We start from the raw sequence: 144179 nt of genomic DNA, 5'->3' as shown, positions 1-144179 counted from the left end.
TTAATGGGAGTTTTGACAAATAGCTTCCTATTGAATAGAGGTACCCGTCAAGGATGTCCTCTTTCCCCATTATTATTTGATATATATATTGAGCCTCTTGCAGCTAGGGTAAGGCAAGACTCTGGGATTGAAGGGTTTGGGACACTGGGAAGGGAGGATCGTATTTCTTTATATGCAGATGACGTATTATTTTTTATACATAATATCAATATTACACTTCCAAGAATTATTAAGATAGTTAATTCCTTTGGTGAAGTTTCAGGTCTTGATATTAATTGGTCAAAAACCACTCTTCTGCCCGTAAATAGACTTCAGTTTTCCAATGAGGGGCCCTTGAAGATTTCTGATTCCTTTGAATATTTGGGTATGATGATATCTCCTAAAATCGAAGATTGTTTGCACCTTAATCTGATTCCATTGATAAGTAAAATGAGATCTAAAATTGCGACGTGGATTAGACTCTGTCTATCTAGAGCCGATAGAATATCCCTAATTAAGATGGTGATTCTACTCCAGTGGAACTGCCCCAATATGGATTGAGGATACATTGTTTAAACTAACTGAGAGAATTATTAATGATCTAATTTGGGGAAGAAAGCATGTAAGACTTAAAGTTGAAAATCTTTATAAGCCGATAGAAATGGGAGGGTTGAACCTTCCATATGTTAAGGGTTATCTTATATCTGCACAGTTATGGTTATACTGTGAATGGAAGAAAAGTCCACAATGTAGGACCCTGGTGAGTAGATCTTCCTATGATAGCATGTTCCCCTTATTGGAATTCAGGCAACTATCCAATATACAGTCAGGTCCATAAATATTGCGACATGGACACAATTCTAACATTTTTGGCTCTATACACCACCACAATGGATTTGAAATGAAACAACATTTTGCATATGTGCCTCCCACTTGTTAAGGGACCAAAAGTAATGGGACAATTGTCTTCTCAGCTGTTCCATGGCCAGGTGTGTGTTATTCCCTCATTATCCCAATTACAATGAGCAGATAAAAGGCCCAGAGTTCATTTCAAGTGTGCTATTGGCATTTGAAATCTGTTGCTGTCAACTCTCAAGATGAGATCCAAAGAGCTGTCACTATCAGTGAAGCAAGCCATCATTAGGCTGAAAAAAACAAAACAAACCCATCAGAGAGATAGCAAAAACATTAGGCGTGGCCAAAACAACTGTTTGGAACATTCTTAAAAAGAAGGAACGCACCGGTGAGCTCAGCAACACCAAAAGACCCGGAAGACCACAGAAAACAACTGTGGTGAATGACCGAATAATTCTTTCCCTGGTGAAGAAAACACCCTTCACAACAGTTGGCCAGATCAAGAACACTCTCCAGGAGGTAGGTGTATGTGTGTCAAAGTCAACAATAAAGAGAAGACTTCACCAGAGTGAATACAGAAGGTTCACCACAAGATGTAAACCATTAGCCTCAAAAACAGGAAGGCCAGATTAGAGTTCGCCAAACAACATCTAAAAAAGCCTTCACAGTTCTGGAACAACATCTTATGGACAGATGAGACCAAGATCAACTTGTACCAGAGTGATAGGAAGAGAAGAGTATGGAGAAGGAAAGGAACTGCTCATGATCCTAAGCATACCACCTCATCAGTGAAGCATGGTGGTGGTAGTGTCATGGCGTGGGCATGTATGCCTGCCAATGGAACTGGTTCTCTTGTATTTATTGATGATGTGACCACTGACAAAAGCAGCAGGATGAATTCTCAAGTGTTTCGGGCAATATTATCTGCTCATATTCAGCCAAATGCTTCAGAACTCATTGGACGGCGCTTCACAGTGCAGATGGACAATGACCCAAAGCATACTGCAAAAGCAACCAAAGAGTTTTTTAAGGGAAAGAAGTGGAATGTTATGCAATGGCCAAGTCAATTACCTGACCTGAATCCGATTGAGCATGCATTTCACTTGCTGAAGACAAAACTGAAGGGAAAATGCCCCAAGAACAAGCAGGAACTGAAGACAGTTGCAGTAGAGGCCGGGCAGAGCATCACCAGGGATGAAACCCAGCATCTGGTGATGTCTATGCGTTCCAGACTTTAGGCTGCAATTGACTGCAAAGGATTTGCAACCAAGTATTAAAAAGTGAAAATTTGATTTATGATTATTATTCTGTCCCATTACTTTTGGTCCCTTAACCCCTTAAGGACACAGCCTTTTTACACCTTAGGACCAGGCCATTTTTTGAAAATCTGACCAGAGTCCCTTTAAGTGCTGATAACTTTAAAACGGTTTGACTTATCCAGGCCGTTCTGAGATTGTTTTTTCGTCACATATTGTACTTCATGACACTGGTAAAATGGAGTCAAAAAAAAAAAAATTTTAGCACCAAAAAATACTTAATTTAACAAAAATTTGAAAAAAAATTGCAAATTTCAAAGTTTCAGTTTCTCTACTTCTGTAATACATAGTAATACCCCCAAAAATTGTGATGACTTTACATTCCCCATATGTCTACTTCATGTTTGAATTGTTTTGGGAATGATATTTTATTTTTTGGGGATGTTATAAGGCTTAGAAGTTTAGAAGCAAATCTTGAAATTTTTCCGAAATTTACAAAAACTCAATTTCTAGGGACCAGTTCAGGTCTCAAGTCACTTTGCGAGGCTTACATTATAGAAACCACCCAAAAATGACCCCATCTAAGAAACTACACCCCTCAAGGTATTCAAAACTGATTTTGCATACGTTGTTAACCCTTTAGGTGTTGCACAGGAGTTATTGGCAAATAGGGAGGAAATTTGAGAATTTCATTTTTTTGTCTAATTTTTCATTTTAACCCATTTTTTCCACTAACAAACCAAGGGTTAACAGCCAAACAAGACTGTATCTTTATTGCCCTGACTCTGCCATTTACAGAAACACCCAATATGTGGCCGTAAACTACTGTACGGCCACACAGCGGGGCGTAGAGTGAAAGGTGCGCCGTTTGGTTTTTGGAAGGCTGATTTTTATGGACTGGTTTATTTACACCATGTCCCATTTGAAGCCCCTGATGCACCCCTAGAGGAGAAACTCCCTAAAAGTGACCCCATCTAAGAAACTACACCCCTCAAGGTATTCAAAACTGATTTTACATACGTCGTTAACCCTTTAGGTGTTGCACAAGAGTTATTGGCAAATGGCGATGAAATTTGAGAATTTCATTTTTTTGCCTAATTTTCCATTTTAACCCATTTTTTCCACTAACAAAGCAAAGGTTAACAGCCAAACAAGACTGTATCTTTATTGCCCTGACTCTGCTGTTTACAGAAACACCCCATATGTGGCCGTAAACTACTGTACGGGCACACAGCGGGGCGTAGAGTGAAAGGTGCGCCGTTTGGTTTTTGGAGGGCTGATTTTGCTGGACTGTTTTTTTGGCACCATGTCCCATTTGAAGCCCCCCTGATGCACCCCTAGATTATAAACTCCATAAAAGTGACCCCATCTAAGAAACTACACCCCTCAAGGTATTCAAAACTGATTTTACAAACTTTGTTAACCCTTTAGGTGTTGCACAAGATTTAATGGAAAATAGAGATACAATTTCAAAATTTCACTTTTTTGGCAGATTTTCCATTTTAATATTTTTTTTCCAGTTACAAAGCAAGGGTTAACAGCCAAACAAAACTCATTATTTATGGCCCTAATTCTGTAGTTTACAGAAACACCCCATATGTGGTCGTAAACAGCTGTACGGGCACACGGCAGGGCGCAGAAGGAAAGGAACACCATATGGTTTTTGGAAGGCATATTTTGCTGGACTGGTTTTTTTGACACCATGTCCCATTTGAAGCCCCCCTGATGCACCCCTAGAGTAGAAACTCCAAAAAAGTGACCCCATTTTAGAAACTACGGGATAGGGTGGCAGTTTTGTTGGTACTAGTTTAGGGTACATATGATTTTTGGTTGCTCTATATTACACTTTTTGTGCGGCAAGGTAACAAGAAATAGCTTTTTTGGCACCGTTTTTTTTTTTTGTTATTTACAACATTCATCTGACAGGTTAGATCATGTGGTAATTTTATAGAGCAGGTTGTCACGGACGCGGAGATACCTAATATGTATACAATTTTTTTTATTTATGTAAGTTTTACACAATGATTTCATTTTTAAAACCAAAAAAATGTTTTAGTGTCTCCATAGTCTAAGAGCCATAGTTTTTTCAGTTTTTGGGCGATTATCTTAAGTAGGGTCTCATTTTTTGCGGGATGAGATGACGGTTTGATTGGCATCTATTTTGGGGTGCATATGACTTTTTGATTGCTTGCTATTACACTTTTTGTGACGTAAGATGACAAAAAATGGCTTTTTTTACACCGTTTTATTTTTTTACGGTGGTCATCTGAGGGGTTAGATCATGTGATATTTTTATAGAGCCGGGCGATACGGACGCGGCGATACCTAATATGTATACTTTTTTTTTATTTATGTAAGTTTTACACAATGATTTCATTTTTGAAACAAAAAAAATCATGTTTTAGTGTTTCCATAGTCTAAGAGCCATAGTTTTTTCAGTTTTTGGGCGATTATCTTGGGTAGGGTATGATTTTTGCGGGATGAGATGACGGTTTGATTGTTACAATTTTGGCGTACATGCGACTTTTTTGATCACTTTTATTACCTTTTTTGGGAAGTAAGGTGGGCAAAATTTCAATTTCATCATAGTTTTTTATTTTTTATTTTTATGGTGTTCACCGTTCGGGTAAAGTAACATGACCGTTTTATAGATCAGGTCGTTACGGACGCGGCGATACCAAACATGTGTAGGGAATTTTATTTTTTTCATTTTTTATCAGTGATAAATGTGTTTTTTGATTTTTACTTTTTTTTCACTTTTATTCACTTTTTTTTGACCCAGACCCACTTGGTTCTTGAAGATCCAGTGGGTCTGATGTCTGAATAATACAGTACAGTACAATATATATTGTTCTGTACTGTATTTTACTTACACTGAACAGATCTATGCCTTTCAGCACAGATCTGTTCAGCACCATGGACAGCAGGACGCCTGAGAGGCGTCCTGTTGCCATGGGAACCTTCCCCGTCTGCTCAGAACTTCGCAGACGGGGAAGGGTAAGGAGGGGATCTCTCGGGGGGCTCTCTGGGGGCTCTCTCCCTCCCCATCGGGGGGCTGCAAAGGCACAGCAGCCCCCCGATGGGAGAGGGAGGGAGCTCCCTGCGCTGTTAACCTTTTCCATACAGCGGTCCGTACGGACCGCTGTATGGAAAGGGTTAAACGGCTGACATCGCATCGCAGATGTCAGCCGTTTATACCAGGGTGCCAGCAATGTGCTGGCACCCTGGTATCCCCACTAGACACCAACGATTATACAAGGGGAGGCGGGCGGGGGATCGCGATCCCGCCTGCCGCACCGCCCGCCTCCCGCACCGCCCACACCGCCCGCAACCCTCCCCCTGCACCTCCCGCCACCATAAAAATCATTCGGGGGTGCAGGGGGGGGTGAATAAAACTTTTTTTTTAGGCATATAAAGTTTCTGATCCCCGCGGTCAGGGACTGCGGGGACTAGAAACGTCAGAAATCGCAGCAAACCGCAGGTCTGAATTGACCTGCGGTTTGCCGCGATCGCCGACATGGGGGGGTCACGGGACCCCCCCGCGCATTTAGCCTAGGTGCCTGCTCAATGATTTGAGCAGGCACCGGGTTCCGATCACTGCCAGCCGCACGAAAACCTGTACGCCCTATGTCCTTAAGAGGTTAAGAAGTGGGAGGCACATATGCAAACTGTTGTAATTCCTACACCGTTCACCTGATTTGGATGTAAATACCCTCAAATTAAAGCTGACAGTCTGCAGTTAAAGCACATCTTGTTTGTTTCATTTCAAATCCATTGTGGTGGTGTATAGAGCCAAAAATGTTAGAATTATGTTGATGTCCCAATATTTATGGACCTGACTGTACAACAGGACTATAGAGAGGTTGGGAAATTGTTACTAGTAAGTCCTGGTGTGCTATTAGAGGCTGGTTGAGAATAAAGGGATCCTTAGGTTGTACGCCCCTTTGGCTCAATTATTATTTACAGGTTCTAGATGAATTTGTAGGGGATCAATATTGGCAAAAAAATAATATTTTTTATGTTGCCCAGGTAGTGAGGAATGGGGAAATACTTTCATTTTTGGAGTTAGCACAAAGAGAGAATATAATTAACTTATTGTGGTTTAGGTATTTTCAGTTACGTTCGGCACGGCACAGTGTTAAAGAAAAATCTTTGTTAGGGCTCGTTCACACGAACGTTTTTTGCGTTCCGTATACAGTCCGCATTTCATTTCAATGGTTCCGCAAAAAAAAAAACGGAATGCACTCCGTATGCATTCCGTTTCCGTATTTCCGTTCCATTGAAAGATAGAACATGTCCTATTATTGCCCGCAAATCACGTTCCGTGGCTCCATTCAAGTCAATGGGTCCGCAAAAAAACACAGAACACATACGGAATGTACTCCGTATGTCTTCCGTATCCGTTCTGTTTTTGCTGAACCATCTATTGAAAAGGTTATGCCCAGCCCAATTTTTTATATGTAATTAGTGTATACTGTATATGCCATACGGAAAAACGGAACGGAACCGGAAACACTACTGAAAAAAAAATGGAAAAACGGATCCGGGAAAAATGGCCCGCAAAACACTGAAAAAGGGCTTGTTCACACGACCCTATGTCTTTTTCAGTGTTTTGCGGGCCGTTTTTAACGGATCGGATTTTCCGTTTTGTGTTTCAGTAGTGTTTACGGTTCCATTCCGTTTTTCCGTTCCGTTTTTCCGTATAGCATATACAGTATACAGTAATTACATAGAAAAAATTGGGCTGGGCAAAAAATCTTCAATAGATGGTTCCGCATGTGGTTTAAGGAATACATCTAATTGTCCACGTTGTGATGCACCAGGAGCTGACTTTATCCACATGTTCTGGCTTTGGACAAAACTAAGAGAATATTGGGCTGCGATTGATGACTTTATTATCCAAAAATTTTAAGTGGTGATTCCTTTTATGGTGGAATGCTGGATATTGGGTGATCTCTCCAAACATATAGAAACATAGAATGTGTCGGCAGATAAGAACCATTTGGCCCATCTAGTCTGCCCAATATACTGAATACTATGGATAGCCCTTGGCCCTATCTTATATGAAGGATGGCCTTATGCCTATCCCATGCATGCTTAAACTCCTCCACTGTATTTGCAGCTACCACTTCTGCAGGATAGCTATTCCATGCATCCACTACTCTCTCAGTAAAGTAATACTTCCTTATATTACTTTTAAAACTTTGCCCCTCTAATTTAAAATGATGTCCTCTTGTAGTAGTTTTTCTTCTTTTAAATATTCTCTCCTCTTTTACCTTGTTGATTCCCTTTATGTATTTAGCAGTTTCTATCATATCCCCTCTGTCTCGTCTTTCTTCCAAGCTATACATGTTAAGGTCCTTTAATCTTTCCTGGTAAGTTTTATCCTGCAATCCATGTACTAGTTTAGTAGCTCTTCTCTGAACTCTCTACAAAGTATCAATATCCTTCTGGAGATATGGTCTCCAGTACTGCGCACAATACTCCAAATGAGGTCTCACTAGTGCTCTGTAGAGCGTCATGAGCACCTCCCTCTTTCTACTGGTAATTCCTCTCCCTATACACCCAAGCATTCTGCTAGCATTTCCTGCTGCTCTATGACATTGTCTGCCTACCTTTAAGTCTTCTGAAATAATGATCCCTAAATCCCTTTGACCAGATACTGAGGTTAGGACTATATCACTGATTTTATATTCTGCTCTCTGGTTTTTACGCCCCAGGTGCATTATCTTGCACTTATCAACATTCAATTTTAGTTGCCAGATTTTTGACCATTCCTCTAATTTTCCTAAATCCTTTTCCATTTGGTGTATCCCTCCAGGAACATCAACCCTGTTACAAATCTTTGTCATCAGCAAAAAAACACCTTACCATCGAGGTCTTCTGCAATTTCGCTAATAAAGATATTAAACAATATGGGTCCCAGAACAGATCCCTGAGGTACCCCACTGGTAACAAGACCATGGTCTGAATATACTCCATTGACTACAACCCTCTGTTGCCTGTCCCTCAGCCACTGCCTAATCCATTCAACAATATGGGAGTCCAAGCCCAAAGACTGCAATTTATTGATAAGCCTTCTATGTGGGACAGTATCAAAAGCCTTACTAAAGTCTAGATAAACGATGCCTACTGCACCTCTGCCATCTATTATTTTAGTCACCCAATCAAAAAAATCAATAAGATTAGTTTGACATGATCTCCCTGAAGTAAACCCATGCTGTTTTTCATCTTTCAATCCATGGGATTTTAGATGTTCCACAATCCTCTCCTTAAGTATGGTTTCCATTAATTACCCCACTATTGATGTCAGGCTTACTGGCCTATAGTTGCCCGATTCCTCCCTACTACCTTTCTTGTGAATGGGCACAACATTTGCTCATTTCCAAATAAATCTGTTAATGGTTTTGCTAGTTCACCGCTAAGCTTTTTTAATAGCTTTGGGTGTATCCCATCAGGCCCCTGTGACTTATTGTATTAATTTTAGACAGCTGACTTAGAACCTCTTCCTCTGTAAAGACACATGCATCAAAAGATTCATTAGTCTTCCTTCCTAACTGAGGTCCTTTTCCTTCATTTTCCTTTGTAAAAACTGAACAGAAGTATTCATTGAGGCAGTCAGCTAGTTCTTTATCTTCTTCCATATATCTTCCTTCTTTTGTTTTTAATTTGGTAATTCCTTGTTTTAGTTTCCTTTTTTCATTTATGTATCTGAAGAATGCCTTATCGCCTTTTTTACCTGACTGAGCTAATTTCTCTTCTGCCTGTGCTTTAGAAGCTCTTATAAATTGTTTGGCCTCTCTCTGCCTAATCTTATAAATTTGCCTGTCATCCTCGTTTTTTTTTTTTTTATAATTCCTAAATGCTATCTTTTTGTTTTTAATGATTTTGGCCACTTCTGCCACAGTGGTCTCTTCCTTTTTTTGCCTTTACTGACAAGCCTAATGCAATTTTCTGTTGCCTTTAATAGTGCCACTTTTAACCACCTCAGCTCCCCTACCTTAAGCACCCTTAATGACCAGGCCACTTTTTACACTTCTGCACTACACTACTTTGACCGTTTATTGCTCGGTCATGCAACTTACCACCCAAATGAATTTTACCTCCTTTTCTTCTCACTAATAGAGCTTTCATTTGGTGGTATTTCATTGCTGCTGACATTTTTACTTTTTTTGTTATTAATCGAAATTTAACGATTTTTTTGCAAAAAAATAACATTTTTCACTTTCAGTTGTAAAATTTTGCAAAAAAAACGACATCCATATATAAATTTTTCTCTAAATTTATTGTTCTACATGTCTCTGATAAAAAAAAAAATATTGGGTAAAAAAAATGGTTTGGGTAAAAGTTATAGCATTTACAAACTATGGTACAAAAATGTGAATTTCCACTTTTTGAAGCAGCTCTGACTTTCTGAGCACCTGTCATGTTTCCTGAGGTTCTACAATGGCCAGACAGTACAAACACCCCACAAATGACCCCATTTCAGAAAGTAGACACCCTAAGGTATTCACTGATGGGCATAGTGAGTTCATAGAACTTTTTATTTTTTGTCACAAGTTAGCGGAAAATGATGATTTTTTTTTCTTACAAAGTCTCATATTCCACTAACTTGTGACAAAAAATAAAAACTTCCATGAACTCACTATGCCCATCACGAAATACCTTGGGGTGTCTTCTTTCCAAAATGGGGTCACTTGTGGGGTAGTTATACTGCCCTGGCATTTTAGGGGCCCAAATGAGTGTAAAGTAGTTTGAAATCAAAATCTGTAAAAAATGGCCGGGGAAATCCGAAAGGTGCTCTTTGGAATGTGGGCCCCTTTGCCCACCTAGGCTGCAAAAAAGTGTCACACATGTGGTATTGCCGTACTCAGGAGAAGTTGGGCAATGTGTTTTGGGGTGTCATTTTACATATACCCATGCTGGGTGAGAGAAATATCTTGGCAAAAGACAACTTTTCCAATTTTTTTATACAAAGTTGGCATTTGACCAAGATATTTATCTCACCCAGCATGGGTATATGTAAAATGACACCCCAAAACACATTGCCCAACTTCTCCTGAGTACGGCGATACCACATGTGTGACACTTTTTTGCAGCCTAGGTGGGCAAAGGGGCCCACATTCCAAAGAGCACCTTTAGGATTTCACCGGGCATTTTTTACAGATTCTGATTTCAAACTACTTACCACACATTAGGGCCCCTAGAATGCCAGGGCAGTATAACTACCCCACAAGTGACCCCATTTTGGAAAGAAGACACCCCAAGGTATTCCGTGAGGGGCAAGGGCGAGTTCCTAGAATTTTTAATTTTTTGTCACAAGTTAGCGGAAAATTATGATTTTTTTTTTTTCTTACAAAGTCTCATATTCCACTAACTTGTGACAAAAAATAAAAACTTCCATGAACTCACTATGCCCATCACGAAATACCTGGGGGTGTCTTCTTTCCAAAATGGGGTCACTTGTGGGGTAGTTATACTGCCCTGGCATTTTAGGGGCCCGAATGCATGAGAAGTAGTTTGAAATCAAAATCTGTAAAAAATGGCCGGTGAAATCCGAAAGGTGCTCTTTGGAATGTGGGCCCCTTTGCCCACCTAGGCTGCAAAAAAGTGTCACCTATGTGGTATTGCCGTACTCAGGAGAAGTTGGGCAATGTGTTTTGGGGTGTCATTTTACATATACCCATGCTGGGTGAGATAAATATCTCGGTCAAATGCCAACTTTGTATAAAAAAATGGGAAAAGTTGTCTTTTGCCAAGATATTTCTCTCACCCAGCATGGGTATATGTAAAAAGACACCCCAAAACACATTGCCCAACTTCTCCTGAGTATGGTGATACCAGATGTGTGACACTTTTTTGCAGCCTAGGTGGGCAAAGGGGCCCACATTCCAAAGAGCACCTTTCGGATTTCACCGGCCATTTTTTACAGATTTTGATTTCAAACCACTACTCACGCATTCGGGCCCCTAAAATGCCAGGGCAGTATAACTACCCCACAAATGACCCCATTTTGGAAAGAAGACACCCCAAGGTATTTCGTTATGGGCATAGTGAGTTCATGGAAGTTTTTATTTTTTGTCACAAGTTAGTGGAATATAAGACTTTGTAAGAAAAAAAAAAAAAACCATAATTTTCCACTAACTTGTGACAAAAAATAAAAAATTCTAGGAACTCGCCATGCCCCTCACGGAATACCTTGGGGTGTCTTCTTTCCAAAATAAGGTCACTTGTGGGGTAGTTATACTGCCCTGGCATTTTCCAGGGGCCCTAATGTGTGGTAAGTAGGTAAATGACCTGTGAAATCCTAAAGGTGCTCTTTGGAATGTGGGCCCCTTTGCCCACCTAGGCTGCAAAAAAGTGTCACACATGTGGTATCGCCGTATTCAGGAGAAGTTGGGCAATGTGTTTTAGGGTGTCTTTTTACATATACTCATGCTGGGTGAGAGAAATATCTCGGCAAAAGACAACTTTTCCCATTTTTTATACAAAGTTGGCATTTGACCAAGATATTTATCTCACCCAGCATGGGTATATGTAAAATGACACCCCAAAACACATTGCCCAACTTCTCCTGAGTACGGCGATACCAGATGTGTGACACTTTTTTGCAGCCTAGATGCGCAAAGGGGCCCACATTCCTTTTATGAGGGCATTTTTAGACATTTGGATCCCAGACTTCTTCTCACGCTTTAGGGCCCCTAAAATGCCAGGGCAGTATAAATACCCCACATGTGACCCCATTTTGGAAAGAAAACACCCCAAGGTATTCAATGAGGGGCATGGCGAGTTCATAGAATTATATATTTTTGGGTACAAGTTAGCGGAAATTGATTTTTTATTTTTTTTTCTCACAAAGTCTCCCTTTCCGCTAACTTGGGACAAAAATTTCAATCTTTCATGGACTCAATATGCCCCTCACGGAATACCTTGGGGTGTCTTCTTTCCGAAATGGGGTCACATGTGGGGTATTTATACTGCCCTGGCATTCTAGGGGCCCTAAAGCGTGAGAAGAAGTCTGGAATATAAATGTTAAATTTTTTTTACACATTTGGATTCCGTGAGGGGTATGGTGAGTTCATGTGAGATTTTATTTATTGACACAAGTTAGTGGAATATGAGACTTTGTAAGAAAAATAAATAAATTGCCGCTAACTTGGGCCAAAAAAATGTCTGAATGGAGCCTTACAGGGGGGTGAGCAATGACAGGGGGGTGATCAATGACAGGGGGTGATCAATGACAGGGGGGGTGATCAGGGAGTCTATATGGGGTGATCACCCCCCTGTCATTGATCACCCCCCTATAAGGCTCCATTCAGATGTCCGTATGTGTTTTGCGGATCCGATCCATGTATCCGTGGATCCGTAAAAATCATACGGACGTCTGAATGGAGCCTTACAGGGGGGTGATCAATGACAGGGGGTGATCAATGACAGGGGGTGATCAGGGAGTCTATATGGGTGATCACCCCCCTGTCATTGATCACCCCCTGTAAGGCTCCATTCAGACGTCCGTATGCGTTTTGCGGATCCGATCCATGTATCCGTGGATCCGTAAAAATCATACGGACGTCTGAATGGAGCCTTACAGGGGGGTGATCAATGACAGGGGGGTGATCAATGACAGGGGGGTGATCAGGGAGTCTATATGGGGTGATCACCCCCCTGTCATTGATCACCCCCCTATAAGGCTCCATTCAGATGTCCGTAAGTGTTTTGCGGATCCGATCCATGTATCCGTGGATCCGTAAAAATCATACGGACGTCTGAATGGAGCCTTACAGGGGGGTGATCAATGACAGGGGGGTGATCAATGACAGGGGGGTGATCAGGGAGTCTATATGGGTGATCACCCCCCTGTCATTGATCACCCCCCTGTAAGGCTCCATTCAGACGTCCGTATGCGTTTTGCGGATCCGATCCATGTATCCGTGGATCCATAAAAATCATACAGACGTCTGAATGGAGCCTTACAGGGGGGTGATCAATGACAGGGGGGTGATCAGGGAGTCTGTATGGGTGATCACCCCCCTGTCATTGATCACCCCCCTGTAAGGCTCCATTCAGACGTCCGTATGCGTTTTGCGGATCCGATCCATGTATCCGTGGATCCGTAAAAATCATACAGACGTCTGAATGGAGTCTTACAGGGGGGTGATCAATGACAGGGGGGTGATCAATGACAGGGGGGTGATCAGGGAGTCTATATGGGGTGATCACCCTCCTGTCATTGATCACCCCCCTTTAAGGCTCCATTCAGATGTCCGTATGTGTTTTGCGGATCCGATCCATGTATCCGTGGATCCGTAAAAATCATACGGACGTCTGAATGGAGCCTTACAGGGGGGTGATCAATGACAAGGGGGTGATCAATGACAGGGGGGTGATCAGGGAGTCTATATGGGTGATTACCCCCCTGTCATTGATCACCCCCCTGTAAGGCTCCATTCAGACGTCCGTATGCGTTTTGCGGATCCGATCCATGTATCCGTGGATCCGTAAAAATCATACAGACGTCTGAATGGAGCCTTACAGGGGGGTGATCAATGACAGGGGGGTGATCAGGGAGTCTGTATGGGTGATCACCACCCTGTCATTGATCACCCCCCTGTAAGGCTCCATTCAGACGTCCGTATGCGTTTTGCGGATCCGATCCATGTATCCGTGGACCCGTAAAAATCATACAGACGTCTGAATGGAGCCTTACAGGGGGGTGAGCAATGACAGGGGGGTGATCAATGACAGGGGGTGATCAGGGAGTCTATATGGGTGATCACCCCCCTGTCATTGATCACCCCCCTGTAAGGCTCCATTCAGACGTCCATATGTGTTTTGCGGATCCGATCCATGTATCCGTGGATCCGTAAAAATCATACGGACGTCTGAATGGAGCCTTACAGGGGGGTGATCAATGACAGGGGGGTGATCAATGACAGGGGGGTGATCAGGGAGTCTATATGGGGTGATCAGGGGTTCATAAGGGGTTAATAAGTGACAGGGGGGGTGTAGTGTAGTGTAGTGGTGTTTGGTGCTACTTTACTGAGCTACCTGTGTCCTCTGGTGGTCGATCCAAACAAAAGGGACCACCAGAGGACCAGGTAGCAGGTATATTAGAGGCTGTTATCAAAACAGCGCTAATATACCTGTTAGGGGTTAAAAAAATCACATCTCCAGCTTGCCAGCGAACGATTGCCGCTGGCAGGCTGGAGATCCACTCACTTACCTTCCGTTCCTGTGAACGTGCGCCTGTGTGCGCGCGTTCACAGGAAATCTCGCGTCTCGCGAGATGACGCACGGATGCGTCCAGGAGGAATGAATCAACCACCTTCCGGACGCATCCGTGCGTTAGGCGGTCGGGAGGTGGTTAAGTAGTCCCATTTCTCCTGGACTCCAATGAAACTGTTCCAATCTGAAAGGGACTCGTATACCACTAATCTAATTTTAGAAAAGTCTGTTTTTCTAAAATCTAAAACTTTTGTTTTTGTGTGGTGTGACTCAGTCCCTGTACTTATAGTAAACCACACTGACTGGTGATCACTAGATCCCAAGCTTTCCCCTACAGTAATATCATATACCAAATTCCCATTTGTGAATACTAAATCTAAAATGGCCTCCTTCTGGGTTGGCTCCTCAACTACTTGCTGTAGAGATAATCCCAATAGGGAATTTAGAATATCTGTACTCCTGGCAGAACTAGCTATTTTGGTTTTCCAGTTTACATCTGGAAGATTGAAGTCTCCCATAATGATAACTTCCCCCTTTAATGTCATTTTAGCTATTTCCTCAACTATTAGATCATCTAATTGTTTGACTTGGCTAGGTGGTCTATATATCACACCTACACGAGTTACCTTATGATTATCAAGATGCAAGGTAACCCAAACGGACTCTAAATTGTTCTCGCTAACTTGTATCAAATTAGATTTTATGCTATCTTTCACATACAGGGCCACCCCTCCCCCTTCTTGCCTTCTCTGTCTTTCCTGTATAGGGAGAACCCTGTTATTGATATATCCCAGTCATTACTCCTATTGAACCATGTCTCAGTAACAGCCACTAAATCTATATTCTCAGATGCCATTATAGCTTCAAGTTCATTGATCTTATTCCCTAAACTGCGAGCATTTGTAGACAAGAATCTGAGCTTGTCATTTCTTAACCTTTGTGCTACTGGCATCTTCTGGCATTGTTCCGGGGGGCAGTTGGACTGCTGGATTATCACTCTTTTGCCCCCCTTTCCTAGTTTAAATGCTCCTTAGCAAATACTTGGAACTGTTCACCGAGGACATTCGTTCCCTTGAGAGAAAGATGCAAACCATCTTTCTTGTACAGTTCTTTTCATTTCCAACAAGAGCTAACATGAGACACAAAGCCAAACCCTTGGTTCAGACACCATTCACCAAGCCATACATTGAATTCCTTAATGCGTATCTTCCTGTCATGCTGAAGGTTATGCACAGGCAAAACTGCAGAGAATGAAACAGTTGATGCAACCTCCCGTATATCCTTTCCAAGTGTGTGAAAAGCTTCTTTCACCTTTGAAACCTCATTGCAAGCCAGATCATTTGTCCCAAGATGGACAATAACATCCACTTCCCTTTCCTGCTTTGCTTGCCTAACAATATTAAGGATCCGTCGTCTATCCCTGCTAGCGGTAGCACCAGGGAGACATCTCACAACACCATTCTCCTCAAACTTCACACCTCTTATGATGGAATCGCCCACCAATAGCTGCTTACTATCAATCCTCACCTTCTCCTTTTTGTCTTTGGCTGCAGTCTTACATACTTTAGGCATAAGAGATGATTGTTCCTCACCCACTGTGCCTGAGCCATCCTCCATGTTGCTCTTGCACTCTGAAAGTGCTGCAAATGAATTATGGAGAGCCACAGACTGTGGGACATGTCTTCTATCCACAACTCTCAGTCTGCCAGAACCTACAGTAACCCATCTTCCATTTCTAGGGGGCCTCTGTGGCAGTGGCATTGCAATGTTCTCAGCCTGAGTTTGTTTAATGGTTAATTTACAAATCGCATATTTCAAAAAGGTCATTTCCTGCTGCATTATGGAGAGCTGTCTACAGATCAGACAGTATCCAAACCTCTGAAGAGTGGAACCTGAAATAAAAGCACAACAATTCCTGCACAGAACCAGGTCTGCCATTGTAAAGAGGGGAAAGATTTTAAACAAACAAATCTTACTTGTTTAGATTGTATCCACCTTGCCAAGGTAAACTGTCATAAATCTAAAAAGATTCTTTTGATAAAAGTAGTGTTTTGATTACACGGGTCTGGTTTTCATGGGATATTCCAAATGTGATCATATGGCTTAACTTGGTCAACAAGATTAAAAGATACGAAAAGGTTCTTTATAAACAAAGAAATACAGAGGACAAATGGATCAGGATATGGGGTGATTGGAAATTTTTAATTTCTTTGTCTTGACTTCCCCTTTTTCTAGAGAGACGCACCGCAGTGGGAGGGTATTAAGGGGTTCGGTTAAAAAGGAATAAAAGTAATAATGCTTTGGATATGAATCTGTATGGAAAATATTGTTTGATTCTTAATAAAAATAAAGAAAATAAAAAAGGGGTATTCTGCTTATTTCAAGTTATCCCCTATACACAGGATGGGAGATAATCAGACCGCTAGGACCCCCACCAATCATTCTCTATGGGACTGCTGGAGATAGCCGACTACAGTACCTATAGAGATGACTGCATGCTCGACCTGCTGCTCCATTCACTTTCGGTGGCCCTGCAGGGTACAGGACCCTTGTTCTCATGATCAGTGGGGGTCTTAGTGGACGGAAACCATTTGATCAAATAGTCATCTTCTATCCTGGGATAACATTGTATAAACAGAATACCCCCTGTGTCACAAAAAATATTCCACATATTACAAACCAGCACCTGGATCTGAATACTTTTGTAATTGCATGTAATTAAACATTTAGTATAGCCACTGAGTTATTCAATAAAATGTATCTGTATAGGGCCACTTGCTGTTTGTTCTTTTCTTCACTTTGTTGGTCGCACGCGCTCAGTTAAAATCTTCCAACTGCCACCAGCCATATGTTCTGTTAGAAGCTGTGGCAGTTACAGGGAGAGGGCTGCAGCAGAAAGGACACGCCCACTGAGAGAAGACACGCCCGCTGAGAAAGGACGCACCCCTGAGCTGCCAGGCTAAAGTTAATCTAGAAGAACAATTGGAGCAGTGAATGGGGAGATCTCTGGATCCATGTGAGGTACAGGGCCGATGTCTGTTTTTTTTTTGTTTTTTTTTTACATCAGTCATGTCATATCCCCTTTGAGGTTAGCCAAACGCCACCGGTTTACCATCCGATGTACTGTATTTAACAAGTGTCCTTTTTTTTTTTTTTTTACTAGTTTCCAGGAGGAATAATAGAGTAACAGCACAGTTTTAAGAAAAGATGTTCTGGGATTGTTATTTTCGGAGGCATACGTGTATTTAGTAAAGCAGACATGTCCGGAGAGGTAACAAGTCCTCTTCAACTGCATTGCAAACCCCTTCAATCGGAGAATGAGGACTTCATTTAGAAAATCTGGCCTATCCTTGTGGCTGGAAAAAGAATACTTCTGAAAAATACTTCATTAACAATTGCACAATATGTGTTTACTACAAGGCAACAACTCTCAATTTTACATGTGGGAATTGTTATTTAAGGATTTTCCTAATATCTTGTTAAAATGTGGGGTTTCGGGTTCGACGCCCCTTGGTAACAGTAATAATACTGCCGATGATTTCATGTCTGGACAGTATAGTGACTCCTCTGGACATCTGTAAGACATTTTCCACTTTATGCAATTTCACTTAAGCAGCATTTCGCATAAAAATGTGCACCTTTTCTAATTTTTTGGGTGGGGCTTAGCAGGGGGGGCGGGGCGTCAGCAGCCCCAAAGATTTACTATAAATGACACCAGAAACTGGCATAAATTATATCGCAAATCCGTAGATATGAATTGCTGGTGCTTCGTAAAGGGGTCGTCCCACATAAAATATTTAACATTTTTCAAACCAGCACCTGGATCTGCACGCTATTGGGATTATGAAATAAAAAATTGAGTACAGCCATTGAATTATTTAATACAAGGTATCTGTATAGCGCCACCTGCTGTTTGTTCTTTTCCTTATTTCTCTGTCCACCTCAGTGACATCGCTGTGGTGGTCGCACATGCTCAGTTCCATCTTTCAACTGCCACCAGCTGTATCTACTGTTAGAAGCTTTGACAGCTACAGGAAGAGAGCTGCTGCAGAATGGACATGCCCCTGAACTATGACAGGGGGAAAGCTGCTGCAGAAGGATTACAAGGGAGAAAGCTGCTGCAGAAGGATTACAAGGGAGAAAGCTGCTGCAGAAGGATTACAAGGGAGAAAGCTGCTGCAGAAGGATTACAAGGGGGAAAGCTGCTGCAGAAGGATTACAAGGGGGAAAGCTGCTGCAGAAGGATTACAAGGGGGAAAGCTGCTGCAGAAGGATTACAAGGGGGAAAGCTGCTGCAGAAGGATTACAAGGGGGAAAGCTGCTGCAGAAGGATTACAAGGGGGAAAGCTGCTGCAGAAGGATTACAAGGGAGAAAGCTGCTGCAGAAGGATTACACGGGGGAAAGCTTCTGTGGAAGGATTACAGGGGGAAAGCTGCTGCAGAAGGATTACAAGGGAGAAAGCTGCTGCAGAAGGATTACAAGGGAGAAAACTGCTGCAGAAGGATTACACGGGGGAAAGCTGCTGCAGAAGGATTACAAGGGAGAAAGCTGCTGCGGAAGGATTACAGGGGGAAAGCTGCTGCAGAAGGATTACAAGGGAGAAAGCTGCTGCAGAAGGATTACAAGGGAGAAAGCTGCTGCAGAAGGATTACAAGGGGGAAAGCTGCTGCAGAAGGATTACAAGGGGGAAAGCTGCTGCAGAAGGATTACAAGGGAGAAAGCTGCTGCAGAAGGATTACAGGGGGAAAGCTGCTGCAGAAGGATTACAAGGCTGAAAGCTGCTGCAGAAGGATTACAAGGGAGAAAGCTGCTGCAGAAGGATTACAAGGGGGAAAGCTGCTGCAGAAGGATTACAAGGGGGAAAGCTGCTGCAGAAGGATTACAAGGGGGAAAGCTGCTGCAGAAGGATTACAAGGGGGAAAGCTGCTGCAGAAGGATTACAAGGGGGAAAGCTGCTGCAGAAGGATTACAAGGGGGAAAGCTGCTGCAGAAGGATTACAAGGGGGGAAGCTGCTGCAGAAGGATTACAAGGGAGGAAGCTGCTGCAGAAGGATTACAAGGGAGAAAGCTGCTGCAGAAGGATTACAAGGGGGAAAGCTGCTGCAGAAGGATTACAAGGGGGAAAGCTGCTGCAGAAGGATTACAAGGGAGAAAGCTGCTGCAGAAGGATTACAAGGGAGAAAGCTGCTGCAGAAGGATTACACTCTTTGAGCCAACAAGGGAGAAAACTGCAGCAGAAAAGATACACTTCCTGAGCTGTAATAGGGAGAGAGCCTCAGCAAAAAGACATGTCCCCTGAGCTGTAATAGGGAGAGAGCTGTATCAGAAAGGACACGCCCCCTGAAGAAAATATAGCAGAGCAATAAATGGGGAGTTCTCTGGACCCATGTAAGGTACAGGGCTGGTTCTAGCTTTGTTAGAAAAAGACTGTCATGTACTAATATCATGTACTGATTTTATTTTTTACATTAATCATGGAATAACCCCTTTAATAAATTTGTTAGTATAGTTTGGACGTAGACAGGCGTATGAAAGACCGGTCATAGTCAATTCCCCCTGTTGCCTTCCTGCGTTCTCCTAGGTTTCATGAATGAAGGTGGAGGTGGGGTCTGTAGTGATGAGTTACATGCATGCTATATCCACCTCAGTGATGACATGCTTTCGGTGGGAAGAGTAGAGTATATAGAACCAACCTAGCATTACTCACTTCCTCTTCCATTGTCCTAATCCTTTGCCAACTGACCTTAAAAAATGAGCAACAGAGGACAGATTTGGGAGGGCAGATCACTTATTTCTAGCTTTTTGTGCATACGGTGTCATTTAACGGACCAGGAGAACTTGTGAGGTCAATATATGCTGCCGATACACTGCCGAGACCTTTGGTCTCATGCACACGAACATATGTATTTCGCAGTCTGCAAATTGTGGATCCGCAAAAAAGGGATACTGCCCGTGTTGCATCCGCGTTTTTTGCAAACCCATTGACTTTAGTGGATCGGTGGTCTGCATTTTAGGGCTCATGCACACGCGTGTCTGTTCCATTATTTATTTATTTTTTGCAGCCCGTAACCGGTACCATTCATTTCAATGGGTCCGCAAAAAAACAGAACTTACTCCGTGTGCATTCCGTTTCCGTATGTCTGTTCCACAAAAGTAAAAAAAAATAGAACATGTCCTATTATTGTCCGCATTACAGACAAAGATAGGACTGTTCTATTAGGGGCCGGCTGTTCCGTTCCGCAAAACACGGAATGCACACGGACGTCATCTGTATTTTTTGCGGACCGCCAAATACATACGGTCGTGTGCATGAGTCCTTATTCTTTTTGCAGAACAGACACACGGAGGCAGACAGCACATGGATCACCTGTGTGCTTTCAGCATCTATATGTCCGTTCTGCAAAAAGCCACTGCAGGGGAGATATATAGGTAGCAGCAGCCTCACCGGGGGCCGATTGCGAAGGGGGGGGGGGGTTCAGAAGCCAGACATGTATGTCGCAATCCTTGTGATCTGCACAGTTCTTGCTATTGAAAAGTCCCCCACTCCATCACATGGTGTTACCCACCCGTCCGTGATTTTAGTATTTTTCAGCCTTGTAGCTGGATGAAACCACAGAAGGCATCAGCTCATCTATCAGCAATGTCATGGCACTCCGCCTTCCTACAAGCAGACGATGACATAGTTCATTGCTGACTACCCCAGGCCCCTCGTGTCTCACTGATTGGCCGGTTATCATGGCAACTGAACAGTTAACAGCCACGCTTAGAGAAAACAATGGAAGCTTAGCCCGGGAAACCGAGTGCATCTGGACCCCAGGGCAGGTGTCATGGTGTTTTCAGGAGAAAAAAAAATTCCTTCTGCAAATGTCTTACAAAAAATCCCCCCGGGGATCCTGCAGACGGCTCTAGTCATGGCTTTAGGTCTTCCCTGAAACATCTTAAAGGGTTAGGAAAGACAATGGGGGAGATTTATTAATAATGGCGTACTGCGTGAGCTGCATGCCGCTACCTCACTCCCTGGCTCGTACTGGCCCACAGGGGTACAGGTGAATCCCCCGTGGGCCCCTGCACAAATGGCACATAACACAGTAGACTTCATGCACTATATACAAGTTACAGCACCTCCACCAGACGATGTTCATATAAAAAACTTCATGGATTATTAAAGAAACTCCCCAGTGTATTATTATAGATCAGAGCTGAGATGTCTTCTAGGTATAGAGGGAAGCTGCCAGTGTCCTCTTCTCCCCAGGACCTACCTTCTCAGAGGAACTGCAGGGACCCCCATATTCAATCATGTGGTAGCATCTTGCTGCTTCGTGAGCAGGTAATATTTGTATGTATCCGTACGGTGGGAACCCCAAAATAAATGTTACTGGTGGGCCCTAGGCACCCCAGTCCAACACTGCTCACTCCCCAAATAGATCTCTGTGGTTAGAAGTTAGCAGGAGTTAAATCCATGGGCTGGGTGGTTGGAAAACCCTAGGTGCAAAGATACCCTAGAGGAGGGGTGACCCTGGGCATAGTTGCCAACAGTCCTGAACTTGCAGGGTAGTTCCGGGTAGGGATCGACCGATTATCGGTTTTACCGATATTATCGGCCGATATTGAGGATTTTGACAGTTATCGGTATCGGCATCTATTTTGCCGATATACCGATAACATATTGGGAACACAGATCGCGCTGCTGTCAGCGCTCTCTGTGTTCCCTCAGCAGCACAGGGGAGAAGGAAGCAGTGTCTCCTCCCCCTGTGATGCTGCTGCCGCCAATGAGAGGAGAGAAGATAAGAGGAGGGGAGGGGCTGTGGCCACCACTCCACCAATGAAGATACCTCTCTCATTAATTCATATACAAGAGGCGGGAGCTGGCTGCAGAATCACATAGCCGGCTCCCGACCTCTATGAGCTGTAGCTGCGATCTGTGGTAGTTAACCCCTTAGGTGCCGCGGATCGCAGCTGCGGCTCATAGAGGTCAGGAGCCGGCTATGTGATTCTGCAGCCAGCTCCCGCCTCCTGTATATGAATTAATGAGAGATTACTCTTCATTGGTGGCGCAGTGCGCCCCCTCAAGCCCCCCAGTATTAATCATTGGTGGCGCAGTGCCCCCCCCCCAGTATTAATCATTGGTGGCAGTGGCCACAGGATCCCCTCTCCCCTGCTCCTCCGATCGGAGCCCCAGCAGTGTAATCCTGGGGCTCTGATCGGTTACCATGGCAGCCAGGACGCTCCTGAAGCCCTGGCTGCCATGTTCAGCTCCATGCTGCTGTGTGCACAAAACACAGAGCAGCAGGGACAGTGTGAGATCCTATTCACCTTGATAGATCTCTATCAGGGTGAATAGGACAACATAGAAACATAGAATGTGTCGGCAGATAAGAACCATTTGGCCCATCCAGTCTGCCCAATATACTAAATACTATGGATAGCCCCTGGCCCTATCTTATATGAAGGATGGCCTTATGCCTATCCCATGCATGCTTAAACTCCTCCACTGTATTTGCAGCTACCACTTCTGCAGGAAGGCTATTCCATGCATCCACTACTCTCTCAGTAAAGTAATACTTCCTGATATTACTTTTAAACCTTTGCCCCTCTAATTTAAAACGATGTCCTCTTGTAGCAGTTTTTCTTCTTTTAAATATTTTCTCCTCTTTTACCTTGTTGATTCCCTTTATGTATTTAAAAGTTTCTATCATATCCCCTCTGTCTCTTCTTTCTTCCAAGCTATACATGTTAAGGTCCTTTAATCTTTCCTGGTAAGTTTTATCCTGCAATCCATGTACCAGTTTAGTAGCTCTTCTCTGAACTCTCTCCAAAGTATCAATATCCTTCTGGAGGTATGGTCTCCAGTACTGAGCACAATACTCCAAATGAGGTCTCACTAGTGCTCTGTAGAGCGGCATGAGCACCTCCCTCTTTCTACTGGTAATTCCTCTCCCTATACACCCAAGCATTCTGCTAGCATTTCCTGCTGCTCTATGACATTGTCTGCCTACCTTTAAGTCTTCTGAAATAATGACCCCTAAATCCCTTTCCTCGGATACTGAGGTTAGGACTGTATCACTGATTTTATATTCTGCTCTTGGGTTTTTACGTCCCAGGTGCATTATCTTGCACTTATCAACATTAAATTTTAGTTGCCATATTTTTGACCATTCCTCTAGTTTTCCTAAGTCCTTTTCCATTTGGTGTATCCCTCCAGGAACATCAACCCTGTTACAAATCTTTGTGTCATCAGCAAAAAGACACACCTTACCATCGAGGCCTTCTGCAATTTCGCTGATAAAGATATTAAACAATATGGGTCCCAGAACAGATCCCTGAGGTACCCCACTGGTAACAAGACCTTGGTCTGAATATACTCCATTGACTACAACCCTCTGTTGCCTGTCCCTCAGCCACTGCCTAATCCATTCAACAATATGGGAGTCCAAGCCCAAAGACTGCACTTTATTGATAAGCTTTCTATGTGGGACAGTATCAAAAGCCTTACTAAAGTCTAGATAAGCGATGTCTACTGCACCTCCTCCATCTATTATTTTAGTCACCCAATCAAAAAAATCAATAAGATTAGTTTGACATGATCTCCCTGAAGTAAACCCATGCTGTTTTTCATCCTTCAATCCATGGGATTTTAGATGTTCCACAATCCTCTCCTTAAGTATGGTTTCCATTAATTTCCCCACTATTGATGTCAGGCTTACTGGCCTATAGTTGCCCGATTCCTCCCTACTACCTTTCTTGTGAATGGGCACAACATTTGCTAATTTCCAATCTTCTGGGATGACTCCTGTTGCCAGCGATTGGTTAAATAAATCTGTTAATGGTTTTGCTAGTTCAACGCTGAGCTCTTTTAATAGCTTTGGGTGTATCCCATCAGGCCCCTGTGACTTATTTGTATTAATTTTAGACAGCTGACTTAGAACCTCTTCCTCTGTAAAGACACATGCATCAAAAGATTCATTAGTCTTCTTTCCTAACTGAGGTCCTTCTCCTTCATTTTCCTTTGTAAAAACTGAACAGAAATATTCATTGAGGCAGTCAGCTAGTTCTTTATCTTCTTCTATATACCTTCCATCTTTTGTTTTTAATTTGGTAATTCCTTGTTTTAGTTTCCTTTTTTCATTTATGTATCAGCCTTTTTTCCCTGACTGAGCTAATTTCTCTTCTGCCTGTGCTTTGGAAGCTCTTATAACTTGTTTGGCCTCTTTCTGCCTAATCTTATAAATTTGTCTGTCATCCTCGTTTTTTTTTTTTTTATAATTCCTAAATGCTATCTTTTTGTTTTTAATGATTTTGGCCACTTCTGCTGAGTACCACAGTGGTCTCTTCCTTTTTTTGCTTTTACTGACAAGCCTAATGCAATTTTCTGTTGCCTTCAATAGTGCCACTTTTAAGTAGTCCCATTTCTCCTGGACTCCAATGAAACTGTTCCAGTCTGATAGGGACTTGTATGCCACTAATCTAATTTTAGAAAAGTCTGTTTTTCTAAAATCTAAAACTTTTGTTTTTGTGTGGTGTGACTCAGTCACTGTACTTATAGTAAACCACACTGACTGGTGATCACTAGATCCCAAGCTTTCCCCTACAGTAATATCAGATACCAAATTCCCATTTGTGAATACTAAATCTAAAATGGCCTCCTTCCGGGTTGGCTCCTCCACTACTTGCTGTAGAGATAATCCCAGTAGGGAATTTAGAATATCTGTACTCCTGGCAGAACTAGCCCTGGCAGAACTAGCTATTTTGGTTTTCCAGTTTACATCTGGAAGATTGAAGTCTCCCATAATGATAACTTCCCCCTTCAATGTCATTTTAGCTATTTCCTCAACTAGTAGATCATCTAATTCTTTGACTTGGCTAGGTGGTCTATATATCACACCTACACGAGTTACCTTATGATTATCAAGCTGCACGGTAACCCAAACTGACTCTAAATTGTTCTCGCTAACTTGTATCAAATTAGATTTTATGTTATCTTTCACATACAGGGCCACCCCTCCCCCTTCTTGCCTTCTCTGTCTTTCCTGTATAGAGAGAACCCTGGTATTGATATATCCCAGTCATTACTCCCCTTGAACCACGTCTCAGTAACAGCCACTACATCTATATTCTCAGATGCCATTATAGCCTCAAGTTCATTGATCTTATTCCCTAGACTGCGAGCATTTGTAGACAAGACTCTGAGCTTGTCATTTCTTAACCTTTGTGCTACTGGCCTCTTCTGGCATTGTTCCGGGGGGGCAGTTGGACTGCTGGATTATCACTCTTTTGCCCCCCTTTCCTAGTTTAAATGCTTCTTAGCAAATACCTGGAACTGTTCACCGAGGACATTCGTTCCTTTGAGAGAAAGATGCAAACCATCTTTCTTGTACAGTTCTTTTCCATTCCAACAAGAGCTAACATGAGACACAAAGCCAAACCCTTGGTTCAGACACCATTTACCAAGCCATACATTGAATTCCTTAATGGGTTCTAGTCCCTAAGGGGGCTAAAAGTTAGTAAAAAAAGTTAGTAAAAAAAAATATATATATTAAGTATAAATGAAAAAGAAAGATTTACAAAAAAAATAAAAATACACGTTAACAATAAACATATTAATTTTCAGCAGATTTGTGTAGGAATTTTTTTTTTTCCAAAAATGAAAATTCCCAGAATATCGGTATAAATTATCGGCTATCGGCCTGAAAGTTCACAAATTATCGGTATCGGCCCTAAAAAATCTATATCGGTCGATCCCTAGTTCCGGGCCAAAAATGAACAGGGTTTACAGAAGTGGGCATACCTAGTTGGGTTTGGGGCATTCCCCGGGCAGGGCTTAAAGGGGTTTTATCACTTCAGCAAGTGGCATTTATCATGTTGAGAAAGTTAATACAAGGTACTTACTAATGGATTCATTTTTCTATCACATTATACACTGCTGGTTTCCATAGTTACGACCACCCTGCAATCCACTATCACTGAAGCCAACTACCTAAAACATAACTTTTAATTAAATATCATTAAATAAAGGTCCCTGACATGGGGACTAATACAGACATAGACAAACGCAGAAAAAGAGCTACTGCGGACCAGGTAGGGGATTGATGTTTCTAAGGTGAACAAGAAACATATGGGTCCCTAGTGTGTCCCTAGGGTGTCCCTCGAATTTTCCTCAGCCCAGAGATGCACCCAGATGGTAGGAGCACTCTGTCCCCGTGCCTAAACTACCTGTCCTTATAGCGCCCTTACTACAGGTGAAATGGACCCATATGGATGCCTGGGTCGTTCAAATTTGCAAAATACACTTATTGAATTACATTCCTTGTCCCGACGCGTTTCCCCTTATATTTCAAAGGTTCGTCAGGAGACAAAGGCAAAAAAGAGCATGTCACCACAGATACACAGCAACTGCAAAACAAAATCAAAATCAAACCAAAAATTGGAGCACCCCCAAGTCAGCACTCAACTATGAGAGAATCACGATACGTGTAGATACTATACAGAAGAAGAGAAGAACCAGTTCAATACTCATCTGGCGGTGTAAATCCTCTCGGACCAACGGTATCCGGCTTGGGGGGCTCCAGGGGGCACTTAATCCATCAGCGGTGGTCGTGCTTGCACATAACTGGAAAAAATGCCAGCCTTTCTGGTGGCCGGGACCATGAGAGCCCATATATAAGCTGGTGCTTTTTCCTATAGTGTACAAGCACGACCACCACTAATGGATTGCAGGGTGGTCGTAACCATGGAAATGAGCAGTGTATAATGTGATGGAAAAATGAATCCAGCCAGCATTAATAAGTGGCTTGTCTTAACTTCCTCTACATGATAAATGATATTTGCTGAAGTGAGACAACCCCTTTAAATACCCCGAGTTTGCCTACTAGAATGTTGGTAAGTATGCCTGGGGTGTCTGAAACCAAGGAGGACCACATTGCTTGATGGCACATTTGCACAGTCCCTTCTGGGGACTTTGACATAAAGTCTATGGGGATGCTTTGGCTGCATGAGGACTTTGCAGAAGACACCTGTTTCTGCCGACTTCACCATAAAAATGCATTTCTATAGGTAAGAGGGGAATAACTTACTGCCAGGGGGCCCCTCTGACTGAGGCTTATCTCCTGGAAGAACGCAGGATCTCACATGTCGAGATCCAACAGACCCATTCCTTCTGACATTGGAAGATAATTGGTAGAACCCCATACACAATAAAGTGGTTATCCCATGACTAATGTAAAAAAAATGAAAATCAGACGTCATATAGGACATGACAACCTCTTTCTAACAAAGCTAGAACCAGCCCTGTACCTCACACGGATCCAGAGATCTCCCCATTCATTGCTCTGCTAGATTTCTTTTAAGCCTGGGGGGAAGGGGGGGGAGGGTCTCTTTTCTTAAGGGACGAGTCCTTTCTGTTGCAGCTGGTGGCAGTTGAAGGATGGAACTGAGCATGTGCGACCACCTCGGTGAGCTGGACAGAAATTATAAAAAAGAACAAACAGCAGGTGGCACTATACATATAGATTTCAATTAATAACTCTGTAGATCTGTAGAATATGTTTCGTAGGACAACCCCTTTAAGTAGTCATGAAGGCACAGTGGTGCCATTATGGGACCCCATAGAAAATTGGTAGGTGTCGGGGAGTAGAAAGAGAAGGAAACAGTCTATAGGGGGAGGTGTATCTAAACTGGTGTAAAGGAAAACTGTCTCAGTTGCCCATAGCAACCAATCAGATTCCACCTTTCATTTCCAAAGGAGCTGTGAGAAATAAGAGGAGGAATCTGATTGGGGGCTATGGGCAACCAGTTTTGATAAGTCCCCCTCTATGTGTATTTCCATACAGGTGGGTGACCAGATGACCAATAATAGTTCTCCACATGATCCAAAATGGCTGACAATGGTTACCACTCTCTGTCGCAGCTGACAGTAGGAAGAGCAGCTCTGAAGAACAAAATGCTGTTCTTACACATGAACTATTGTGCAGACTAAGAGAACCGGAATATCTATGAGCAGATGTTTTATTAACCGTGTGGAAATTCGCTTTATTTTACACAGGAACACACAAAACGGTAGCAGAGACGGAAGTTGACATGGCACTGAACAATAGTTTATTATGTGTAACAGTGGCTATCAGAAACCACTGTTTCCTGAGAGTTCCCACTTAACCCCTGGATGTCTTCATGATGCATAGGGTGGATCGCGGTATGCCCAGTCCATGGCATCATCAGTGCGGATGGGAAGGAGGGATGTCATGCTGTGGTCCACAGAACTGCGTCACATGAGGGCGGAAACAGATTGGGATGAGTCTGACCTTCTAGATGATGTCACCATTAGCAGCGAGCAAGAAGCCGGCAGGACTCTAACCAGTGACATAATGGGACAGATCGGAAACAGGAAGCCATGAGAAACAGAGAGCGAAATATATTTAGCCTACTAATGATACCAGAGTCTTTGTTGTCTCCATGAAAGCCGGGTGACCAGAAATGTCATAAATATAGACGCTATTACAAATCCCATAGGTGTACTCACCCAATTTTCTTACCGTCCGGAATAGCAAAATCGACATATGAGCGGGCTGTGATCCACACTACTAAGCTTATTTTCCATCCGGGAGCCTGGCAGAGCAGAGCAGGGCCATCTCTGGACTGGTGGAGACCCGCGGGCAAAGACCATTTCAGAGAGAAGCTGAAATGATGACTGTACTGCCATAATCTTCCCAAATAATGGGGGGCTACTGTGCCAAATAATACCACCATGCAGTGACAAAAATGCAAGAAATACAATATGCCTACATGGTGGCTCAGTGTCAGTGGGGAGTTACTTAAACGCTGGGTTCAGACCTGAGCGTACTCTGTTTGTACTTTGTCTGTATGCGCGATTTTATCGGGCGTTTACATATGCGGCTCCGGAAACAAGCAAACGCCCATTGTCGCGCGTTCCCGGAAGTCTATGTACGGGAGCGCGCGACATTAAGCCCCAAAGAAGCTCCTGTACTTCTTGGGGCGTAGGGCGTTTTACAGCGCGTTCGTACGCGCTGTAAAACGCTCAGGTGAGAACCATGCCCATAGGGAATCATTGGTTCTTGCCTGTTGAGCGTTTTACAGCGCGTAGGAACGCGCTGTAAAACGCTCAGGTGTGAACCCAGCCTTAGAGAAGTGCGCAAAGTGGGTTAAAAATATTAAAACAAAAAACTCCCCTCCCTGATCCCTCCACCGCTGCAATTTCAATGTTTATCAGGTCCCACTTCCTGGTCCCGTTTCGACACACAGGAAATGCCTAGATATGCCTGCCCAGCCAATCGCTGGATGTAGTGGTGACCCCTCTCTGCCAGACATTGGCTGAGCAGGCATTTCCTGTGCGTGAACCCAAACCTTGTACGCCGAACTTGAAAACACAAGTTCGCTCAACAGTGAGGTAAGTATGGCTTCTCCTCTTCCCTTATTTTTTTTTTTTTACCCACTCAGAGCCCTTTCCCTACTGGACAACCCCTTTAAAAGGTTTCCCCATTTTATAAAGTAATGCCTCCCACTGAGCAGGAAAAACCTGGAAGGGAGCGCAAAAGCTTAAAGATTGCTGCATCACGTTCATTCTCAGAATCAGTGGGTTGACAGGTTGAGACATTGATAAAATATCCCATGTGCTATAAGAAACATAAACTAGGTCCTGATGTACCAATGACCACCACCATGGTCTATGCACTGTCTGCTTGGATGGACTCAAAAAAATAGGAGGAATTTATTAAGACTGATGTTTCTTACTCCAATTGTAATCAGAAGTGAACTAGAGTAAGATGCGCCAGATGTATTAATTTGTTACATCTTCTAGCTGTCCATGCGCCAGAAAATCAAGTCTACTTCTCCTACGAGCAGAAGTAGGTTTGCCCCATAATATATGTTAATTTCTGGTACTAAACCCTGCCCACTCTTTAATCGACATGTGGCTTGCACAAATCTTTTCGACTTTTTTACTCCAGAAAACGACTTAATTGGGTTAATAAATTACCCTCATTAAATTTGTTTGGCGGGTTAATAAGTCTGAATGATCTTCATCTGTTACGGATAATGGTTTATGGACAGATGAGTCAAATGTTGAACCTTCTCAAAAACATAAATCACGTCATGTCTGGTGTAAAGCAAACACAACAGTAAGTACATCATACCGACGATCATCCACCATGGTGGTGGTGATAGTGGCCCCAAATATAGTGACAGGTTCCCATTAAGAATTTGGATTGACCTTGTAAAAAAGTCCTGACCCAGCAGAGATGTTTGAGCAGGGCCTAAAATAAAAAGCTCCTGTAAGAAAAGACTCCGATAGGTCAGAAGAATGTTAACTAGTAGAACCTCAAGATGCTGTTTGCATCCTTTAATTGAAGACATGACCCTCTATTTTCTGTAATTAAGCAACAATCACTGAACAGCCTCAATTTTCCTTACATTTTTCATATATTTAAAACCACAAAATTGTCCTCTAAGAAAATAACTCACAGAGCATGTATCTATTCTTCCACTCCTGAATGACAGAATTTTACTAGGTTTTGCAGGAGCAGACTTGTAACGGCGGTTGCTGACCGCCGATGTTCCCCTACTCACGACCATGGTCCTGGACTCCGTGTTCGGGTGAGCACTGTCCTCCCTGGCTGCCTCTGTCATTGTCCATGTCCAGACACATTGCAGGGCAGGTAGCAGAGGTGGTCAGCTGCAGGTGTCTTCCTATTCACCACCACAGTCCCGAGCTCTGTCCTTGCAGGCGCCATCTTCCCTGGACACCGCCACCACGGTTTCCTTCCAGCCCTGGGCGCAGCATGCCTTCCAGCCCGTTTCCTGTAGCACATTTGTTTAAGGGCCGGCGCGCATCACTTCCTGTGATTTAAGGGTTAAGCACATGTGACTTGTGCTGACCTTCTGACCAAACAACCTCAGTCTTCCTGCACCTATATAAGTGGTCCAGCCCTCTTCCCAGGTGCCTGAGCGTCAAAGGTCCTTGTGTCCTGCTATGGTTGCTTTCACACATGCTTGTGTTTCTGAACTCCTGACCCGTGCTTGTCTTCTGGATTCTACCGGTCTGATCCTTACCTGCACTTTCCCGACTCTCCTGTTGCTGACATGTACCTGTGTCCCCTGCCCTAACCTATTACTTGTATGACTTTGTCTCTGCCTCATCCTTTGGTTCTGCACTTTTTTTTCTTCTGAATTGGTCCTACACTTTTGCTCCTGGTTACGTCTCGGCCTGTTGACTACGTCTGTACCTCTGGTATCTTGCTCTAGTACCCTCTGGTCCGCCTGGACCACCTGCTTCGTATGCCAATACACCTCAAGAGGTAGCGACCTGGTGTTCTCCTCGGGAAAGTCTATACCCACCATCAGGGTTACTGTGAAGACAACGCCCTTACAGGAGTCACATAGCACAGTGGGTCCACACCCGCTGGTTCGTGACAAGACTGACCCTGAGCACTAGCATTTAGCTTATTATTAGTATTCCTGTGATACTGAAAGCAATTCCGCTTAGTAACACTGGCTCACGGATGTCTTACAGAAGATTACTCATCATAGACTGTCTATGATGGCCAAAGACTTATGCAACTCCTGCTGAATGCACTGTCACGAATTATTTGGAATCTGTGAAATAATATGTAACGTAATTCTGCTAAAGCTTTCTTCTTGTGAACAGTGGTTCAATTTCCAAATATTTCCTGTGAAATGGTTTCTAATTCAAAAAACAATGTTGTCATGTTATATAACCGGGACCCCCTGAGACAATTTGAACAGCTTTAAGTAGTGACAGTGACCAGGGGTGCACCGCCAATGAGGGGGGCAGCGGAAAGACCTTGGGCAATGAGTGCTTTCATTATGGAATATATCTCTGCATATTCAACTGTACTGCTATATTAAACAGTATGTTTTGTAGCACTATATGTAATGTTTTCCAAGTATGCCTTTAACAGTAAGGCTGGAGAGAAGGGGTTAGGTAGAATTTTTTTTGCCTCAGACAACAGAAAGGCTAGGTGCACCCCTGACAGTGACCCTATACACTTGCTGTCAGTTTGTTATTGTCTGTTGTTTTCTATTGAAATGTTTTATTTTCCTGCAGCGCCACCACAGGAGAAATGAAACATTACACAGTGCCTAGTGATATCACTAATGGACGACAGGTCAGGTCCTCCAGAGCGAGAGACGCTCTTTGTAATGGCTTTCCACTCTGGTCAAGAGATGATGATCTTGAAGAGGGGACCCCCTTCTAAGAATTCACTAATAGGGTATATTAAAATGGGTTTTCTAAACTGGACACCCCTTTAAAGAATAACTAAACTTTTGTATAAATTTTTGTTAACATGTTCCTAATGCCCTAATAACAGTTTTTGTCATATACTTTATTGATTTTTTTGTATTTTTAATACACTTTACCCTCCCTAAAGCGCACGTTTCGCTGGGCGCTTAAAATCTACTTCTCTGTACACCGCTGACTTCTCGGCAGAGCACGGAGTACACATTTTATCAATGGGGCCGCAGCGCAGGGAGTACGGGCAGGAGCGCACAGTGCTGCTCCTGTCTGTGCCCCCCAGAGGTTTACTAACTCTTGGCATAGCATATAGGTACCCTGTAACCATGTACTATGCCAGAATTAGCTGAGCAGAACCGGCTTCTGCCTGTGTCTACTTCGCTAAGCTAAAAGCTGAAGTGCAGGACTCTTAGCTTAGCGAAGAGGGAGGAGAAGTGTATTAATAATCCAAAAAACATTAATTAATAAAGTATATTACAAAAAGTGTTATTAGGGCATTAGGGACGTGTTAACAAAAATGTATACAAAAGTTTAGTTACTCTTTAAGATCCAACTCCCTATACAGACATATGGTGCAGTTTCTGGAACCACGAGAAGCCAGCTAAGCTACAAAACTAGAAGTAGGGGCTAGCGCAGATCTCAGCTTTAACCTACGCCAGTTTCTGGTGTAAGTTATACTACATCGGGTGGGCCCTGCAAAGCCCGCCCCTCCTGCTAAGCCATACCCCCTTTTCTTGCTACTTAAGAAAAATGTTGAGTAGCGTAAACAGTATCAAATTATGGTGCACCTATGGCATGCTCCATAATTTGCGACTTTTGCGAAAAAGACTTAGTAAATTCCCTTATTGTCTCTTCTCATGTGTTGGAAATCATTTCCAGAGAAATTCGACAGTTTGAAGAAGACTGCAGTCTTCGAGTCGAGGTATTAGTGCGAACAGATCTTCTCATATATGATGCCATCCTTAGCCCCCACGAAGCAGGCTCACTGCCAACCACTCTGAGGCCTGTGTCCAACTCAAAGGCATCTCATAGGAACCACAGCTGGATCATCTTTGCAAAGAAAGTCAGAGACACGGGTCACTCTGAATGGTTCTACAGATTTTTTAGTCTATGTCACATACAGTTTGTGTTATAAGACTCTCCTGTGTGCGCGGCACGCTGAGCTCTTCCGCTTAGATTTTTTTTTAAATTGGCACTGCGAACAAAAAAGATTGCTGACCCCTGCTGTCCTGTCATCTAATGCAGGAGAATCTACCTTTGGATGGAAACACAGAGCATCCCATTATAACAGATGAGTATTTGTAATACTACCATACCCAAGATGATTACAGTAAAACACTGTTCATGTGGGAACTTAAAGGCGTCATCTCACTTCAGCAAATGGCGTTTATCATGTAGAGAAAGTTACTACAAGGCGCTTACTAATGTATTGTGATTGTCCATATTGCCTCCTTTGCTGGCTGGATTCATTATTCCACTGCATTATACACAGCTCAGTGCCGTGGTTACGACCACCGGTGTTCCCTCTAAGCCTTTGCAGTCACTGAGCGGAGCCGTTAGGTAGCTGGGTGATATATTGTGAAAGGTGGGCAATCTGTTAGTAAGGGTGCAATCCCATGTAGCAACCACTGGGTAAACCTGCAATAGTGAGCGACCCAACCGTCATTTAAAGGGCTATTCCCATCTCTGACTTTTGATAGACAGTCAGTCAGTCGAGAATGGAAGACATGGCCCCAAATGCGTGGCTCACTTGATTTACTTCTCTGGGAGAATGGGACCTGCATCCATCGGACTCCTGTGGATATGTCATAAAAGTCTCACCTGCAGTCCTATGTAATACCACAGATAACATAGTGATAACTCTCCGAGTACATATAATGTAGTGGATGTCACCTGAAGTCCTATGTAACACCACAGATAACACAGTGATAACTCTCCGAGTACATATAATGTAGTGGATGTCACCTGAAGTCCTATGTAACACCACAGATAACACAGTGATAACTCTCCGAGTACATATAATGTAGTGGATGTCACCTGAAGTCCTATGTAACACCACAGATAACACAGTGATAACTCTCCGAGTACATATAATGTAGCAGATGTCACCTGCAGTCCTATGTAACACCACAGATAACACAGTGATAACTCGCTGAGTACAGATAATGTAGTAACCGTTATCTGCAGTCCTATGTAACAGTACAAATAACACAGTGATAACTCTGAGTGCAGAAAATTTAGACTGTGGAGTTATATAGGACTGCAGGTAAAATCTACTACATTATGTAGTAGTGTTACCCGCAGTCCTATGTAATTCCGTTGATAACACAGCGATAACTCTACTACATTATGTAGCAGTCAGTAGCGTACATAGAGAAGTAAGGGCCCCACAGCAAGGATCAAACCAGCCCCCCCCACACACACACACACAGGAGAGAAGAGGTTCTGCCTAAACCCCTTTCAATGAACCTTGGGCTATTTTTCCACTGCCTCATTTGCTAAAAGTTGTTCCTTTAGGGGGTAGAGTCCTGAGCAAGTTTTCACCCCCAGTAGAAGAGGAGATGATCCCAGCTGGGCCCCCTCTTGCCCTGGGCCCCATAGCATCGTCTGCCATTATGGTAGTTATGCTCCTGGTAGCAGTGTTACCTGCAGACAGATATAAGTAACACTACACACAGTAACAAATCTTTGTGCACAATAATACTAGATGGTACCTCCAGTCCTACGTGCAGCGCTCAATCCTGCCGCTACCTCCTCCTTCTGGCTGCGCTGTTGCTATGGCCTCCTCTTCTTCCTGTAGAAACAACGCGGCCAGAAGGAGGTGGCGGCACCAGCTTTGAGCCCCGCACAGAACGTCCTGAAGGTAGCGCCAGGACGTTATAAGCCATAGTCCCAAGCCAGACTTGTGGCAGTGAGCGGACCCTCAGAGGCCCTGAGCAGAGGTAATGTAGAAGCGGCTGCGCAGCATAGAGGGAACACTGACGACCACCGCTGCAAAGCAACTACTGGGTGGCTGGGGCGGGAGCTGCTGCACATGCGTGCCTATGTGAGCTCCCACGGTCTCGTCACCAGAGAAGCCGGCGCTTTTTCCTATAGGACACAATGATATTGAGTTTTTCCACCCACGACAGAAAAGCTTGTTGTGCAGAGGAAGCAGTCGCTACTGGGCCCAAGAGCCTGAGGGGGCCCAAAGATCCTTGTACCGGATAAGACACAAATTTTATAGAAAGTGCATGCTGGTCAAGTTACACCTCTAGCTGGAGGGAAGGGGTAAGGTCAAGGATTTGGCATGGGGGGGGGGGGGGTACTCCCCTGCCCCTGAGGGAAGAGGGGCCCAAGCTGAACTCTTGCGCCAGGGCCCACCCTGACGTGTGCTAGCAATGCAGTTCCTCGGTAGAAAGGAGTTTTACAACTACAGGGTGGGCCAAGACTATCAGAGCCCTGCTTCCTTGATGCAGTTTGTACAGGATGGTGCTTATCAGGCCTCTTTCATCAGACTGTCTCTGTTGTCCACAGCAACCAATCAGAGCGCAGCTTTCAGTTTACCACAGCAGTGTAAGGAGTGGCTGAGGCCCATGGTATCCTTCTCTGCCAGTCTGTGGTACTGTTTACAGAGGGCAGTAGTGTTGTGCGTGTGTCCACCATGCTAGCAATGCAGTTCCCCTGTAGACAGGAGACAACTACAGGGTGGGCCTGCTTCCTTGCTTCCTTGATGTGGTTTGTACAGAATAGCGCTCATCAGGCCTCATTCATCCAAACTACCTTACAGTAGGATTGTCTCTGTCGACCATGGCAACCAATCAGAGCGCAGCTTTCAGTTTACCACAGCAGTGTAAGGAGTGACTGAGGCTCATGGTATTCTACCCTGTCAGTCTGTGGTACTGTTTACAGAGGGCAGTAATGTCGTGCGTGTGTCCACCATGCCGTATTTGTTTCACCACACAGAATAATAGTGGAGTCCTGTGTACACACAGACTCATTCACATAGACATCCAAGAGAGGGTTACGAGAAGCCAGAGAAAATCAAAGCAAAAAATGATCCCAGCAGAAACCCGTCAGCAGAACTACATGTTGGTGTGCAGGTTCGAGCAAATGGACTTTTGGATCATAGATCCGAAGTCGATTCGTTCAAATACTTCGATGTTAATGCTGTTTCCGCACAGCATTAAAATGTATCGGCTCGTTTCACCCGAAGTCACGCGAGACTTTGTTGAATTCCTACTGTATTCATATCTGCGCAATGAAAAACTATTTAAAATAGTAATCCGAACTGGGATTTGGCACTGGCTAGTACCTCCGTACCAAAGCCTAGTTCAGATTGCTATTTTAAATTGTCTTTCAATACACAGATATTAATACAGTCGGAACTCACCGAAGTCTCGCGCGAGAAGAACTTTGGCTCCACGGAGACATGACGAGGGTATTGGTTATACCCGTTCACCCCCTCACATGCTTCCTTGCTCCTTATTAACCCCTTACTCACCAATAAATATCCAACCCAGTGTTCTACACCCCATCAACCCCTTAATAAAACTCAGACACCAGGCTGGAATAAATTGGCCACAGCAGCCGTTTATTAACATAAATTATATAAATAACCATAACCACTTAGTTATCAAACATAAATGTAACCATTACTTCCGGGGAGGTCCTTGAAGCCCCAAAACTGAGCTACCCCACCGGGGTGAGCCATCTTGCCTCCAGCCTTTGCCTGCCAGCTCGGAAGTACCACTGAATGGCCCCCTTTACTTCCGCCACAACTGCTCGCCCACCATGGGAGTCCAGCCCCAACCGTGGAACCCTCCCAATAACCTCACCTGCGAATATCACCAACTTCAAGGACCCACCACCACCATAGCCGCCGCGACAAACTCCCGTCCCCTTTTCACACTGTCTCCACCAACCCCCAAGACCAACCCCCTTTACGAAACATCCTGAAACTTTCTGATAACTTGAAACATTCACAATAATAGGGTGGGTGGGAGCTCTCTAATCTCACCTAAAATGGCTCCCTTCTTCCCCTTTTTACCCCTAAATCTCATTCCTCCCTTAACAAAAGGCTATTTAACATCACACCTCACATACAATGACACAAAAACCTATGACAAGTCATTCAACTTATTAGCATGTAGAGTAAACCTGTTCAATATGTAAAATAACCCTTTTCATGTATTGTATATAGCAGATACCAGTATTGTTTAACAAAGTTTCAGCTGTATCTGGACAAACATGTTTCCCAAGGCCTCCTAAGAAATACCAGGATTGTTCCAATTGGATCTTGAGAGACAATATACGCCCACCCCCAAAAAGCCCTATAGTATGTGCTGGGAAATAAAGATTGCAGATATTTGACAACCTGAGTTGAGTCTGGGCTGTCTTATCTCCTGATCAGAAGCAAACCGGATATTCGTTGCACAGGGAAATATTCACGGGTTGGAGCTCTGATGCCTCATCATATAACCATCATAAACCTGCCTGAGAAAAACCGCTAACAGTTATGCAAATATGTAAATGTTTATAGGCATAAAAGTGCTTCCCCCACAGTCCTATAAAAGGCTGTCAGAGGATACATTTGGGTAGTGTAACTCTTGGTGACAGATTGTTGACTGTTAGACATGCCTCTACAATGTGCTCGAAGACATTTTGCTCAGTTGTCAGACTTTGAGAGTGGGCGCATCATTGGACTAAGAAGCATTGAATCAGTTGTAGTTAGAGGGAATTGGGGGTAAGAGGGGGTATTATAGAGGGGCTTGTGTGGGTAGCAGCATTGTTATTTGCTTTCATTTTCTCGTTACAGGTGCAGTACCTGCTTTAGAATGGATCCTGGGACATTCCTATGTTTTTTGGGGGGCTGTCCGTGCAGCAGTTCGGCCGGACGGTCAGGAACTAGGTTTCGATGGGTCGGTGGTGGTGGTAAGATGGTTGGGTCATAGGGGCATGGTTTAGAGTGGGGTACTGCCGCAAGTGCACCGTTTTGTTAGGCTTGATAGGGCACCTGATGTATTGGAGGTACATGTGGGGGGGAAATGATTTGGCGGCGCAGCGATTTCGGGCACTTGTAAGGGACATAAAGTTTGATATGTTAAGGCTATTGGCTTTGTTCCCGAAATTAGTGACCACATGGTCGGACATAGTCCCGAGGAGGGTTTGGAGGGATGCCAGGTCGGTGGAAGCTGTGAACAGGGCTAGAGTAAAAGTTAACCAGGCGATGGGTCGCTTTATAGACAGGAATGGGGCAGTGGCGGTAAAGCATATGGAGCTGGAGAAGGGTGTTGGGGGTTATTGGAGGTCAGATGGAGTGCATTTAAACGCAGTGGGTCTGGATATGTGGAATTTGGCCTTACAAGAGGGGATAGAGACCACTTTGAGGATGTGGAAGGACGCACAGAATTAAGGGGTCAAGTCTGTGCGTTGGTGGCTGGGGGAGGTCCTTGAAGTTGGTTATATTTGCAGGTGAGGATGATGGGAGGGCTCCACGGTTGGGGTTGGACTCCCATGGTGGGCGATCAGTTGTGATGGAATTAAAGGGGGCCATTCAGTTGTGCTTCTGAGCTGGCCGGCAATGGCTGGAGGCAAGGTGACTCACCCGGTTGGGTAACTCAGTTATTTGGGGCTTCAAGGACCTCCCCCGGGAGTATTATCATTGTTATGATTATGTTTGTATGTTAATAAACGGCTGCTGTGGCCAATTTAATCCAACCAGGTGTTCAAGTTTTTGTTAAGGTTTGATGGGATATAGAACATGGGGCTGGTGATTTATGGGTGTGGGAGGGGGTTGTAAGAAGTGTGGTTGAGTATGGGAGGGGGCGAGCAAAAAGTAACCAATACCCCCATCAGGACGTTTCTGATCTAGCTGTTAGGAGGTATTAGGGTTACGTAAGGGCATGCACACATGGCTAACAGGCTCTGGACGGCACAGACATACCACCAGTACACAGGGTCATTTGATCCACCAACAAGCACAAGCAGCTCCCACAGTTTTGTTGTTCACCATCCAGATTTACCATTGGGTGTCACTGCGGCCATTGCTTGTCCTGCTATTAAAAAGACAGCCACTGTGGCCTTAGTTTGCAGTGGTGTGGTGAATGAGACACCTGGACTGCTACGGACTGGAACCGTAAAATCTTTAGTGGAGAATTCAGGTTCTGTTTGGGATCCCATGACGTGCGAGTCTCCTCCCCGCACGTTTCTTGGCTGCTACGCAAGTGCTGGCCTCACTGTAATGCGAGTAGCCATGTTGGCTACTGGCATAACAGTGATTGGCTGGCCGGAACGCGTCATCGGGTACTATATGACACTCGATGACGCATGTTCGGCTCATTCGTAGTCAGGGAGAGCTGAGCATAGGAAGGGACAGAGAGTGTAGGGAGTGTAATTGAATATTTTATTTGTAAAAAAACGTTTCAGAGACCCAAAAGTCCTTGTAACATCTATTGTGTGTGACAGCAGCAATATATGTTTGTAGCGCAACCTGCGCTAAATTGCTCAGTGTTAGGGAGAGCTGTGCATAGGAAGGGACAGACAGTCTAGGGAGTGTAATAGGAAGATTTTTATACAAAAAACTTTTCAGAGACCCAAAAGTCCTTTTAAGGACTATTGTGTGTGACAGCAGCAAAATATATTTTTAGCGCATCCTGCGCTAAATACCGTGTAATAGGCCGCTTCGGACAGTTAAATTATTCGCGCCACATCTCCAGTTTAAAGTGTGTGCATCCCTAAAATATCAGTGACATCCAGTGCACTTTTTCTGTAGACGGTGTGCGCTGCGGACAGTTAAATTATCCGTGCCACATCTCCTGTTTAAAGTGTGTGCATCTCTAAAATATCAGTGACATCCAGTGTACCTTTTTCCGTAGACACTGCGAACTGTGTCATTACCTGTGGTACCCATCCTGTATAACGTTTCCTAATCACAAATACCTTTGCAAATTTTTTTGCGCATACACTTCCAAATCCTACGCTACTGTACGTGTGACATACTTTCAAGCATATATCACATTTAAAATGAAGAAGGCGAGCAGTAAGGGGCAGGGAAGTGGCCGTGATGCTGATGGTGCACGCAGAAGCCGTTGCCCTGGGTGCGGAGAAACTGTGATTGCTGCCAGAGCACAAGAAAAATAATCATCCACGATACCTAGCATCATGTCCCAGTTTGCAGGGCGGCGCTGGACACCGCTCTTGAAGTCAGAACAGTGCGACCAGGTGGTCGGTTGGATTGCAGCAGATAATGCTTCCAGTCGGTAAAGCACCACCCTGTCTTCCACCAAGTCCAGTCTCAGTAGCCAGGAGTCTGGTCAACACAATCCTCACCCTGATCCTCCTTCTTCCCACCATGTACAGTCTGGCCAAACAAGTGATCCCACACTCTGATATTCTGAGGACCTCTTTTCATCGCCATTACTTGATTTGGCCCTCTCGCCAAGAGCTTGTGCCCTGATTCCCAACCTGTTGAGCATCCACAGTCACAAAAACAGGACGGTGGGGAACGGCAATTAGTGTTTAATGAGGTGGATGATGATGAGACACAGTTGCCAATGAGTCAACTGCAATTACTGTCTCAAGAGGTTGATAAAGAGGATGAGACACAGTTGTCAATCACTGAGGTTGTGGTTAGGTCAACAAATCAGGAGGATGATCAGAGTGAGGAAGTGGAAGAGGAGGTGGTGGACGATGAAGTCACTGACCCAACCTGGGAAGGTGGAAAGCCGAGCGAGGACAGCAGTACAGAGGGGGAGGGATCTGCAGCACCACAACTGGCTGGAAGAGGCAGTGGGGTAGAAAAAAGGGAGAAGGCGGGCTACATCAAACAGGCCCGCAACTGTTCCACCGAGCACCCCCTTGCGGAAATCTCCCTTGCCAAGGGGTAGATGATCCGCAGTATGGCCGCTTTTTTGAGGATAGTGCGGACGACAAAAGAATAGTAGTTTGCAACCTGTGCCATACGAAAATGAACTGTGGCGTGAACACTAATAACCTCACCACCACCAGCATGATCCGCCACATGGCATCCAAGCACCATAATAAGTGGGACGAACACCTGGGTCCACAATCTGTGTCTGCAGTTCACACCACTGCCTCCTCTTCCCCTATGTTACGTGCTGGCCAATCCCCTGTCGAAGGCGCAGGCCCGGATGCCTCCCGCCCTGCCCCTGGACCTTTGCAATCACCATCAGTGACCACATTCACTTCCGTGTCCCAGCGCATCGTCCAAATGTCCTTACCCCGGGCCTTTGAACGCAAGCGAAAATAGCCAGCCACTCACCCACAGGCCATAGCACTAAATGCGCTCCTTTCCAAATTACTGGCCCTGGAAATGTTGCCATTTAAGCTTGTGGACACTGAGGCCTTCCGCAGCCTGATGTCGGCGGCCGTCCTGCGTTACGCTGTCCCCAGCCGCCACTATTTTTCAAGGTGTGCCATGCCCCGCCTTACACCAACATGTGTCCCGTAATATCACACATGTCCTGACCAACGCAGTTACTGGGAAGGTCCACTTAACCACAGACACATGGACAAGTGCATTCGGCCAGGGACGCTACATTTCCCTGATGGCACACTGGGTGAATGTTGTGGAGGACGGGAGCAATGTCGTATCCTGGGATGGCACAGGCGCAACCGACGCCAAGGATTACAGGCCCTATGTCGATCAGGGTTCCCGCCAGCACCTACGTTAGTGGCTCCAAACCCCACTTCTCCTCCACCGCCTCCTCCTCCACTTCCACCTCTGATTTATCAGCGTGCAGCACCAGTCAGTCATCAGTCGGTAGCTGGAAGCAGCGTAGCACTGCAGTGGGGAAGCAGCAACAGGCCGTGCTGAAGCTGATATGCTTAGGGGAGAAACAGCACACCACCGCAGAGCTGTGTCAGGGGATAAGAGACAAGACTGAGCTGTGACTCTCGCCACTCAACCTATAACCAGACATGGTTGTGTCTGATAATGGCCATAACTTGGTGGCGGCTTTGGAGCTCGGCAAGCTCAGACACATCCCATGCCTAGCATACGTGTTCAACCTTGTGGTTCAGTGGTTTCTCAAAACCTACCCCAATTTGCCTGAGCTACTGGTGTGTGCACATTTCCGCAAGTCATCGACAGCTTCAGCCGGTCTGTCAACGCTGCAGCAGCGCTTGAAATTGCCAGCTCACCGGCTGTAGTGCGACGTGAGGACGCGCTGGAACTCGACGCTCTACATGTTGGCCAGGCTTTGTGAGCAGCAGAGGGCAGTAGTGAACTGGGCATGGATGTCTGACCTCTGTGAGGTTTTAAGAAACCTTGAGGAATCAACACAGATGGTGAGCGGCGATAACGCTATTATCAGCGTAACCATCCCACTTCTGTGTCTACTCAAACGATCTCTGCTCACAATTAAGGACGATGCTTTGCATGTGGAAGAGGTGGAAATGGGGGAAGACATTACACAGGGTGATAGCCAGACCACCCTCAGTTCGTCTTCTCAGCGCAAATTGGACGATGAAGAGGAGGAGGAGGAGCAGGAGACGGTTGCCTCCGCTACAGAGGGTGGTACCCATGAAAGTTTAATTCCATCTGTTTAGCGTGGGTGGGCAAAAGAGGAGGAAGAGGATGAGGAGATTGAGAGTGATCCTCCTGCTCCTGATGATGACAGCGAAGTCTTGCCTGCTGGTACTCTGACACACATAGCTGACTTCATGTTAGGCTGCCTTTCCCGCGACCCGCGCGTTATACGCATTTTAGACACAGATTACTGGTTGTTCACCCTTCTCGACCCCCGCTACAAAGAGAACTTTTCATCCCTAATTCCTCTGGTGGAGAGGACGAGAAAATCGGTGCAATACCGGAAGATCCTTGTTAAAAAATTCCTCAAAAATTTGCCATCTGACAACGCTGGTGGCAGAGTCCGTACTTCCTTGGCCAACCGAGGAGGGAAGACAAGGGGAACACACAGCAGTTCCAACAGAGGCAGGGCAACACTCTCCAAAGCCTGGGACAGTTTTATGACACCCTGCCAGCACCCTCACCCTGATGCGCGGCCTAGTTTCACAAGGAGGCACACATTTTGGTAGATGGTGAAGGAGTACATAGCAGACCGTGTTAGCATCCTCAGTGATCCCTCAGTGCCTTACAACTACTGGGTGTCCAAGCTGGACACGTGGCACGAACTGGCGCTCTACGCCTTGGAGGTGCTGGCCTTCCCTGCCCCGCCAGCGTTTTGTCTGAGCGGGTATTTAGTGCTGCTGGTGGCATTATAACAGATAAGTGTATCCGCCTGTCAACTGAAAATGCTGACAGGTTGACTCATAAAAATGAACAAGGCCTAGATTGACCATGACTTCTCGACTCCACCAGAGGAAAGCTGATGAACATAAAGGCACTTTACATGTGTTGTTTATAATGTACTGAATACACTGTATTGCCATGCAACCCTTCCACCACAAACAAGGGTATATGGTTGAATTTTCATTTTCTCATCCTCCTTCTCCTCTTCCATCATATCAACACATTCTTATTCATCACATATAATGCCCTTGCATATATGCCCTTTGCATATAATGTTTTACAGGGTCAGCTCACAAGCAGGCCCTTGCATATAATATTTTACAGGGTCAGCTCACCAGCAGGCCTTCACCTACAATCTTTTACTGGGTCAGCTCACCAGCAGACCCGCACCTAAAATCTTTTACAGGGTCAGCTCACCAGCAGGCCCTCGCATATAATTTTTTAGAGGGTCAGCTCACCAGCAGGCCTTCACCTACAATATTTTACAGGGTCAGCTCAACAGCAGGCCTGAACCTAAAATCTTTTACAGGGTCAGCTCACCAGCAGGCCCTCACATATCATTTTTTACAGGGTCAGCTCACCAGCAGGCCTTCACCTACAATGTTTTACAGGGTCAGCTCACCAGAAGGCCCTCGCATATAATTTTTTAGCATCCAGACATCCTCCCCATGCTGTTCCCGAACCATTTCGGTGGTGTTTCCATCAATTTCTGACCTTTTCCTATAAACCAGACACCTTCCCCTCTTCAGAGCAGGGGGTGCCTGGTTTAATGCTCGGGTTCTCACATTGACTTCCATTATACTTGGGTGCTCGGTAGCGCACCCGAGCATCCCGATGGGTTCGGCCCGAGCACCCGAGCACTATGGTGCTCGATCAACACTACTGGGGAGCCATTGCATACGACAGTCCGTCACTCCTAGCAGTGTTGTTAATGGTATGTATTGTCTATCATGGCAGGGCATTTTTCACGAGAGTAATGTTCGCTCCACTCACAGCAAGGGTTTCCCAGGAATGTCTCTGCCAACACTTACTTGGCTGTCCGATCGCCTGATTTATCGCCATTCAAGCATTTATGGGTCCATCTAGGCTTCAGCAACCGAGTGTGCAGAAGTTACAGGTCCAGATGTAACATCTGTGGGTAAATGTGCCACAGGACACCATACAGAACCTGTATGCCTCCATACGCAACCGTATCTCATCTTATATCCAGGCTAAAAGCCATATCTCATCTTATATCCAGGATAGAGGCCATATCTCATCTTGTATTCAGGCTAGAGGCCATATTTCATACTGTATCCAAACTAGAGGCTGTATCTCATCTTGTATCTAGGATAGAGGCCGTATCTCATCTTGTATTCAGGCTAGAGGCCGTATCTCATCTTGTATCCAGGCCAGAGGCCGTATCTCATCTTGTATCCAGGATAGAGGCCGTATCTCATCTTGTATCTAGGATAGAGGCCGCATCTCATCTTGTATTCAAGCTGGAGGCCGTATCTCATCTTGTATCCAGGCTAGAGGCAGCACAACAAGGTCCTAGAGCCTCCATCAATTGTACAGTTTTCCCCAATAAACATCTCCTCTCCTCTAATCTTGTAATCATGTACAGTTATCATCATTACATTCCCACATAGAAAGTTTCATTTGATTCTGACAACTTTTGGTTCCTTAATATTTTTGTCAAAGAGTGTAATGATTGTAAAGCGCTGCGGAGAATGTTGCCGCTTTATAAATAAAGATTATTATTAATTGACGACTGGGTAGGATTGTAGATGGACACTGTCCGATGAACATATAACTGGGCGTATTAATTCGCAGAATGATAAGTACCAGGACACAGAAAATGCACACGAGCTGCACCAACAGCCACTCTATGATCTCAGAATCTAGAGCTCCTACTTGCGCTCGATTACTCTGCTATGCAAATCTTTAGCAGAGAGGAGCGGGCACAGGCAGGAGCAGCAGCGATGTGTGCTCTTGCCTGTACATCGCTCACTGCGACCCCACAGAGGAATCCATACACTGCTTACATATAAGCGGTGTACAAGTGCTATAGACACCTGAGCTACAGGTTTCTATTTCCTATGGAAAAACTGAAAAAAAGATTAAATAAAATATATTAGTAAAATTTGTTAGAAAAAAATCATTTCATAACATTTAGAGTAATTTTGAATAAACGTACTCACTTATTACAAAGTTTAGGTACATATAAATAGTTTCTAATATAAAGACACAACCTAACGTATAGAGCCGTCTCTGCGAAGGCCCCTTAGCAGCTGTACGGTCAGTCTCTATGTTATGTATGCTACTTTTCACACTTTCATTCTGCTTCACACTGTATTGTCTTCCAGCAGAACGAGCTGCCAGCCTCCGTTATTTCCCCCCTTACAGGTCCTATCGGCTTATCTCCCCCCTGACTGTAGTACCAGGTTTCCGGTTATTCAGCAAGAGAGAGTTGAGAAAGCATCCAGCAGGGGGGATTGCTATAATAATTCCCTAGAAAAATATGTCACAGTCCAGGTCTGATCTTGTGAAGTCAAACCGTGCGGAGGGTGGAGATCAATGACGTCACTGCAAATATCCCACTACATGAAACCCTCCTGCCCCCTCACAGCAGCTTTATAAAGTATGAAGTAACATCAAATTGTTCACATTTCTGAGGCAGACAACGAGCAGAGGTAAGTGCCAGCGGACTGCTTAGAGGGACAGCAATAATTATAATGGACTGCTCACCACAGTATGCAATTGTTACCATTTATATAATAGGACTGTTCTCCGGTCTGTATATCAGTGTATAGGACACAGTGTCCGATGTATATATATCATTTATATAATAGGACTGTTCTCCGGTCTGTATATCAGTGTATAGGATGCAGTCTCCAGTGTATATATATCATTTATATAATAGGACTGTTCTCCGGTCTGTATATCAGTATATAGGACGCAGTCTCCGGTGTATATATATCATTTATATAATAGGACTGTTCTCCGGTCTGTATATCAGTGTACTGGACACAGTCTCCAGTGTATATATATATATATATATAATAGGACTGTTCTCCGGTCTGTATATCAGTATATAGGACGCAGTCTCCGGTGTATATATATCATTTATATAATAGGACTGTTCTCCGGTCTGTATATCAGTGTACTGGACACAGTCTCCAGTGTATATATATAATTTATATAATAGGACTGTTCTCCAGTCTGTATATCAGTGTATAGGACGCAGTCTCCTGTGTATATATATCATTTATATAATAGGACTGTTCTCTGGTCTGTATATCAGTGTGTTGGACACAGTCTCCGGTGTATATATATCTTTTTTATATTAGGACTGTTCTCTGGTCTGTATAACAGTGTGTATATATCATTTATATAATAGGACTGTTCTCAGGTCTGTATAACGGTGTAGAGGACGCAGTCTCCAGTGTATATATATCATTTATATAATAGGACTGTTCTCCTGTCTGTATATAAGTGTATAGGACACAGTCTCCGGTATATATATATCATTTATATAATAGGACTGTTCTCCGGTCTGTATATCAGTGTATAGGACACGGTCTCTGCTGTATATATATATTATTTATATAATAGGACTGTTATACGGTCTGTATATCAGTGTATAGGATGCAGTCTCCAGTGTATATACAGTACAGACCAAAAGTTTGGACACACCTTCTCATTCAAAGAGTTTTCTTTATTTTCATGACTATGAAGGCATCAAAACTATGAATTAACACATGTGGAATTATATACATAACAAACAAGTGTGAAACAACTGAAAATATGTCATATTCTAGGTTCTTCAAAGTAGCCACCTTTTGATTTGATTACTGCTTTGCACACTCTTGGCATTCTCTTGATGAGCTTCAAGAGGTAGTCCCCTGAAATGGTCTTCCAACAGTCTTGAAGGAGTTCCCAGAGATGCTTAGCACTTGTTGGCCCTTTTGCCTTCACTCTGCGGTCCAGCTCACCCCAAACCATCTCGATTGGGTTCAGGTCCGGTGACTGTGGAGGCCAGGTCATCTGGCACAGCACCCCATCACTCTCCTTCATGGTCAAATAGCCCTTACTTTCAAAGTTTTCCCAATTTTTCGGATGACTGACTGACCTTCATTTCTTAAAGTAATGATGGCCACTCGTTTTTCTTTACTTAGCTACTTTTTTCTTGCCATAATACAAATTCTAACAGTCTATTCAGTAGGACTATCAGCTGTGTATCCACCTGACTTCTCCTCAACACAACTGATGGTCCCAACCCCATTTATAAGGCAAGAAATCCCACTTATTAAACCTGACAGGGCACACCTGTGAAGTGAAAACCATTTCAGGGGACTACCTCTTGAAGCTCATCAAGAGAATGCCAAGAGTGTGCAAAGCAGTAATCAAAGCAAAAGGTGGCTACTTTGAAGAACCTAGAATATGACATATTTTCAGTTGTTTCACACTTGTTTGTTATGTATATAATTCCACATGTGTTAATTCATAGTTTTGATGCCTTTAGTGTGAATCTACAATTTTCATAGTCATGGAAATAAAGAAAACTCTTTGAATGAGAAGGTGTGTCCAAACTTTTGATCTGTACTGTACATCATTTATATAATAGGACTGTTGCCTGGTCTGTATATCTGTGTATAGGACACAGTCTCTGCTGTATATATATATTATTTATATAATAGGACTGTTCTCTGGTCTGTATATCAGTGTATAGGACGCAGTCTCCAGTGTATATACATCATTTATATAATAGGACTGTTGCCTGGTCTGTATATCAGTGTAAAGGACACCTCCAGAGTCAAGCTCTTTTGGCCACAGATCTTGCCCATAAATAATAGGTCAGAGGCCCCTTGTTCTCCAAGTCCTAATACCGTATATGAAAAGGAAGTATATAAAACAGACAACATCACTATATACCCAAAGACTGGTCCCATAATGTGAACACCTCAGAGTGTCCTTCTGCCTGCTTTTGGTAGATCATGACATCATCACCTACTTAAGTGATGTCATGATCCTCCAAAGAAAGGAAATTCTGACTCAGGATCCAATGTCCTGGTCTTTTTGACCATTTTACTTCCATCTTTAGGAAAGATTTTGTCAGATATGTGGACCAAGTAGCATTCCTCACTGTCAGGTGCAGGGTTAATAGACTTTCACTGAGGATGATGCATCCATCGGCGAGTTGTAATCTGAGGCATGTTTCTTGTATGAGCTGGAGTCTCATATCCAGGTGGAATTTACCTTTGCTGACAATTACACATTCATTAAAGGAACATTTCCAGCATAACACAGTGATATCACTGACCACCAAACCGCCATGAGAACACCTGCACGAGAGGCAAGGGCACATTGTATTATCTAGGGCAGTGATGGTAAACCTTTTACAGACCGAGTGCCCAAATTGCAACCCAAAACCCACTTATTTATCGCAAAGTGCCAACATGGAAACAGTCCAATATAGTATATCTTCCATGTACTTTATCATTTAGCTATAATAGCCTGCCTACATTCAGTGCGCTGCCTGTGCTGTTCATAGTGAGCCCTGAGCTGATGAATGGCAGGAAAAGTCGAAGGCGTATTGGTACACCATAGACTTTTTCCAGGGCACGGGTGCCCACCAAGAGGACTCTGAGTGCCGCCTCTGGCACCTGTGCCATAGGTTCGCCACCACTGATCTAGGGCTTTCTCCGGACATTATTTTTGCCTTACATTCAGGACATTGTGTGAACCAAACATAAAGCTCTAACATATGTGGCTGTATGCCACCCAGTTGCATATGTCACCCATACGTTGCCATGTTACAAAACTACTATTTTGTGGGATGCTTCTACATTGAAAGAAAAATTTACAGCTATGCAATGAGATATTGATTCTACTGAAAAGACACTCTTTTGGCATGAGCTGGGTCAACTGGAGTCTATGGGGGCAGATGGTGTATGTGCTGAGGGTATCAGCAGAACCTACCAATTTCAGTGGGACTGGTTGACCATCTAATTTATATGGTGGTGTGGATTGCTCTCCGATGGCAGATATCGGGAAAGATAAGGATCAGGATGTTAGATTTCAGCATACCCAATCCTTTTGCCCTGGAGTATGTAAGATGCCACCAGAGTGACTGGAAGTGGGTTATTCACCTCTTCCTGTTCAGAAAACATGCATGCCCAGGCTGAGCATTCATGAAGATGAGGAGGACTGCAATTTTTCAATGAAAGATGATTAGTGGATACGTAGTCTCCAGTGTATAGATACCATTTATATAATAGGACTGTTCTCCGGTCTGTATATCAGTGTATAGGACGCAGTCTCCAGTGTATATACATCATTTATATAATAGGACTGTTCTCCGGTCTGTATATCAGTGTATAGGATGCAGTATCAAGTGTATATATATCATTTATATAATATTACTGTTCTCTGGTTTGTATATCAGTGTATAGGATGCAGTCTCCGGTGTATATATATTATTTATATAATAGGACTGTTCTCTGGTCTGTATATCAGTGTATAGGACACAGTCTCCGGTGTATATACATCATTTATATAATAGGACTGTTCTCCGGTCTGTATATCAGTGTATAGGACGCAGTCTCAGGTGTATATATATCATTTATATAACAGGACTGTTCTCCAGTCTGTATATCAGTGTATAGGACGCAGTCTCCGGTGTATATATATCATTTATATAATAGGACTGTTCTCTGGTCTGTATATCAGTGTATAGGACATAGTCTTTGGTGTACATATTATAGATAGATATTCATGATAAAAATAAAGTATACCCTCCTTGAATTCTATGGTTTTACAAATCAGGACATTACAAAAACTAAAAACTAGGCCAAAATCGTGAAGTTGTGTGTGAAAAATGAACCACACCCTTACTGCTTCCATAGGAATTGGGTGTAGGTAGCAGCCGGGTGCTGCTACCCAAATGCAGTTGATTATTTGATCACTAGCAAGTTTTGAGCACCTCTATAAAACCAGTAGTTTTGGCAGTTTGCTGGTCTGGAGCATTCAGATGTTTGCTAACACATTTCCAAGGAGGCAATAAACTTAGAGAAGCAGTTGTTGATGCCCACCAATCTGGGAAGGGTTATAATGCCATTTCCAAACAATTTGAAATTCCTCATTCTACACTGAAAAATATTATTCACAAGTGAAAAACACTCAAGACAGCTGACAATCCTCCCAGGACTGGACATCCAAGCAATTTCACCCCAAGGTCATACCGTGCAGTACTCAGAGAAAATGCCAAAAAAACCAAGAGCTTCATCTTAGGCTACTTTCACACTAGCGTTCGGGTGTCCGCTTGTAAGCTCCGTTTGAAGGGGCTCACAAGCGGCCCCGAACGCATCCGTACTGCCCTAATGCATTCTGAGTGGACGTGGATCCGCTCAGAATGCATCAGTCTGGCAGCGTTCAGCCTCCGCTCCGCTCAGCAAGCGGACACTTGAACGCTGCTTGCAGTTTGAAGATGACACAATATGGCTCAATCTTCAAACGGATCCGTCCCCCATTGACTTTCAATGTAAAGTCTGGACGGATCCGTCCAGGCTACTTTCAGACTTAGAATTTTTTTTTAACTATAATGCAGACGGATCCGTTCTGAACGGATACAAACGTCTGCATTTTAGGAGCAGATCCGTCTGAGCAGACATCAGACGGACACGCTCTGAACGCTAGTGTGAAAGTAGCCTAAGGCTACTTTCATACTTGCGATTTGGGATCTGTTACAATAATACAACCGCATGCATCCGTCATAAACGGATCCGTTTGTATTATCTGTAACATAGCCAAGACGGATCCGTTATGAACTCCATTGAAAGTCAGAGGGAGACGGATCCGTTTTCTATTGTGCCAGATTGTGTCATAGAAAACAGATCCGTCCCAATTGACTTACATTGTGTGTCAGAACGGATCCGTTTGGTCCAGTTCCGTCAAGCGGACAGCAAAATGCTGCAGGCAGCATTTTGGTGTCCACCTCCAGAGCGGTATGGAGACTGATCGGAGGCAAAGTGATGCATTCTGAGCGGATCCTTCTCCATGCAGAATGCATTAGGGAAAAACTGATCCGTTTTGGACCGCTTGTCAGAGCCCATGACGGATATCACAAACGGAAAGGCAAAACACGAGTGTGAAAGTAGCCTAAGACTCTACAGGCCTCAATTAGCATGTTAAATTTTCAGGTTCGTGACATTATAATTAGAAAAATACTAAACAAGTATGGGTTGTTTGAAAGGGTTGCCAGGAGAAAGCATAGTCTGTCTAAAAAACAAAACAAAACAAAAACATGGCAGCATGGCTTAAAGGGTCACTGAATTTTCATAAAATTTCTGATATGTCATAGAGACATATCAAAGGTTTTGATGGGTGTTGATCTGAGTGCTGAGACCCCCACTGATCGCTTGAATGAGGAGACAAAAGCTCTTGCATATCCTCCTCTCTCTTCACTGCAGGAGACTGAATTGAGATAGGTCCATAGACTTTCTATTGAGTCCATCTTGCTTTCTCTCCTGCAGCGAGGAGAAAGAGAGCGATATTCATGCTCTTCTCCCTCCTTGTTCTAGTGATTGGTGGTGGTCTCAGCACACAGACCCCCACAGATCAAAACTTTAGATATGTCTCTATGACATCCAAAGCTTTATGAAAACTTAGTGACCCTTGAAGTTTGCAAAGTTGTATTTCAACAAAGACTTCTGGAACAGTGTTTTTTTTTTGGACTAATGAGACCGAGGTTTGGCCATAATGCATGGCACCACGTTTGACGAAACACAGCATATCAGCACAAATGCAGTAAGCCGGATTGGAATAAAGCACACTGACGCTATAATATGCAATGACTGGGTCAGGTGTAAATGATAGTTAAGAGTTTTTGTTCGTGACGCCAATTGCAGCGTGCGCAGGGTACAGTCTCAGGGCCCTTTAAGGTGTTGCAACTCACGTACCAGGTTAGGAATGCCAGAGTGGGGTAATGTCTCTGTGTGATAGTGGCAATAGTGTCAACGGTGTCTCCTACCTTGGTACGGCTGGACTCCTGGATCCCGGCTCACTTGCAATAAATGTGTCACGACGGGGAGTGGGGGAAACCCCACCGTGTGGTATCAAAGGGATAACGGGTAGCTTCTAGGCCAGGACGCCGGGATCAGGGAGCAGGTCACCTCCTAATGCGTCCCTAATTCTGACCCTGACTCCTAACCGTATGAGCCAACCCAGATGGTAGGAGGGCTCATACTCCGGAACCTCGGGGCCCTACTAACCCTCAATAAATCCCTGGACTAGGAGCAGGGTAAAGACGACCTGTTCCTCCACAACACGGAGGAACAGGAGTCTCTAAAGGCCTAGCTGCAATAGGAGGGGAACACATACAGCATATGGAGATGGCAGGTAAGTGAAACCAGTAACACACTTAACTGCCACAGACACACTGACTGGAACCCGTGCACAAGTGCTGATGTCCACACCAACATAAAAGGACACACCACAAACCACACAGGAACCCAGGACACCATAGCTGCAATACGTGAGACACCACAAGAACATCTATGACCACAAGGGTGGCCCTCACTGGACAGATGGAATATGAAGACCAGGAGGATAGCTCCAGCACACACCATGGCTGGAGTACCCCCCAGCTTCAGGCATCCAGCAGAGGCTAAATAGCCCAAGCAGCCACACCCACACACACATAAACCCAGTGTTAAAACACTAGGAAGGGAGTTAACCCTTCCAACACCAGACAAGGGGAGGAAGCCACTAAAAGGGGAAGTGCACACACAAACATAGGAAGCTACACGTTGCCGCCGGCAACAGCATGCGTGGCAAACATGTCACGACAATCACCCAGAAGGCCAAGACACTGCCACCGCATGCACACACAGCAACACGTTGCCGCGGGCAACCCCAAGTGTAGCAACAGTGTCACAGCACACACCATAGGCCGTGACAAAATGAGTGTGTTGCTAGTAAGAGTAATTGAGGAACTTGGTAGCAATGAATGAGATCCAGACTTGGAATATACCGTAATTCAAACTGGTCTTTACTGGATGCAGCATTAATCCTTATGAGATACAGCAATAGTCTGAAGTCCCAGCAGGTATTGGCAATGTATGGCAGGAATCTGTCTTCTGCTTCTATCATATGCCTGGAGAATATGGCAGGAATTACTATCTTCTGCTCTGTCTTCTGCTGTATTGGGGACTGACTAGCTGAGGAGGAATTTGGCTTCTCCTGGTCTCTGGACGGTACTCACAGTTATGCTCACAGGGTATGGTTCTTCCTGGAGTTCTGGAGGTGGCTGCTTGCTTTCTACCAGCTGAGGCTGAAGGGCTCAGGCTGGGAATGATGATCTTTGGTCTCAGCCGAGACAAGATCCTGGTCTGGGATCCCTAGAACTGGGAGCTCCTACCAGCACAGCCTTCCCCTAGCCGGGGTGGCTGGCACACTAACTCTAACTTCCTTCCCCACCCATGAGGCAGGATGTGGGCGAACCCACTCTGCTCAAAGAGGGGGGAGCTAAACTGAAATGTACTATTCCAGTCTAGAAATGCTAAACTGTTACTAAGGCCCTGCTGACACATTGCTGCAACCTGCTGGTGAACATGAAAATTACAGCAAATACATTTAACAAGGGTTTCAATGCACATTTGTGAGGATGTGATGTTAAATTACACAGGATGACAATGCAGATGCACTTAACAGGTTGTAGCGGGGTAAAAGAGTTTTGTAACATAACTCTGGGATGTTTCACAAACACACTATACCAACTAACAAACACTGTGGTGGAGGGGTGATGATCTGGGCTTGGTTTGCAGCTACAGGAACTGAACACCCTGCAGTCATTGAGTCGACCATGAACTCATGACCATGTATACTAAAGTATGCTAGAGTCAGATATGAGGCCATCTATCCACCAAAGTTTGGCCAAAACTGTACATACACGTCATTAATATAATAGGACTGTTCTCCAGTCTGTATATCAGAATATAGGACACAATGGACAATATTTCCAAAACAGTTGCTTCCTAATGTGAAGATCTCCATGTCCAATATACTATATACTATGCATGTCAGATGAGTCCTGTGCCTTTCTTGAGGTCAGATATCAGTATGGCGGGTGTAGTGCAGGGAACTGGATGTGATCAGTGTGAGGGTGAGATAACCCATATCATGTAGGAGGACATCTCACTGTAAACAAACCGATTCAGTGCTGTGAGCCAGTATGGTAATAAACAGAACCATCATTGCAGGGAAAAAGTGATGTATTCTCCTGCAGGTAGTTTAGATTACTGGGGGTTGGGCTAGTAGGAACGGACGTGAGATCGGATGGCATGGGTTATGGGCATGGCAGTCAGAATGCATTTAATTTTTGCCAGAGGTCAGCTATTATTTTTAAAGGACACCTCCAGAGTCAAGCTCTTTTGGCCAGAGATCTTGGCCATAAATAATAGGTCAGAGCCCCTTGTCCTCCAAGCCCTACCGTATATGAGAAGGGAGTATATAAAACAGACAACATCACTATATACCCAAAGACTGGTCCCATAATGTGGACACCTCAGAGTGTCCTCCTGCCTGCTTTGGATAGATCATGACATCATCAACTACACAAGTGATGTCATGATCCTCCAAAGAAAGGAAATTCTGACTCAGGATTCAATGTCCTGGTCTTTTTGACCATTTTACTTCCATCTTTAGGAAAGATTTTGTCAGATATGTGGACCAAGTAGCATTCCTCACTGTCAGGTGCAGGGTTAATAGACTTTCACTGAGGATGATGCATCCTCCGCGAGTTGTAATCTGAGGCATGTTTCTTGTATGAGCTGGAGTCTCATATCCAGGTGTAATTTACCTTTGTTGACAATTACACATTCATTAAAGGAACATTTTCAGCATAACACAGTGATATCACTGACCACCAAACCGCCATGAGAACACCTGCACGAGAGACAACGGCACATTGTATTATCTAGGGCTTTCTCCAGACATTATTTTTGCCTTACATTCAGGACATTGTGTGAACCAAACATAAAGCTCTAACATATGTGGCTGTATGCCACCCAGTTGCATATGTCACCCATACTTTGCCATGTTACAAAACTGCTATTTTGCGGGATGCTTCTACATTGAAAGAAAAATTTACAGCTATGCAATGAGATATTGATTCTACTGAAAAGACACTCTTTTGGCATGAGCTGGGTCAACTGGAGTCTATGGGGGCAGATGGTGTATGTGTTACGACTCAGAATCTGAGGGTATCAGCAGAACCCACCAATTTCAGTGGGACTGGTTGACCATCTATCTAATTTGTATGGTGGTGTGGTGTCCCAACTCTCCCCGATGGCAGATATAGGGAAAGATAAGGATCAGGATGTTAGATTTCAGCATACCCAATCCTTTTAACCTTGAGTAGATAAGATGCCACCAGAGATGTCTGGAAGTGAGCTATTCACCTCTTCCTGTTCAGAAAACATGCATGCCCAGGCTGAGCATTTATGTGTTAGGGGGGGATCAGGTGAGATAGCTGTTGACTCTATCTTATGTGCATGGTCAGCCTAACATGTGAAAGCCAGATGGCAATGAAGGGACTCAACCAACTAAGGATGGACCTGTAATGCCCCCCAAGCCAATCATACCAATTTCTGGATAAGGTCTGAGCTCTGTTTTACCATGATTCAGGAAAAATGCTGTGGGCACCCTAGACCATAGATATCGGCTAATAATTGAAATTGGGACCATTTATACCATACAATCATCTGATCATGGTGAGTTTACTGTAGCTCAGATACTGATTGACTTGGTAGGTATAACCATGTACACAATGAGTTTAGCTTTAAAGGGAATGTCCAGTTTAGAAAACACATTTCAACTATCCTATTAGACCTTTATGAGATCATGGGTGATCCTTCATTTGGTAAGTCCATGGATTAGCTGAGAGCAGCTACAAAGAGCGTCTCTGTCTCTGGAGGACCAGGCACCCCCATGCATTACATGGACAGCTCATTGATTTCAACTGGAAATGTGTAATGCTTCATTTCTCCTGTGGTGGTGCTGTAGGGAAATTGAACACTACTCTACTCTGTTGAACACCACAGCTAAAGTGGCCAAGGTGCTCCATCTATGGGACCTCCTGTGGTCATATTAACAATAAGGCCTTGTCTACACTGGACAGCACTTACATTTGTGATTCAGTCTTGCACAATGTTGAAGATTGGAGTTCCGCTTGAGATGGATTTGAGCTCTTCAGTAACTACTGACGCCTACTTTGAAAACAGACTTTGGAAGATGCTGCAGCATTTTTTGATTTGCATGAAGAAAAGAAAACCTGTATCAAGCAGAATGACCTCTATATGATTTCAATAACAAGAGCTGGAAATAATCAGCTTGACTTTACTAACGTGACTGTGAAATGATTCATAGTAACCAGACCGTTAGATTATCCTGCTTTAAATTACCCCATCTGACTGCAGGCCTCAATGCTGAAGAAACTATGTGGTGTCATTCTTCTATGGGAATTAGAGGGGGGGGGGGGGTAAACATTTTTCTGGGGCTCAAGAGCTTCCTATTTCAAATGTCTCATGACTTAAAGTGGGCAAACACATTCAATAGCTGCCGGCTAATCATTCTTTTGATAGCTCGCTCCTGACTCCCCCATACACATGTGCATTCGGTTCGGCTATGTGTTGTCAAAGGGAATTGAGGAGAAAACCGCTACCAGATAGTTTTGGTGAGGGCTTATCTCCTGGGAGAACAAAAGGATCATGCAGTTCAAGTAATCTTTCTCTCCCCCAACATCATCTGTCAGGGAAGAGTTGGAAGTTCCTCATACACATTAGATTATCAGCCGAACCAGCCGTTCTCAGAAGGATTAGCCAACGGTACTCTAAAGGTGGCCATACACGTAAGATGAAAGTTGGCAGATTTCGGCTGTTAAACTAGCGTGAACAAGCGTTCACAATCGCCGACGGCAAACTCTGCCAAAAATGTAATCCGCCATGCTGTAAATCTTCACCCTTTCATCGGTCAGAACTGTATGTTGATGGCATGATCAGCTAAATTCAGCCGATCACTTGCCATTGTGCTCAAGCACCAAAGAGTCATTGTTTACAAAAAAAAAGCAGACTCCCTGGTCGGGCAGTTTAGTTGGCGGGATCGTACGTACAGTCATTCTCTTAAATGTATGGCCAGGTTAATGTGTATGGGGCCTCTACATTAGCATGATGGTGTCTATTAGACACCCATGGGTATCAGATCTGGGAAGGAAATAGTAGATTGGCTTAAGGGGACCATACACATTGGGGTAATGCTGGCCGAACCTGATAATTTTAGTGGAAGCGGCCGAACATCTAATGTGTGTAGGGGCCTCCCAACTTTACCCCAATGGGAGATGTCGGAAAAATAAGAATTGGCAGTTGGATTTCAGGATGTCAATGTTTTTTGTTCTTAAGGGAGATAAGCCACCATCAGAAGAGTCTGACAGCAGACTAATCCCCTTCCTCTCTGCCCATGGAGAACACATGCATGCTTGGCCAAGTGTACATATCTATGGTGGGTTCGGGAGGAAGAGCTGTCAGCCAAATGAGCATTTGAGCATTTGACTGACAGCTATATAAAGTGTCCTTTTACATGGGCAGAATTTACCAACTCATTACCGACATGCAGCGATCATTACACTGTACGGGGATGAATGATCGTTAATACAATCGTTACAGTTTTTAGCAACACAGTGTTGATGTGCTGCCGACAAGTGATGGTTTTTAGTGCTGCATAAACGATGCGCTCACCCAACAAATTAGCTCGTTTACCAGATGATCAGCAGTAGGTTTACACAGTAGAGCGTTGTTCTTTCTCGATCATCAGCCCGAACTCCTCCTTCCTCCACATGAATTCAGCAAAGGCATTTTTTAATAAAGGATTTACCCTCTTTAAAGTTTATTAGTTTTCCAAAGACATAGTTGATGAAGGATAGTAGTAAAATGGTGTGTTTTGTTTTTACCAGCCCCGATACAGTCCCTGACTGTAGTAGATGTCACCTGAAGTTCTATGTAGCACCACAGATAACACAGTGATAACTCTCTGAGTACAGGTAATGTAGTAGATGTCACCTGCAGTCCTATGTAACGCGACAGATAACACAGTGATAACTCTCTTGTCACGGCGGGGAGTGGGGGAAACCCCCCACAGTGCGGTGTCAAAGGGTAAAGGGGATCAGCCTGGCCAAAAGGAGTGATAAGGGAGCAGATCACCTCCTACCGCATCTCTAATCCTCTCCCTGACTCCTCACCGTATGAGCGGACCCCGATGGTGGGACGGCTCATACACGGGATACCTAATATCCTGAGTCGCCCTGGAAATCCCTCACATAGGAGCAGGGGAGAGACTACCTATTCATCCTCAACACGGAGGAACAGGAGTCTCTAACTAAGGCCAGGCTGCAAGCAGAGAGGAACACATACAGCATATGGAGATGGCAGGTAAGTGAAACCAGACACACTGACTGGAACCCGTGCACAAGTGCTAGTGTCCACACCAACATCAAAGTACACAGCACACACCACGAACCACACAGGGACCCAGGACACTCATAGCTGCAATAAATGTGAAACAGGGGAATGTCTAAGCAACATGCTGGACACCAAACACTACCAGACATGTAACACCAAAAATAGACATACCAACACCCTGATCAAAACCCACTCCATACACAAAGGGACAGGAAGGGAAGGAGACACCGTGATAACATTGATGACCACAAGGGTGGCCCTCACTGGACAGATGGAACAGAGAACCTCCAGAATACACCAAGGCTGGAGGAACACTGGGCATCATGCATCCAGCAGAGACTAAATAGCCCAAGCAGCCACACACACACACACATAAACCCAGTGTACACAACAGACAAGAGAAGGCTACTTAAAGGGGAAGTGCACACACAAGCATACTAAACCACATGTTACCACCGGCAACAGCATGCGTGGCAACTATGTCACGGCAATCACCCAGAAGGCCAAGACACTGCCACCGCATGCTCTCACAGCAACACATTGCCGCGGGCAACCGCAAGTGTGGCAACAGTGTCACAGCGCAAACCAAAGACCGTGACATCTCTGAGTACAGATAATGTAGTAGATGTCACCTGCAGTCCTATGTAACACCACAGATAACATAGTGATAACTCTCTGAGTACAGGTAATGTAGTAGATGTCACCTGCAGTCCTATGTAACGCGACAGATAACACAGTGAGTCCAGATTGTAGCTGATGTTGGTGCATTTTTATGGAGCATAGTGTACCTGTACCTGTACTTGTATTCTTCAAGTCCAGATTCAACGGACTCCAGATATGTCTTAGGGCAGAGGGCAGGAGTGCCAGCCACGTCACTTTGCCAGATATACAGGGCAGAGGGCAGGCAACATCTCTCCTTGGCATCGTGACGTCATGCACAGCTGGCTCCAATGCAGCCCTGATGTTTAAAGGGACCGCCACTGGGTATGGAAAATTGCTATTCCCAGTGGTGGTTCCATGTCTTTCCACAACCCACAACCTTGTGCAGGCCACATATAATGATCTGGTGACCCGCAGGCCTTGAGTTTGACGCATGTGATTTAGGGGATTCGGTTCCCACCATATGGAGATGACTGAAAACTTGCTATTTAGCAATTTATCCCCAATTCACTTAATACTGCTGGCTAGAACATTATTTGGGTACTACACTATATTGCAGTTCTATAAGCCTTATATGGCACTATTCTCCGTTTCCAACAAAAATTTGAGGGAAGCCCTATCAATGTTTTTCCAGGATCTTCCCACAAATCCTTATGTTTAGAGGCAGAAAGCAAGATATTCAGACAACCCAAAGCACAAAAAGATTTTTAAAAGATCAGAAATAATATTATTTGCTTCTCATGCGCTATCAAAGTAATTAACATCTCTTCAGAAGGGCATGGTGGACCCAAGGATGGGCAGATGTTTCACTGATGGTTAAGGTTCTACCCCTAACTATCCTTTGAGACACTGGGGGGGATAGGGGCAATTTTCCTGGCATTTTAAGTAGTCAGCATGAGTAAACCTATGGTCAGAGCTTATAAAAGGTTGAGTAGATGGAGTAAGAACCGTAAACATCATGTACTCATGTAAACTACTTCAAATTCCACTTCATATCCGCTTAACCCCTGGAGTTCCCGCAGATCCCGTAACTCTTTGACCCATTTACAAGTCTAGGTATATTGAAGATGTGATATATTGCTTCCCTGACTATTTGTTCTCTTGGCACAGTCATGTCTCTATAACTTCCTCTATATGAAGTCTGGCTCTTTCTGCCCTGTTGTGGTCCTCTTGATCAGGACTCTCCTCCTACACATCTCCCCCGCCTGCCTATCTGCTTTCTTTCTCTCTGCTGACTAACCCTTCAGTAATGCTGGCCTCTCTCTCTTTTCTCTAAGCAGCTGCTTGCAGTCTTCTATAGGAGAACACAAGGCTACAGGCTGCAGAAGAAGAAATCTCCAACCATGCAGAAGGTAAGTGGACGAGTAATGGCTGCATATGGAAGGGTGACAATGTGGTGCTTCTAGCATCTGATGACTTCTTAGCTGCAGATTATCTAGACAGGACAGTGCATTTTCGGACAACAAATATAACTTTTGCATCGGCTGATATGTAATCGTGGCGGAAAAATGAGTGTATGTGAGAGGCATTAGGAACACTACATAGAAACAGAAGATTGACAGCAATCTTATCTTAGTATAGAGTTTATCCCAGGCATGTGTAAATTCACTTACTGCAGACTTCCCAGCCACGTCTGCTGGTAGGTGTTCCAAGCCTGAACTAACTCTTTCCGTGTAATAATATTTCCTTACATTAGCTCTGATCTTCCCCCAACTAATTGTAGATTGTGTCCCCTTCTTCTTGTGTTGTTTTTATTTATTTATTAAAAACGCTTCCCTCCTGAACCTTATTCATGCCTTTAACATACTTAAAGGTTTCGATCATGTCGCCCCTCTCCCTTGTTTCTTCAGGGCTATGCAGATTCAGTTCTTTAAGTCCTTCTTGATATGTTTTTTTATGCTTCAGACCCTCCACCATTTTTGTAGCCTGCCCGTTCCATTTTATCTATAACTTTTTTAGGTGAGGTCTCCAGAACTGGACACAGTATTCCAGATCTGGTCTCACTAGTGCTGTATACAGTTGGATCACAATCTCTCTCTTCCTACTGGTCCTACCACCATCTACACAGCCAAGTATCCTACTTGCTTTCCCAGCCGCCTGCCCGCACTGGGCACTCATTTTGAAGCCTTCTGATATCAGGACCCCTAGCTCCTTCTCTTCTGAAGTCCTGGATAAGACAGAACTGCCAATATGATAGTAACACAGAAGGTTCCTTCTCTCCAAGTGAGCTATTTTACATTTAGATGCGTTAAATCACAGACTCTTTGCAACTTTAAAATGAGATATAAGTGGGGAGACTCATTTCACATTGATTGGAAAACTGCATTAAAGCGAGCCAGCCTTATTTTGCCTAGCAAAACCTGTGGCTAGAAGTCACAGGAAGGATGCCAAGTTCTCCTAAAGATCTGATCTGATATACCCAAGTGAGTTGGGGTTGTCTGGTAGAGACCTCCTCTTTCCATACGTAACTTGAAGCTCTTGGACCTCATTGCCAAATTTGTAGCAACCTCACACCTACCATATGCCCTTTATAATACTGGTGTCCTCATATGTACGAAAGGGACTTTGGGGCTCTTTTAGGCACTTGGGCTCATGTGCGACTTCTACCTCTGAAGTCCCTATAGCTATGTCCCTGCCAAATAGGGAACATGGAGGTAATTTGAATCCCCACCCTCTAGTGAAGGGCAGTTCTTTCCCTAATGGACTACTCATGTTTATGCAGTATATAGATGGTCCATTATTGCACTGGGTATGGTGTACTGCTTCACAGTTGATCACTTGAGGCCAGCAATGAGTTAAAAACAGGACAACCCTTGAAAAAACGGCGTTAATCTCACATAGACACATAGTCATGATAACGTGAGTAGGGGAAGTATCTGCCACCAGAAGAACAGAAAACACCAACTAGGTCGAAAAAGTAGTCAGGTCTAGGACTGAGGAAATTTTAGCACGGCAGAGGAAACTTCATTTATGGATCATTTGCTGCTTAGGTTTATCTCTGGGTTAGAAATTGTTAGAAATACGTGCTGTGTACACTGGGGTAGTCAATAGTCATCTCATGATTATCGCATGATAGGATTACAAAAAAAGATAATACCCCTAATATAAAGCTGGAGGCAGATAACACAGAGTCACAGCATAGAAAATAGGAGATAGACTAACCTCCCTTCTCCCTGCATAGTGATTTCACAGAGAGCATGCCCAGAACGTTGTCCAGAGCATGCCCACAATATTGTCCATAAGGTTAATAAGTTGTTATCTTATAGTTATCTCATGTAAAGCTAATTTCTTATAATCATGTGAATACAACAGAATAAAAAAAAATACAATAACAAAATAGTATCCACTATCCACAGGATAGGAGATAATTATCAGATCGGGGAGTTCCTACTGCTGCTCACAAGAACGGGATCCCTGTGCCCCCTAAAATAAAGGGGAGCGGGAGATCGGGCATGCGAACCGCTGCATTAGGGTCCATTCACACGTCCGCATCCATTCATCTTCAATGGGGCCGCAAAATTTGCGGACAGCCCACAGTGTGCTGTCTGCATCCGCACTTCCGTTCCGTGGCCCTGCAAAAAAATAGAACATGTCCTATTCTTGTCTGCAGACACGAACAAGAAAAGACATTTATAGTGCCGGCCATGTGCGGTGCGGTCAGCAAAATGCGGACGTGTGAATGGACCCTTATTGTAGGGAAGTCCCGGAAATAGCACCATATCCGGCTGTCTCCAGAACTCCAGTGCGTATGCTCGACCTGCCACTCTGTTCATTCTGGTGGACTCTAAGAGGTACTGAGTTCCTGTTCTTGTGATCAGTGGGACCCCCACCCATCTAATAGTTATCCCTTATCCTGTGGATAACTTGTAACAACCGGATTAGGGTGGGTTCACACTAGCGTTAGGGGTTCCGTTATGGATTTCCGTTATAACATGGTTATAACGGAAAATAACGGAATCCTTAAGACAGAAGGACGGATCCGTTCTTCTCCCTATAGACTTGTATTATAAAGGAATGCAAAATGGAAGCCTTCAACAGGCATTCTGTTTGCTTTCCGTCCTAATAGAAGTCTATGGGAATCAAAACGGATCCGTCTGAGTCCGGTTATGCAAGACGGAAAACTAAGTCCTGCTTTCCCATAGACTTCTATTAGGACGGAATGCAAACGGAATGCCTTTTAAAGGCTTCCGTTTTGCATTTTGTCTGGGTATTCCGTTATTTTCCATTATAACCATGTTATAACGGAAAGCCATAACGGAATCCCTAACGCTAGTGTGAACCCACCCTTACCTGTTTAAAGGAAAATGGGAACTTGCTTCTGTATAGATTTTCAATTAGTAAAAAAAAGAATATGGTGGTGCATTCCTTTTCCGTGCCCATTCATTTCATGGGATCACTGATGAATGGGAGTTCAGATCTCCACTCATTATATGTTAATGCCCTATCCTAAGGATAGGCCATCAGTGCGTATTCCTGGAATCTGATCGGCTGAGATTCATCAGCCGATGACTAGCCCACCGCAGTGAGGTCTTCTGGATATTTTCCATGAAGGAGACAGTTATATGGAGCAGGCACTCTTGAGTGTGATGTGCATTTTTGGCCAAACAATGAAGACGAGCCAATACACAATTGTGAGATGCTCTAGTAATTCGGAGGGTCAGACTAGGTTTGCAGTAATGTTTTTTCTGGAATTTATAACACAAGCTCATGAGTCATCCCATTTCAGACATAGAGTTGTATTTTGAACCAGCCTAACCACACTACTCAGATCTTAGCGTCCAATAAGACACGTTTCATGTGACTAATACACTGGTTTGTATCTTTTTATATAGCAAAATCACTGCAAAATGCTAGTTGAATGGGATATGAAATTGAATGTAATTATAGTCATATTTATACTGTTTGTAACTAAAAAGCAAAAAAGTCCCCAAATGTCTTCACTTCTGTACTCTTAAAGGGACACTCCCATCAAAAAGGGGTATTTTGGAAACCAATTTTCAAAGAAAAACTTTTTTTTTTTATTGACCATATTGACCACCTGTAGCAGCACAAATGATAAAACCTTCTATATAGACAGGGAACCCATTGTCAATCCAGTGCTGCTGGGAAGGGAACGTGTTATCTGCAAGGTAATCCTCGTGATAAAAGTAGGTGTAGAATTGTCATAACAGTATGTTATGTTCTCTTGATAGAGATAGATATAGATGTCCACAGAAGAACATTGCATTGCTTAGTGTAATGGGTATTGATTTAGTGGAGGGTTCTCTCTCTGGTCAGAGTGAATGGTCTGACTGAAAAAGTTAAGTGAGGCTATTTGCCGTGCTAAAATCCCAAACAGAGGAAGTTAAAGAGCCAGGATAGGAAGTAGAATACATGGAGTGACTTAAAAATATCCAGAAAACAATCCATGAAAGATTACATAGAATATTCACATGTAGGTTGTTAATATGGGGTGACACATAGGACAGGTAGTAGTGTACCTTTAAGTTATTAGTATGAATTACACCCATGGGGACTAGGGGTGCTTAGACTTAAATTGGGTATATGGTTTCCTGATGTGATTGTTATTATTAGTGGTAGTAGCAGAAGTATTAGTGGTAGTAGCAGAAGTATTAGTGGTAGTGGCAGTTGTTAGTGGTAGTAGTTATATAATTTTTGTTTACACTTTGTACACCAAGAGGTCAGTATAGATATTTTTGGGGGGAGGGAAGCACTATACCTATGTAATTTTAGCATTGTTTAATTTCAGTTTACTGAGTATTATTTCTGAGCTTAAAGGCGTTTTCCGAGATTCTTTACCCGATGATCTATTCTCTGGATAGGTCATCAGTATCTGATCGGTGAGGGTCTGACACTTCAATGGGGCTGAGCTACGCCTAGGCCATGTGACCGATGAACATAACATCACTTGCCTAGACCAAGCTGTGGGACGGCAGCAGCACACCTGCCTTCTCAAACAGCTGATCGGGGGGGTCCTTGGTACTGATGACCTATTCGCAGGAAAATCTCAGAAAACTCCTTTAAGGTGCCCACACATATTCATCTAAAGTTGATGAAAATGGATGATTTCAACCAAAATAAATATTTTAGCCAAACAATGACAGACTAACGATTGTTCACCAGATGATCATGTGTTCAACGATTGCTCAACCATCAGCCTCCTTCTATCTAATGTCTCTGTTCACACCTTTCAGCTTTGACCTCATACAGATCTCCAGTAATTGTGTGACTAATCATGCAATCATAGGACATTAGCAGGATGCAGTAGTGGTCAGGACTATTTTTTTTGTTTGTTTGTTTTTTTTGGGGGGGGGGGGGTCCAGATAAAAACCACATTCTCTATTTCCATAAATCCAAGACTCATTGTCACTTTTATTAATGGACAGTATAACGTAACACCATGTAAAAGGCAGACAGAAGGTCTTTGTTTCGGGAAGTGTAGGCTGCTTTGAGCTGATATCGGGAAGTTCTGTTATATGTCCTATGATAATTTTCAGTAAGAGCTGCTTCCAGACCCCACATATACAAGACTCTAAATTACGATGAGTCTCACTGCTGGAAGAATGCCTCACCCAGGCCCTAGTTCAAGGGATGAGATAGGAAAGATATAGTAGTTGCTGGATAAGAGGATCAAAGCTAGCATGTAGTTATGGAAGGTTACAAACAGTCCTAGCTTCTAGAGTGGTATCTGGAAAATATAAAGCAATCCATGTAAGATGAGGAGATATGGTAAACAGAGGATTGTGGCGGAGACCTCTCCAGCTCTATACTGATTTTATAAACTTTTGAACTGTGTAATATTTTAGTTATGGGTTAGTCTTCTCCTGACCTTTTCTTACTTAACTTGTGTGTGTCCTCCTTACAGATTGAAAGCCGTCTTCTTGGCCACCGAGCAATGGCAATCTTATTAATCTTCCTCCTTGGTGAGGTTGTATCATCTACTAAAGAGGTAAGAAGATTGATCAAGTTATGCTTCAGAAGATTGCTACACAAGATAATGTGATATTCCTTAACCTACATTATATTGTTGAGGGATATTGACTACCCATGGTCCAACATTCTAGATTTATGATTTCTATATAGTTCAGGGCATAAAAAACATAGGGCCAGGTCATGTGGATGGTATTGGAAAGAGGCTTACCAATGGTTGTCTCCACCCCCCTTGCTACAAGGTGGGAAAGTTTTTGTGGGACTCCTCTCTCCAATTGCTAGAAAAAAAGGAATGGAGATTTGATGTTTAAAGTGAGAAACAAAGACCAAGCTCTTCTGTCACTATAATAGAGGTACTATTTTGATATAATCTATGGGACACCCTCTTTTCTATGGACACAACTGAGTGAACTTGGGTTCATAAGTATTGATGGGACAGTTTGTTAAATTCTTGATATTCAGAGGGATTGTCTCATGGCAGCAACCCCTGTCCATATGCCCTAGTACATGGGACATATGGTTGTCAGAGAGAAGGTACTCTGCTCAGGACTCTCTAAAACTTGCAATTGAGAGGCTCTGGTAGATTTTAGTTGTCCTTGTTTTACTTGGATGACCATTGATCTGGATGCCTACCTAACACCTCTACTATTTCTTTGCTAGATCCTTCATCATCGAGAGAAGAGAGGAACAAGGACATATAAATGTGATTATTGACTATTTTTTTCTTGGGTGGGGTCATTAGTACTGTAGTGACTGAAATGAGATACTGGGGTAGATGCAGTTGGGTTGTGTATATCGTAGTCTATTAGCAATGCAGGATTTACAGAATGAGGGTATGAGATATAAGGTAGCTTCATGTCTGGACTATTCTCATCAAAACCTAAAATTTGGTGTCACTGAAGTAAATGTCAAGAGACCATTGCACTGGGCTGCTTACACTGGGGTCTAGGAAGCTCAGATATGGAAAGTCAGTTGGTGGACCGTGGAGCCCTCATATCTCAGCTTCCTGGATCCCTGTCATAGGTAAAGAAAACTATTGGGGCTACCTTCTGTTTCCATAACTCCCATAGAAGGTGAATGCAGACCACTCCATTCATTCTTTACCTGGACTGAAGCAGTTGGCAGCCACCTCACCAGGTGGGCAAATCGGGAGTCAGGAGACCAAATTCTCCACATATGAACCTGCATCTAGGGGTTGGCCCATTACACACATTGGTGATGTATCGCTAGGATATGCCACCAACGTCAGATATGTGCTGGTCTCTTACCTATCTCTAAAACAAGGGCGTCCAAACTGAAGGCGGGTGCACCACGCAAGCAAAGTCACCCTCCATTCACTTCTGTCGGAGTGCAAAAATACCAGAGAGTTGGCTCGGCTATTTCCGGAACCCTTACAGAGGCGAATGGAGAGGTGGCCGTACTTGCGCAGTGCGCCGTCTCCATTCATTTCTATGGAAGTTCCAAAAATAGCCAAGTGCGTTCGCTCGATATGTCACCAATATGTGAGATAGGCCAAGCGATATGTCACCAATGTGTGAGATGGGCCAACCCCTTTTGAAGTCTCAAGGGCTCTCCAGATCTAATTGGTCGCTTTTTTAAATATCCTTAAAATTTCCCTAAAAACATAATAATTTTACAAATAATTAGTGATATAAGCCACAAGGACGAGGCTGCGACAAACTTCTGTATTCATACAAAATCAGGTGTCAGGAATGAAAAAATATAAATGGTTAAGTAGCACAGTGGACCTTATGAGCTCCTGCACCAGTTCCAACCAATTTAGTGAAGGTGTTTTGGGGGAAGCAGAAACTTCTACAAGAATGGCTTCCTTTATGAGCTGGGGTGATCTGATAACAGAGCGAGGCAGATTGAGTTAATTTTGTTAATTTTTCCTCATTTTACAGCTTTGTGTATGGAAAGACCCTCAGGAAAAATCTACACAGGTGGAGACACCTGGCTGCGGTCTGCTGGACGGCGGGTGGAGTTCTGTCGCTGTGAGGAGGGGCGGAGAAGGTGTCACAGTGTGCCATTCATGGGTGAGTTAAATCCAACCTGAAAATGGCTGAAGTACCTGAACACCGGTTCAAATCTGATCTGGACAACATCCGCATGGTGTTTCCATGTTGGAGAATACCCTTAAAGGCTTTTCAGGTACTTTAATATAGATGGCCTATCCCCAGGATAGACCATCAGTATCTGATAGGCAGGGGTCTGACCCCCACACCGCGCCAATCAGCTGGTGTGCAGTAGTACCAGAGCCAACAGCGGAAAGTGCTGGTAACTGCAGTAATGCTTCCATTCACTTCAACACAGCTGAGCTGCAATACCAGAAACAACCTGGGGACAGTTGTGGCGCTGTTTCTGGAAGAAAGTAGCCATGTTTTCCTAATCCTGGACAACCACTTATGCCACGTAACTTCTGAATATTAGGGAGAAAGGAGATGGAGGTGGGAGATGGGCTTGGGATGGACAATAAAATTATTATTAATGTTGTTTTCCACAGAATGTTCGGAGACCAAGTGTTACAATGGAGGACGCTGTCTACAGGCTCTTTACTCCCCGAATTACCTGTGTAATTGTCTCAGTGGATTTACTGGAGAGCACTGTGAAATAGGTATGAGCATGGGGCCCGTGGAGGATGTATGCACCAGAGAGGCAGGCCATGCAGCTGCTATGGCTCCCATGGAGGATGTATGCACCACAGAGACAGGTCATGCAGCTGCTATGGGGCCCGTGGAGGATGTATGCACCACAGAGACAGGTCATGCAGCTGCTATGGGGCCCGTGGAGGATGTATGCACCATAGAGACAGACCATGCAGCTGTTATGGGGCCCGTGGAGGATGTATGCACCATAGAGACAGGCCATGCAGCTGTTATGGGGCCCGTGGAGGATGTATGCACCATAGAGACAGGCCATGCAGCTGTTATGGGGCCCGTGGAGGATGTATGCACCATAGAGACAGGCCATGCAGCTGTTATGGGGCCCGTGAAGGATGTATGCACCATAGAGACAGGCCATGCAGCTGCTATGGGGCCCGTGGAGGATGTATGCACCACAGAGACAGGCCATGCAGCTGCTATGGGGCCCGTGGAGGATGTCTGGACCATAGAGGCAGGCCATGCAGCTGCTATGGGGCCCGTGGAGGATGTATGCACCATAGAGACAGGCCATGCAGCTGCTATGGGGCCCGTGGAGGATGTATGCACCATAGAGACAGGCCATGCAGCTGCTATGGGGCCCGTGGAGGATGTATGCACCATAGAGACAGACCATGCAGCTGCTATGGGGCCCGTGGAGGATGTATGCACCATAGAGACAGGCCATGCAGCTGCTATGGGGCCCGTGGAGGATGTATGCACCATAGAGACAGGCCATGCAGCTGCTATGGGGCCCGTGGAGGATGTCTGCACCATAGAGACAGGCCATGCAGCTGCTATGGGGCCCGTGAAGGATGTATGCACCATAGAGACAGGCCATGCAGCTGCTATGGGGCCCGTGGAGGATGTATGCACCATAGAGACAGGCCATGCAGCTGCTATGGGGCCCATGGAGGATGTATGCACCATAGAGACAGGCCATGCAGCTGCTATGGGGCCCGTGGAGGATGTATGCACCACAGAGACAGGCCATGCAGCTGCTATGGGGCCCGTGGAGGATGTATGCACCATAGAGACAGGCCATGCAGCTGCTATGGGGCCCGTGGAGGATGTATGCACCATAGAGACAGGCCATGCAGCTGCTATGGGGCCCGTGGAGGATGTATGCACCATAGAGACAGGCCATGCAGCTGCTATGGGGCCCGTGAAGGATGTATGCACCACAGAGACAGGCCATGCAGCTGCTATGGGGCCCGTGAAGGATGTATGCACCACAGAGATAGGCCATGCAGCTGCTATGGGGCCCGTGGAGGATGTATGCACCATAGAGACAGGCCATGCAGCTGCTATGGGGCCCGTGGAGGATGTATGCACCATAGAGATAGGCCATGCAGCTGCTATGGGGCCCGTGGAGGATGTATGCACCATAGAGACAGGCCATGCAGCTGCTATGGGGCCCGTGTAGGATGTATGCACCATAGAGACAGGCCATGCAGCTGCTATGGGGCCCGTGGAGGATGTATGCACCATAGAGACAGGCCATGCAGCTGCAGATAGCACATGTACAGTATCCATTTTTTGCGGACCACAAAACAGATGATTGCGGTTGGGATAATGGAGTGGTGGGAGGGATCAAATACCTAACCAGGGGGTTAAAAGTACATAATAAGGGGTCTCCCTCTTCCCCTGATTTTGTCCTGTGATGTTCAGTATCTGATTAACTCTTTGCAGATACTTTGGCCTCCTGTTACGAGGGCTCAGGACAGTTCTTCCGAGGAAACTACAGTCGGACTAACAGCGGACTGGTCTGTTTGAACTGGAAGTCTGAGGCACTTAGTCAGAAGCCGTACAATGCTCAGCACAAGGACGCACAAGAACTCGGGCTGGGAAACCACAACTATTGCAGGTACTACAGCATGATTTGTGTGTATACTGCCCCCTACTGGTAGGAATATATTGGCAGAGAATATGTGCCGTTTCACTTGCAGTCTTTTGCTGGAACCATGGTGTCGGTGAGATCTTCAAGTTACTTTTTAAAGGGATTTTCACGAATATAAAGAACATACAGTAAATATTTTCATCACCCTTAGGCCTCCTACACACGACAGTATTTTTTCACGGTCCGCAAAACGGGGTTCCGTTTGGTCCGTGATCCGTGACCGTTTTTTTGTCTGTGGGTCTTCCTTGATTTTTGGAGGATCCACGGACATGAAAAATGAAAAAAAAAGTCAAGTTTGCCATTGAAATGATAGGAAAGAACGGACACGGATCACGGACACGGATCACGGACGCGGATGACAATCTTGTGTGCATCCGTGATTTTTCACGGATCCATTGACTTGAATGGGTCCGCGAACCGTTGACCGTGAAAAAAATAGGACAGGTCATATTTTTTTCACGGCCAGGAAACACGGATCACGGATGCGGCTGCCAAACGGTGCATTTTCCGATTTTTCCACTGAACCATTGAAAGTCAATGGGTCCGCGAAAAAAAAACGGAAAACGGAACCACGGACGCGGATGCACACAACGGTCGTGTGCAGGAGGCCTTAGAGGGGTTGTATGAAATTACAAAGAAGGCTGCTTTCTTCAATAAACAGCGCCTCTCTTGTCCCTAGGCTGTGTATGGTATTACAGCTCAGTTCAATTGATTTGAATGGGGATTAGGCTGCAATACTAGACACAGCCTGTGGATAAGAAAGGCACTGTTTGTGTAAAAACTCAAAGATGTTTTAATAATCTCATACAACAACCTGAGCAATGAACTGGTACATTCACTTATTGAAGGGTTTTCCTCCCGACACTACAGTTTTTTTCCCACTGTCTTTACATTTGGGTTCATTTTCAGGACATTTCATTGTAAGCTCCTGTGTTACAATTAGTAAATTCATTTGTTTTGTTGTTCAGACCTTCAGAATATTTCTGCACTTGGAAGGGAACTAAAGGATCATTTATTCCCTACAATGTATCAGTCTGGAGGTCAGGGTGAGATGATTGCCTGCACTGATACAATTGTAGCAAACGCTCTGCTGTGAGATTTAAACTTCTGGATGTAAAACAAGTCACTGCCAGCAAGCAGAGATCTTGTAAAATAGTGAGCGATTTAAACCTAAAGTATACTAGAAAGTTGCAGAACTTGTCAATACTCGATGATTAAAATTGACATAAGCCAGAAAACTGCTTTAACCCTTTCATGCCCCCTGAAGTAACTTTACGGCAGCGGCTCGCGAGGGGTATATGGAGTGGGCTCATCAGCTGATCCTACTCCATACACAGAAGGTGACAGCTGTGTAATACAGGTGACACCCTGATGCTGTATTACACAGATCCTGGTCGTTTTACCCCTCAGATCCCATGTTCAATGTCGAATGTGATGTCTGAACAGTTAGGGCTCATGCACACGACCGTATGTATTTAGGGGTCCGCAAAAACGGATCCGCAAAAAATACGAATGACGTCCGTGTGCATTCCATATTTTGCGGAATGGAACAGCCGCCCCTAATAGAACAGTACTATCCTTGGCCGTGATGCGGACAATAATAGGACATGTTCTATTTTATTGCGGAACGGAAATATGGACATACGGAAACGGAATGCACATGAAGTAACTTCCATTTTTTTTGCTGAACCGTTGAAATAAATGGTTCCTCATACGGTCCGCCAAAAAAACGGAACGGACACAGAAAGAAAATACGTTTGTGTGCATGAACCCTTAGATAGAGGGAGAGGGCTTTCTCTGTACTCTGATCTCCCCAGGGGCAAAGTCATGGAGTTTGAATTGGTTGTTATGACAGCCTGAGGTCTTGTGAAGCCTCCCAGGCCTGCCATAAGAACCTGCCTGCTAAGCCCTGCCTGGGGCAATGCTTAATAGGAAGCCAGTAAAAATCCAATTGATTGCAATAATAATATAGCAATCTATGGATTAAGCGATAACAGGGACGCATGTTAAATTCCGCCAATGGGACAAAAAGTAAAGAAAAAAAAAAGTTTTTAAAGATATTAAAAAAACACAAAAATATAATCACCCTCCTTTCTTAATTTTACATCTAAAAATAATATTTAAAAAACTAAATATAATACGTATCGCTATATCCAAAAAATTCTAAACTATTAAAAAATGTGTTGTGCATTCTAACAGAAATAAATATACAAATGGCTGATATGACAGTTTTTCCCTTCTCCCCCCCCCCCAAAAAAAAAAAAATTAAAAAAAGTGATTAAAAAGTCATATTTACTCTAGAATGGCTCTAGTGAAAACTCCAGCTCACCCCGCCAAAACAACTTCTCACAGAAAAATAAAAAAAATGTATAGATGTCTGGCGTACATTTTTTTCACTGGTTTTTATTTTTTTGAAGTATGAAAACAGTGTACGGTCGCTGTGTCATTTTTAGCGCACAGTACACCGTGAAAAAAAACCAAAAATCTGTCAGCATTGCGCTTTTTTTCCCCCACCATTAATTTCACCCTATGTGGAATTTTTTTCCTCCCATTTTTCAATACATGATATACATTGTGCCTTTAAAAATTACAAATTGTCCTGCAAAAAGCAAGCCCCCATCCCATGATACAAAAACTAAAAAAATTTGGCTCTTTGGCTAACAGCTCTAGAGCATCTGCTCCCCTGTTATTCCTACTAGAAATCTATAAATAATTTGACCTGTGCTTCCTTTTTCCTTGTCCCTACACAGTCAGCCCTGATTGGACAGTATCTGACTCCCCAAGTACATACCCTCAACTGCTAACACCCAGTTGTCAATTAATTCTAGGATTAAACTGTAATTAAATCCCGCTATAAAAGTGTTTTCAGTAGCTGTGTAGCAGGAAGAATTGAGGAAAAGACCAACGATACTAGTGTGATTAATTAGTGAGAAGTATTTATTGCCACTCTCTGGCACCAGTACAGGTCACGTTCCTCGCACAGTTGGCGAGCCCGACAGGAGTAGTAGAATGAGGAGGTTTTGAGGCAGGTAATCATTTTGGTGAATGTCCAGCTATTAGATATTTAGGGAATCATAAAAATGATGAACTGGAAGCGGCTGCGGCACCTAGATTAAAGTGATTTATTATTTTACAGGAATCCGGATGGCGATAAAATTCCCTGGTGTTATATATTTAAGAATGGGAAGTACAACTGGGATTACTGTAGTGTGCCAGCCTGCCGAGCAAGTGAGTGCCAGCCCAGCCTGGAGAGCGTCCATTGTCTTAGCACAGGAGGAGCTGCCAGGAAGCTGCTCGTAGTATTACAATAGCATTTCCAGCAATTCTGGATATAAATTACACGTAGTGACGGAATTATTACTAGCATCTAATTACTGCATGCGCCTTTACTACAAGTCTGCCCGGGTATACAGGGATACACAGAGGAGTAACCTGAAGCTCCTGGGTCCTAATGCAGAATCTGTGACATGCCATTTATAATACTAATGTCTTCTCGTGTGGCACCAGGGCCCAGTGCACCCTCTATACCAGGGATGTTGCAGAACTACAACTCGCAGCATGCCCTAATGGCTGTAGGCTGCCCAGGCATGCTGGGAGTAACTACTTGCATCGCCATGTAATAACAATTATGGAGCTTCTGTTCTTATGACTCTGTGTTGTATCATTCCTGTATTATTCCTGCTAGAAGTTTACAAATAATATGCCAGCAGTCTGCAGTAAAGGTACTGCTGGGTGTTACCAGTATGGGGTGTATCTGTCTCTGCCTAATCAGCGTTGCTGATGTCAGACTGTGCAGGGACACCCACCCAGTTGGTAACACCTATCTGCTGGCAATTCATGCATAAACTTCTAGTAGGAATGGCACAACATAGAGCCATAAGAATAGATGCTCCAGAACTGCTATTAGATGAGGAATGGAAGTAGTTACTAACACGATGTCAGGAGAGGGGACGGGTCCTATTTAAAGGGACGGTGAATGACACCGGGATTACACCTGTATCTTTTCTCCAAAGGTTCTGCAAATAGTGGACACATTTTATTTATGTCTATATGATGCCATGGATCAAAGGAAAGGAGGAGATTAAAGGGGTTCTCCGGGCTTTAATATCAGATTGGAGGGGGTCCGACACCTGGCACCCCCGCTGATCAGCTGTATGAAGAGACAGCGCGCGCAGTGTTCACGTGCCGTGTCCCTTCTCTCTTCCTTTCCGCTGCTGCTTTGCCATAGACATACAGCAGAGAGCAGGAAGAGACACGGCAGATGGCACGTGTGCACTGCGCACACCATCTCTTCATACAGCTGATCGGGGGGGTGCCGGGTGTCAGACCCTGCCAATCTGATATTGATGACCTATCCTATCGGAGCACTTGTCTCCACCGATTAGCTGTTTTGTGCAGCCGCTATATACTGGATGGAGCCAGAAACAGAAGGCGCTGTCCCCTGTGTTGGCGGTGCTGGGGTACGGCAGCTCAGCTGAAAGTGGATTCAAGTGAATGGAAGATGAGTTGCAGTAGGCTGGTACTGGAAACTACACGGTGGATGGAGCCTTCTTCTTCTTCTTCCAGCTCTGTTCACTGTAGGCTGCCCAAAATGGCAGATCAGTGGGGGTTCCAGGTGTGTGACCCCACAGATATCAGATCGGTGGGGGCAATGGCCTTTTCCTAGGCCAGTGACATCACTGTACATCGGTCACGTGGCCTATTTGTAGCTCAGCTCCATTCAAGTCAATGGGGCGGAGCTGCTATACCAAGCACTGCCACTATCCAATGTATGGCGCTGTGCTTGGAAAGCTGTCGAGAGCCCGCAGCACTCACTGGAGCTCCTGAAACAGCTGATCGGACTCGGACGCCAGCTGATGTGATAATAGGATAGGTCATGTGATCCTGAGTATACGTCATCATTATCTTTTTTAGGATTACCCCTTTAATGAACTAGGCCTCATGCACACGACCGTTGTTTTATTCCGTGTCCGTTGTGCCGTTTTTCGTGATTTTCTGCGGACCCGTTGACTTTCAATGGGTCCGTTGAAAACTCGGCTAATGCACCGTTTGTCATCCGCGTCCGTGATCCGTGGTTCCAGTCCGTCAAAAAAATATAACCTGTCTTATTATTTTCGCGGAAAACGGTTTGCGGACCCATTCAAGTCAATGAGACTGCTAAAAAACATGGAGGCACACAAGATTGTCATCCGCGTCCGCGCGTCCGTTTTTTTCCTATCATTTGCATGGCAAACCTGTCTTAGATTTTTTTTTACTTTCCTTTATGTCTGGTGATCCTCCAAAAATAAAGGAAGACACACGGAAACAAAAACGGTAACGGATCACGCAACAACGGAACCCCATTTTGCGGAACGGAACACAACAACGGTCGCGTGCATGAGGCCTTATCCTGAGGATATCAATATCTAACAGTCCTGGAAAACCCTTTTAAAATTAGATGAGACAGTATACATAGAAGTCGTCTGAAGGTCGCTGAATTCTTTTATTTTGACGCCACCTAGAGGCCATTAGTGGTACTTTGTTTTTCGCCTTTTGATTGTAGGTTTGTTATGAGGGACACCTACAGTCTTTAATTTCTCATAACACAATATTACTGAATACATCTGTCCAGAAGAATTTGCCTACACGGCATAAACTAGAAATAACTTGCAGTGTATCGCAGAAGCCTTATACTGCCATGTATCACATCTAGAGATAAGCAAATTTCATATTTTGAAATTCGTTCACGCTTCTTTTGGTGGTAAAAGCAGAATTGCGTTATGGATTCCGTCATAATAGAAGTCTATGGGCTGCATAACGGATCCGTCCCGTTTCCGTTATGCAGGGGAGTCCTCTCCGGACGGATCCGTTATGCAGACCATAGACTTCTATTATGACGGAATGAATAACGGAATGCCACTATTATAACGGAATGCCTCTAAAAGCATTCCATCGTAACGGAATCCATAACGCAATTCTGCTTTTACCACCAAACGAAGCGTGAATGAATTTCATATTTCATAACCTGAAATTCGCTCATCTCTAATCACATCGTGTAAACACAATTAGACAGGCGTATTTCATTATTTTGCCGAGTATTCATTAAAAGTCGCACAGTCGTTGATAAATTAGGGCTCATGTACACGACCGTAGGTATTTTGTGGTCCGCAAAAGACAGATCCGCAAAAAATATGGATGACGTCTGTGTGCATTCTGTATTTTGCGGAACGGAACAGCTGGCCCCTAATAGAACAGTCCTATCCTAGTCCGTAATGCGGACAATAATAGGACATATTCTATCCTTTGCGGAACGGACATATGGAAACGGAATGCACATGGAGTAACTTCCGTTTTTGTGTGAAAAGAAAATAAGTTCGTGTGCATGAGCCCTTAAGCCTCATTCACACGTCCGTGTCCGCGCTCAAATCCGTGAACAGGTGGTCAGTGATGCATCCGTGAAGCTGTCTGTTAACGATCCGTGTTGGGTCCGTGTTACATCCGTGTTTTACTGACACTGAGCAGCTGAAAAATAATTTTTAAAGCATCTCTTCTTAATGATCCGTGAAACACGGATGCAACACGGATGGCATCTGTGGTTTTCACGGACCCATAGACTATAATGGACGTGATGGATCCCTGAACATGGACAAAATAGAGCGTGCATCCGTGCTGAAAACACTGACCCACGGACCGTGCTAAAACACTGATGTGTGAATACACACGTTAAAATGAATAGGGACGTGTGCTGTCCGCGGAGAACACGTACAGCACACGTCCGTTACACACTGAGGCTTTAGACTAGGCGTATTTTTATTAGTCTGCCCTCTGGTGGTGTTTTTCAGTTAGACAGGTTCATATTCACTCAGACTGGACTAATTTATTTGCACATGAAAAATAGTCGCATCTGTGCAGAGAAAAGTCGCATGTCTCCAGGAAAGTGCGCCTTTTCATGCAAAAAAAACAAAAACCTACGCCAGCCCTGGGGTGGGAAATTAAACTGTTTTTGTAACAAATTCAGGTGCAGAATAAGGCGCACCTGCATAAAGAGGTCGGAAAAAAACTCACAAAAGTTAGGAAACTTCTGAATTAGTTTTAAAGAAATCTAACTAGGCGAACAAAGTGCAAAAGCTGCCAAAACAGGCGAAATTTGAGTAGTAAATGCGACTTAAAAACAGCGTTTTTTTAGACTAAAAACGGGCGCAAACACTTTAATAAATGTGCCCCACATTGTGCAGACACATGAATGGCCGATAATTCTCACTATTCATTCGATCATGAGATATCCTAGATATAATAAAGAGATTCCTCCTTTCCAGACACGACAGACTGCTACTCCGAGCGAGGGACCACATACCAAGGATCACGGATTACCACCCTATCTGGTGCCAGCTGCTTGCGTTGGGACTCCCCCTTGCTGAAAAGAAAGCAGTTTAGTTCCTGGCAAGGCAGCGCCCGCCGATTAGGACTGGGGAGCCACAATTACTGCAGGTAAGGGCAAGGCTTATATGTCATGGGATTCTCATATATATTGCAAGTCTGCTCACCTTAAGGCCTCATGCACACGACCGTTGTGTGTTTTGCGGTCCGCAAATCGCGGATCCGCAAAACACGGATGGCGTCTGTGTGCGTTCCGCAGTTTGCGGAACGGCACGGACAGCCATTAATATAACTGCCTATTCTTGTCCGCAAATCGCGGATCCGCAAAACACGGATGGCGTCTGTGTGCGTTCCGCAGTTTGCGGAACGGCATGGACAGCCATTAATATAAATGCCTATTCTTGTCCGCAAAACGCGGACAAGAATAGGACAGGTTATATGTTTTTTGCGGACCACGGACCGCATCTTCTGCGGCCCCATTGAAATGAATGGGTCCGCATCCGAGCCGCCAAAACTGCGGCTCGGATGCGGACCAAAACAACGGCCGTGTGCATGAGGCCTAAAGAAGAGAAAAACTCTCGGCCCTGTACAAAAAATGGATTTAACAGGAACCTGTCCCCCATTGCTGACGAGAATGCTAGTTGTACGTATAGTCATCCATTTCCAGGAGGAATAAGAGAGGGGCGGCACAATACACAGTTGTAAGAACAGGTGTCCAGAATGGTTATTTTATGGGGATACAAACATTAGCTAAAACACATCACTTCCATTCATCTGAATGGGGATGTTTTTGGGGGGGGGGGGAAGCGCATGGATTTCTGCAAGCCCCAGTCAGATGAACGGAACTGATTTTCAATTGCAGAAATCTCTGCAAAAAAAATCTGCTGCATGTGAAGGCGGCCCAACAGGTCCTGTTTAACCCCTTCTCCGCTGGTTGGATACTTTGATAAGTAATGTCATCTTATGTGCTTTGCAGGAATCCGGACAATGACGTCCGTCCTTGGTGTCATGTGATGAACGGCACTGAAGTATCATGGCAGTTCTGCGACGTCCCCCGATGCTGTAAGTCAAACCGAATGAAAGAACTAATCTAGGTCTGCCGACCCCGGCTATTTTACCAGGGGAAGGTAGGATTGGGCATGCTGAATGTCAACATGCCCATTCTTTGTTCTTATGGACTGGCAGAAGTGTCTGGCAGCGTCTTAGTCGCCTCTCCCCATTGGGTATAAACAGATACTCGGCTGAGCCGAGCATGCATGTGTATGGGGGTAGGAAGAATAGCTTTCCGCTGAATGGCGTATGTCCATCTCAAGTAAGTTGCTCTTTTTAAAAAAAAACATTTTTTTGACAGCTACATGTGGAATCCGACGACCTCAGCTAAAGCCTCGCTTCCGAATCGCTGGGGGTAAATCTGCACATATAACCTCTCACCCGTGGACGGCGGCCATCTTTCGCGTGTCCAGGGGCACAGAGTATTTTCGTTGTGGAGGGACACTCATAAGCCCCTGCTGGGTGGTGACGGCCGCCCATTGCTTCCATGAAGAGTGAGTATTCTTCTTTTGATCATAGGTGATGCTTGATATACGTCCGATCTTGTTACTGACAGCGTTTTTTGTTTTTGTTTTTTTTAAGGTCCTCTCCGAATCTATTACGAGTAAAACTGGGGCGGACAATGCAGATTGTACCCGGGCAGGAGGAACAAAGCTTCAGAGTGGAAAGCTTACACATACACCCTCAGTTCGATGATTTCACCTTTGACAATGACATTGGTTAGTATACACTGAGAATACCCTTCCTTAGGTCAGTGTTAAAGGGGCTGTATGCGATTAGAAAACACGGCCTTCTTTCTCCCAGAAACAGCGCCACTCTTCTCCATTGTCCGTGTCTGGTATTGCAGTTCCACCCTATTCACTTGAATAGGGATGAGCCGCAATAGGAGGCACAGCCTATTGACTAAATGTTGGTTCTCCAAATAACACCCACATCTTCAACCTAGAACAGACTGAATATGAAATACCAAAGATTAGAGTTTACCTGGGCTCCATCTAGATGCCAGTTCTTCAAGATGGGTCCACATATATCGGGGGTCATTTACAAAGTGCACTACACCTTTTTGAAGCATGAAAAAAAAAAAAAAACCTTTTGCCTGCGCAACGCTATTTAGATTTTTCCCCCCAGGTTCACGGCTGACGTAAATGCGCCTAACTTATGATGGGGCGCACGCCTCGTCATATGTTAGCCGAATCTTACAGCAGAGCAGGGGGGAATTTAACACCGGCATAAAAAGCTATTTTTAGTAAATGACCCTCATTGAGGTTGAACTCAAGGGGTGCAGAGGTAGATATCGCACACAGCCCTAATGCCTGAGGAGTTCAAAAGCCCCTCGGCCACATAAGAAGACGCCAGTTTTATACTGTAAATGGCACATAGTAGGGGGGGGGGGGGGGGCTCTGTATTTGAGGCCAGGAGCCTACAGTTAAGTCATGTGGTTAAAACGTTGTTATTCCTTTTGTTGATCCGAGGCTCTGTTCCCTGTTATGATAATTGTTACTAATATGCAAATTAGGCCTTTGGTGCATTAAGGGCATTACCGTTGCTCTTGCCTTTCCACTGCCTTGCTAAGGGCGGGCTGGCTGCAGAAACGAGTGGAGCTTGGGTGCAACAAAAGCAATGGTTATGCCCTCATTGCACCAAAGGCCTAATTTGCCTAGTAAGAAAAATTATCATAACTTGCACTCAGATCAAGAAAAGCAAAAAAGCTTCTTAATCAGGTAAACCAAAGGTGTGGCTCTATGCAAACAGTCTGATAACTACGTCGCTGCCGACAGACTCCCTGTAAAGCCTTTTCTGTGGCAGGGCTTAATAGAAACACGAGAATTTTACCATAGACTGCAATGGTAAACCATTGTAGTCTATGGTATAAGCGATCTAACAATCACATGTTCAAGTCCCCTAGGGGACTAAAAATGAACGTAAAAAAATGTAAACATTTTTAGAAATATAAAAAAAAAACTAAGAAAAAGAATAAAAAATGCAAAACATTGAAACATAAGAAAAAGTATATACATTTGGTATAGCTGTAATCGTACTAACCAACCAAATAACATGTCCTTTTTACCGCAAAGTGACTTCTGTACATGTAAACCCGCAAAACAATGGAGGAATTGCGTATTTGTTTCCAGCCTCCCAATGCATTGTATGAAAATGGGCCCAGTCCTTGAGATTGCTTACCTTCTGTGGATGCTATATACTGTATCTCATGATGATTCTTGCCTTCACAGCTCTTCTAAAGCTCAAGTCTTCCTCTGGGTCGTGTGCTATGGAGACGGACAGCGCTCGGCCGGCATGTATGCCTGTCAGGGAGCAGACTCTGCCAGACTGGACAGAATGCGAAATCTCAGGATTCGGGAAGCATGCACATGGTAAGGAAACCACAATAAGCAGGAAAATCCAGCGTACGACCTCTCATGTTTGAATGGTGGACCCCTAAAGGGGAAATATAAAATTGATCCAATATATAGCATGTAAATATTATACAAGCATATAAATATAATGAATTAGTATGGAACCTGAAATAATATAATATGTCATATGGATATTGGCGATTGGGGAATAAGGATTTAGCATTTATTGCGATACCATTTTTCACCTCAGTTAGTGGAGGGTATTTTCTGTAGACATCAAGACAACATCCAGAACAAGGTGTCACACAGTCAAAAGTACAGATTTTGGCCTTTTCAGTCATATTTGTGGTAACGTATTGTGCAATAAATGGTCAAATCCACCGTACTCACAATTATGGGAAACTGAGTATTAAAGGGCATCTGTCAGCAGTTTTGTACCTATGACACCGGCTGACCTGTTACATGTGCACTTGGCAGCTGAAGACATCTGTGTTGGTCCCATCTTCATATGTGTCCGCATTGCTGAGAAAAATTATGTTTTAATATATGCAAATGAGCCCGCCCAAAAGTGCGGGTGACATCACCAACAACACTGCTGGGCGGAAGCCTCTGCCTAGCGGTGTCCAAATGTAAACAATAAAAGCCCTGTCAGAGGGGCTGAGGGGGGGGAAGAAGGGGATATGTGCGGGTTCAGCTCTCAACCCAGACAACCCCTTTAAGTGCAACCACTTACCATGTATGCCACAGTGTCTTCTACAACCTTCTATGGCCGTCTTATATTTAACTCTGTTTCTTCTCCTCTCAGACTCTCCATTCCTGTCCAAGCAGCTGAAAGAAGGTCATGTCAGGCTGTATCCTGACAACCTGTGCTCCCCTGAACGACTATCTGACCGCACGGTCACTGACAACATGTTGTGCGCCGGCGACCCAGTTAACCAGGATGATGCTTGCCAGGTGACCATTTGCATTTTTTTCAAATGTTGAACTTACATCTGTATTTCTACTTCAAAAATGGAAGCAAATCCTATGAAGCCGGGTTCACATCGCGTTTTAGGCCTTCCATTGGGGGGTAAATGTTCGAAATCGGTATTCAGAGATGTACTGCGATGGGTAGATTGAGCTGACGGATTCATCTTTGGTCAGATGAATTTTTTAAACTCTGTTTTACCTATTAAAATAAATATACCCATCGCAGTATATGTTTGAAAACCATTTTCAGGTATACCCTTGACTGAAAGCACTGTGGAGGGCTAAAACGCAACGTGAACCCTGCCTAATGCTGGCAATCTCATCACAGTCTCCAGATTTTCCCCATACAGGCCTATATAAAGGCCTAGAATGAATCTGCTATTGACACATTTCATTTGTAAGCGCCTCATTTGTGGCCACAAGCAAAGTTTGGATGGTTGTATATGGTGGCTTGCATCCAGCTGAAAAGGACATTTGGGATCTGCTGTCAATGACATGCTTTCAGCTAATTAGCATTACAGGCAGTATTTTCAGGAGGGCTAATTAGCTCCATTTGAAAAACAAGGGTCTCCTCACAATCCTTCTCCCAAAGGTCCTTTTCAGCTGGATGCCAGGCAAAGTATACAGCAGCCCCCAAACTCGGGTTCTGGCATCTGTATAGTTAAAGCTCTTATCAGTTTAAATAAATTAAGGCATCCTATAGATGACCAGAAAGGATGTCTCTGGTTCACTACACCATTTTAAGTTGAGCAAGGGAAAAATCCACTGGTGGGGCATCAAGAATGGATATATTAAAGCCCTGGAAGGTCACAGGGACATCATTCTCATCCATTAACAAGTGCAGAGAGCTGCCAGGAAAGAGTGGTCTGTGTTCTGGTGGACTGGGTCAAGCCACAAGATATATTTGGATGAGGGTCATGTAATACTATGATTCCCCTGTAGTGGTCGCTATAGAGAAGTGAAGTGTATTCCCCAGCAGTATCAGCTGATCGTCAGGGATTTTGGTCACCACTTTAAAGGGGTTGCACCGCAAAAAAGACAGTTTTTTTTTTTCATTGAAGTGAGTCAAGGCTGAGCTGCAGTACCACAGACAACCTGTGGACAGGTGTGGGGCTGTTATTGGCAGAAAGCAGCCATGTTTCTCTCATTCTGTACAAGTGGAAGAGCAAAGAACAGTGTCCCATAATGTCTTACAATGTAATATTTTCTTCCAGGGCGATTCTGGGGGGCCACTCGTGTGTGCTGTTGATGGTCGCATGCACCTTTTTGGTGTCATCAGCTGGGGAGATAAGTGCGGGGTAAAGGACAGGCCTGGAGTTTATACCCGAGTGACCCGTTATATAGACTGGATACGGCAAAAGACAGGCATTCAGTTGAACTGAGACCTGATGGACACTACCACCCAAACCACTAAAGACAATGCTGGACATGTCAGAGACCAAAGACCAGCCATGGCTAACAGGGGCCACACGTGAGCTGCGTGATGGGTGTAATGGATATTTATGATATTTTATATTTAATCATACAAAGACCAAGCACAAGTTTCAGAGCAGGTCTGGAGACTTGGATGAGAAGTATTCCGAAGGTCCGTCCCTGTCCGAGGGTTCATTCCGCTGGAATTTCCAAGGTGACACTACGTCTGGTAAGATCCGAATGGATCTACAGATACTTCTGAATGTGTTACGATGACCCAATCGTAGTTTATTTTCCATGCTGACGGACAAAATTCAGCCAACATATTCATAAAGCAAGCGGTGGAAGGATGTTACCTGGACGTGAGCTCCATACTTGGTGCAAGACAATAGAAGCCTGAAGAATACTCAGAGGAAGCAATGACAGTTCTCTGATTTCCACTCTTCTGTATGGGAAAGATTTTGGGGGGGGGGATTTATCAAAACTGGTGTAAAGGAACTGTAATTGGCTTAGTTACCCATGTTTGTTGTTTTTTTTTTGTTTTTTTACCACCGGGACCCCTACCGATCGCCATAAATGGGATAGTGGTCGCTCATGCACATCCTTCATTCAATGCCTAGGGGACTGATGGAGATGGCTGAGTCAGTCCCATAGACTCGAATGGAGTAGTAGTGCACATGCGTGACCACCTCTCCGTTCAAGAGTACACGAGACCCTCAGTCTCGGGATCCCGTGGATAGGTGCTAAATCTTTTTCGTGGGCAAGCTCCTTTAGTATTAGCATACTAAGCGAGAAAAGTGCAGGGGGGCACAGCGGAGCGTACCAGCGGTATTTAAAAAAAATCAGGCATGGTGGCAGCATCAGCTGGGGGGTACCCCGCAAGTAAAGGTATTTATCTCAATTAATTCAAAACCATGAAAGGTCCTTTTTTAATGTTCCCTGCTGGCCCGATATGACGCGGACACCATCAGGTAGAGGTGTTAGGTTGGAAATCTATGTGTTAGGCTACTTTCACACTCGCGTTTGGTGCAGATCCGTCATGGATCTGCACAGACGGATCCGTTCAGATAATACAGCTGTCTGCATGCGTTCAGAACGGATCCGTTTGTATTATCTTTAACATAGCCAAGACGAATCCGTCTTGAACACCATTGAAAGTCAATGCAGGACGGATCCGTTTTCTATTGTGCCAGATTGTGTCATAGAAAACTATCCGTCCTGACACAAGCAGCGGAAATGGAGACGGAACGGAGCTAAACTGATGCATTCTGAGCGGATCCTTATCCATTCAGAATGCATTAGGGCAAAACTGATCCGTTTTGGACTGCTTGTGAGAGCCCTGAACGGATCTCACAAACGGAAACCAAAACGCGAGTGTGAAAGTAGCCTTACTGCCTGTCTTGGGTAATTAGAATAAAAATAAAGCCACCCTAGTAATAATAGATAGCAACAGCAGGTAGCCAACTTGCTGATTGTTTCCAGATACCAATACATAAAAATAAAAAAATGCATACTAAAAAGTATATGAAAAGAACAATGATTGGGTAAAGGGGTCGGGGTCAATATGGCCGTCTTCTAGCACGTAACCTGGTGTTACAATGAATATATATCAATGAATGTAGAGAGACCACTACTTGCATACATGTATACCTGGACACATATGATGCTTGGTTACATGATCATCAGCTGATTGTATTACTTGACGTGATCCTGTTAGTTTTATATGTATGAGGTTTGTTATATTAGTCACAAAACCTTGACAACCTCTTTATATGTACAGTATAAATTGGGGAGTTTTCTGGTTTTTCGGGCTAGCTCCCACTCCGGAGGACTAAGCACGACCATGTATTTGATAGTCACCCAGTCACATGAATCAATGGCATGTAATACTGCATTTCCCCAGGAGGGGCCGCTGCAGGGAAAAATGTATGACTTTCAGTGTTTTCAACACTGAGAAAAGTATTACAATCAATTATAGTCTGTATTAATTAGAATAGCTAATAGATAGGTACCGTCTTCATATTTACTAGGTACAGTCACATGACATTCACACGTCGGTAAAAGTACACAGGACCATGCTGGACCATGTCTGACGTCAATAGCCGCAAGGACTGGCACTGTGGTCCGGGCGATGTCAGATCTGGTGACAGTCATCTATAATGTATAGGCAGACAATGGCCAAGTTGTGAGCGGCGTATTACATTACTGCTCCTGTAGGACACAACAGCTGGATTTAGGCCCATGTGGGAGAATATTAGGTTCCTATTCGACAGCTGCTTCTACAAGATTCAGGCTTGACGATTGCGATGGACTGCTTATGGCGTATTCACACCTGCCTGATATTGTGGCCCTTTTTTTTTTTTATGATAATAATTAGGGATGAGCGAATCGACTTCGGATGAAACATCCGAAGTCTATTCGCTCATCCCTAATAAAAATCACATAACACTGGATTTTTGCTATAATCGTGCAAAAACACTCTTTAGGTGTGTAATGTTTTCAACATATGAGTGAATGGAGATGATACCAATAAAGTTTTACTTGCTGTGAACTTGTGTGTACTGTCGTAACAGCTCGCTCCATAACGGGCGCCACTGCTCTGAGCTATTTACACCTTCAAGTACAACTAAAATGTAACAAAAAAAGAATAAAAGGAGTAGCTTTGCAAATAGCAAATTAATTTAATTTTATTTTTATTTAAATTAATTAAATTAATTATTTTTCTATGTTGTGTGTTTCCATGGTAACAGACAACAAAGAATATAATTGTAGTCTGATCCTTCAGTCACCTTCCACCTGTCCCCTAATCCTTTCTAACATCCATTTGGTAGGTAAACAAGAAGTAGAGGACAGATAAAAGGCAATGTGACGGTAGGATCAGACTACACAGGGTTGGTTGGTCGTCTGTTACCATGGAAACATATAAGCCTGTCTAAGGGCTGCAGACATAACAGACCAAGTTCTTATTTTATTGAGACTTTCTGCAAAGTTGTTTTATTTTTTTTTTAATTTAGATCTGCCTTCCATCAGAGGTATATGGCAGATGTATACACTGTATGCGTATACACTGCAGCCTGCCATCATCAGAGCTAAATGGCAGATGTATACACTGTATGCGTATACACTGCAGCCTGCCATCATCAGAGCTATATGGCAGGAGATGTATACACTGTATGCCTATATACTGCAGCTTTCCATCATCGATGGAATATGGCAGGAGATGTATACACTGTATGCCTATATACTGCAGCTTTCCATCATCGATGGAATATGGCAGGAGATATATACACCGTATGTGTATACATTGGAGGTATATGGCAGGAGATATATACACCGTATGCCTATACATTGCAGCTTTCCTTTATTTAGAGGTATATGGCAGGAGATATATACACTGTGTGCCTATACACTGCAGTCTTCCATCAGAGGAATATGGCAGGAGATGTATACACTGTATGTGTATACATTGCAGCCTTCCATTGGAGGTATATGGCAGGAGATATATACACCGTATGCCTATACATTGCAGCTTTCCTTTATTTAGAGGTATATGGCAGGAGATATATACACTGTGTGCCTATATACTGCAGCCTTCCATCCTTAGAGGTATATGGCAGAATATATATACACTGTGTGCCTATACATCGCAGCCTTCCATCATCGGAGGTATATGGCAGGAGATATATACACTCTATGTCTATACATCGCAGCCTTCCATCAGAGGTATATATCGGGGTATCCTCCAACGTTAGCGACCAAATTGAGCCTTACTTCCAGTATACAGCACAGATGCAGGAATGAGATAAATCAGGATAGGCTCTTGATACCTGAGAGACAATAAACTACAGACAGACGTGACTATAATATAGTACCGTACCACTCCATCCTGGCAAGAATAACTTTATTACACAAAGGAATTGGCGACTTGTTGAACAATTTATGATGCATCCAGTGGAATAAATCCTACAAACCTATGAAGAGTCCTGCATCGCCAACCCCACAATACAGGAATCCAAGCAACACTTCACCTCCAGCACCTTGTAGAGTATCAGTCCTGCAAAACTCACAATTATTAGCCGCTGTGCCATTTTTCATGCCGGATAATACTGTGCAAGTCTGGATCCAGTAGTCTCTTGTAAGCACTTGGAGGAGTGCAGCGTACTTTAGTAGTCAGAGAATCACACACACACAGGAGAACAATGGATCACAGTCCACTATACAGCAGGTATCTCCTCCTTATGTAAATGCCAGGATGCATGGGGTCAGCAGGAAGAATGGTACACGCCCCATGGAGGTAAACTACAGGCTTTGAACTATGAGGCTCCCTGTTCCTCAGGGGCGGGGTTAACCTGGCCGCCTCCTCAAGGCTAGAGGTGAGGACCATACATGCATCTCTTTGAGGAGCGCACACCTCATTGGGGGCCCAATTTTGAATTCACCAAGTCCCCTCTTTTATTTGTATACACCTGCCAGTAGCTGGTGGTGTAAGAGGGGATTCATTTGGGGGCACTCTCTTAAGACTTGGCTCTGATGATCTATATACAACACAGCACCGCTACTTGTCATCTACGTACATTCACTGCAAGTCACATCTCCTTTTTTACAAGAGTACAATGTGGTGGGAGCATTAGTCATATTGAAACACTTCACAGGCGTTGAGAGAAGCTCGCCGTCCACAGAATCGCCTCTTCCTCTATGTTCTAACTTGGAATTTGCCGGCCTTGGTCATGTACTTGATTCCTTTGAAGGGTTTGTACTTTTCACCATACATGTCCAACCTGTTTACCTTCAAACCTACAGGGGGCAGCGTACAAAAAAAAACACCATTTATAAGACTGCTGTCAGCGTTTCAAGATGGTCTATCAACAAATATTGACAATAAGGGGGTTATTTCATGAAAATCATTTATAACCAGTCCTACACCCCTTGCATCATGTCAAATGGTTATGGCAGGTCACCGTTGCAGCCAGCGATTGGCTGCAGTGGTGACAAAGCGGATGTTGACAGTGAAGACCCGGGAAGGCAGCTCCTGACAGTAAATAAGTATGCTTCCTTTTGCATGTCTGCCCAGAAGGGGTGGGGGGCTAACTTACCCCCCTAAAGGTGGCTAGCCCCCTTTAAAGGGGTTTTCCAATAATCAACATTTATGACCTATCCAAATGATAAATGTCTGATTGCTGGAGGCTGCATGGCTGGTTCCTCCACCAGTCGTTAGAACGGGGCTCCCGAAGTGTGGTTGTGTAGTGAGGAGTTTGAATGGAGTGGTGGTCAAGGATGTGACCCGCCGCTCTATTCAATGTCTATGGGAGTGACAGACACCTGACTGCAATGCTCGGCAATCTCTATCAGTCCCACAGACTTTGAATGGAGTACCAGTGCACATGCTCGACCATCCAATCTCCACCTTATTGTCGCCAGGACCTGAGTATCCTATTCTAGAAAAGGTTGGGAGGTTCCATCCCGTGGATAAGTGGTAAATTTAAATTGTTGAATATCCCCTTTAAAAGGGTCTTGCAGACTGGAGATGCCAATCACTTACTCTAGTTGAGCTGAAGTCCCCTGGTACGGCCACTACACAGTGGACTGAACCTTTGCTAATGGCTCCCTCCGCTGTCTACTTTATAGTGCCGGTGGCTGCCAAAAAGAACTGATTGGTGGAGGGTGCTGGGTGTCGGACCCCCACTGATTTGATATTGGTGACTTATCCTGAGGATAGATCATCTGTTTCTCCAGGCTGGGAAACCTCTTTAAGAATAAGCCGTCCTCAAGTACAGTAACACCAGGCATGGTGTGAAACCTACGTAAGTCTGAACCCAGAGCAGAAGAAGCATACATCGCTATATACATTTTTTGGAGCTGTAGGGTCATCTGGCCTATACCTGAGATGGCTAGCTGCTGGATCTTGAAATTAAGGTTTAGTGTTGGATTCTCATCCGGTTTGGAGCAACCAGCTTGGAGGATCATAGTTCCCTTCAGACTTGGTAACTTCTGAGGATTAATCTTTCCCACGTCCCATGATAATAACTAGAAGAACATATGCAATAATGAGGTCAGCACTTGAGACATTATATCTTAATGTTCATGTATTGGCTGCACAACACACCTTGGTCACAGGATCAAAGACATATGTTCCTTGGGATGACGTCAACGTCATATTTAGGACACCTTTTGGCATCTGTCCAGTGACAGTCACACCCTCCACAGTCTTGCCCATACTCTGCTTGGGTCCCAGGGTCACCTCAAAACGTCCAGAGCTGCTTCCTTCCCGAAAACTGATCCCATGCTTCACATAAATTGGAATGGCCACCAAGCTGCAACACAAGACCAGTTAACACAAGTCATCAGCTGTAATGCATGGCTGGCCATCATATTCCTACTGCCTAAGCTGTAATGTATGGCTGACCATCAGGTTCCTACTGCCTAAGCTGTAATGCATGGCTGACCATCAGGTTCCTACTGCCTAAGCTGTAATGTATGGCTGACCATCAGGTTCCTACTGCCTAAGCTGTGATGCATGGCTGACCATCAGGTTCCTACTGCCTAAGCTGTAATGCATGGCTGACCATCAGGTTCCTACTGCCTAAGCTGTGATGCATGGCTGACCATCAGGTTCCTACTGCCTAAGCTGTGATGCATGGCTGACCATCAGGTTCCTACTGCCTAAGCTGTGATGCATGGCTGACCATCAGGTTCCTACTGCCTAAGCTGTGATGCATGGCTGACCATCAGGTTCCTACTGCCTAAGCTGTAATGTATGGCTGACCATCAGGTTCCTACTGCCTAAGCTGTGATGCATGGCTGACCATCAGGTTCCTACTGCCTAAGCTGTAATGTATGGCTGAACATCAGGTTCCTACTGCCTAAGCTGTAATGTATGGCTGACCATCAGGTTCCTACTGCCTAAGCTGTAATGTATGGCTGACCATCAGGTTCCTACTGCCTAAGCTGTAATGTATGGCTGACCATCAGGTTCCTACTGCCTAAGCTGTAATGTATGGCTGACCATCAGGTTCCTACTGCCTAAGGCTGTGTCGCATGATACATGTCTCAATGTAGTTGTACCCTTTTTGTCACATGACATGTCACCGTGTAGCCCTAACCTAAGGAATAACCCTGTGAGTAATTTTAAAGAGGTTTTCCAAAAAATTAAAACCATAGCTGCTTTCTTCCAGAAACAGCGCCACACCTGTCCACAGGTTGTGTCTGGTACTGCAGCCGATTAAGGTAAATGGGGCGGAGCTGCAATACCACACACAACCTGTGTACAGGCGTGGAGCTGTTTTTGGAACAAACTTTACACAATTATAATGTCTGCCAAACATAGAAGATTGACGATTTTATTTCCTATGGCGCTTCTTACTTCTGGGCGCTGACGTGGTAGGACAGCAGTCGGAAGTTTCCATCGGGAGGTATAAAGGACAAGATCCGTTCTGATTCCCAGCGCTTAAAACGCACACAAGGGTGGAAGCTCACGTCATCCAGGAGACGAGGATTCTGCAAGGTACAGACAGGATGTGACGGTAGTAAAGTATATAATGTGCGGCGGTATGCTTTGTGTCATCCTACCTACTGCCTATGGAGATCGCATGCATCTGGACAACTCTGCTAAGATTGCCCATAGCGGTAGGGTATGACCGGGCACCATATACCAAAACTGTACAAAGGTTATTCCAGTAAGTCTCAGCCACCACTGGCCAGCACATCCAGGTGGGAAGAGGTTCTGAGATGGGAATACCCCTTTAATGGGTCCATATTTATGGTTTATTACTCTGCAATTAAGCAGCAAGGTAATCTAAAATACCCTAATGTCAGAATGAACACCCCCAACTAGATATATAAATTGGAAGAACAGACATTCCTAGATGCTGCCCATGTGTTACATGTGGATTTTGCAGATGATTCATTGTGGACATTAGCTCTAGTTTTTCGGGAATTTGATATTGATGGCCTATCTTCAGGATAGACCATCAATATTAGATCGGGGTGGGGTCCGACTCCCGGAGGCTTAGGCCAATGACGTCACTGTACATAGGTCATATGGCCTAGGAGCAGCTCAGTACCATTCAAGTGAATAGGATTGAGCTGCAATACCAAGCACAGCGCCGTACATTGTATAGTGGCCGTGCCTGCTATTGCAGCTGTGACGAGACTGATCAACGTGGGTGCCAGGAGTCGGACGACCCCCTGCGGATAGGCCATCAATATCATATTCTTGTGTATTTAAGATACTGCGCTAAAGGACAATTTTTAGAGATTGATGTTACTATACAGGTATTGCAACTGGATGCAGGCTAGCATGCGAAGATATGTCACTATACAGGTGTTTGAGCTGGTTGGAGACCGCTTACCTGTAGTGAAGACTTCAATTTGCGTGCTTTTGTCTGCGTCCCTGTAGGTTCGGAAAGTCTGCTTTTTTCCCTTTTCTTTTCTTTTCTCTACTTTTTTGCTGCTTTAATGCTTTGGTTATCAGTTTGTTTTTTCTTTCTTCTTTATCGATGCTTTGGGTCAGGATGGGGTAATCCAGCTGCAGGATGGATCGGCGTGCTGCCTCGTGCCCCGGCCGGTGGCACGCTGCTGCCGCAGGTGGAGGTGTGTGTAGGGGAGTGGTTGGCGCTCACTTGGAGTTAGTTAGTGACGTCACTAAAGCGGTCAAGCAATGACCGACAGGTGCCAGGTATCCTTCTCCAACGCGTTTCGAACAGACGCTGTTCTTCCTCAGGGAGTGTTGCCTGGCTGTTCATGCACCCTTTTTATAGGCACTTCTCCAGAGCTTTAACCTCTTCCCTGCCCATCCTGCATGAATTCAGTGTCATTCATCTATTCAAAAGCGAACAGTTCTAGCTCCGCATTTAGTCCGTTTGGTATTAGGCTGTCCATATTGAATATCCATTTGGATTCCTTTTTTGACATCTCCTTGATGTAATCCCCCCCCCCCTCCTATTAGGTGGTATTATTTCCACCCCACAAAAACGGGATCCAGCAAAGTTTCCCCCATGCTTTATACTGTAGTGACGCGATAATGGATGTCCTTCATATTTTCTGGTTATGTTGTATACATGTTCTCCTATTCTTTTCTTTAGGGTTCTCTTGGTGCGGCCCACGTAGATTTTATTGCAAGGGCATGTTAAGGTATATATGACCCCTTTACTATTGCAGGTAATGAGGTGTTTTATGATGTGTTTATAGGATCCCTCTGAGTTGGTGATTTCTGTTATTATTTTTTTATTTTTTGATATTTTGCATCCTCTACAGGTTCTACACGGATGGAACCCTCCTAGTCCTCGTTCTTTTGATTTCAGATTTTTTTCAGAAATCAAAAGAAGGAGGACTAGGAGGGTTCCATCCGTGTAGAACCTGTAGAGGATGCAAAATATCAAAAAATATATCCAGTTGCAATACCTGTATAGTAACATCAATCTCTAAAAATTGTCCTTCAGCGCAGTATCTTAAATACACTTCATTGCCTTTCCCGTGCGGCATTTTTGTGTGGTTCTTGCCGCGATACCGCTGCTTCTTGCATACAGCATCCACTGAGCGCCACCCCTGCAATTCTTCTATCCCAATATCATATTCTTAGATAAACCCTTTAAGGGGTGAAATCAGCAGTGAAAATCAGTGGGATTTCCAACACCTCCGTGTCCATATCATCAGAATATCATGTCAGTGTTGCATCTGCTATCAAAAACTGTAATCTACATCCAGTATCGCAACTGGACGGATCTAAATTTGTGTCCCTTTAAATTGTCTTACCATAAAAGACAATGTTAAATCAGGCATCCCAGTCAGCTTCACACAGGCATCGATCACGCCCTGGATCTCAGCGGCCACTGTACAGCCTGTGAAAAAGGAAGAGGGTCAACCAGAAGATCTGCGCACCTAGACCTGATCTCTACCTGAGGCCTCCTTCCTACTAGTGATTATGATGGTCTACTTGCTTCGAATCTCTCAGCCGTGCCAATGAGTTAACCTTGCCCCCGGCCCATGTTCTACTCCTCCCTCATCAATTGGCGGATGCGCTGATGTTACGAGTCTGCTCTGCGCATGTACCGATAGATGAGGGAGGAATCTGTGCACAGGATCACAGCCCCATCTACTGCACCACCCCTATACTGGTCCCAGGAATGATAAGCCTGTCCTCCATTCTGGGTACAAGAGATCTAAGGAGTAAAAACATGGACGCGATGATGGTGGAAGTCAAGATTTTTTTTTTTTGTGTTTTTTTTTTTTTTTCATGTTCACACAGATGAGCTTGTGCTTCTCCACTTTTAGGTTAGGACTTCTCACCTCTCCTGACACGTCTGTTTTAGTGATTACTTGCATCCCCCCCATGTAATAACAATTCTGGAGCACCTATTATTATGACTCTATGCTGTGCCATTCCTTTATTATTCCTGCTAGAAGTTATGTATGAATTGCCAGCAGTTTGCAGTGAAGATCCAGATGGGATTTACCAGTTGGGAGTGTGTCCCTGCACAATCTAACACTGGCAGCACTGATTGCATAGTGACAGACTGTGCAGGGACACACCCCAAGCTAGTTACACCCATCTGGACCTTCAGTGCAAACTGCTAGTAATTCATTCATAAATATTAGCAGGAATAATAGAGGAACAGCACACTATACAGATATAAAAATAGATGCTCCAGGATTGTTATTACATGGAGAATGCACTTTTGCCGTACCTGCCGGTTGCCAGGGGCAAAGCGTTGATGTCGGCTTGTATGCGCTTCTCTCCCCTTCTCCTGGTTCCTCCTCTGTAGGGGTTAACTACCTTGCTGGGTGTGGTCACTAGGTGCTTCTTATACCTGTGGCTTTAGGCCAGGAGTCAGTTGTAGTCCAGCCTTGGTGTGTGTGCTGGAGTTCTGCTCCTTGTCTGGATGTCCCAGCTTCCAGTGTGAGGGCCACCTAGTGGGACATCGTTGTCTCCAGCGATGTCTTCCCATTCTATCCTCCATGTTCCCCTACCTTACCTGTGTGGGATTCTGTTCAGGGTGTGGTGTCTCGTCTTGTTGTTGTTACATGTCTGGTCAGTTGGTGGTTTATGTCCGGCATGTATGAAAGTCGTACCCTGTTTGTTGTGCTCCCGGAAGGGGGCTCCATGGTTTCCCGGAGGGGTGAACCAAAAGTCAAGTCTGTGAGCTGTTGCTGGAGTGCTGGTTCCGGTGTGTCAGTACGTACTGCATCCGTCTGGTGTTTGGATTGCAGTACGTTTGGATTGGTTCCAGTTTACCTTTGGTGTGGTCTTCTGTTGTGCTGTCCACCAGCTTTGGCAGGTATGTTACAATGCCTTCCTGGGTTCTTGGTTCAGTGGCTATCCCCGCCACCGGATACTTACCTGCCACTCCACTTGGCTTCCTCTCCTTGCTGTTAGGCCTGCAGAGACTCCTGCTCTTCAGTGTCTTTGAAGAACAGGTCGTCTCTCCCCTGCTCCTATGTGAGAGATTATCAGGGCAACTCAGGGTCCTAGGTATCCTGGGTATGAACCGTTCTACCATCCAGGTCCGCTCATACGATGAAGAGTTAGGGTGAGGATTAGGGACGCTTTAGGAGGTGACCTGCTCCCTGATTCTGGCATCCTGGCCTAGCTGCTTCCCCGTATACCCACCTTATCGTACGGTGGGGAGTTTCCCCTACTCGCCACCACGACACTGGTATATGAGGGCGTCACCAATATAGTTACCTGATTTATCAATGATGGCGTCTATTTCTTCTATTACATCGAAGTAGGCCTCATTGTTGGTATATTTCACCCCTGTCCTCCTCCATGGAACTACTGAGAGTTGTCCTGTGGGGAGCTGGTCACCCACATTTGAGCTGCCTGAAAAACAGAAGATTGAACCCATAGCATTCAAGAATCAATCTAGACCCTGGCTTATTGGCATCCTGTCCAATCAGAGCAACGGATGGTGTGTATGACAAAAAGATCTGTGTGTAAACGGCCATCTGACCAATGATTATTTGTCAGATAATCTGTTGGTGTAATACAGCTATTTAAGCCACATTCTTATCAGTAAGATAAGAATTGAGCTATAATGAATGTTTAGAAGATCAGAGATAAGGAGCCCTCAGCTGAGCTGCCTGACGGAACACAGTAAAAATACAGAGCCTGCGACTAGAGAATCTCAAGGCTGTACAGAGAAAGGGGCTCAACAATTTTAATGAAGACCAATAGAAAAAATAGCATAGTTTAAATAGCCTATAAGACCCTATGTAGTGATACAGTCCTGAGAGTGTTACCTGTAATGGTGTTTACCACACTTCGGAGGATGGTTGGGGGTTTGATCAGCTCCTTAAGAATATTAGATTCGGTGGCAAGTGGGAATCCATTATCCAGCATTTCCTCAAGAACCTCGTAGACCACCACAACGTTCTCTTTAATGACGACTTCTGAGCATGACCCAAAGTAATCCTAGAGGATGAACAGGAATTCATATAGAGAACAAGTAAGGCCTTCTGGATTTCCATGGCTGATTGTACTATTGTGCCCCAAGATAGATAAACGTGTGTGTAGTCAAGGTCAAGGCCATATTACAGAGCCTCCACTATCTAAGTTCTCCATCAGCCTCCACAGAATGATTCATGGAGGGGTCTAGCTAGGGCACTGTAAGGCATTATATAGCTGTTAGTTGGGTACTGTGGTGGCACTATCTATCTGCACACTGTATGGCGGTATTATTAGGGCACTGTATGGCATTATTAATTAAGGCATCATAGAGCTTTGTTAATTAGGTACTGTGGTGGCACTATCTGCACACCGTATGGTGGTATTATTAGGGCACCGCATGGCTTGATCATCTAAGGCATTATATTGCTTTATTAGTTTAGTACTGTGGTGACACTATCTATCTGCACACTGTATGGCGGTATTATTAGGGCACTGTATGGCATGATTATGTAAGGCATTATAGAGCTTTGTTAATTAGGTACTGTGGTGGCACTATCTGCACAGCGTGTGGCGGTATTATTAGGGCACTGTATGGCATGATTATGTAAGGCATTATAGAGCTTTGTTAATTAGGTACTGTGGTGGCACTATCTGCACACTGTATGGCGGTATTATTAGGGCACTGTATGGCATTATTATATAAGGCATCATAGAGCTTTGTTAATTAGGTACTGTGGTGGCACTATCTGCACAGCGTGTGGCGGTATTATTGGACACAGCATTGTTCTGTTATGACTGAAATTTATGGTAGTTATTAAAAAATCACCGATTTATAAGAAAAGCAGACACAGCGCAGGACCCCTGTTCAACAACCCAATATAAGGGCCTGCAACCGTCCTGACATGTCTGTTTAGTAACAACTTGCATTCCTCATGTAACAATTCTGGAACATCTATTCTTATCCCTCTGTTTGTGCCAATCCTCTATTATTCCTGCTAGAAGAATGAATTGCTAGCAGTTTGTAGTGAAGGTCCAGATGGGGGTTACCAATGGGGGGGAAGGGGGTCCCTGCACAGTCTGACGCTATGCAATCAGTGCTGCTGCCAGTGTTAGATTGTGCAAGGACACACTCCCAACTGGTAAAACCCATCTGGACCTTCATTGTAAACTGCTGGCAAGTCATACATAACTTCTAGCAGGAATAATAAAGGAATGGCACAGCTTGTAGTCATAAGAATAGATGCCCCAGAATTGTTATTACATTGGGGATGCAAGTAGTTACTAAAATAGACATGTCAGAAGAGGTGAGGGGGTCCTCTTTAAAATCGGCAACCCCATTGAAATTCATTGGCCTGGTCCATTACATGCAATCTGCAAGGACAGTAGGAAGTAGTAGGTAGCAGTGGGCCCCATGACCCAATGGGCCCCTATGCGGGTGCACAGGATGTACACATGACATGACATATTTTACACCTTTCACCTTTAGACGCACGTTGTTGCGTCTTAAGCCACACCTTCTTTGCGCTAAGAGACACTCCCTTGTCAAGCGGGATTGTTCTTCTTGGCGCATTTGCTTCATAAGGCAAGGGCTACACGGCGACTCTGGTCATCGCAGCCAGGATCACTGAGTAGGGGTGATCCCATAGAAATAAATGGAATCACCACATTAGTCGCAGGAAATCCAGCCATGTTGGATTTTTTGCTACTGCCGCGGCGATCCCATTAGTTACTATGGGATCACCGCTGCTCATCGATCGTGCCCGCGACATGTGTCGCGTGACCAGTGTCGCCATATAGCCCTTGCCTAAACCAGTCTAACACTTACGTTATGCGTAAATCTTACCTGAAACGTGTCCACTACGCGGTGAAGGAACTCAATCACAAACAGTGGCGGTACTTCAGTTTGGATGACAGCCACAAAAAAGATGCCATGCCGGTAAACACTGAGTAAGTAGTGGTGAGGTGTAGGGATGATCGGGGGCACATTTTCTGCCTCAGACGCCCTTTCCTGAGCCTCGAAAAAGTAGTCGCAGACAGAACGAGATACCACGCTCTTCCAGTGTTTCTCCAAGAAGATGTCCCCCGAAGGGTTAATGAGGAACAAGCTGTGAATCATGGCTGGTGACAGTCAATGACAAGATTGATATTTTCAGGATGCTAGAAAGGAAAGATAATACACTTTAGTATGATTTTGTTCAGGGTCCACCTGAAGGAATTCATATTATTAATAAAGTCTAATAGGTTTTGATTCAAAGAAATGGACCTTAGGGGCAAGTGATTAGCTCCAAATATATATTTTTTTTATCCAGGACCTTTGGGGCCCACTATGGCATCAGAGCCTGGGCCCATCAGAGTATCCTCTGGGATTATGGTGGGCCAGTCCGGCGCTGATTTCGTTCCAGCGTGTATAATTGTGCTGATTAGAGAGATTTGTCACCTGCAGCATAATGGCAGCACCCTTCCAGCTAAGGGAAAAAGTATCATAAAATCGCGCCATACAGCATCAGTGGAGCTTGGGGAGACGAGGGCCCAACACTAAGCTGGCCCTGTTCACTATGGACTGTATAAAAATGAATGAAACTGACCTAAAGGTGCCCATACACTTTCAGAGCTAAGTGACAACCCTTCTAAGGCTTAATTCATGTGTTTGGTGTACATCAACATTCTTCTAGCTCAGGGATGCCCAACTTGCGGCCCTCCAGCTGTTGTTAAACTATAACTCCCACCATGCCTGGCTGTAGGCTATCATCTGTAGGCTGTCCGGGCATGATGGGAGTTGTAGTTTTGCAACAGCTGGAGGGCCACAGGTTGGGCATCCCTGGTCTAGGTAAATTAGACTTTTATGCCTTGACCAGAAATGCCCAAATGCCACTCAGAACCACCCATGTGTGGGTTGGGCTTACATAAATTCCTCCCCTTTTTTGGCCCTAGACTTCCGAATATGCTTGCATCGTCTCTAAATATTAGGGACAATCCCTTCAAATTTGTGACTGTTGGCAACTATGGGGGAGATTTATCAAACTGGTGTAAAGTAGAACTGATTTAGCAACCAATCAGATTCCTCTTTTCAGAGCTCCTTTGGAAAATGAAAGATGAAAGGTGGAATCTGATTGGTTGCCGTTGGCAACTAAGCCAGTTCTACTTTACACCAGTTTGATAAAGCTCCCCCTATGTGTATATATGTCAGGAAATGCTCCCTGGGTGTTCAACTAATGTATTGGTAGCCTGAAAAACTGTTTGGCATAGCTCCGTCGCTGGAATTTGGCGCAGGAGCTGCCGAGCTCCATGAACATTATAGTGGATGGAGTTCACTACTACAACTCTGCTCCCATTGAACTTGTGTATATAGAATAAATTCCACTAGCAATATGACCTGTATTATCAAGTATTCTAGATAGAGAACCTTAAAGGGGATGTCCCACAAAAAATATTCTACAGTATTCAAACCAGCACCTGGATCTGAATCCTTTTGTAATTGCACGTAACTAAAAATAATTTAGTATAGTTATTCACTGAAATCTGTCTGTACAGCGCCACCTGCTGTTTGTTCTTTTTCTAAATTCTCTGTCCAGCTCACCGAGGTGGTCGCACATGCTCAGTTCCATCCTTCAACTGCCACCAGCTGCAGAAGAAAGTGCACGCCCCCCCTGAGCTGCCAGCTTGAAATAAATCTAGCAGAACAACTTCAGCAATGAATGGGGAGATCTCTGGATCCATGTCAGGTACAGGGCTGGTTCTAGCTTTGTTAGAAAGAGATTGTCATCTACTATATAATGTCTGATTTTCATTAGTCATGGGATAACCCCTTTAAGGGCACATCCATATAGGACGCATCTGCCTCAGCAGAAACTGTGCAGCAATGGCCAAACAGCAAAAACCTCACCAAATGGTGCATTTTTTGTGCAAAATTTCCTTGGCAAAAATTTGCCTCGTAAACACGTTCTTAGAAAAGAAACCTGACATAAAATGTAAAAAAAACAAAACAAAAAAACTGCTCCTATGTAATTAGAGGAATTATTGCGAGACCATGACATCTAGGATACATGCATACGACCATAAGTGTCTTGCGGTCCGCAAATCACGGATCCTGGTCCATTTCTTTTTAGTCCTGCAGAAATGTCCTATCCTTGTCTGCAAAAAGGACAAGAATGGGGGGGGGGGGGGGGCGCAGAACGGACATACGGATGCGCAAAACACTGATCCGCAAAAAATACATATGACGTCCTTTTGGCATCCATATTGCATCCGTTTTTTTGCAGATCCATTGTAACAATGCTTATCCTTGTGTGCAAAATAGACAAGAATAGGACATGCTCTATATATTTTGCGGGGCTACGGAACGGACAACACACGGTGTTGAAATGAATGGGTCCGCATCCAATCCACAAAAAAAAACAAAAAACAGAACAGACACAGAAACAAAGTACGTTTGTGTGAATGTAGCCTAAGGCCTCTTTCACACGAGCGTGTCCGGATGCGTCCCGGTGCATTGCGGCAAACCCACGCGAGTAGGTACGCAATTGCAGTCAGTTTTGACTGTGATTGCGTTCCGTTCAGTTTTTATCGCGCGGGTGCAATGTGTTTTGCACGCGCGTGATCAAAAAACGACTGTGGTACCCAGACCCGAACTTCTTCACAAAAGTTCAGGTTTGGGTTCAAGGTTGTGTAGATTGTATTATTTTCCCTTATAACATGGTTATAAGAGAAAATAATAGCATTCTGAATACAGAATGCATAGTACAATAGCGCTGGAGGGGTTAAAAAAAAAATAAAAAATATTTTAACTCACCTTAATCCACTTGTTTGCGCAGCCGGCATCTCTTCTGTCTTCATCTGTGAGGAAAAGGACCTTTGATGGCGTCACTACGCTCATCACATGGTCATTCACATGATCCATCTCCATGGTGATGGATCATGTGATGGACCATGTGATGAGCGCAGTGATGTCACCACAGGTCCTTTACCCAGGTCTTGAAGAAAGAAGACAGAAGAGATACCGGCTGCGCGAACAAGTGGATTAAGGCGAGTTAAAAAAAAAAAATTATTTATTTTTTAACCCCTCCAGCGCTATTGTACTATGCATTCTGTATTAAGAACCATGTTATAAGGGAAAATAATAATGATCGGGTCCCGATCCCGATCGTCACCTAGCAACCGTGCGTGAAAATCGCACCGCATCCGCACTTGCTTGCGGATGCTTGCGATTTTCACGCAACCCCATTCATTTCTATGGGGCCTGCGTTACGTGAAAAACGCACAAAGAGAAGCATGCTGCGATTTTCACGCAACGCACAAGTGATGCGTGAAAATCACCGCTCATGTGCACAGCCCCATAGAAATGAATGGGTCCGAATTCAGTGCGGGTGCAATGCGTTCAACCCGTGCGGAAAACTCGCCCGTGTGAAAGGGGCCTAAGGGCTCATGCACACGACTGTATGTATTTTGCGGTCCGCAAAAAAACGGATCCGCAAAAAGTAAAGATGACATCTGTGTGCATTATGTATTTTGCGGAACGAAACAGCTGGCCCCTAATAGAACAGTACTATCCTTGTCTGTAAGGCCTCATGCACACGACAGTATTTTTTCACTGTCAGAGTTTTCAAAGCACCCATTGAAAGTCAATGGGTCCGCAGAAAATCACGGAAAACGGAACAAAGGACACGGAACACAACAACGGTCGTGTGCATGAGGCCTAATGCGGACAATAATAGGACATGTTCAGTTTTTTTTGCGGAACGGACATACAGACATACGCAAACGGAATGCTCCGGAGTAACTTCCATTTTTTTTTTTTTGCGGACCCATTGAAATGAATGGTTCCGCAAAAAAAACACAGAATGGACATGGAAAGAAAATACGTTTGTGTGCATGAGCCCTTATGAAGAGCTCTTCTGCAGACATCCCTGGTCAGATGTGCACATCCTGGAGAGGCGTCTATGTGCACAGACCGCAAGTTCAACGATATTTGGAGATGTTACAGTCACGTGACTGGTTACGAAACTCTGACGGATGTCAGTGAATGTGCAGCATGCCCGGGTATAGGAATTATTATAACCTACGCTTCTCTACAATATTTTTAGGGGGTCTAAATAAATGACCAAAATAAATGTCAAAAAATAAATCATCCCTTGTGAACTACTACCCACCCTGAAAAATAGGAGATCGTTACAGATTCCACATCCTGGAAAACAACGATCCATTCACTAAGGCCTTTGTGTTGCTACCTAATGACCAGATGGTAACGAGAGGCCATAAGGTGGCGGATAATGGCTGGTCTGCACACTACAGAGGCGGATATAGGTCTATCTAGGGATCCGCAGGGTTCATGGGAACCATGTGGCTTGGAGAATGCACAGAGGATTTAAGCAGGACTGTAATACAGGTCTATAGGAGCAGTGAATAGTCTTGTGTGAGATACCACTGTCTATTTCCGCATATAACCACCCAACTCTCCTCCCCCCCCCCTTCCCAATTGCTGCCCAATTTTGGGATGCTGCAAGGTGCAACGATGAGCATGCACTAGGTGGAGAAGAAGGTCCAGTCCTACCTTGCTCAGGTCTCCATTACATTGCATACATGCAGTGCAGCTCCTTCCTCTGGATCATATGATGCTTCCTTCCCTCTGGCCGCTCAGCTGACTCCCTCCTCCCTCAGTAGCAGCAGCATTGTGTGCACAGGGGAGGAGACTGCTCGGATCCTGTGTCATGTGCGCTCCTGCTCCAAAATGTCTGCAATTATCTCATGGATGCCGTGACTGGAGCGCCTGCTAAGGCCGAGAGGGAAGACGCTGTGGCTCAGTGCAGATAATGGAAACTCCACCGATATGAAGGGAAATTAAAGGGGTTGTCTATGATATTATGTGTAAAAATGTAATACTTTATTTTCCTCACTTATATAGCGCTGACATATTCCGCAGCGCTTTACAGACTTTAGCATCACGCTGTCCCCAATGGGGCTCACAATCTAAGGTCCCTATCAGTATGCCTTTGGAGTGTGGGAGGAAACCCACCCAAACACGGGGAGAACATACAAACTCCATGCAGATGTTGTCCTCGGATTTGAACCTAGGACCCCAGCGCTGCAAGGCACCAGCACTAGCCACACTGAGCCACCTCCAGTCCTTACTTTTGACAATTTTGCTTCTTTTTAGATGTCGCTCGTCTCTTGGGCAATCAGCAGACATTGTGTAAGGCTTCTTTCACACTGGCGTTAGGTTTGTCCGGCAGGCTGTTCCATCACGCTGCGTTTTTTTGTCCAGCCGCCTCCTAGCATGTTTGCCGCGCTGCGGCCGCATCTCCGACCTGTTCCCATTATAGTGAATGGGGCCGGAGTGGACTTCTGGCAGCACACATGTCCTAGCGTTAGTACGGATCCAGCAGGCCAATGTGAAAAACGAGATTTTTGTGAACTCGCCTGTAAAATCTCTTTCTCGCTTAGTTCATTGGGGGACACAGGACCGTGGGTATAGCTGTTTGCTGCCACTAGGAGGCAACACTAGGCTGAAAAGCCTGGAGAGAGCATATCAGTTTGTGCACTAGCAGTAGGAGAAGCAGAAAGTACACTGAAAAACAAACTAGAAACGCACCCCACCGTAGGACCAAACCAGAACCGAGGTCCCAACCGGCAACCAACTGCCCCTACATGCCGCACTAAGAAAATTGGGTGGGTGCTGTGTCCCCCAATGAACTAAGGGTACTTTCATACTTTTTTTTTTCAGGCACTGAGTTCCGTCCTAGGGGCTCAAATCCGGAAAAGAACTGATCAGTTTTATCCCCATGCATTCTGAATGGAGAGGAATCCGTTCATGATGCATCAGGATGTCTTCAGTTCAGTCTTTTTTTACTGATCAGGCTTTTCAGAAAACCGTAGCATGTTGCATTTTTACCTCCGGCCAAAAATCCGGAACACTTTGACTGAACGCCACTTTGACTTGCATTAATGCCGGATCCGGCGCTGTGTGTTCCGTCAAACCGGATCCGGCTTTTGAATGTTAAACCCCAAAAATGTGCAAAAAAAGTTAAAGTCCATAAATGGCGGATCAGTTTTTTCCAATGCATTTTTTCATTGTGATCAGAATCCTGATCAGGATTCAAATGTAGTCCGTTTTAACACGTTTTTCCAGATCCAGCAGGCAGTTCCGGCGACGGAATTTCCCGCCGGATTCAAACAACGCTAGTGTGAAAGTACCCTAAGCGAGAAAGAGATTTTACAGGTGAGTTCACAAAAATTTAGTTTTCTCGCTTGTATCATTGGGGGGAAACAGGACCGTGGGACGTCCTAAATCAGTCCATGGGGAGGGAAAACCAGAACCCCATGGACAACCACTCCCTCGCGGAAGTTACTACACTGCAGAGCCCAGAGCAGCATCCGCCGAGGCCAGAGAATGCACCCAGTAAAATTTTGTGAACGTGTGCAAGGAGGACCAAGTCGCAGCCTTACACAATTGAGACGCAGATGCATGGTGGAGGTGAGCCCAAGAAGCCCCAACCGCTCTGGTAGAGTGGGCCGTGATCCCAGGGGGAGGTGCCTTGTCTCGGGAGTGGTATGCCTCGGCAATCGCTGACCGAATCCACCTGGAAATCGTCACCTTGGAGGCCGCCAATCCTTTGAGAGGACCTTCAGGGACTACAAACAAAGAGTCCGTACGCCGAAAAGAATCAGAAACGGACAGGTAGATCCTCAAAGCCCACACCACATCAAGCCGATGGAGCATGCGCTCTCTCGGATGAGACGGCTGCGGGCAGAACGAGGGGAGAACAATGTCCTCATTGACATGAAAGGCCGACACCACTTTCGGCTGAAAAGAAGGCACTGGGCGGAGCACCACTTTATCTTGGTGAAACACCAGAAAGGGCTCCTTGCAAGAAAGGGCTGCTAGTTCCGAAACTCTCCTGAAACTCTCCTGATGGCCACTAAGAAGTCCACTTTCCAGGAGAGCAAGCGAAGAGAGACTGCACTCAAAGGCTCGAACGGAGCGGCCTGGAGCGAGCCCAGGACCAGGTTCAAGTCCCAAAAATGCAATGGGGGACGATAAGGAGGCACTGTATGAGCCACCCCCTGCAGAAATGTTTTGACAGGGCCTAACCCAGCTAGGGAACGCTGGAAAAATATGGAGACCTGTCCCTTTAAGGAACTAAGCGCGAGTCCAAGTTCCAAACCAGACTGAAGAAATGCCAGAATAGGAGGAAGGGAGAACCGTCTGGGAGGGAGACCGTGTTCCTCACAGAAACACAGGAAGGACTTCCAAGTCCTGTAATAGATTTTGGACGATGTGGGTTTTCTGGCCTTAATCATCGTTCGAATGACCGTATCAGAGAAACCTCTCCGACTTAGAAGGAAGCTTTTAATAGCCACGCCGTCAAACGTAGCGTATCTAAACTCTGGTGGAAGACCGGACCCTGTGAAAGAAGATCGGCCCTGAGCGGAAGGGGCCACGGTGTGTCCCCTAAAGAAGAATGAGGTCGGAGTACCACGCTCGGCGAGGCCAGTCCGGGGCGATCAGGATCGTCCCGATGCCCTCCATCCTGATTCTGCGTAGAATCAGAGGCAGAAGAGGAATGGGTGGGAAGATGTACAGGAGAGAAAAGCCGTCCCATGGCGCCACAAGGGCGTCTACGTTATACGCCTCGGGGTCTCTTGATCGAGAGAAGATTGTAATTGAGTCTGGACGCCATCAAGTCCACGTCCGGACGGCCCCAATGAAGACAGAGCGCCTCTAACACCTCCGGATGGAGGGACCACTCCCGGGGGTCCACCGTCATCCGGCTGAGAAAATCCACCGTCCAATTGTCCACTCCCGGGATGTAGACCGCTGAGATCACCGGAACGTGGGCTTCCGGTAGGACTTTTTGGATTCCTTCATCACCGCAAGGCTGCGGGTCCCCCCTTGGTGGTTGATATAAGCTACAGCCGTGGCATTGTCCGACTGTACCCTGAGTGGACGGCCCTCCAGGAGAGGGGTCCAATGCGGAAGGGACAGATAAATAGCCCGGAGATCCAAGATGTTGATGGGCAGTTTGGACTCCGATGGAGACCAAAGGCTGGCGTCGGTGGTGATGACCGTCCATATCACTGGGAGAAAGGACTTCCCCACTTCCAGGTGCGCAGGTGCGATCCACCATCTGAGTGCCTACTGTACCTGTCGAGACAGGTGAATACTCCGATACGGGGATTTGTCCCAGTACGACAATATGGCAGGTTGAAATGACCGGGTGTGGAATTGTGCGTACAGGACCATCACACCCAGTATCCGCATACAATTGCGAACTGACGGGTTTCGGCGCTGGAGGAGCAGATGGACCGACCGCTGAAGATCCAGGCTCTTGTCCAGGGAGAGGCATACCAACACCGTGCCCGAATCCAATATCATGCCGAGGAACCTGATGTGTGTGGAGGGACGCAGGGAAGACTTCTGCAGGTTTACCAGCCAGCCGAAGCGAGAGAGCATGTCCAATGTGATCCGTAGACTTCCTTCGCACTGAGCGACTGTCGGAGCCTTGATCAGGATGTCGTCCAGATAAGAGAGCAGAGTAATGCCCCTGGATCGCAGAAGGGCAAGGAGGGGAGTGAGTACCTTCGTGAATACCCATGATTTTGGCACGACTGAATAGCGAAACGGAGAAAGCGTTGGTGAGCAGCTGCGATGGGGATGTGCAAGTAGGCGTCCTGAATATCTATGGACGCTCGGAATTCCCCTTGAACCAACAAAGCAATCACAGAGCGAAGGGACTCCATTCTGAATTGTTGAACACGGAGAAACCGGATTACCACCTTGAGATCTAGGCAGACAGCGCCCTCTTTTTTGGGAGACACACACCGGTTTGAATAAAAACCCGTAAATCGTTCCTTCAAAGGAACCGGAGTTATCACACCCCGTGCGAAGAGGGACTGAACTGCCTGGAAGAATGCTGCAGCCCGAACTGGTTCCCTGGGGGGTTGTGAGAGGAAAAAACGGTTGGGAGGGGTGGATGTGAACTCGATTTTGTAACCCGAGGTTACGACCTCGAGTGCCCATGCTTCCGAGATGTGAGCCCACCAGGTCTCCTGAAAAAGGAGGAGACAACCCCCCACCCGCGAGGGCGGGGGCGCACCTTCATGTGGAAGACTGTTTTCCGGAAGAGGAACGTGGCGGCTGAGCACGCGAGCGCTAGGCCGGTTGGGGTTTAAAAGATTTTTTTTCCGTTGGTCCTGTGCGGACGGCCTGGCAGACATGTTAGCCGCCGGTCGGGTGCCAGAGAATCAGCAAAAGGACTGGGAACGGGAAGCTGAAGTCCTAGGACAAAATGTACGCTTTGTTTTTGGCTGTGGAAGATACCCGTCGCTTCCGAAATGATTTAGTCTAGTCGGGTACCAAGGAGTCGGGACCAGGCAAAAGGAAGGCCCGAAAGAGATCGCTTAGTGGAGGAATCTGCCTCCCAAACTTTAAGCCAGAGTTCTCGGCGGAGAGATACAGCAAGGGCCGAGGAGCGCGCTACCATAGCCCCAGCGTCCAGGGCCACCTCACAAAGGTACTTCCCTGCCTGAGAGATTTGAACCGCCAAGGATTGGAGCTCAGCTGGGAGGAGATCCGCCGCCAAGTCCTGGTTCAAACGGAGGACCCATCCGAGACCGCCTTGGCCACCCAGGCAGAAGCGAAAATGGGCCGTAGTGCTAAACCACTGGCCGCAAAGACGGACTTGGCGAGAGACTCTATGCGACGGTCCACAGGGTCATGGAGAGAGGATCCATCGGCTACCGGAATAGCCGTATTTTTCGCAAGGCGACCGACTGGGGGATCTACCTTCGGAGGAGAGGACCATTTCACCATGCACTCAGTGGGAAAAGGATAGAGCAGGTCCAGGCACTTTGGGACCAGAAAGCGCAGACCTGGCTGGTCCCATGCCTTGGCGACAACCACAGAGAAGTCATCATGCAAGGGGGAAAGTCTTGGGGGCATGCTTCGAGCGCAGAAAAGACACACCCTGGTGGCTGGTGGAGGGAAGGTCATCCTGCACGTGGAAAGTGTCACGGATGGCAGATACCAGGCTATCCACCGTGGATGCAATTTGGGAAGACTGTTGCGGATTCAGCTCCGAGTCCAAATCCGCAATCTCCCCCTCCGACATTGCATCTCCCAGGAGGGAGGACGCCTGAGATTGGGAACCGGGAGGGGGAGGGGATGCTGAGGCGTCAGAGGAGGAATGGTGTCCTGCTCTGGGACGCTTGTTAGGAGGCCTGCCCCTGGAGTGGAAGCCCTGAGACGGTGCGGACTGCACAGGTGGCGATTTATCAACCAAACAACCCATGAGAGAAAGGGTGGATTGGGATATCTTAGATAGGTCCTCCACTGCCCTGGACAGGGCCCGTGCCCAGTCTGGTTCCACACTGACAGATTGGTCCTGCACTTCTGTGGGCCGGAGAGGGGGGTTGGACCTGCATGGGCTCCTGGCATGCCGAGCACAGAGAGTCTGCCTGTCCACGAGGGAATTTTACCTTGCAAGTAGTGCCCTGCGGGTGGCCTGAGGGGAAGTACTGATTGGGTCAGACATGTGTGCTGCGATAGTGCTCAATGCTGGAGGGGCTAGCGATATTCCTACCAGAATGGCCGCCGAACCGAGGTCCTGTGTTCCCCAGAGCTGCAGAGATCCGCGGAAGGAGGAAACGTCCTGTCGCAGCGGGAAAACTAGCCCTGCCCCCTCGGGACGCTGAGGAGCATGACTGGCGTGAAACCGACAAGCGCATCGTGCTGCCGTCTAGCCACACCCCCTGCCATGTTTCGCGCTCTGCGGCGCATAGGGATCCTGACAAGACGGTCTGGGGTGGTGAGGGCAGATAATGATGCGCTGAGACGAAAAAACAGCACCCCCGGTGCCCTCAATAGCGTCACCGCCAGGAACTAGCCCCGTCCCCCAGCTGGGCTCCAATTAAGACCGGACCCGCGAGTTAAACCCTGCATGACAGCGGCGGTGTAATGGCGTCCGCCTGAAGTAGTAGAATCGCTACCCCCTCCTGATGACCCCCCGCGATGCCTGCTGTCCAAATCTGGGACCAGGCAGAGGGTTGAGAGTGGAGAGGGAGGTGGGGAACGGGAGAAGGATATACTCACCTGCTTTCATCTGTGTTCTTCTCCCTTCCATCATAAACCAGCAGGGCCATCTCTACAGTCGCTGGCACACAAGTGGCAGGGGACTGGTGAGTGAAGGGCTTGGAGACCAGGTGGCCCTTGCGCTAGTGGGAAGCAGGGGAGCGAGGCTGCCCTGGTCCACCTTTTCTTCTTGGGGGAGGCAGGGCGGTGGGATAACCGACACCGGCCAGCCTCCCCGGATAGACAGAATGGCAATGCGACTCTGTTCGCCGTCCAGATGTTAAATTGGAGAAAAATAAAAAAATCTAAATCAAAGGAAGCCACCCTGCTAAGCAGGGAGGTCTGCCTCCTACGACACTAAGCTAAAAAATTATATGCTTTCTCCTGGCTGGAGGGGGTATAGCTGGCAGAGGAGGAGCTAACAGTTTTCAGCCTAGTGTCGCCTCCTAGTGGCAGCAGCAGCTATACCCAAGGTCCTGTGTCCCCCAATGATACGAGCAAGAAAAAGCCTTAAAGGGATTGTCTTTTTCCATCACATTATACACAGCTCGTTTCCATGGTTACAATCACCCTGCAGCAGAGGTCGTGCTTGCACACTATAGGAAAAAGCGAGCACGCATAGGTATGCATGCACAGCAACTCTCGTATCTGCACTGCAGGGTGGTCGTAACCCCTGGAAACGAGCAGTGTATAATATGAAGGAAAAATGAATCCAGCCAGCAAAGAAGGCAATATGGACAATCACAATACATTAGTAAGTGGCTTATATTAACTTTCTCTACATGATAAATGCCACTTGCAGAAGTGAGATGACGCCTTTAATGGCTTTTTTACGTCATTGGGGAATTATCAGAAAGGAGTGTTCCTGGGGAAATTATGGCATTAGGCATTTCTGGGGGGCGCAAGCAAAGATACATCTGGGGTCCGCCGTTGCACCAATAAGCTCGGCTCCCTTCAGCCCACCAGGGAATGTCCCCTCAGCCAGCTAAATCCCTCTCTCAGCTTAGCAGTGCAGCCTGGCCTCTTCTGCTACGGCTCTACACCTGGGAAGGGGCCCTTCTTCCATTGTGCAGCTGAAGTGGGTGGCAGTATTGCGCCCCTTAGTTTTTTTCTTTCTTTTCGCAAACCGCTTACGGCCAGCAAGGGGCCACCTGATCTTTGGGGCCCCCAGCACTTTCCTGGTTTGCATGGTGGTGAGTCCACTATTGCCTAGTTCCTGTCACCTTCAGGGGTTATGATGAATTACAAGCAAACTCAGTCAAGACTTCAGGACGCCGCTTAGGCAAAACGACCGGTTTATACAACGATGGTTACAAGTAGGGTTGAGCAAATCGGGTTCAGATTGCTTTATCCAAACTAAATTCTTTTAAAAACTACGTTAAGAATATCGGCTGCATCCTACTGTAAAATGTATGGCCCCTATGGAGGTCTTTACGAAGTTTCAGCAAATATCGCAAAACTTACTTCGTCTCGCCTCTATCACATGTCACTTTGTTTATTCGCATAAACTACTGTATCAAATACAAGCATAGTTCAGCTTAGTATTTTGATGCAGTAGTTTATGCGAATAAATGAAGCAACACGTGATAGAGGCGAGACGAAGTAAGTTTTGCGATATTTGCTCAAACTTCAGAAAGACTTCTTGGGAGGCAATACATTTTACAGTAGGACAGTGCCAGTATTCTTAACAAAGTATTTAAAAGAATAGGGTTTGGATACAGAAATTAGAACCTGATTCACTCAGTCCTAGTTACAAGACAAACATGATCAGAAACAAACAGGACATACGGGTAGAAAACGGTGCAGTCCTAATCTCCACCCAACCACTGTCCCTATGTAGCGGTCAGAGGAGGAAGAGACCGCAGGGCAGGGTTCAAATACAGTACAGCAGACAAGGAGGCTGAAGCAGATGCCGGCTTTATTAAAGATCGGATTAACAGTATTGTGCTGATGCACCAGGGGCGCAATCGACAAATGACAGGAACAGTGATAACAAGTTTACATAAATTTACAGAAAGGATAACTAAAAAATGCATCCAACCAGCAAGCACATAAAAATACAGGCTACTCTCCTCTACTATTTTCCTGTCTGAACCCTGCTACTCAGGGCACGTTGCCACAGCGCACTGACTACAGTATCCTGTTCTAAGACCTATCACAGATTAGCACCGGTGCACACTCACAGTTCTGTGGGCAGCTGCTTGTCTTGGTCTGGTACGTGGAGGCAGCTATAGTCTGGATCCTGATCCAGTTGCTTGCTTGTCCCAGTGCAGTCTTTTCCTCTCTCTGTCTAGATTGCAGGCACAGGCATCCACATAGTTTGGCACTGACCTATCACTGGTCTCTGAATTGAACGATGTCACTTCTCTCGGACACACTTTACAGTCTCTGTTGTTTTGTCCCACAGCAGCCTGGAAGAATCACTTTACAGTCTCTGTTCACATCAGACAGAAAAACACACTCCAGCAAGGAAGACACACACCAGACTCAGCCCGGGAACTTGAAACTCCTCCTACATCCTCTGGCACAAACAACTTAATTTCTCTCTTACTCAGCGACACAGCGGCCTCTTGTGGCTGGAGGAAGGCATCACAGCCTGTGTGAAATCTAATCACTAGCAATGTAATTTGGTGTTTCTAGGGGCTGACCCTTACACCTACCTACTTGGACAATCTGTCCTAAATGACAGCCCCCAACTGGTCGACAGTCCCTATGCTGACTGTGAAGGGACAAAGTACAAGCACCTGTGTTAAGAACTGCAGGGACCTGTTCAGAAAGTCGGAACCTGAGCATACTAAACAGACATGAACCAGGAACACAAGGCCACACTAAAGACACAGAATCAGGATCAAAGCTGTAACGTTAATTTAAAAGATTTGAGAATGAATAAACTTATGCAAGCTAAAGTAAATATATTTATTCACATAGCCTGCGTAAGCTTATTCATTCTCAAATCTTTTGAATTCTTGTTACGTTACAAAAGCATAAACCGGAACCCATGCAGATCAGAACACACACAGGAAGCACGGCGTTCACAGGCAGACTAGGACATAACCAAAGACACTGCAGAAGTATACGACATTGATGAACAATCGGGCTGACCACACAAGTCATGGCAGAAGTACAGAAATTCTGGTTACAACCAACTGGTGTACACGGCGCAAAACCGGCCGTGCGCCAGAATTATGACGCACGGCCGGACGGAAAAGCGGACCTGCAACACTTTTTACATCTAAAGTCCATTAGTAAATGTGCCCCACTGATCTCGTAGACCAGGGGCAGGCAACCTCCGGCATTCTAGCTGTTGTGAAATTACAACTCCCATCATGCATACTTCCTCTGCTCTTCTCAGAACTCTCACAGACATGAATGGAGCATGCTGGGAATTGTAGTTTCACAACAGCTGGAGTGCAGAAGGTTGCTGATCCCTGTCCTAGACACACCACCCACAGATCTAAATAGCAGATTAAGGGCTCATGCACACTACAGTATGTTTGGTCCGCATTTTTTGCGGATCAGATGCAGACCCATTCATTTCAATGGGGCCGCAAAAGATGCGTGTGGAAATTTGTTCCGCGGCCCCACAAAACAGATGGAGCACGTCCTATACTTGTCCGTTTGGCAGACAAAAATAGGACATTTCTACAGAAATTAAAAAATAAATGGTGGCGTGCCGGAGTCCGCAAAACACTTAGGGTTGTGTGCATGAGGCCTAAGGCTAGGTCTACATGACGACATTTGTCGCCCGTCTTATAGGGCACAACTGCATTGCAACATTTGTTGTGCGACATTTTGTTGCACCAATGTTGCGCAACAATTTTTATAATGATAGTCTATGGTGTCGCAATGCGACATGAGACATGCTGCGACTACAACGCGTGCATGTTGCAGTGCGACACAATAGACTGCCATTATAAAAATTGTCGCGCGACAAATGTTGCAGTGTAGTTGTGCCCTATCTGTCGCGCGACAAATGTCGTCATGTAGACCTAGCCTAAGACCTGACTACCTGATGTTCAGACACACAGACCAGGAAAACATTATCTCTTACATGAACAGAAAACATACAAGTCACAGGGAACTGTTCACACACAAAAGTCCGGAGCCGGCACAAGCAACCAGAACACATGTAACACGTCACAAGCGCGCAGGCATCCAGGCTACACGGCGGCGTGGTGTCACAGTGAACCGCACTGCGACAGTTCGCAATAATTGCCCTGTGTAAAGGCGCCACTAATCACCAAATGAATGAGGAAACGCTCATCCATCCGGTGAAATCAACGTTTCATCGAATCATTGAACTATTGCCATTGTTCATCCCCATACAGATTCATTGTTTCTGGGCAACAAATCCTAGTTCACACAGGACAATCTGCTGCCCAGAAGCAATAAATCTGTATGGGCACGAGCGATCGAAGTAGTGATCACTCGTCTACATACACAGGAGATAAAAGAGCAGTTCATTCCTGATAATCACCCATTTAAAGGGACCTTTATTTACTGGCGTCAAGATCTAAGATAGAGACAGCAGTTTGCTGGATTTTGCCCAGTCATTACAGCTACAAGACAGGCATTGAAGTAATGAGATGACACAAAGCCACTTGGTTCATACAATCTTTTTGTTTTCTATGGTCATACTTTTAGAAAAAAAAACATTACATCATGATGTCATAGTACATACTGAGACCTTATTCCATCCATGCTATCATTGCTTCCGCATAGTATGATATTCCCTAGTCCAGTGGTCAGCAACCTCCGGCACTTCAGCTGTGGTAAAACTACGACTCCCAGCATGCACACTTGCTTGGTTGTTATCAGGACTCCCATAGAAGCGAATCGAGCATGCTGGGAGCTGTAGTTTCACCACAGCTGGAGTGCCGGAGGTTGCTGATCCCTGTCCTAGTCTATAATACAATATGTAGATGCACTGCGCAGAACCATTTTAGTCTCTAACATGTTGGAGCTACATGGACAATAGCGTCCTTTATTTCCCTTTATTAGCCAAAGCCTTCATGTGTGTCACTCTGATCTGGAAGACTGCCCGTGGACACCCATGTGTGTCATCCTGATCTGGAAGACTGCCCATGTACACCCATGTGTGTCAGTCTGGTCTTTAAGATTTCCCATGGACGCTTATGTGTGTCACTCTGATCTGGAAGACTGCCCGTGGACACCCATGAGTGTCACTCTGATCTGAAAGACTACCCGTGAAAATCCATAAGTGTCACTCTGATCTGGAAGACTGCCCATAGACAGCTATGTGTGTCACTCTGATCTGGAAGACTGCTCATGGACAGCTATGTGTGTCACTCTGATCTGAAAAAAACTGCCCATGGACACCCATGTGTGTCACTTTGAACTGGAAGACTGCCTGTGGTCACTCATGTGTGTCATTCTGATCTGGAACATTGCCCGTGGACACCCATGAGTGTCACTCTGATCTGAAAGACTGCCCATAGACAGCTACAGTATGTGTGTCTGGAAGAATGCCCGTGGAAACCCATAAGTGTCACTCTGATCTGGAAGACTGCCTGTGGACACTCATGTGTGTCATTCTGATCTGGAAGAATGCCCGTGTACACCCATGTATGTCACTCATATCCTGAAGACTGCCCATGGACACCCATGTACAGTCGTGGCCAAAAGTTTTGAGAATTACATAAATATTGGAAATTGGAAAAGTTGCTGCTTAAGTTTTTATAATAGCAATTTGCATATACTCCAGAATGTTATGAAGAGTGATCAGATGAATTGCATAGTCCTTCTTTGCCATGAAAATTAATTTAATCCAAAAAAAAACTTTCCACTGCATTTCATTGCTGTCATTAAAGGACCTGCTGAGATCATTTGAGTAATCGTCTTATTAACTCAGGTGAGAATGTTGACGAGCACAAGGCTGGAGATCATTATGTCAGGCTGATTGGGTTAAATTGGCAGACTTGACATGTTAAAAGGAGGGTGATGCTTGAAATCATTGTTCTTCCATTGTTAACCATGGTGACCTGCAAAGAAACGCGTGCAGCCATCATTGCGTTGCATAAAAATGGCTTCACAGGCAAGGATATTGTGGCTACTAAGATTGCACCTCAATCAACAATTTGTAGGATCATCAAGAACTTCAAGGAAAGAGGTTCCATTCTTGTTACGAAGGCTTCAGGGCGTCCAAGAAAGTCCAGCAAGCGCCAGGATCGTCTCCTAAAGAGGATTCAGCTGCGGGATCGGAGTGCCACCAGTGCAGAGCTTGCTCAGGTATGGCAGAAGGCAGATGTGAGCGCATCTGCACGCACAGTGAGGCGAAGATTTTTGGAAGATGGCCTGGTGTCAAGAAGGGCAGCAAAGAAGCCACTTCTCTCCAAAAAAAACATCAGGGACAGATTGATCTTCTGCAGAAAGTATGGTGAATGGACTGCTGAGGACTGGGGCAAAGTCATATTCTCCGATGAAGCCTCTTTCCGATTGTTTGGGGCATCTGAAAAAAGGCTTGTCCGGAGAAGAAAAGGTGAGCGCTACCATCAGTCCTGTGTCATGCCAACAGTAAAGCATCCTGAGACCATTCATGTGTGGGGTTGCTTCTCATCCAAGGGAGTGGGTTCACTCACAATTTTGCCCAAAAACACAGCCATGAATAAAGAATGGTACCAAAACACCCTCCAACAGCAACTTCTTCCAACAATCCAACAACAGTTTGGTGAAGAACAATGCACCGTGGAGCACCGTGCCATAAGGCAAAAGTGATAACAAAGTGGCTCAGGGACCTAAACGTTGACATTTTGGGTCCATGGCCTGGAAACTCCCCAGATCTTAATCCCATTGAGAACTTGTGGTCAATCCTCAAGAGGCGGGTGGACAAACAAAAACCCACTAATTCTGACAGACTCCAAGAAGTGATTATGAAAGAATGGGTTGCTATCAGTCAGGAATTGGCCCAGAAGTTGATTGAGAGCATGCCCAGTCGAATTGCAGAGGTCCTGAAAAAGAAGGGCCAACACTGCAAATACTGACTCTTTGCATAAATGTCATGTAATTGTCGATAAAAGCCTTTAAAACGGATGAAGTGCGTGTAATTATATTTCACTACATCACAGAAACAACTGAAACAAAGATCTAAAAGCAGTTTAGCAGCAAACTTTGTGAAAATTAATATTTGTGTAATTCTCAAAACTTTTGGCCACGACTGTACACTGCTCAAAAAAATAAAGGGAACACAAAAATAACACATCCTAGATCTGAGTTAATTAAATATTCTTCTGAAATACTTTGTTCTTTACATAGTTGAATGTGCTGACAACAAAATCACACAAAAATTAAAAAAAATGGAAATCAAATTTTTCAACCCATGGAGGTCTGGATTTGGAGTCACACTCAAAATTAAGGTGGAAAAACACACTACAGGCAGATCTAACTTTGATGTAATGTCCTTAAAACAAGTCAAAATGAGGCTCAGTAGTGTGTGTGGCCTCTACGTGTCTGTATGACCTCCCTACAACGCATGTGCATGCTCCTGATGAGGTGGCGGACGGTCTCCTGAGGGATCTCCTCCCAGACCTGGACTAAAGCATCTGCCAACTCCTGGACAGTCTATGGTGCAACGTGACGTTGGTGGATAGAGCGAGACATGATGTCCCAGATGTGCTCAATTGGATTCAGGTCTGGGGAACGGGCGGGCCAGTCCATAGCATCAATGCCTTCGTCTTGCAGGAACTGCTGACACACTCCAGCCACATGAGGTCTAGCATTGTCTTGCATTAGGAGGAACCCAGGGCCAACCGCACCAGCATATGGTCTCACAAGGGGTCTGAGGATCTCATCTCGGTACCTAATGGCAGTCAGGCTACCTCTGGCGAGCACATGGAGGGCTGTGCGGCCCTCCAAAGAAATGCCACCCCACACCATTACTGACCCAATGCCAAACCGGTCATGCTGGAGGATGTTGCAGGCAGCAGAACGTTCTCCACGGCGTCTCCAGACTCTGTCACGTCTGTCACATGTGGTCAGTGTGAACCTGCTTTCATCTGTGAAGAGCACAGGGCGCCAGTGGCGAATTTGCCAATCTTGGTGTTCTCTGGCAAATGTCAAACGTCCTGCACGGTGTTGGGCTGTAAGCACAACCCCCACCTGTGGACGTCGGGCCCTCATATCACCCTCATGGAGTCTGTTTCTGACCGTTTGAGCAGACACATGCACATTTGTGGCCTGCTGGAGGTCATTTTGCCGGGCTCTGGCAGTGCTCCTCCTGTTCCTCCATGCACAAAGGGGGAGGTAGCGGTCCTGCTGCTGGGTTGTTGCCCTCCTACGGCCTCCTCCATGTCTCCTCATGTACTAGCCTGTCTCCTGGTAGCGCCTCCATGCTCTGGACACTACGCTGACAGACACAGCAAACCTTCTTGCCACAGTTCGCATTGATGTGCCTTCCTGGATAAGCTGCACTACCTGAGCCACTTGTGTGGGTTGTAGACTCCGTCTCATGCTACCACTAGAGTGAAAGCACCGCCAGCATTCAAAAGTGACCAAAACATCAGCCAGGAAGCATAGGAACTGAGAAGTGGTCTGTGGTCACCACCTGCAGAACCACTCCTTTATTGGGGGTGTCTTGCTAATTGCCTATAATTTCCACCTGTTGTCTATCCCATTTCCACAACAGCATGTGAAATTGATTGTCACTCAGTGTTGCTTCCTAAGTGGACAGTTTGATTTCACAGAAGTGTGATTGACTTGGAGTTACATTGTGTTGTTTAAGTGTTCCCTTTATTTTTTTGAGCAGTGTATGTCACTCTGATCTTGGAGACTGCACATGGACACCTATGTGTGTCATCCTGATCTAGAAGATTGCCCATGGACACTCATGTGTGTCATCCTGATCTAGAACATTGCCCGTGGAGACCCATGTGTGTAATCCTGATCTGGAAGACTGCCCATGGACACCCATGTGTGTCAGTCTAGTCTTTATAAATTTCCCATGGATGCTTATGTGTGTCACTCTGATCTGGAAGACTGCCTGTGGACACCCATGTGTGTCATCCTGATCTGGAAGACTGCCCATGGACACCCATGTGTGTCACTTTGATCTGGAAAACTGCCTATGGTCACTCATGTGTGTCACCCTGATCTGGTGGAACATTGCCCGTGGACACCCATGAGTGTCACTCTGAAATGAAAGACTGCCCGTGGACACCCATAAGTGTCACTCTGATCTGGAAGACTGGTTGTGGAAACCCATAAGTGTCACTCTGATCTGGAAGACTGCCTGTGGACACTCATGTGTGTCATCCTGATCTGGAAGACTGCCCGTGTACACCCATGTATGTCACTCATATCCTGAAGACTGCCTATGGACACCCATGTGTGTCACTCTGATCTTGAAGACTGCCCATGGACACTCAAGAGTGTCATCTGTGTGACACCCATGAGTGTCACTTTGATCTGAAAGACTGCCTGTGGACACCCGTGTGTCTGTGTGTCAATCTGATCTGGAAGACTGCCCATAGACAGCTATGTGTGGCACTCTGATCTGAAAGACTGCGTGTGGACACCCACTTGTTTGAAAATTAGCATTTGCATTGTGGAGATATCAAGTGATCACAGCAAGTCTCATTGGGAGTCAAAGGCAGCTTCCAGCTCCATGTATTGGGCACCAGGCTGAAATATCAGGCATGATGGGCACAGTACAAGATGCTTATGTGTTTAGACTTTATGTGATGTATGGTGTGGGTCCTATTTTCAACAGAAGTGTCGCAGGTACATGATTTGTTTCAAGTGGAACTGTAGTGTACGGGGACTGTAATACCCGTCACTACCAAAGTGTCACTTGGTGTGCTGTCGTCCCTCCTTAGTTATGGAGAAGTTGGTATATGTCAGTTTTATAAATTGTCATGTAATGTAATGTCATGTATTTCCCTGTTACTGTGAAACTTGCATGTACAGGCCTGCAGGGGTGTCATTCCAGCTTCTAGTCGCTAGAGGGAGCTAGAGAGCCCTAGTTTATATAAGGCCCAGACAGGGAAGTAAAAGGCAGTCTTGTGGAGAGCTCAGAAGTTTCTAGAGCCTCAGGAAGCAGAGAGAGAGACAGAGGCAAAGATCAGGAAAGCAAGAGGTACTAAGCATAACAGAGGAGGTACTTTTATAAAGCTACAGCCAAGGATATAAAGCCAGAGCTAGGTTATTGGGCCTTGGTGAAGAATTGCTGTATTCCAGGATCAGACAGAATTAGAGTGCAAGCTCCTGTGCTGCAAGTCCTGTGTTCAACACTCTGTAATTACCCTGCTATAACTGAATTGCCTGCATCGACCGAATTGCAAAATCGACTGTATGCTAAGGAACTGCATTTCCATTATTGTCTCTGCTTGGAAAACTACTAAAGTTGGAGTTCTGTTTTAAAGCTACGTTTCCTCAATTTATTCCTGCTATCCGCAAACGGCGTGCCACCGTTTACTTGGCACTGGCGTCACGAACTATTTCTAACTATACCTGCCCTTGCAGAGAGTCAGCCGTACCAGGTTAGTGTATATTGCACTACATCACCCAGAAACACCTATTGCACACAACTTGAGTACGCTGCACCTTCTCTTTTGGCGTCACGAACAGGATACGCACGCTTTCTAGTGCAAGAAGCGTGAACTTTGTGCCTTATACAGTTGCCCTGTGACCAAAGTGACAATTTACCTGTTTTATTCAAGTGGACTTTGTGGACTGAAAATTCTACCCAGGAAGAAAACCGCCGCATTGGAATGTGGTTTTGTGGACTTTTTACAATCCTGCTTGCTGTCAGTGAATGGACAGCGTTTTGCTAAAGATGGCCACCGGCTGCCTGGAGTAAAGTTTCCCGTGCCGCTGAGGACATTCGTGGGCGGATCCCTGCAAAGACACAGAGAGTCCCGCCCCTCTTCATCATCGCACCGCCGCGGCCCTGCTTCTCCTGCGTCACCGCGGTCTCAGGACGTCCGGAACCTCGCGAGACTTGACCTGCGCAAGCCCGGCGATACCGGTAAGCACTTGTAACCGGAGGGAAGGGGAGTGTACCGGCCCCTTTAGTCGCCAGCGGCCACCTCTCAATTGACTACCATGTCAGAGCCAGGAGTGCCTGAGCAGCCGGCCCCAGGAGAGCTTGCGGCTCCTGATCACCCTACAGCCCCTAGCATGATGCCCTTTACCATGCCCTACTATTTCGGGGCCCCATGGTTCCCCCGCTACAGGGGAGAGACCCATACCCTACGGGACTTTGAAGAAAAGTTGCTGGCACTATTCCGATTATACCCTATAAATGCCGACCAGCAAATGGAAATCATGCTGGCGCAACTGGAGGGGGCTGCCCGCAGGGAAGTGTTATCATGGCCTGCTACTGAGCGGAGTACTCTAGAACAGATCTTCACCCGCCTCAGAGCCACTTTTGAAACTAGGACTGCCTCAGAGATAAAGATGCACTTCTTTGGCAAGAGACAGAAGCCCGGTGAGTCCCTCCGTGACTATGCCCTATCACTTCAGGAGGCTTTAGGGGCTGTAATCCAGATAGATCCCAAAGAGGCTGATAACCGGGACCAGACCCTGAGGGAACAATTTATCAACGGGGTGTCTAGTGAACAAATAAGGACCCAGTTAAAGATGCTGTCCGCCCAGCACCCTAACAGTGCCTTTCTGGACTTTAAAGAACTGTCTATAAAAATTCTGGGGTCCACAGTATCTCCTGAGTTTAGCGCCCTATCTGAGTCATCAGCCTGCAAGCCAAAACTGCTTGTCACTAACCGAGCTGAGGCCGGCCAAGCTGTTCAAGTGTCAGCTACTGATACTATTGCCATGCTGACAGAGCAAGTAAATCACCTCACTAAAAGTCTAGAGAAAGTGTGCAGAAAAATAGAGGAATGGGAAAAACCCATAATGCTAGATGAAGAATTCCTGTCACCTCCTAGGCCGTTCCCACCTCCATACCAAGAGACTCACCCCAGGGATCCTGGGAGGCGTAATAGCGGTCGCAAGAAGCCCGTGTGTACATACTGCAAAAAGCTGGGACACACAGAATCCACGTGCTGGCAGTTAAACGGGCAACCCCTGAGGCTGAGGACCAACCCTCGGGAGGTAGAACACTAGGTCCAGAGGATCCAAATTGGATGCCACGTTATGTAGGATCCCATCCTAAAATCAATATAGAGATCAACGGGATCCCCTTTGAAGCCCTATTAGATACTGGGTCTCAGGTCACTACTATTCAGCTGCCTGCATTTGAAAAGTTCTGGGACACCAACCAGTTGACCCAACCGCCTGAATCCTGGGTGGAAATTATCGCCAGCAATGGCAAACCAGTAAAGGTTCATGGATACTGGGAACCCACCCTGCAGGTGGGAGAAGTAACCCTGCCTCAACAGGGAGTGATCGTAGTGCAGGCCGGTGACAGAGGAGGACATCCTGTCATTCTAGGCACCAATGTCTTCAAAAACTGTTATTCAGAAATACTTGCTGTATTACATCAGACTTTGCCCACAGCTTCCTCTGCATCCAGGAGGGTGATTCAAAAGACTATTACTGTGTTAAGTGCCCAGCAGAGGTTTGCTAATGGGAAAGGAGAAATTTGTACTGCCAAGATCCGTGATAATAAACCTTTGACTTTGCCTCCTAATTCTCAAACTCTTTTATGGTGTCGTGCTGTCCTGGGAGTCCAAGGCCGAGATTATCCAGCCCTGGTGGAACCAATCCAGATGGAGGATTATCCTTATGTGAGAGCTGCCAAGTGCCTGGTGAACGTCTCCCAAGGAAAAGTACCTGTCCGTCTGATTAACCTGAGTAATCATCCTGTTGCGCTTACTAAGCATTGCAGTGTTGCCCAGCTGTCCCAGGTGTCCTTCCAAGACATCATTCGTCTTCCAGTGACAGAAAAGCCGCCAGCTGCAGTCAGCGGATGTTCACCGGTGACCCAGCCACAAGTGTCCTGGTGGGAAGAGCTCCATGTAGGGGACGAGACTACCCCCAACATCAACAAGAAGGGATTCTACAGCTTGTCAAGGAGCACCACCAGGCCTTCAGTAAGCATGCTACTGACTATGGAGAGGTTAGTGCCATACAACACACCATACCTACTGGCTCTCATCCTCCTATCAAGGAGAGATACAGACCCTTACCACCTACTTCATATCAGACTGTAAAGGAAATGATCCAAGAGATGAAAGACTCTAATGTAATCCGGGACAGCCGTAGTCCGTGGGCTGCACCCCTGGTTCTTGTAAAGAAGAAGGACGGTAGTATCCGTTTCTGTGTGGATTATAGGAAAATTAATCAAATAACCCACAAAGATGCATACCCACTGCCCCGCATTGAGGAGTCACTAACTGCTCTGGGCTCTTCTGCCTATTTCTCCACATTGGACTTGACCAGCGGCTACTGGCAAGTACCCATGGCCCCTGCAGATAGGGAAAAGACTGCTTTCACTACTCCTATGGGCCTGTTCGAATTCAATTGTATGCCGTTCGGGCTATGTAATGCCCCAGGAACTTTCCAGAGACTAATGGAACGGTGTTTGGGTCACAAAAACTTCGAAACAGTGCTGCTGTATCTAGATGACGTCATTGTGTATTCAAAAACATATGAAGACCATCTGAAACATTTGGCAGAAGTATTTGAAATCCTTATCAAATATGGCTTGAAGGTAAAGCCATCTAAGTGTCACCTGCTCAAACCTGCAGTAAGATACCTGGGGCATGTAGTAAGCGGAAAGGGAGCGCAACCTGACCCTGATAAATTAGCAGCTGTCCGTAATTGGCCGGTTCCTACTACCGTCAAAGAGGTGAGGAGTTTCCTTGGTTTTTCCGGCTACTATAGACGTTTTATCCCCCATTTTGCTCAAATAGCTGATCCTATCCAGGAACTCTTGAGGGGGCAACCCAAGAAAAGTCCTAGAACTCCTGTGCCCATTGAGTGGAATGAGAAAAGAGAGATAGCGTTCCAATTGCTAAAAAAGAAACTGACCGAGCCTCCAGTGTTAGGTTATCCAGATTATAGCAAGCCCTTCCATCTCTATACTGATGCTAGCAAGCGAGGCCTGGGAGCTGTGTTAGCCCAGATCCAAGAGGGAAAAGAGAGAGTGATAGCATATGCAAGCCGCTCCCCGAAAGGAGCTGAGAAAAATGACCAGAATTATAGTTCCTTCAAACTAGAGTTCCTGGCATTAGTGTGGGCGGTGACAGAAAAATTCAAGGATTATCTAGCCGCCCCCATGTTCATTGCATTCACGGACAATAACCCTCTAGCACATCTAAATACAGGTAAATTAGGGGCTTTGGAGCAGAGATGGGCTTCTCGCCTTGCCAACTATAATTTCTCTGTAAAGTATCGTGCTGGACGCACTAATGATAATGCTGATGCTTTATCCAGACTTCCCACAGAGACAGCTCCTGATGATGTACGAGATGCTTGGGAAGATGTAGAGATGCCGGCTTTCTATAACAAGTTTGCTCAACAGGACCAGGCTCGAGCTACCAATGGCAGAGCTGCAGTTCCTTCACCCTCCAGTAGGCCTGATCCTAAAGAAGAAAGATGGGTGAAACTACAGTCTGAAAGTAGAGTGCTGGGTGAGTTGTTGGACTTCATTACTAGTGGCAGAGCCCCTGAGAGGATTCGGCGTAAGAGTGCAGATCCTGAGCTCATCAAACTGTGGAGACAGCGCCATCAACTCTTCATACAAAAGGGCCTATTGCTACGGAGAAGCCTAGACCCAGTGTCCAACGAGAGAGTGCACCAGATTCTCATACCCCGACGAGATGCAGGTATGGTGTTGGAGATGTACCACAATCAATCCGGTCACTTTGGGGTCCAAAAAACTGAGGCTACTATCCGCCAGCGGTTTTACTGGGTAGGCATGAGAGAAGACATGGAGAAGTGGTGTCGAGAGTGTGTAGCCTGTGCCTTGAAACGAAGTGAGCACCATGATCAGAGGGCACCACTGAGACCCATTGTAAGTACCCGTCCTCTTGAACTTGTCGCCATCGACCATGTAAAACTGGAGCCTAGTCGCTCAGGGTATGCTTATGCCATGACTGTTATTGATCATTTCACAAAGTTTGTTGTAGCAGTGCCTGTGAGAGACCAGACAGCCAAGACTACAGCCGAAATGTTCTGGAAGCACTTCCTCCTGCCCTATGGATGTCCAGAAAAGATCCTCACCGATCAAGGACCTGCTTTTGAGTCCCATCTGTTCCATGAACTGTGCCGCTTACACAACTGTAAGAAGATCCGGACAACGGCCTACCATCCTCAAGGTAACGGATTATGTGAAAAAATGAATCAGACCTTGATAGAGATGCTGAGGGCCGTGCCTCCTGAGAGCAGAGGAGATTGGCCCAGTCTGTTGCCACAGCTCATGTTCACATACAATCATACCATACATTGTTCCACCGGGTATACCCCTTTTTACTTGATGTTTGGGCGCCAAGGGACATTGCCTGCTGATCATTCATTGGACATACATGTACCTGATTGCATTAACCCATTACCTAACACCGACTGGGTTGCTGAGCACCAAAGGCGATTGGACGCAGCCAAAGCCATTGTTCAGGAACGTATGGACTTTGCTAGAGACCGACAGCAGAGAGACTATGATCAGGCAGCCCATGCAGAACCCTTGACCATAGGGGCCGTGGTATGGTTAAAGAATAACCGTCGTACCAGCAAATTGGACAGTAAGTGGGAACGAAGTCCTTATGTTGTCACTGCAATCCCAAATGTTGGAACTCACACTTATGAGATCACCCGGGAAGGCAAGGGATCCCAAATTGTACACCGAAACCGGTTAAAGCTCTGCCTGACACCAGAACCTAGTGACGAGAGTTCTGGATCTGAGTATCCTGTGTCGGAGTCAGCAATACAGCCCGAGGATCCTATGCAGGCTGTTAGTAATCTGAGGTATGACGCGGATCCCATGCATTGGCTTCTGACACCTTGGTTGAACTTGCTGGTGCCTGCTCCGGCACCTACTGTAGCTTCACCTCCAGAAGAGCCGGTTCAAGATGCTCCGGATCCAGTTCCCCCTCTCGTGGATATTGTTGTTCCAGTACTTCCTGTTGTTCCAGTTGTTCCTGTTGTTCCAGTTGTTCCTGACCGAGGTCTCACGGATGGAGACCCTCCTGTTGCTCCTCTCCCTTCTACCTCGTTGCTAAGGGAAGAGGAGACCCCTGTGTTGAGAAGGTCTACCCGGATGACCAGGGGACGCCCACCAGTCCGTTTAGGAGACTTTGACTATTCTGGTGGTGTCTCCTCCCAAACCGTTGCTACTGGTAATACTTTGTTGGACATTTGTGCGCAAGAATGGACTCCCCCACGTGAGCCCTTGCCTGTGATACACCCACAGGAAACTCCTGGGTAGTTCCGTTATTTTGCTGTTCTATTATGGACTTATTCATTGTCATGGACTATCCTGGTTATAATGTTACGCTGTGCCAGGTCAGCGCCCCCGTTCCATTCATTATCCTGAGAGAAGAGAACGACGCCCCTTGTCACTACCCTTCACATTTGCCAATTGGACCTGATGTAAATGTAAATGCAGATGAATTACATGTATGTATGCCTGCATGTCTCTATTTTCTATTTCAGGTAGAGATTCCCGTTGGGCGACCCATGATGGAGTACGAGGTCGTACTCAGCTTAAAGCAGTGGGGTATGTAGTGTACGGGGACTGTAATACCCGTCACTACCAAAGTGTCACTTGGTGTGCTGTCGTCCCTCCTTAGTTATGGAGAAGTTGGTATATGTCAGTTTTATAAATTGTCATGTAATGTAATGTCATGTATTTCCCTGTTACTGTGAAACTTGCATGTACAGGCCTGCAGGGGTGTCATTCCAGCTTCTAGTCGCTAGAGGGAGCTAGAGAGCCCTAGTTTATATAAGGCCCAGACAGGGAAGTAAAAGGCAGTCTTGTGGAGAGCTCAGAAGTTTCTAGAGCCTTAGGAAGCAGAGAGAGAGACAGAGGCAAAGATCAGGAAAGCAAGAGGTACTAAGCATAACAGAGGAGGTACTTTTATAAAGCTACAGCCAAGGATATAAAGCCAGAGCTAGGTTATTGGGCCTTGGTGAAGAATTGCTGTATTCCAGGATCAGACAGAATTAGAGTGCAAGCTCCTGTGCTGCAAGTCCTGTGTTCAACACTCTGTAATTACCCTGCTATAACTGAATTGCCTGCATCGACCGAATTGCAAAATCGACTGTATGCTAAGGAACTGCATTTCCATTATTGTCTCTGCTTGGAAAACTACTAAAGTTGGAGTTCTGTTTTAAAGCTACGTTTCCTCAATTTATTCCTGCTATCCGCAAACGGCGTGCCACCGTTTACTTGGCACTGGCGTCACGAACTATTTCTAACTATACCTGCCCTTGCAGAGAGTCAGCCGTACCAGGTTAGTGTATATTGCACTACATCACCCAGAAACACCTATTGCACACAACTTGAGTACGCTGCAGAACTCCTTACATTCTCCCATGGAGGCACAGAGCATAATGGTTGATAACTTAATGTGAGGCACCTTTTCTTAGGACAAGTTCAAACCATTTCCATTGACATCACTGTGGTAAGGTACTCTCAAGGGACTCGGCACCTAGTTTTGCTCTCTCATTTCTTTTAGTTTGTTGTGCCAGTTAGAGCATTGCGCAGGCCCACAGCGGAGGCGTGAGGTGGAGAGGATGGTGGCTGTGGCAATGAGTGGTTGTAGTCCTCCAAGCTCCAGTGCTGTCCAAGGCTGTGTATGCAGTGAATGGAGGTGCACCACCCTTCTTTCCCTCGGGGGAAACACACTGGATTTTGGGGTCTCCTGCCAGGTGGAGGCTTTTCTCAAAAGCTGTATACATTTTTTTTCTCAAAGACTATATATAGGAGGTGGCTCTTATGAAGGTGGTCCTCCCTGAGTCTCTCTCTACGTTCTAACAATATTCCCGAATTGACCAATGGCATGCAAACTCCCAATAATTCTCTGCTATGCCCAATTGCAGGGTCCCAGTCTATCTCAGTAGTGTGGTGGGGGCGCCAGAAGCAATTAACCCTAACCACGTGCAGTAAAGTCTAGAGCCATATACGTGCGGTACATTTATGATCCTCAACCTTCTGTAAGAATTCAATGCTTCCTCCTCTCAGAAATAAATCCTAAGTCACATTTCTGGTAGTTTACACTCTCAGGAATGGTGTTTTCCTAGGGAACGCTGCCTATTTTGCAGCAGCACAAACCAAACAAGATTTCAGTCTAGCTGGTACTGCAGCAGCCTCTCAACTAACCAGGGAGAAATGGGATCAGCCCATTGACTGGCAACTAAACTAAAGACTGCCACTTATCTATTTCCTACCCATACATAGTACATGGTAAATATCACAATAAAGACTTTGACAACTTTAGTGTTAATCCATACCATACCATTAACCCTTTAGCAATAATCCATAGCACTGTAGCATTAACCCTTTAGCAGTGATCCAGTGGGTCACTGCAGAAGCAAGCGGATTACCAGGCATATACCATACCGCTCAACTTTTTGAATGGTGAAAGAGAGGCACTTAAGGTACATTGTGTGAAAGATCAAGTTTTCCTGTATAGGAAATAGTTTTCTTTTTCACAATAGCGCAAACATTATCTGAATATAGAAATTTCTAAAATACAAATTGCATCAAATATTTAAATAATATACAAGGTGGACTCTAATATACAGATAGGAACCAGGCAAACACTTCTGGATCAATATTGTAAACATAATAATGCAAATTTATATCTCAGATCAAAAAGAGGGACACTTAAGGTCCCAAGAGGGACTTCAGAGGGTCAGAGGTTCAAAAGTAGGGATTGTCCCTCAACATCAGTTGAATACTGTGTACAGTTGTAAATACTTGTGGCGAGGGTGGCAGTATTTTGTGCTGCACTGCAGTATTTGGTTCTGCTGAGGCGGTAATTTGTGCTGCACCAGGTATTGCAGGCTCCGCTTACGTCTGTTGTCCCTGCACACTTGTGTTGGCCCTATCTTCTGTCAGTTTGGATCCACCTACAACATGGGGCCACTTTTAAGTTTTTTTCTAGGACTACTTTAAGTTCCCACTCCCAGGCGCTCCATGTGGTCCAGGCCACACACTGACTTTTTCCTGTTTGCCACCTCTATACAGTCTATGGTACTACAGTGGCATCTAGTGGCAGCAAGTAACACTGCAGGTGTACATTAGAGGCATAGGATTACATTAGTCAGTGAGAAAAAAAAGCCACAGTGGGGGCACAGAGACATATAGAGGGCATTGTAGAATTCTTAAAGGAGCAGAAATGGTCACTTAAACATACACTAACGCAGTGGACGAATAGTCAGGTACGTTAATGGACAGCCCAATGGCATAATGTTTGTTGCCATAAGGAGACAGTGGTGCCTTATTCTTGTTTTCCCCAAAAGCAGACATCAGGAGACAGTTAGCCTGCCCCAATATACATTACAATGGCTTTATATGCTGCTGAAGCTTCCAATTGTGGAGAAACCCCAGCCACACGTGGCAGCCATTGGCTGGTAATGGAGATATTACCTTCAAATCTGTGCTGCCATTGGGCAGCTGGAGTGGACGGGGTTTCCGCCACACATGGCAGCAGCATCGAGAATGAAAAATGCATTTAGATTGTGAGTGCATCTCATCATAGTTGGCAATATCTGCAAAAATGTATCTAATAGGTATAGCAAGTATATTTACAGTAACCCAGACCTGGGGGGTGTCTGCAAAGTTTCGTTTGTTATGTAATGTTTGTAATGTTATGCCGTGTTTGCACTGTACACCAGCGGGTGAGGTATAGTTGGCATCAGGGATGGGAATAATCACCCCATTTCTCCCCTCTTGCTAATTCCTGACTGTGAGGACTGTGAGGAGTAAGGAAGCATGTCTTATTGCTCCTGCTCCAAAGGCCTTAAGGACCAGAGAATTAGCTCATCCCTAAGACCACTATGCCAGAGAGACTGAAGGATCCAGAAACTAGAGATACCTGCAAAACTACAGAGTTTTCAGCCAGCACAGTGACCTGCAACCACAGATATCCAGACTTTGCTGCAGGTGAGGGACTACCGCTCAGACACCAATCACATAGATCGCATCCAGGCCAGGCCATCTTATAAAAGTCTGTACATTCACCAAGTGGACACCTACAGCCACAAGTTATCCAGAAGGTCAGGAGAAAGACCTCAACAAGATAGCATACAAGAGCTGCCATCTTTGCCAGCCACAATACCTTATCATCTGGGGAGAGAAATTGCACTGTTTACAACTACTGCTGGATGTACTACAACTCCTATTTTGCACTGAGAGATTCTTTTACTTCTGGCCTGATTCCCCGAGGAAGTACACCATGACACATCATCATCAGGGCCACTACCACTCCCATCCTCTGCTCCAGTTCCTCAGGGGTTCGCTGCATAAGTCCGTACTGATTCCCTAAGGCTATGTTCCCAATGCAGAGGGTGAAACTTGGGGCAAATTTGCAGCATTTCTGCAACAATTTATTTTTCTGGGGGATTTTTCCCCCCAGATTTGTGCAGCCAAAGAACTGTATTTGCCCCTATGACAGCCACAATGCTCCCTATGACAGCTACACTCAGGGACATAGCTAAAGGCTCATGAGTTACATTTATTTTGCGCCCTCATGGAACTTCTCTTCGTGCTAGCCGCTCATAACTTTCAGCTGCATCACAGTCAATGTCTCTTCTATGCCTTTGTGACCAATTTGTGATCTGGGTGCCAGGCAGGGGAGGGGTTAATGACAGTACACATGGTGGTCTAGGGCATACTTCCAAATGTTTGAAAAGCACAAAGATGGACAATATGTCAGGCAAATGTTTTCATACTAGGCCACGCCTCCAACTCCGCCCAGAACATAACTATACACACCCAGTCCCCAAATGCCTCCACATAGTAATGATTCCTCCTTTATGCCACCACACACTAGTTATGCCCACATTGTGTCCTGTCACAGTAGTTATGCCCAGATATGCCCCTTCACAATAGTTATGCCCAGATATGTACCCCATCACAGTAGTTATGCCCATATATGTACCTCTTAATAGTAGTTATGCCCATATACAGTATGTATCCCCTTCACAGTAATGTCCAGATATAGGCCCCATCACAGTAGTTATGGCCAGATATGGGCCCCATCACAGTAGTTATGGCCAGATATGGGCCCCATTACAGTAGTTATGGCCAGATATGTTCCCCCTTCACAGTAGTCATGGCCAGATATGTGCCCTCTTCACAATAGGTATGCCCAGATATGTGCCCCATTATGGTAAGACATGTGCCCCCTCACAGTAGTTATGGCCAGCAATGTGCCCCTCACAGTAGTTATGGCCAGATATGTGCCCCTTCACAGTAATGCCCAGATATGTGTCTTCTTCGCAGTAGTTATGCCCAGATATGTGCTCCCTTCACAGTAGTTATGCCCAGATATGTGCCCTCTTCACAGTACTTATGGCAGAATATCTGCTCTCTTCACAGTAGTTATGCCTAGATATGTGCCCTCTTCACAGTACTTATGGCAGAATATGTGCCCCCTTCACAGTATGTATGGCCAGATATGTGCCCCTTTACAGTAGTTATGGCAGAATATGTGCCCCCCTCACAGTAGTTATGACCAGATATGTGCCCCTTCACAGTAGTTATGGCCAGATAGGTGCCCCCTCACAGTAGTTATGGCCAGATATGTGCCCCTTCACAGTAGTTAAGGCCAGATAGGTGCCCCTTCACAGTAGTTATGGCCAGATAGGTGCCCCCTCACAGTAGTTATGGCCAGATATGTGCCCCTTCACAGTAATTAAGGCCAGATAGGTGCCCTCTCACAATAGTTATGGCCAGATATGTCCCCCTCACAGTAGTTATGGCCAGATATGTGCCCCCTCACAGTAGTTATGGCCAGATATGTGTCCCCTCACAGTAGTTATGGCCAGATATGGGCCCCATCACAGTAGTTATGGCCAGATATGGGCCCCATTACAGTAGTTATGGCCAGATATGTTCCCCCTTCACAGTAGTCATGGCCAGATATGTGCCCTCTTCACAATAGGTATGCCCAGATATGTGCCCCATTATGGTAAGACATGTGCCCCCTCACAGTAGTTATGGCCAGCAATGTGCCCCTCACAGTAGTTATGGCCAGATATGTGCCCCTTCACAGTAATGCCCAGATATGTGTCCTCTTCGCAGTAGTTATGCCCAGATATGTTCTCCTTTCACAGTAGTTATGCCCAGATATGTGCCCTCTTCACAGTACTTATGGCAGAATATCTGCTCCCTTCACAGTAGTTATGCCTAGATATGTGCCCTCTTCACAGTACTTATGGCAGAATATGTGCCCCCTTCACAGTATGTATGGCCAGATATGTGCCCCCTCACAGTAGTTATGGCCAGATATGTGCCCCTTCACAGTAGTTAAGGCCAGATAGGTGCCCCCTCACAGTAGTTATGGCCAGATATGTGCCCCTTCACAGTAGTTAAGGCCAGATAGGTGCCCCCTCACAGTAGTTATGGCCAGATATGTGCCCCCTCACAGTAGTTAAGGCCAGATAGGTGCCCCCTCACAGTAGTTATGGCCAGATATGTCCCCCTCACAGTAGTTATGGCCAGATATGTGCCCCCTCACAGTAGTTATGGCCAGATATGTGTCCCCTGACAGTAGTTATGGCCAGATATGTGCCCCTTCACAGTAGTTATGGCCAGATAGGTGCCCCCTCACAGTAGTTATGGCCAGAAATGTGCCCCGGTACTGAAGTCGACTGTGGATTCCTGTTTTTAAATGTTTTTTAAAGTCATAGAATTGAAGCCTGATGTTATTCACCGAAGTCTCATGCGACTTCGGACTTCATGAATTTTGCCTCAATGAAGCACCTACATTTTAATGCCGTACAGAGACAGGTCGCCGTACAGCATGAAAACAAAGTTTTGGAATGAATCGACTTCGGATCTTGGATCCAAAGCTCGATTTGCTCACCCCTAATTAATGCACTTAATTGATCCTTATAGTATAGGGTGTTGATATATTTCCTATTGGGCCTAATTTGTGCAAGGGTCAAGTTTCGGTGCTTTATTAACAATAAATAATAAATATTAATGAGTATGAGCAAAAAAGAAAGGAAGATTAGTGTCATATGGCTCGTTACAGAATGTATTAGGTATTCATGTGCTGGACGTGATAGAAAACTTCTAATTGCATCAAGAATTACAAAGTATATCAAGAGGTGTAGCTTCCCTTATGCATATTAACGTTGTCATGCATGAGAATAATAATGTACTGATGTCGTTGTGTGCACGAATAATGATGTATCGATGATGACATGTCTGTGAACCATTGATGTCTATGTTCTGCAGTAGACTACGGCCTTCTGAGCTATGTTAACGATATGCCTGTGTCATCCTGGGTATAAAAATCTATTGTTTGAGAAAAACGTCACCATACCATACCATCCGACCATCCTTCTGCTCTGTAATCCGCTGTAATGCCGTTTGTCTCTAATAAACATATAAGTTCATTCCCAAGAAGAATTGTATCAAGAATCTACTTCCAAAAAGTTATAGAAACATTAACCCCTTTACTGCCATAGACCGCTAGTTGTACTGACAATAAACCCTTAGTGCCCTAGACCACCATGTGTACGTGGACTGTCATTAACCCCCTTCACTGCCCTAGACCACCAGGTATTCTGACATTAAAGGGAGTCTGTCACCTAATCTGAGCCTTTTAGACCGCTCAGATCAGGTTATAGACTCCTGTGCCCTCATTACAATGGTACCTTTATTTGTTCTGTCCCTCGCCCAGATCTTCAAATAAAGACTTTTAAAACTTATGCTAATGATGTCCGGCAAGTGCCCAGGGGCGGCGCTACTGCAGCAAGTGCCCAGGACCCTCTGCGATGTGCCCATAAAACCACACCTCTTTCACCCCTCTGGCCCGCCCTTGTTTCCTATTATTACCTCCTTCTCTCCCTCCCAGATCTTGCATCTGCGCCCCCCGGCGCATGCGCAGTCCAACTGCCTGTTCCTCTGCCCATAATGGGCACAGCAGTGCGCAGGTGCGGGACAAGTGTGGAGCAGCGCAGGCACGAGATCTGGGAGGGAGAGGAGGAGGAGACAAGGGCGGGTCACATAGGGGTCACTTACTAATCTAAAATACGCCTAAATTAGGTGTATTTCTGGCGCTGCTATCTGCGACTTTTCCCCGCTCATGCCAGGTGTAAAATTGTGGTCGCGGCGCGGGCGATCTGGCAGGCCCGTCTCATTCATTATTTTTTACGCCTGTTTTAAGGTGTTTTACATGTAGAACTGGCACTGGATGCACCTCTTCATAACTTCGGCAGAACCACCACCAGCTATGGGGTTTATTAAGATCGGCGTCTAAAATGCCGGTCTTAATAAACGTGCCCCGCAGTTTTTTTTGACATTTTTAGAAAGGTATTTTTACTTGTGTTTTTGCTGCGTCTTTTTTTTTTTTTCCTTTTTAAACACCAGCTTCATTTGTTAGCTGAAAGCCTATAGGAATTAAGAGAAGGTGGTTTTTTTACGCTTTTTAACATGTTTTTGGAACCAGCCGATTTCTAATGGCATATGTACACAGGCCTGCAATGATACAGTCCCAGTAGCTATTACTCATGCACACGTCCATGATTGGCTCAGGAAACACAGTCTATCGGCCGACCGCAGCTCCCCTCACCCGAACTGACTGGATCATAGCAATTTATGATACAGTCAGTTTATATCTGATGGCGGGACTATTGCAGTGTACTCACATCGTCATGGGAGTAACGTACAATAGACCCGCGATTAGATATAACTTACTATGATCCAGTCAGTTCGGGTCAGGGGAGCCACTGTCATCTGACACATGGATAGTGTTTCCTTGGCCGATCACAGTCATGTGCATGAGCCCTAAGGATGAGATCTGTAAAATGTCATCCACTTCCCTGATTAGGGTTGTTTCGTTACCAAAATTTTGATTCGGTTTCGATACCATAAAAAAGTATTGCGATACTCGATACCATTCGATACCACGCGGAAAAAAATAAAATGCCAAAAAAATCTGCATGCATTCTGCATTTTATGTAACGTCTGGCCCATAATCGAACAGTCCTATCCTATTTTTTGGGGGGACAAGGTGACTAAAAAAAAATGGCGAATCACGCAGTTTTTCTTTTCTTTTTTTTTCTTTTACGGCGTTCACTGCATAGGAGATATTTTTTTTATATTTTAATAGTTTGGACTTTTCGAAAGTGGCGATATGTAATATTTTATTTATTTATTGTTTATATATTTTTTATGCAAAATTGGGAAAGGGGGTGATCTATACTTGCCGTGGGTTCTTTTATCTTTTTTTTTTTTTACAGTTTATTTAATAACTATTTTTCCCCCTTAGTGTCTAGAACCTGGGATCTTTTAATCCCTTGTCCTATTCACCCTTATAGATCTCTATTAGGGTGAATAGGACTTCACACTCTCCCTGCTGTCCTGTGCACAGTACACACAGCAGCAGGGAGATTACCATGGCAGCCAGGGCTTCAGTAGAATCCTGGCTGCCATGGTAACCGATCGGAGCCTCAGGATTACACTGCTGGGGCTCTGATCAGAAGCTGCCACTGTACCACCAATGAGAGGAGGTGAGGGGACTCTGTAGCCACTGCCACCAATGATTTTAATACTGGGGAGGGGGGGGGCGCACTGCACCACCAATGTTTTGAATACTGTGGAGGGGGTGGGGGGGGAGGACGCACTGCACCACCAATGTTTTTAATACTGGGGACGGGGGGGAGGGCGCAGTGATAATTAACGCTTAATATACAACTACAGCCGGAGGCAGAAACACATTGCCGTCACCTTGCCTCTGACAGGGCGCTGCGATCCGCGGCAGTTAACCCCTCAGGTGCGGCACTTGAGGGGTTAATTGCCGCCGGTCGCAGTGCCATGTCAGAGGCAGGGTGCCGGCAATGTGTTTCTGCCGCCGGCTGTATTTGTATTAAACATTACTTATCATTGGTGGGGCAGTGCGACCTCCCCCCCCCCGTCCCCAGTATTAAAAACATCGGTGGCGCAGTGGCCACAGCCCCTCTCCTCCTCCTCCCCTCTGCGCTCTCATTGGTGGCAGCGGCACAGGGGGAGGGAGAGACTGCTTCCTTCTCCCCTGTGCTGCTGAGGGAACATGGCCGCGCTGAGAGCAGCGTGCGCCATGTTCTCTGATACTGCCTAGTATCGATAAAAGGCAAATCCCGGTATTGTATCAATATCGGGCTAAAAGTATCGATTGAGTATCAAAAGTTTGATACCCGAAACAACCCTATCCCTGATACCATACAGTAAATGCTGTATCTCGTGGAAACATAATCTAAAAGTCACTAGAAAGAGCAGTTTTCCAAATAAAGGCTATCCCATGTCTCAAATTGCTAAGAAACGAAAGATATCTCACAGAGGATAAGCCGTCTGTTTGGCTGACAACTATTCTTTCCGACTACCCCATATACATTTACGTCTGATTCAGCTGAGCATGCATGTGTATGGAGAGGAGAATAAACCACAGCCAGGACCTTCTGGTGGCGGCTTATCTTTCTTGTGAACTAAAGGATCATGAATGTTGAAATCCAACACATCTGTCCTTTTTTCCAGTGATATCTGCCGTCGGTAAATAAGCCGATAGTCATCTAATGTGTGTCCTGAGGTTGGGTCATCAATCTTAAAAGCCCGGAGAACCCCTTTAACTAGATGTCTAGGCGGAGATTTTTTTTTTGCAATAGGTTCCCTACAAAAGTATACTATGCATATAGTACACAATCTTAAAAATTCCACATATATCGTATGTTAATTGTAGCATACACTGCCACGTAAATAGTGCATACAGTGCCCATATAATGCATAAGCCAGCAGGTTAGTATGGCAAATAGTTAAAAACGATGCATATAGTAGTAGTAATGCTGTGGACGTTGTATATAGGGTTATGCACATGGTTGGTTGATAGGCTAGACCCGATGAATGCCCATAGGTCCTAAAAACCGCCCTCGGTCTCTATTCTATTGTCCATAAATCAGTAGAAGTATCAGACTGCTGTTATCAGTGATCTACACATCTAATATGCCTTTTATATCACCGCGAGCACTTGTACGATATATTTAAATAACTGCATTCATACTTCCGCCAAGCGTTAGCTCACATTATTGCCATGGTAGCAAGTTCTTCTAAGGTAATCGTCAAAGTCTTTGACCAAAGTCTCTATAGACACTCCTGTGTGGTATTGTATGGATATTGCTCAATTAGAGAGGATCTCTGGAGGTTATAAGATAGCGATTTGCTGGTCTCTAATTAGAATGATAAACAAAATAATAAAATGGTAGTAAAACGAGGACCAGGGGTGTTACCACAAAGCAAAGGTATCACAATCCACAGGATAGTTGATAAATGTTTGATCACTGCTGGGACCTAGTAGAACTGGGGTCTGTCTCCGTCAGCTCCAAAGACTTTGAATGGAACTACAGCGAGCATGCTCGTCCCTAAGAATGGAGCGGCGGATGAGCATGCATACTGCTGCTCCATTCAAAGTCTATGGGACTGACAGAGACAGATCCTAAAATAGAGCAATTTGGCAAAGTATGGACAGGACTAAGTTGGGTTATAAGATCCGCAACAAACAGGGAAGCAGAGTGCCACAGGTCTAGGAGAATGGGGAGGATGAATGTGGGTTAAGAGTTACATTTGCGGCACAGTATTTTTGCCTGTGATATCACCAATTGACTGCTCCCACTATCAGCAACCACTCAGACTGGAGAAATCTCGAATACCGATCGTTTATCCCTTTTGATGATGTATTTAATAGCTATACCAGCATCTGCAGGGAGGGAGGACTAGGACTTCCTGGCGCTTGCGATTTTCCATTGTTTTAAGTTTTTTACTCCCTGTCTTCTTGGAGCCATAACTATTTTCCATTCACATAGCCGTATGAGGTAATTTATCACCGTGGGGTTATATGAGAAGGCTGTCGTGGCCTGGTATCCCATCATGAAGGTTGGAGGTGGTGGCAGTCCCAGGATCAGTGGCTCCGGTTGGGCTGTGGCTTCTCTTGGAATTGGAGGTCTCCCTCTGCGGTCTCCTGGGGGCAGCGCACGCGGCCTGCCGCTGCTGGATCCTCCTGCCAGCACTCAGCTGCTGGCATAGGGACCAGGGGCTTGGACAACAGGGTCACCTTAAGGGAGCTGGGCGTGGGCCATCACCTCCGGTGGCACCATGGGGCTCAGCTGGGCAGAAGGACAGCTCTTCCTGCGCGCTGGCGTGGACGCTCCAGCTGCCTCTGCCGTACCAGCCGGCCCGGCGGACACCTTGGCCTTTTTTTTCCGTGTTCCGCTGTACTTGCGCGAGTCTCACTTCTTCAGAGGTGACTTCTACTTCTGGGTCACTGTCCCACACTATCTCTCCCCAGTTAGGCCTGAGAGAACGCGCCATCTTGTCTTCCTCTTGCTGGCTGGGACACACTGGGAAGGGGGGCGGATTCTTGAGGGTGGAGTCTTCACTCTGCACTTAGACAGGGCAGTTCCCGGTGGGCAGGGCTGTCATTTCCCGTTCTTGGACTGGGCGGCTCCCTGTTTTCCCGCTCTTGTGGTACAAAAAGAACATACGCCATCACTGGCAAAGATGGCGGATTAACCCCTCGGTTGCCGACACATAATCCGGCGCCTGTTAATCCGAAACAAATGCAGCAAAGTCATTTTTCATGGGGTTTTCTGTCACATCTGTAGGCCTGCAGCATAAAGGCACAAAAGTAAATCCTGTTTGTGACGCCAAAAATTGCAACGGGTGCCTCCCCCCAGGGCCCTCCTATACCGCGTCCCAGGTGTAGGAATGGTAACACATGGACTACTCATTGTGAATCCATGTTAGTTCATACAATACATTATTATTAAAGTTTAATAAGAAATAACAGGAGGACTGTCTATAAACACCTTTACCCTCCAGCTGTTGGGCCACGTCACCCTGTACATATCAGCTCTTCTTAATTTCAAGGGACATCCCCAGTTTTTCTATATTTGCCCCAAGACAAAGGCTTCTCTTTGAAAATCTCTCCACTTCTATGATTTCCCACAGATTCTAAATTCATAAGGTGACAATTCCTTAAAGGGATTTTCCAGGTATACCATGGTGTTTAACAGATAAGCTCATGGAGTTGCTTACCTCACATACATGCTTTTTTAAAAATGTTTTCTAGACTCTCCTGACCAGTTTTCACCATGTAAACCCAATTCCTCTGGTTTGTTTCCATCCCGTATGTAGCACTTCCTGTTGCTGTATCCAACCAAACCCATGATGCATTTCTCCTTCCTCTGCCAAAGCTCCGGCACCACCCCCAACAATGCCCAGCTAGTTTATAGCTCCTCCCACTAGCTAGTTACATTGACACTCCCCTATCACTACCCCGCCCATGGATATAACATCGCAGGAAGTAAGAAAGAGCTGCATGGACATGGTCATGTGACCACAGCCTATAGCAAAAGATAGGAGCAATAAAAGGAATGGAGAATGGAGAGGAAGTCGGGTATGTCCAACTCTCTCCATTCACTTCAATAGCCTTTCCAAAAATAGTCAAGCCCTATAAGCCCAATTTGGGAACGTCTTCTGGCATGTGACTGTCTGAATGTGATTTAACATGGGTTCCCATTAAGACTTTTAAATATGCTTTTATACTTTTTTTCATGATGCTTTTGTTGATAGGTATTCTCTATCGTAATCAGACTGGGTGGGTAGACAGCCACAGGAATTTTTACTCTTGCACCAATGTATGTACCAGTTAAAACTACAGCCCGTATCACAAAAACAAGCCCTCACATTGCTCCATCCATGGAAAACTAAACAATGTATGGCTCTCGGAATATGGCAACTCAAAAACAAGTGATTTAAAAAAAAAAGTGTATTGATGTACAAGAGTAGTAAAACATTAGCTGTGTACATCTTTGGAGGCAATTTTTGTTTATAATTGCATATTACTCATTTTTGGCTAAATATATATTTTTTAATTGCCCTTTATTAAAAATATTGAGTCGTTCTGTCACAAAGGGTTAACAGTTTTTCTAGCTGTGTGACTGGTACTTTCACTTTCTGCTGGTCATCTAATAAACCTCATCTCTAAACCACTAAGAGGTCATGAACACTTATTTATGCCACATTATTATCAGTAAGATAAGAACTGAGCTATAATGAGTGTTTATAGGATCAGAGAGCAGAGATAAGGAGCCCATCAGCTCCTGGTCTGACGGAAAAGACAGAAAAGCCAAAGGCTGCTTCTAGAGCATATCAGCTCTGTTCTGAAAAAAGGACTTCATATTTTTTAATAAAGACCAATTTAAAAAATTATTTTTAGCTCAAAATGAGTACAATGCAATAATTAAAAAAAATTGCCCCCAAAGGTGACATAGCCTTTAAAAACAAAACTGTTAAAATTTACTATTGCAGTGAAAAAGCAGCACCACAGGACAATTTCCATGTGAATTTATATCCACAGTGTCGGGATGAGATTTGTTTAAACCTCATCCGCTTTGCTGCTACTGTAATATGATGCGTATTATCTGCCTACAAAACCTGATGGAAAATCTGCAGTGTAACTGCTACATGTGAACATAACATAATGAGGGAAATAAGGGTAAACAGTAAATCAATATATAACAGTGTCTACTTTCACACTCGCGTTTTGGCTTTCCGTTTGTGAGGTCCATTCAGGGCTCTCACAAGCGGTCCAAAACGGATCAGTTCAGCCCCAATGCATTCTGAATGGAAAAGGATCCGCTCAGAATGCATCAGTTTGCCTCCGTTCCGTCTCCATTCCGCTCTGGAGGCGAACACCAAAACCCTGCTTGCAGTCTGATGAAACTGAGCCAAACTGAGCACAATCTGGCACAATAGAAAACGGATCCGTCTTGGCTATGTTACAGATAATACAAACAGATCCGTTCTGAACGGATGCACGCGGTTGCATTATCTGAACGGATCTGTCCATGACGGATCCGCACAAAACGCAAGTGTGAAAGTAGCCTCCATGGGAATAAAACTGTAAAAAGTTATATTTTTAATATTTTGCAATTTGTTTTTCCATATATAACCTGGCTGCAAAGAAAAACAAGAAAACTACATAACAAAAAAGAGGCAAAAAAAAAATAAAAAAATACTGGACTGATTTTTTTTTTATTGACGCATTCCTAGAGCCATAAGCTTTGTTAGTTATCATTTTTATTGCCACCAATCTGGCTCTATGTAATTTAGAAAATGAATAGCGTTGGTGAATAAAAGTCACACTTATTTTACTTTTTTGGAGTGCCGTGGATTATTCATTTTCTGCATTTTTGGAGATTGGATGGCTTCAACATCCGCTGGCACCCATTTGTCTTTGTACTTGCGGTGCGGTTCACACTCTATTATTTTTGCTGTCTATGTAATTTAGGATAGTTTCAGGCCGCGGGCTGCAGTTTTTGTCCGCCCGATTCTCGGCATATATGCTGGGTTGCGAACGGATCTCCACCAGTCCCCATTATAGTTTAATGGGGCCCGACATACCGGATCCAGAGAACACCTGTCGGATCTCACAATGCTAGTGCGATACTAGCCTTATTAACTTTGATGTGTTTTTGGGGGGTGAAAAAAACTGCAATTCCGCCATTGTCTTTTCAAGTTTTTTTTTTTACACCATGTACAATAAATGTTAACTATATCCTATAGGTCCTTACAATTATATTAATACCAAATATGTCGTTTTTTTTTTTTAGTACCTCTGCATAATTGAAGCATGAAAAAAAATGGTGTCACCTTTTCATTTTTCTGTGACCTAGCCGTATGAGGAATAAAAAAAACCTGCATTTTTTATGTTTTCCTGCTATGCAGTATTTTTTGTGATTTAACTATTTTAAAACAATATACCATAAATGAAATAAAAGGGTTTATTTAATAGTTGGGTAAGTGAGTTTTTTTTTTATTGCACACGAACATATTTTCTTTCTGTGCCAGTTCTGTTTTTTTTGCGGATCGTATTCGGAACCATTCATTTCAATGGGTCCGCAAAAAAAAAAAGGAAGTTACTCCATTCAGTTTCCGTATGTCAGTATTTCCGTTCCGCCAAAAAATAGAACGTCCTATTATTGTCCGCATTACGGACAAGGATAGGACTGTTCTAATAGGGGCCAGCTGTTCCGTTCCGCAAAATACGCAATGCACACGGACGTGTGGTGTTTTGCTTTATTAATTTTTTTCTTGGTAAAAACACAACATCCATTTGTTAGCTGAAAGTCTATGGGAAATATGAGACGCAGGACACACAAGCATTTTATTCTTCCTTTATTCTTATTCTTTGTTCATTAGGGGTTTTTATGGTCTTTCTAGTTTCTTTTCAAAAGGGCAATATGCTGGAGCTCTGGACCTTTTTAAAAAAAAGTAATTTTCACATCACCGTCTCTCTGGGGAAAAACTGCCATGTAGAAGACCACCAGGGCAAACACAGCAAGAACACTGGTAGCCAAAATAAAAATACTGGGGGGGACATTTATCAAAACTGGTGTAAGGGACAAACTGGCTCAGTTGCCCATAGCAACCAATCAGATTCCACCTTTCATTTTTCAGAGCTCCTTTTGAAAATGAAAGGAGGAATCTGATTGGCTGCTATGGGAAACTAAGCCAGTTTTCCTTTACACCAGTTTTGATAAATCTCCCCCGTTGTGTGTGTATCAGTGGGCTCACTCAGGTAGACTCTGTGGGGGAGATTTATTGTAAAAGGTGTAAAGTAGAACTGGCTTAGTTGCCCATAGCAACCAATCAGGTTCCACCTTTCATTTTCCAAAGGAGCTCTGAGAAATGAAAAGTGGAATCTGATTGGTTGCTATGGGCAACTAAGCCAGTTTTCCTTTACACCAGTTTTGAAAAATCTCCCCCTGTGTCTCTGTCAAGCTCCTTACATGCCTACTTACCAACGTTTTAGGTGGTAAAATCGGGGCATCTAAGCCATGCCCGGGAACAACCATTTATGGGAGGGGGTTTGCATTAGCTCCATCCATTTTCAGCCTGGGACGCCGCAAATTTGCCGGGACTGTCTCTAAAAATCAGGGACAGTTTCACCAAATTCGGGACAGTTGGCCACTATGTACATGCCGTAGTGGGTATTCACCCTGGCATCTTAGGGGGCTAAATGCCTGGGATCAAAGCTTCTGTACCCACAACACCAGGGCGTAATATTCAGTCCTACTGCTGGTACATGAACGTAAGGGCTCATTCAGACCACCATGTTTTGCGGTCCGCAAATTGCAGATCCGCAAAACACGGATAGCGGCTGTGTGCATTCCGCATTTTGCAGAGCACACAGAGCCAGCCCTATGATAGAAATGCCTATTCTTGCGTGGACAAGAATTGTTCATGCTCTATCTTTTTTATGGATGCGAACAACACACGGTGTTCTGTCCGCACCTTTTGCGGCCCCATTGAAATGAACGGGTCCGCATCCGTTCCGCAAAATTGCAGAATGGATGCTGACATACAAATATGATCAACTGAATGAGCCCTAATGAGGATATAACACGCCTTTTGCTTTAAGGGATTAACGGGGTCATTCACCTTAAATCCCCCGCTGCTCCAGTCCCTGTGGTCCCACCTTGCCCCCTGGTCTCTGTGTGGCAGCTGTGATGCCCGTATGTACGGTACATGATCGCTCATGGGATTATTTTGCAGCTGCTCAATTTTGTTTTTCTTTAAAAGCTATTCTACCCCTTTAAAACAATAAGCAGGGGGCTGTATTTACCCGCCGCACAACCAGCTATACAGAGGCAGCAGGTGGCACCACTGAGTTCACCCAGGAGGATATTTAGCAGGCACCACAGATGGAGGCACAGATGCTTCCGCTCTCGGTTCACAGCTGGCAATGGGCTGCCCCTGCATCAGTCAGTCTGACTGTCGATCCTCTTCAGGATCACTGACCGCAGTGACGACGACAAGTCGCCAAGATTTTTTTCCCCCTTGAATAGTAACATAAAAAAGTAAAATCAAAGAGATATATAATAAAGCAATCCAAAAATGTATTTTTCTTAAAACATTTTTTTCATTCTCAATTTAAAAAATGTATCGGAAAATTCTAAGCCCCTTCTAAGCATTTCTCAGCTGCTTGTCCGCTTTCACACGCACGACCA

The 144179-nt window shown here is 45.2% G+C and overlaps 2 protein-coding genes across 3 annotated transcripts; one reads left to right on the top strand and one right to left on the bottom strand.

The window, feature by feature from the left end:
* The first annotated feature begins 46342 nt into the window (after positions 1-46342).
* On the top strand, positions 46343-85373 carry PLAT (plasminogen activator, tissue type). 2 transcript variants are annotated; one of them, XM_040414823.1, is made up of 16 exons: positions 46343-46507; positions 61267-61338; positions 66852-66935; positions 67577-67619; positions 68821-68952; positions 69420-69530; positions 71248-71422; positions 74592-74683; positions 78751-78922; positions 79788-79873; positions 80163-80355; positions 80444-80580; positions 82093-82233; positions 83021-83169; positions 84399-85136; positions 85183-85373. In XM_040414823.1, the coding sequence occupies exons 2-15, from the start codon at positions 61330-61332 to the stop codon at positions 84564-84566; spliced, it is 1692 nt and encodes a 563-aa protein (XP_040270757.1). In that variant the 5' UTR covers positions 46343-46507; positions 61267-61329; the 3' UTR covers positions 84567-85136; positions 85183-85373. The 2 variants fall into 2 exon arrangements, with proteins under 2 accessions (XP_040270757.1, XP_040270758.1); XM_040414824.1 differs by having other exon boundaries at positions 46500-46507; positions 61264-61338.
* A 3108-nt stretch (positions 85374-88481) lies between these two features.
* On the bottom strand, positions 88482-103635 carry AP3M2 (adaptor related protein complex 3 subunit mu 2). The gene is made up of 9 exons (XM_040414822.1): positions 103530-103635; positions 98826-99139; positions 96835-97006; positions 96278-96415; positions 94348-94433; positions 91958-92091; positions 90701-90908; positions 90477-90621; positions 88482-89391 (listed from the first exon to the last, which is right to left on the bottom strand). The coding sequence occupies exons 2-9, from the start codon at positions 99096-99098 to the stop codon at positions 89291-89293; spliced, it is 1257 nt and encodes a 418-aa protein (XP_040270756.1). The 5' UTR covers positions 99099-99139; positions 103530-103635; the 3' UTR covers positions 88482-89290.
* Between the last annotated feature and the right edge of the window lie 40544 nt (positions 103636-144179).

Source organism: Bufo bufo, chromosome 1, assembly GCF_905171765.1.
Source record: "Bufo bufo chromosome 1, aBufBuf1.1, whole genome shotgun sequence".
NCBI lineage: Eukaryota > Metazoa > Chordata > Amphibia > Anura > Bufonidae > Bufo > Bufo bufo.
This window is presented reverse-complemented; position numbering and strand designations above follow the sequence as displayed.

Bases quoted from the DNA above. Each gene is read 5' to 3' on its own strand.
- PLAT (XM_040414823.1), top strand. The intron at 69,531-71,247 runs GTATGAGCATGG...AACTCTTTGCAG, and splicing joins TGGAGAGCACTGTGAAATAG to ATACTTTGGCCTCCTGTTAC. The intron at 80,581-82,092 runs GTTAGTATACAC...TTGCCTTCACAG, and splicing joins CACCTTTGACAATGACATTG to CTCTTCTAAAGCTCAAGTCT.
- AP3M2 (XM_040414822.1), bottom strand. From the start codon at position 99,098: ATGATTCACAGCTTGTTCCTCATTAACCCTTCGGGGGACATCTTCTTG. The intron at 97,007-98,825 runs GTAAGATTTACG...TTCATCCTCTAG, and splicing joins GCGTAGTGGACACGTTTCAG to GATTACTTTGGGTCATGCTC. The intron at 90,909-91,957 runs GTAAGAAGCGCC...CTTGTGTTGCAG, and splicing joins TACCACGTCAGCGCCCAGAA to CTTGGTGGCCATTCCAATTT.